The sequence below is a fragment of the Coregonus lavaretus genome (assembly GCF_964263955.1).
Source record: "Coregonus lavaretus genome assembly, chromosome: 3".
In the NCBI taxonomy this organism is placed as follows: Eukaryota; Metazoa; Chordata; class Actinopteri; order Salmoniformes; family Salmonidae; genus Coregonus; species Coregonus lavaretus.
In genome coordinates, this window is record NC_139990.1 from 7,319,049 (window position 1) to 7,463,227 (window position 144,179).

General features: G+C 43.0%; 6 protein-coding genes across 8 annotated transcripts; 2 read left to right on the forward strand and 4 right to left on the reverse strand.

Annotated features, from left to right (window-relative positions):
* Positions 1–5,846: 5,846 nt before the first annotated feature.
* Positions 5,847–12,784, reverse strand: LOC311115031 (polypeptide N-acetylgalactosaminyltransferase 15-like). Of its 3 annotated transcripts, none has more exons than XM_084157264.1 (10): positions 11,930–12,784; positions 11,533–11,699; positions 10,950–11,154; positions 9,488–9,658; positions 9,235–9,352; positions 7,978–8,172; positions 7,222–7,353; positions 6,981–7,082; positions 6,681–6,824; positions 5,847–6,518 (listed from the first exon to the last, which is right to left on the reverse strand). In XM_084157264.1, exons 1-10 carry the CDS (start codon positions 12,457–12,459, stop codon positions 6,318–6,320), a joined length of 1,965 nt encoding a protein of 654 aa, XP_084013390.1. In that variant the 5' UTR covers positions 12,460–12,784; the 3' UTR covers positions 5,847–6,317. The 3 variants fall into 3 exon arrangements, with proteins under 3 accessions (XP_084013390.1, XP_084013389.1, XP_084013391.1); XM_084157263.1 differs by having other exon boundaries at positions 10,950–11,190; XM_084157265.1 differs by having other exon boundaries at positions 5,851–6,532.
* A 10,355-nt stretch (positions 12,785–23,139) lies between these two features.
* Positions 23,140–38,482, forward strand: LOC311111200 (protein QNR-71-like; the record flags this gene model as incomplete). Its single annotated transcript, XM_084153903.1, is given in 13 exon segments — positions 23,140–23,209; positions 24,075–24,212; positions 24,313–24,456; positions 24,603–24,776; positions 32,989–33,150; positions 35,087–35,409; positions 35,411–35,418; positions 35,585–35,610; positions 35,741–35,983; positions 36,113–36,212; positions 36,351–36,574; positions 36,998–37,088; positions 37,237–38,482. Coding segments are annotated over 13 exon segments (1,857 nt in total). The 3' UTR covers positions 37,391–38,482.
* Positions 38,483–46,865: 8,383 nt separating this feature from the next.
* LOC311122651 (insulin-like growth factor 2 mRNA-binding protein 3) lies at positions 46,866–77,946 on the reverse strand. Its single transcript, XM_084158087.1, has 17 exons — positions 77,269–77,946; positions 76,261–76,321; positions 69,441–69,489; positions 63,201–63,252; positions 62,911–62,974; positions 62,022–62,303; positions 61,312–61,446; positions 55,810–55,932; positions 51,862–51,997; positions 51,387–51,521; positions 51,070–51,138; positions 49,342–49,467; positions 49,196–49,234; positions 48,894–48,968; positions 48,344–48,475; positions 47,891–48,004; positions 46,866–47,153 (listed from the first exon to the last, which is right to left on the reverse strand). The coding sequence occupies exons 1-17, from the start codon at positions 77,441–77,443 to the stop codon at positions 47,043–47,045; spliced, it is 1,878 nt and encodes a 625-aa protein (XP_084014213.1). The 5' UTR covers positions 77,444–77,946; the 3' UTR covers positions 46,866–47,042.
* A 9,801-nt stretch (positions 77,947–87,747) lies between these two features.
* Positions 87,748–107,706, reverse strand: tra2a (transformer 2 alpha homolog). Its single transcript, XM_084152084.1, has 9 exons — positions 107,546–107,706; positions 105,776–105,903; positions 105,471–105,615; positions 96,420–96,476; positions 90,491–90,679; positions 89,243–89,358; positions 88,772–88,945; positions 88,458–88,528; positions 87,748–88,343 (listed from the first exon to the last, which is right to left on the reverse strand). Exons 1-9 carry the CDS (start codon positions 107,579–107,581, stop codon positions 88,333–88,335), a joined length of 927 nt encoding a protein of 308 aa, XP_084008210.1. The 5' UTR covers positions 107,582–107,706; the 3' UTR covers positions 87,748–88,332.
* Positions 107,707–114,313: 6,607 nt separating this feature from the next.
* LOC311116034 (coiled-coil domain-containing protein 126-like) lies at positions 114,314–118,350 on the reverse strand. Its single transcript, XM_084157369.1, has 3 exons — positions 118,078–118,350; positions 115,395–116,064; positions 114,314–115,234 (listed from the first exon to the last, which is right to left on the reverse strand). The coding sequence occupies exons 2-3, from the start codon at positions 115,618–115,620 to the stop codon at positions 114,996–114,998; spliced, it is 465 nt and encodes a 154-aa protein (XP_084013495.1). The 5' UTR covers positions 115,621–116,064; positions 118,078–118,350; the 3' UTR covers positions 114,314–114,995.
* Positions 118,351–120,753: 2,403 nt separating this feature from the next.
* Positions 120,754–136,676, forward strand: LOC311121028 (protein FAM221A-like; the record flags this gene model as incomplete). Its single annotated transcript, XM_084157918.1, has 7 exons — positions 120,754–120,833; positions 121,546–121,719; positions 121,936–122,126; positions 122,275–122,481; positions 122,653–122,739; positions 123,178–123,275; positions 136,527–136,676. The coding sequence occupies exons 1-7, from the start codon at positions 120,769–120,771 to the stop codon at positions 136,674–136,676; spliced, it is 972 nt and encodes a 323-aa protein (XP_084014044.1). The 5' UTR covers positions 120,754–120,768.
* Between the last annotated feature and the right edge of the window lie 7,503 nt (positions 136,677–144,179).

The window sequence follows — 144,179 nt, forward strand, 5'->3', positions numbered from 1 at the left end:
ATAACAAACCTGGGAAAAAGCAATGTAACAGAACCAAGAGGACTAAACAGTCCAACATTAATGTGGTTACTTTCAACTCCATCCAAATAAAAAAGAACCAACATACCTTGAAAGGAAGGAAATGGGTGACCGACTGTTCTAAACGTTCCTTGCTAGGAAGCAAAAGCACATCAAGTATTTTTTAAATTTTATTTAACCTTTATTTAACCAGGTAAGCCAGTTGAGAACAAGTTCTCATTTACAACTGCGACCTGTCCAAGATAAAGCAAAGCAGTGCGATAAAAACAACAACACAGAGTTACATATGGGGTAAACATAACTTAAAGTCAAAAATACAACAGAAAATATATATACAGTGTGTGCAAATGTAACAAGTTATGGAGGTAAGGCAATAATAGGCCATAGTGCAAAATAATTACAATTTAGTATTAACACTGGAATGATATATGTGCAAGAGATGATGTGCAAATAGAGATACTGGGGTGCAAATGAGCAAAATAAATAACAATATGGGGATGAGGTAGTAACATCAAACTACTTCCAACCAACCGACCAGGTGTAGCATGATATCGAGGAGTCATGTGGTGATACTAACAAGATTGTCTAATGTAAGAGGAATTAGTAGTCTTTCCCAACATGTGACAGTTAGTAACTAGACAAGAGCAATTAGATGGTTGGTTTATACTTACTGTGGAGACGGATGCCAGGAGGGATGAAGACAACAATCAAGGTAGGACATACTGTTCATACATACTCCAGTCTTGTCACAACACTGCAGTTTAAATGGGTGATTCATTTGTGAACATTTTAATTTGATATCAACATGGGATTATTTATTATTGAATTAGGAAAATGACATTTTTTCATTTTTGTTTGTTCCCCCTCTTCTCATATCCATCGGTTGTATTTCTTTCTCTACCCTCCTTCCACCTCTATCCCTCCTTCCACCTCTATCCCTCCTTCTACCTCTAACCCTCCTTCCACCTCTATCCCTCCTTCCACTTCTCTATCCCTCCTTCCACCTCTATCCATCCTTCCACCTCTCTATCCCTCCTTCCACCTCTCTATCCATCCTTCCACCTCTCTATCCATCCTTCCACCTCTCTATCCATCCTTCGACCTCTATCACTCCTTCCACCTCTCTATCCCTCCTTCCACCTCTCTATCCATCCTTCCACCTCTCTATCCATCCTTCGACCTCTATCACTCCTTCCACCTCTCTATCCCTCCTTCCACCTCTCTATCCATCCTTCCACCTCTCTATCCATCCTTCGACCTCTATCACTCCTTCCACCTCTCTATCCCTCCTTCCACCTCTCTATCCATCCTTCCACCTCTCTATCCATCCTTCGACCTCTATCACTCCTTCCACCTCTCTATCCCTCCTTCCACCTCTCTATCCATCCTTCCACCTCTCTATCCTTCCTTCCACCTCTCTATCCCTCAGTCTCTTCTCTGCAGTTCTTTCCTTGTCCACACTGCACCATCTCCTTCACTGACTGTTACTTCCTGGAGAACTACATCAAGACCAAACACCAGAAACAGTACCTTGCCATGTTGAAAAGCCACGTCTCAAAGAGTCAAACAGTGCACGCCCTCACAAACAGCTGTTCCCACTGCACCCTGCTGAAGTACTGGAAGAATTTGCACAAAATTGCAGTTTTTCGCATCGATGGACATATCAGTTGCGCCGACTGTGGGAAGAGCTTTGAGAATTGCTGGGGACTGGGGCTTCACCGGTGTTACGAACCAGAGGGCTCTAAACCTAAGGACACTAAGCCTGTGGTCTGTCTGGAAGTCTGCTTCCATTGCTCAGAGTGTGGGAAAATCCTCAGTACTCCTATGAGCCATTCACAGACGCATCCACACCAGAGAGAAGCCTTACGAATGCAAGGAGTGCAGCAAGTGCTTCTCAGAGAACAGCAGTTACCGTTATCACTTGTCAATACACTCAGGGCTCAAGTTGTTCAAATGCCAGGACTGCGGGAAGGCTTTCAAACAGAAGTCACTCCTCTGGACTCACCTGTCTGTTCACACTGGTGAGAGGAAGTTCTCCTGCTCCCAATGCGACAAGCGGTATGCAAGCAGGGCATATCTGACGTTTCACCTGCAAATACACTCAGGGGAGAGACCTTTCTGTGTGTGGTAAAGACTTTGCTGACAAGGTTTATCTGAAAACACAACTGAAGATCCACAGCAATGTGAAAAACTACCACTGTGGGATTTGTGGGCGGGAGTTCTTGAGGCTTGGGTTGTTGAAGTTATGCATGCACTCACATACCGGGGAGAGGCTCTACCACTGCACAGTGTGCGACAAGCAGTTTTTTAGACTCTCACACTTGAAAAAACCATTATCTGACTTACACAGGTGAGAAACCATACACCTGTAATGAGTGTGGTAAAAGCTTCACTCAGTCTGGGGATCTGTCTAAACACAAGCTCCTGCGCACTGGGGAGAAGCCATTTTAATTCCTTGAATGCCCCAGCCGGTTTAACCGCTATGATTCTCTGACCAGTCACATGAGGACCCACACTCACCTTGATATGAAGCAATACTCCTGCCAAGAATGTGGGAAGAGCTTTTATGAACAGAGTCACATCAAATTCCACATGAAGACCCACACAGGGGAGAGACCGTATCCCTGCCCCCACTGCCTTTTCAGCTTCACTCGGAAAGCACACCTCTCCAAACACCTGCCTAGATGTCTTAAATGATCATGATTGGCCTTTTTTTATATAACACCTTTATAATGAAACTCATTGTATTCATAGGAATCACTTGGAGACGAATCCTCCACAATGAAATGATAACGTTATACAGTACAGTGGCTTGCGAAAGTATTCTGGGCTTTGACTAGGCCATTCCAAGACATTTAAATGTTTCCCCTTAAACCACTCAAGTGTTGCTTTAGCAGTATGCTTAGTGTCATTGTCCTGCTGGAAGGTGAACCTCTGTCCCAGTCTCAAATCTCTGGAAGACTGAAACAGGTTTCCCTCAAGAATTTCCCTGTATTTAGCGCCATCCATCATTCCTTCAATTCTGACCAGTTTCCCAGTCCCTGCCGATTAAAAACATCCCCACAGCATGATGCTGCCACCACCATGCTTCACTGTGGGGATGGTGTTCTCGGGGTGATGAGAGGTGTTGGGTTTGCGCCAGACATAGCGTTTTCCTTGATGGCCAAAAATCTAATTTTTAGTCTCATCCAACCAGAATACCTTCTTCCATATGTTTGGGGAGTCTCCAACATTCCTTTTGGCGAACACCAAATGTGTTTGCTTATTTTTTTGTTTAAGCAATGGCTTTTTTCTGGCCACTCTTCCGTAAAACCCAGCTCTGTGGAGTGTACGGCTTAAAGTGGTCCTATGGACAGATACTCCAATCTCCGCTGTGGAGCTTTGCAGCTCCTTCAGGGTTATCTTTGGTCTCTTTGTTGCCTCTCTGATTAATGCCCTCCTTGCCTGGTTCGTGAGTTTTGGTGGGCGGCCCTCTCTTGGCAGGTTTGTTGTGGTGCCATATTCTTTCCATTTTTTATTAATGGATTTAATGGTGCTCCGTGGGATGTTCAAAGTTTCTGATATGTTTTTATAACCCAACCCTGATCTGTACTTCTCCACAACTTTGTCCCTGACCTGTTTGGAGAGCTCCTTGGTCTTCATGGTGCTGCTTGCTTGGTGGTGCCCCTTGCTTAGTGGTGTTGCAGACTCTGGGGCCTTTCAGAACAGGTGTATATATACTGAGATCATGTGATAGATCACGTGACACTTAGATTGCACACAGGTGGACTTTATTTAACTAATTATGTGACTTCTGAAGGTAATTGTTTGCACCAGATCTTATTTAGGGGCTTCATAGCAAAGGGGGTGAATACAAATGCATGCACCACTTTTCCGTTATTTATTTTTTAAATTTCACTTCACCAATTTGGACTATTTTGTGTATGTCCATTACATGAAATCAATTTCAATTACAGGTTGTAATGCAACAAAATAGGAAAAACGCGAAGGAGGATGAATACTTTTGCAAGGTATAGTCATGGAATACATTGGAACATCATTAGTAGATTATAGTTGCATTGTTTGATTTACGGACACCCTTTTTGTACTTATTTCATTTAATATGTACAGAAGATGATTGTATGCTGACTCTCCTGGTAATACAGTGGGGAGAACAAGTATTTGATACACTGCCGATTTTGCAGGTTTTCCTACTTACAAAGCATGTAGAGGTCTGTAATTTTTATCATAGGTACACTTCAACTGTGAGAGACGGAATCTAAAACAAAAATCCAGAAAATCACATTGTATGATTTTTAAGTAATTAATTTGCATTTTATTGCATGACATAAGTATCTGATCACCTACCAACCAGTAAGAATTCCGGCTCTCACAGACCTGTTAGTTTTTCTTTAAGAAGCCATCCTGTTCTCCACTCATTACCTGTATTAACTGCACCTGTTTGAACTCATTACCTGTATAAAAGACACCTGTCCACACACTCAATCAAACAGACTCCAACCTCTCCACAATGGCCAAGACCAGAGAGCTGTGTAAGGACATCAGGGATAAAATTGTAGACCTGCACAAGGCTGGGATGGGCTACAGGACAATAGGCAAGCAGCTTGGTGAGAAGGCAACAACTGTTGGCGCAATTATTAGAAAATGGAAGAATTCAAGATGACGGTCAATCACCCTCGGTCTGGGGCTCCATGCAAGATCTCACCTCGTAGGGCTTCAATGATCATGAGGAAGGTGAGGGATCAGCCCAGAACTACATGGCAGGACCTGGTCAATGACCTGAAGAGAGCTGGGACCACAGTCTCAAAGAAAACCATTAGTAACACACTACGCCGTCATGGATTAAAATCCTGCAGCGCACGCAAGGTCCCCCTGCTCAAGCCAGCGCATGTCCAGGACCGTCTGAAGTTTGCCAATGACCATCTGGATGATCCAGAGGAGGAATGGGAGAAGGTCATGTGGTCTGATGAGCTAAAAATAGAGCTTTTTGGTCTAAACTCCACTCACCGTGTTTGGAGGAAGAAGAAGGATGAGTACAACCCCAAGAACACCATCCCAACCGTGAAGCATGGAGGTGGAAACATCATTCTTTGGGGATGCTTTTCTGCAAAGGGGACAGGACGACTGCACCGTATTGAGGGGAGGATGGATGGGGCCATGTATCGCGAGATCTTGGGCAACAACCTCCTTCCCTCAGTAAGAGCATTGAAGATGGGTCGTGGCTGGGTCTTCCAGCATGACAACAACCCGAAACACACAGCCAGGGCAACTAAGGAGTGGCTCCGTAAGAAGCATCTCAAGGTCCTGGAGTGGCCTAGCCAGTCTCCAGACCTGAACCCAATAGAAAATCTTTGGAGGGAGCTGAAAGTCCGTATTGCCCAGCGACAGCCCCGAAACCTGAAGGATCTGGAGAAGGTCTGTATGGAGGAGTGGGCCAAAATCCCTGCTGCAGTGTGTGCAAACCTGGTCAAGACCTACAGGAAACGTATGATCTCTGTAATTGCAAACAAAGGTTTCTGTACCAAATATTAAGTTCTGCTTTTCTGATGTATCAAATACTTATGTCATGCAATAAAATGCAAATTAATTACTTAAAAATCATGATAAAAATTACAGACCTCTACATGCTTTGTAAGTAGGAAAACCTGCAAAATCGGCAGTGTATCAAATACTTGTTCTCCCCACTGTAACTGCCAATAAAGGTGACGATGCCTGTTCTATCAGTCAGCGAATTGATCAGTCTGCCATCTGAATTGTCGAAATTGTGTAGGCCTAGGTTACTTCTGAGCTTGGAGACGTTTATACATTGAAACATCCACACACCATAATATTGATACTTCCGTTAGATATTTTATTCAGGATGAAAAATCTTGATTGTTTACACTACTACTAAATTATTCTAAATTATTCAGTCACCATTAAGCCTACATTATAGACTATTTGCCAACAAAATCTGGCAATTTCATAATATAGAATATTCCTTTATGTGCAGCATCATACAAAATCATACAGCTTATTCCCTCTGTGATTTATGGTTAAATTATGTCCACACCATAGAACTTGCATTATATGTCCTTAAAACAAAATAATCTAAATACAGGCAAGATGCTGATTCGACAAGCCATTGCAAAGAGTATACAGACATACAGTATAGCCACATCAGCATTGCTATTGAATGATTGCATTTAGCCTTAAACCTCTTGCCCATAGAGACCCACTTATGAAACTGGCTCCTTACAACATGCACTTTTATTATGTGCCTTTAGGCAATGTACTGTAAACTGTACTTCAAGACAGTCTCAGGCCCCTTTAGGGACAACTAGCTGCTCGAAGTGCCACTGTTGCCGGGGCTGATGGGCGCAGGGGCGCAGGAACAGACCCCTCTGGGTAGCGTTGGCCCCTCTCTGGTGACCTCCCGTGGCCCTCTGCTGCTCACCCCCCTCCTCCTTCACAGCTTCCAGACATCTCTGGGTCTGCAGGTGAACCACCTGGCCACTCAGCTGAAGAAACAAATCTATAAATTATTAATTGTCTGTATTATTATTGTATCTGTGTCAAATTACAAACACCTAAATAAGTAACATTTCATACAGCTATATTATTCTTTTTTGTTTGTTTATTTTGTAGAAGTTTGCATGCATGACCTTTGCCCCTTCACTGACCTTGATGACCCTCCACTGTGGTTTGCTGCGGGGCGGCTGATGGGCGGGGCAGGGTGTTAGTACCACCCTCTCCCCTTGGGCGTCGAAACACAGCCGCCCCGCTGGGCCCCACCGCACCTCTCCCATGGAGTTCAGCTCACAGTGCTGAAGAAAGAACAGACAGGGGAGTAAAACTTTAGTCTTCATCACTACATCAGCATCATGATCTTTTAATTTAGGATCTGCTCTCACTGTCTCGAATATCATCATCATCACCATTGTCATCACCGTCGTTATTGTTGTTGTTGTTGTCATGGTTACCTGGTATCCATTGCCACTGCAGGGTGCTATGTCCATAGTGCCGCCCTGTGGACCCCGTCCTCCAGGGTAATCCGCACAATAGCCAGTGCCAACATTGTACAGCTTCAAACATACAGGCACAATATGTTACATGATACATTCATGTTCAACATACAGCACAAGAATAACACAACATATTAGTGAATGTATAAGGATAAAAATATAATGGCTATACAAGTGTGTGTATGGGGGTGAGTCATACCTCCCCTGAGAGTGAAGGTCTGTCCTGGGGTATATAGAGGTCTGGGTAGATGTTAGTCAGGAACCAGTGGAAGTTTCGGCAGCCCAGTCTCTTCTTCAGTCTGACCAGCTCTGTAATGTTAGGACTCTCAGACTACACATGGAACAGGACACACACACATTCATTTGAGATCAATGCCAATCTCTTTCTCACACACATACAGACATGTGCGCACACACACACACTGATTTTACACACATTAAGAACACCTGCTCTTTCCACGACAGACTGACCAGGTGAAAGCTATGATCCCTTATTGATGTCACCAGTTAAATCCACTTCAATCAGTGCAGATTAAGGGGAGGAGACAGGTTAAAGAAGGATTTTTAAGCCTTGAGACATGTATTGTGTATGTGTGCCATTCAGAGGGTGAATGGGCAAGACAAAATATTTAAGTGCCTTTGAACAGGGTATGGTAGTAGGTTCCAGGTGCACCTGTTTGTGTCAAGAACTGCAACGCTGCTGGGTTTTTCACACTCAACAGTTTCCAGTGTGTATCAAGAATGGTCCACCACCCAAAGGACATCCAGCCAACTTGACACAACTGTGGGAAGCATCCCTGTAGTCCATGCCCTGATGAATTAAGGCTGTTCTGAGAGCAAAAGGTGGTGCAACTCAATATTAGGAAGGTGTTCCTAATGTTTTGTACACTCAGTACACACACACACACACACACACACGCCTATAGATATAAATGCATGCATACACACACCCTACCTGCCTGATGAAGTGAGCCAGCGTATCTCTCTTATAGTAGATCTTCCTGAAGGCGTCCAGCCAGGTGTCAGCGATGCGGATCTTGTTCCTCTGGAGGACGTCCTGGTCAGGGAGGGGATAGGGCTGGTGATGGCGCCCCAGGTGAGCCACTCTGGAGCAGGGGACCACCTCCATGGAGCCCCCACACAACCACACCTGGACCGGGACAAACAGACAGACAAAGACAGGGAGATGCCATCACCTTTTCTTTGTTGGAATATGACTTTACCCAGATGAGCAGCCCAATCCACAGAAGCCTTTCAGTATCATCAGCATATCTAAGCTCTACAGACACAGACAGGTGTGTCTCCACTCAGACTCCATGACTTTTGCTACAGTGTCAAAATGTCCTTCAAATGAAGATGTATGTGGAAATCTTAAATTGCTAGGGTCACAAAAGCTTTCCCATTCACTGACACCTGTCTGCATATACATTATCAACCAACAGTACACTGCGATCCTATTCCTATTTTTGCTCATCATTCTAAACCAACATTTCAATGAAACATTCGAACATTCCATGATGTACATAAAAATTGCTTAACGGCACCCTATTCGCTAGTGCACTTCTATTGACCAGGGCCATATGTAACATGCTACATAATCCTCCTAGTGAGACATTCTGTCACCAATCAGCCTTTAGCATTCCATATATAACCTCCCCGCTTTACCCTGATGGACAGCTCCATACACTTTAGGGCACTATTCAATCCGCATTGCGGAAGTTCAGCTTTACAGCCGGATTAAAATTTAAAGGCAATGATCCCGCTTTAGCGGAGATTGTATTCACGGTAAACGCTGCATATGTCGTCTCAATCGGCAAAATTACCTTACATTTCTATTGCGGAACCTGTAACGCTTCAGAGCCCTTAGTCATCATCATTGTGCACAAAACATCCATTGAATTATTCAAATAATTGTCACTGAGGACTATTTTTTCCCCCATCACTCACATCCCAAGATATTTAACATTCTATATTCATCCAATGTCTGGCATGTTTTTGGATGACGTGATGACGTCTTCACTGCTGGAGCTGCTCCATGCGCACTGAGTGCTAGTGCGCATGTGAAGTTGGGCCATATGCAACCCGGATATAGCCGGTCCGTGAATCGGCGAATGCAAACGTTAGTAGATTACGTTGAAAACAACGGTCGGACATTGAGGACGAAATCTCCAGTTCTTATTACAACTCAATCGTCATAACCTCCCTTCTTTACCCTGATCGACAACTCCATATGCTCCGCCCCCCAGAACAGCATGCCCGGGTCATAACCTCCCACGCTCTGGAAGAAGTGTCTGTCAATCGCTAAGACCCCGCCCACCAACGCCGGACTCCTATAGGACAATGAAAGGAGAGGAAATATCAAAAGAGTAGTCAGGGATAGATACTACTAGGGGTCGATTTTGAGCTGGACATGTCTGTAATCTATGTACTTCACTGTAGTATTCCAGAGGTCAGACTATATTTACTGGACAGGCTCCACTGGTGAATCCTCGTTTTTCTGCTTTTCCTGTTGGGACAGGGTTTCCCAGTTGAAGTCCAGTCTCCAGTCAAACACTCCCCTGTGTGGCCACTGGGCGGCGTTGTACCCGAACGTCTGCCAGTCTATCACGTCTATGATGGGGGACACCACTCTGGTCCTGGGGATGGGAGGAGATCGACACTGGGCACAGAGGAAACTCATATAACTCCTATAACTAGATCAGATACATTTTCTCGCAATGAAGATTAAAACAAAAACCTAAAATGTTATTAGATGGATGTAAATCTGCAGACAGATTGATCGATTTTTTTTATTTTTCTTCAATAACCTATCATTTCTAAAAACACCATGGAAGTAGAGCAGGGAGTCAGGAAGGGAATTAATGGGTTTGATTGATTGAGAGAGAGAGAGAGAGAGAGAGACCCAACCAAATCATGAGAAAACAAAAAGAGAATTACTTGACACATTGGTAAGAATTAACAAAAAACACAGCAAACTAGAATGCTATTTGGCCCTAAACAGAGAGTACACAGTGGCAGAATACCTGACCACTGTGACCGACCCAAACTTAAGGATAGCTTTGACGATGTACAGACTCAGTGAGCATAGCCTTGCTATTGAGAAAGGCTGCCGTAGGCAGACCTGGCTCTCAAGAGAAGACAGGCTATGTGCACACTGCCCACAAAATGAGGTGGAAACTGAGCTGCACTTCCTAACCTCCTGCCAAATGTATGACCATATTAGAGAGACATATTTCCCTCAGATTACAGAGATCCACAAAGAATTCAAAAACAAATCCAATTTTGATAAACTCCCTTATCTACTGGGTGAGAAACCACAGTGTGCCATCACATCAGCAAGATTTGTGACCTGTTGCCACAAGAAAAGGGCAACCAGTGAAGAACAAACACCATTGTAAATACAACCCATATTTATGTTAATTTATTTTCCCATTTGTACTTTATTCTATTTGCACATTATTACAACACTGTATATATACATAATATGACATTTGAAATGTCTTTATTCTTTTGGAACTTCTGAGTGTAATGTTTACTGTTAATATTTATTGTTTATTTCACTTTTGTTTACTATCTACTTCACTTGCTTTGGCAATGTTAACATACAGTTTCCCATGCCAATAAAGCCCTAAAAATTGAAATTGAAATTAATTGGAGAGAGAGAGAGAGAGAGAGAGAGAGAGAGAGAGAGAGAGAGAGAGAGAGAGAGAGAGAGAGAGCTGGAGTAGCGCCAGGCGGCAAGATAAGGACTCTGTTTAATCAACTAGTCTAAATGGCTGCTACCCTGCTGGACACAGCTCAGCAAGCAAGCTACCATGGTCCGGAGGCAATTAAGGATTGGATATAATACACAGAGACAGATTCACACAAACACAGACATACATTGTGCCATTGTGTGTATGTGTGTGTGTAGCCTGGTTTGTGTACCTGTCCTGTGCCACTCTCTCCAATAGCGGTTCCAGCCAGCCCCTGTGGCACTCGCAGTGTGAGTCCATGAAGACCAGTGCCTCCCCCACAGCTCTGGCTGCACCCAGAGAGCGACACCCTGCCACGCCCAGACGCCACGTGCTGCGGACCAGACGCACCCCTTCCAGTCGCGACACATACTCACTCAGCACACTCTTCAGGTGACCTACAGATAAGGGAGGCTGGGTCAGGGTCAGGTGACCTACAGATAGGGGAGGCAGGGTCAGACACAAATGCCCAATTCCAAATTAACCCCAGGGATGGATGTGTACAGTAATAACATGGGCATAGCGCCACTCAGATTATAGGTGGAATAGGTGGACGTTTGGTCATATTGCTAAGATTTATCCTTTCAGACAAGTGCAAAGGGTTTGGGGCACTTGGGGGCTAGGGGTCTATTCAGAATCTGCCACTATAAAATAGTTTAATATGGTGGGAGTAGAGTGAACAAGTTTCGTCTGATATGCAGTTATGTTGTAGTGGTACTTTAGACTAATTAGATACACCTCGTGCCTATTGTTTGAGCACTGTCTTCTTCACGCACCATGCTGACTGAGGTCGTCTACGAGCAGGACCTCGCGCAGGTGCTCCTTTGGCGCAGTGTCGAGCACGCTGTGCACGGTGCGGAGGAGCGTGGACCAAGCCTCGTCATGGAAACATATCACCACGCTCGCGGACGGCAGCGACTCACTGTAACGCTCAACGAGGCACCTGTCAAAGCATTCCCATTGATTGACAGGAGGATAGACGCACGAGTAATTACGCACGAACCCATTAGCTTTACTAAACAATATACCATATTTCGTAGTTAGTGAGATCTTGAAGATAGACTACATATTTGTCATTGATAGCTCTTTTCGACTGTATCTAGTTATTTTGGATACATTGCTGAAGAGCCCTTTTGGCGTGGTGCGCTCCTTGGGCACATGCAGGGCACTTACGAAGGATGGCGAGCCTCGGGCAATCTGCGGTGCAGTGAGATCCGTTCGCTCACCACTTCGTTGAAGCCGTATGTCTGCAGAGCAGACTTCTCCATGTCCCTCTCTAGCCCCTCCAGCTTCAGCCGCACCGGTCTCCCCATATCCCCGTGCGTCGGTAGCACCGGGACCGCTGATTCCTTCTTGGCGCTCGATATAACCACCCGGTAACTCCCCTTCCTCGGCGGCGGAGCTGGGTCCCTCATCTGGGTTGAGGGCACGAAGAGAAGCTGGTCCTCCTGCAGCGAGCTCAGCGGCGCGAGACCGAGATCGTGCTCCTGTTTGAGCCGGTCCCAGGAGTCCACGATCTCCTCCAGGTCCGGTGGACCGGAGAGCCGCTGGAGGGGACGGCGGGGCGAGTTGGGCGGTGTCTGGGTCTGATCCCGAAAGACCAGGTCCATGAGGGCCAGTGTGGCCACGGATAGAGCGAGGATAAGTAACCAGAGACAGAGCATCATCCGCCGGCAGGGTCTGGGTCTGCTTCCAAGCCTCATGGTGAGCCGGAGAGAGAGAGAGGAGAGGGACGGGTTCACATAGAGAAGTCAGCGCTGAATCTTATTTCCCTCATCAAATTTGACTGGGGACAACATGGTCAGATGCTTCACCTTTTGGCTACAACTTTTTAACCATGACGCTTCAGGCTTGCAATGGATAGTCCGTAATCATGTCCAAATGGAATTACGTATAGATGTTGTTCTTACATTTTTGTCCATAATTCCTCCACTGTGTCCTGCAGCTCTGAACACCTTAGCGCTTCGCTTCAGCTCCGACAAATGTGGTTTCCAGTTATGTCCCTTGTTCCGTGATACTCATTGCTGTGGGAGTGAAGTGCGTAAAATATGTCCTTCCACCGCGCCCCTGTGGTCCTAACGCGAGATTTAACCCCTGCAAGAATAGCGGATTTGAAGGGCACACCTGTTCAAACACTTTGCTTGCTCTATCACTGTAATGACTAAATGACAGTTTAAGAAATCAATATCCAGGCCTATAGCCCTATAAGTGAACAGAAAATAGAGGCAAAGAACAAAAGCATATTAAATCATCCAAATCTGTCATAAGAAAATATTTAGCCATCATTATATCTGATGTCAACTTCAGAAACAAGGGGCAACATAAACGGAGAACAGACACTCATTGGCTCGATTCAATCCTTAGCACTGTAGACCTGAGCGAAAGCGTGATAGAAATGTTAAGTGTTCCTGCGTTCGGAGACTACATTCACGGTATAATGCTGCATATGTCGGCTCAATCGGAAATTACCTTTACATTTCAATCGCGCTCCAGCGCTGATTTTCAGCGCTACGGATTGAATCGAGCCCATAGTTTATTTGTGTGTGCGAGTACTGCGCCCCTCCTCGCCGCGAGCTCGAGGCAGCATCACTCCCCGGACACACATCAGAGTTATTCCCCGCGCCAGCTGGCCAACGGCCTCGCGGTCCCATGACTGGCTGTTTGCGCTGTGAAGCAGGCGGCTGCAGACTCGATCTCTCTGGTTTTCACATTGATTCTTGGCAGCCACCGCGGATGTTTTCTTCCCCGCTGTTGGAAGCAGGGTGCCTGGCTCCACACGGGCCCAAAGTCTCCTCTCCTCTTCCCTCCCTTTATAGACTTTTAGTTTCGTCATATTTTAGATGAGAACCATGCTACAGTGTGAAGGTGCATTTGGAGAAGTGTTGAAATGGGCCACGGTGTGCTGATAACAGGACAGCAATAGAAAACAGTCTACATGGTCATAAGTCAGTCTCTATCTGGACTCTCTGTATGTGTCTCCACTTATGTCTCAGTCTCAATATATCACCTCCTCCATGTCTCATGGAAATGGTCTTCTCTCTGTCTTGGCATGCCTGTCTGTTAGTGTTGGGTAGTATTGACAGAGTTAGTTCTGTCTTGGCATGCCTGTCTGTTAGTGTTGGGTAGTATTGACAGAGTTTGTTCTGTCTTTGCATGTGTCTGTCAGTGTTGGGTAGTATTGACAGAGTTAGTTCTGTCTTGGCATGCCTGTCTGTTAGTGTTGGGTAGTGTTGACAGAGTTAGTTCAGTCTTTTGGCTGTCTTTAGCATAGGTTGTCTCTGTAATTACATGGAGTGAGTGGGTGGTAGGATCTGTGTGCCCCCCTCAGGATGAAAGCACTGTGTCCCCCTCTAAAGGCTCCCCCTGGTCAGGATGACAGGGCAGAGACATCAGTGTTCCTGAGGCCCCTGAGTAATGATGGAGTCCACAGGGCTCTGGTGATTACATGCTCCAGTGTGAAGTCTTCCCTATGTACAGATCTAGGATCAGCTTTCCCTCCCCCAATCCTAACCTTAACAATTAGTGGGGAAAATGTAAAACAGACCCAAGATCAGCGTCTAAGGGCAACTTCACCCGACACCTGATTACACAGGAGGAGGGCATACCTGGAGAGAGAGAGAGAGAAGCAAAGAAAGAGGTAGAGTGAAGGAGAGGAAGAAAAGGAAAGAGAGGGAAGGGAGAGAGAAGGGGAGAGAGGTGAAGAGAGTGCAGAGTAAGGGAGAGAGAAGGGGAGAGAGGGGAAGAGAGTGCAGAGTAAGGGAGAGAGAAGGGGAGAGAGGGGAAGAGAGTGCAGAGTAAGGGAGAGAGAAGGGGAGAGAGGGGAAGAGTGCAGAGTAAGGGAGAGAGAAGGGGAGAGAGGTGAAGAGAGTGCAGAGTAAGGGAGAGAGAAGGGGAGAGAGGTGAAGAGAGTGCAGAGTAAGGGAGAGAGAAGGGGAGAGAGGTGAAGAGAGTGCAGAGTAAGGGAGAGAGAAGGGGAGAGAGGTGAAGAGAGTGCAGAGTAAGGGAGAGAGAAGGGGAGAGAGGTGAAGAGAGTGAAGAGTAAGGGAGAGAGAAGGGGAGAGAGGTGAAGAGAGTGCAGAGTAAGGGAGAGAGAAGGGGAGAGAGGTGAAGAGAGTGCAGAGTAAGGGAGAGAGAAGGGGAGAGAGGTGAAGAGAGTGCAGAGTAAGGGAGAGAGAAGGGGAGAGAGGTGAAGAGAGTGCAGAGTAAGGGAGAGAGAAGGGGAGAGAGGGGAAGAGAGTGCAGAGTAAGGAAGAGAGAAGGGGAGAGAGAGGAAGAGAGTGCAGAGTAAGGGAGAGAGAAGGGGAGAGAGAGAAGGGGAGAAAAAAAGACAGACTAAGTGACAAAGAGGGGGCGAGAGGAAGAAGAGGATCTACCAAGAAAATGAAATAGGGGAATGTGAAAAAGAGGAGAGAGAGAGACCTTTCAGTCGAACTGTTAAAAAGCAGGACAGAAGTTGTACAGAATGTATTTAGTCCCTCCCCCTACTGCCGATTGACAGAACAGGTTGTTGACCCCTTGACCTTTAGTTGATCTAATAGGATGGAACTCACAAGTCATTCACCCAATGAAAGAACAGTACATTTCCATCTGCACACAGAATAACCTTTTCCATATGATCCACCCTCCTGCCAAAGAGAAACATCTAAATTCCCAGACCACCAGACAAACAGACATACAAGGATGTAGACTCTGCACACCCAAACGCGTGCTCGTGCACACGCACACACACACAGAGAGAGAGAGAGAGAGCGCTCGACCCACGCATCCTCCTCAGGAATGTTCCTGCATTCCTTCCCCCTCTAGAAGCCATGCAGTGCTGTAAGTAGGAAGAGGGCAAGTGCTTGCTTGTAACCAACACCCCCTAACACATACACACACACACACACACAAACACAGTCCAGGGTCATGACATGGCCAGACACACTCCCTTCCCCACTACACCCAACAAGGCTATTATGACCTGTTCTTCTCAACTCTGGGTACTCTTTGTACTCTTCACAGTAATCAATGTTAGTATCCTCTGTTTGTACAGATGTGATTAATGGTGTTGGTTTTGGGAGATATTCAGGGTACCATGCCTGGATTGCTGGTCTGAAAACATTCATATTTTTGTTTTTGCAGTCAGTGATGTGTGGAGTCTGGACTCATGTTGTGTCTGGATAGACTGGGGCTCACTGAGACGGAATGATGCTGCACTCTGCTGGAGGTTTAGAAGTACAGCACTTCAGTCTCTTGCGCGCTCTCCGTGTTCAACTTCAATTTCAATTTAAGGGGCTTTATTGGCATGGGAAACATGTTTACATTGCCAAAGCAAGTGAAATAGATAAACAAAAGTGAAACAGTAACAGTAAACATTACACTCACAAATACATTTCAAATGTCATATTTTGTCTATATACAGTGTTGTAACGATGTGCAAATAGATAAAGTACAAAAGGGAAAATAAATATAAATATGGGTTGTATTTACAATGGTGTTTGTTCTTCACTGGTTGCCCTTTTCTTGTGGCAACAGGTCACACATTTTGCTGCTGTGATGGCACAATGTGGTATTTCACCCAATAGATATGGGAGTTTATCAAAATTGGATTTGTTTTTGAATTCTTTGTGGGTCTGTGTAATCTGAGGGAAATATGTGTCTCTAATATGGTCATACATTTGGCAGGAGGTTAGGAAGTGCAGCTCAGTTTCCACCTCATTTTGTGGGCAGTGTGCACATAGCCTGTCTTCTCTTGAGAGCCAGGTCTGCCTACTCCGGCTTTTCTCAATATCAAGGCTATGCTCACTGAGTCTGTAGATAGTCAAAGCTTTCCTTAATTTTGGGTCAGTCACAGTGGGTCAATCACAATGTGTCAAGTAATTATCTTTTTGTTTTCTCATGATTTGGTTGGGTCTAATTGTGTTGCTGTCCTGGGGCTCTGTTTGTGTTTGTGAACAGAGCCCCAGGACCAGCTTGCTTAGGGGACACTTCTACAGGTTCATCTCTCTGTAAGTGATGGCTTTGTTATGGAAGCTTTGGGAATCGCTTCCTTTTAGGTGGTTGTAGAATTTAACGACTTCTGGATTTTGATCATTAGCGGGTATCAGCCTAATTCTGCTCTGCATGCATTATTTGGTGTTTTACGTTGTACACAGGCGATATTTTAGCAGAATTCTGCATGCAGAGTCTCAATTTGGTGTTTGTCCCATTTTGTGAATTCTTGGTTGGTGAGCGGACCCCAGACCTCACAACCGTAAAGGTCAATGGGTTCTATAACTGATTCAAGTATTTTTAGCCAGATCCTAATTGTTATGTCGAATTTGATGTTCCGTTTGATGGCGTAGAAGGCCCTTGTCTCTCAGATCGTTCACAGCTTTGTGGAAGTTACCTGTGGCGCTGATGTTTAGGCTGAGGTATGTATAGTTTTTTGTGTGCTCTAGGGCAACGGTGTCTAGATGGAATTTGTATTTGTGGTCCTGGCAACTGGACCTTTTTTGGAACACAATTATTTTTGTCTTACTGAGATTCACTGTCAGGGCCCAAATCTAACAGAATCTATGCAGAATATCTAGGTGCTGCTGTAGGCCCTCCTTGGTTGGGGACTGAAGCACCAGATCATTAGCAAACAGTATACATTTTACTTCAGATTCTAGTAGGGTGAGGCCAGGTGCTGCAGACTGTTCTAGTGCCCTCACCAATTCGTTGATATGTACACTGCATTCGGAAAGTATTCAGACCCCTTCCGTTTTTCAACATTTTGTTACGTTATAGCCTTATTCTAAAATGGATTGAATACATATTTTTCTACACACAATACCCCATAATGACAAAGTCAAAACAGGTTTTTAGATTTTTTGCAAATGTATAAAATAAAATAAAACTAAAATATCACATTTTCTTAAGTATTCAGACCCTTTGCTATGAGACTCGAAAATTAAGCTCAGGTGCATCCTGTTTCCATTGATCATCCTTGAGATGTTTCTACAACTTGATTGGAGTCCACCTGTGGTAAATTCAATTGATTGGACATGATTTGGAAAGGCACACAACTGTCTATATAAGGAAATTGTCCGTAGAGCACCGAGACAGGATTGTGTCGAGGCACAGATCTGGGAAAGGGTACCAAAAAATGTCTGCAGCATTGAAGGTCCCCAAGAACACAGTGGCCTCCATCATTCTTAAATGGAAGAAGTTTGGAACCGCCAAGACTCTTCCTAGAGCTGGCCGCCCGGCCAAACCGAGCAATCGGGGGAGAAGGGCCTTTGTCAGGGAGGTGACCAAGAACCCAATGGTCACTCTGACAAAGCTCCAAAGTCCCTCTGTGGAGATGGGAGAACCTTCCAGAAGGACAGCCATCTCTCCAGCACTCCAACAATCAGGCCTTTATGGTAGAGTGGCCAGACGGAAGCCACTCCTCAATAAAAGGCAAATAACAGCCTGCTTGGAGTTTGCCAAAAGGCACCTAAAGGACTTTCAGACCATGAGAAACAAGATTCTCTGGTCTGATGAAACCAAGATTGAACTCTTTGGTCTGAATGCCAAGCGTCAGGTCTCGAGGAAACCTGGCACCATCCCTATGGTGAAGCATGGTGGTGGCAGCATCATGCTGTGGGGATGTTTTTCAGCGGCAGGGACTGGGAGACTAGTCTGGATAGAGGCAAAGATGAACAGAGCAAAGTACAGAGAGATCCTTGATGAAAACCTGCTCCAGAGCGCTCAGGACCTCAGACTTCCAACAGGACAATGACCCTAAGCACACAGCCAAGGACAACGCAGGAGTGGCACATTTATTATGTCTTGTCTTGTCATTATGGAGTATTGTATGTAGATTGATGAGGGAAAAAACTATTTAATCAATTTTAGAATAAGGCTGTAACGTAACAAAATGTGGAAAATGTCAAGTGGTCTGAATACATTCCAAATGCACTGTATATACAGTGCCAGTCAAAAGTTTGGACACACCCACTCATTCAAGGGGTTTTCTTTATTTTTACTACTTTCTACATTGGAGAATAATAGTGAAGACATCAAAACTATGAAATAACACATGAAATAATGTAGTAACCAAAAAAGTGTTAAACAAATCAAATTATATGTTATATTTGAGATTCTTCAAAGTAGCCACTCTTTGCCTTGATGACAGAATTGCACACTCTTGGCATTCTCTCAACCAGCTTCACCTGGAATGCTTTTCCAACAGTCTTGAAGGTGTTCCACATATGGTGAGCACTTGTTGGCTGCTTTTCCTTCACTCTGCCGTCCGACTCATCCCAAAACATCTCAATTGGGTTGAGGTCAGCGGATTGTGGAGGCCAGGTCAACTGATGCAGCACTCCATCACTGTCCTTCTTGGTAAAATAGCCCTTACACAGCCTGGAGGTGTGTTGGGTTATTGTCCTGTTAAAAAACAAAAGCCCAAACCAGATGGGATGGCGTATCACTGCAGAATGCTGTGGTAGCCATGCTGGTTAAGTGTGCCTTGAATTCTAAATAAATCACTGACAGTGTCACCAGCAAAGCACCCCCACACCATAACACCTCCTCCTCCATGCTTTACGGTGGGAACAACACATTCGGAGATCATCCGTTCACCCACATTGCGTCTCACAAAGACTCGGCGGTTGGAACCAAAAATCTCAAATTTGGACTCCAGACCAAAGGACTAATTTCCACCGGTCTAATGTCCATTGATCGTGTTTCTTGGTCCAAGCAGGTCTCTTCTTATTATTGGTGTCCTTAAGTAGTGGTTTCTTTGCAGGAATTCGACCATGAAGGCCTGATTCACACAGTCCCCTCTGAACAGTTGATGTTGAGATGTGTCTGTGACTTGAACTCTGTGAAGCATTTATTTGGGCTGCAATTTCTGAGGCTGGTAACTCTAATGAACTTATCCTCTGCAGCAGAGGTAACTCTGGGTCTTCCATTCCTGTGGCGGTCCTCATGAGAGCCAGTTTCATCATAGTGCTTGATGGTTTTTGTGACTGCACTTGAAGAAACGTTCAAAGTTGTTGAAATGTTCCGTATTGACTGATCTTCTTGTCTTAAAGTAATGATGGACTGTCATTTCTCTTTGCTTATTTGAGCTGTTCTTGCCATAATATGGACTTGGTCTTTTACCAAATAGGGCTATCTTCTGTATACCCCCTACCTTGTCACAATACAACTGGTTGGCTCAAATGCATTGAGAAGGAAATAAATTCCACAAATTAACTTTTAACAAGGCACTCCTGTTAATTGAAATGCATTCCAGGTGACTATCTCAAGAAGCTGGTTAAGAGAATGCCAAGAATGTGCAAAGCTGTCATCAAAGCAAAGGGTGGCTACTTTGAAGAATCTCAAATATAACATATATTTTGATTTGTTTAACACTTTTTTGGTTACTACATGATTCCATATGTGTCATTTCATAGTTTGATGTCTTCACTATTATTCTACAAATTAGAAAATAATAAAAATAAAGAAAACCCCTTGAATGAGTAGGTGTGTCCAAACTTTTGACTGGTAGTGGTGTATATATACAGTGAGGGAAAAAAGTATTTGATCCCCTGCTGATTTTGTATGTTTGCCCACTGACAAAGACATGATCAGTCTATAATTTTAATGGTAAGTTTATTTGAACAGTGAGAGACAGAATAACAACAAAAAAATCCAGAAAAACACATGTCAAAAATGTTATAAATTGATTTGCATTTTAATGAGGGAAATAAGTATTTGACCCCTCTGCAAAACATGACTTAGTACTTGGTGGCAAAACCCTTGTTGGCAATCACAGAGGTCAGACGTTTCTTGTAGTTGGCCACCAGGTATGCACACATCTCAGGAGGGATTTTGTCCCACTCCTCTTTGCAGATCTTCTCCAAGTCATTAAGGTTTCGAGGCTGACGTTTGGCAACTCGAACCTTCAGCTCCCTCCACAGATTTTCTATGGGATTAAGGTCTGGAGACTGGCTAGGCCACTCCAGGACCTTAATGTGCTTCTTCTTTAGCCACTCCTTTGTTGCCTTGGCTGTGTGTTTTGGGTCATTGTCATGCTGGAATACCCATCCACGACCCATTTTCAATGCCCTGGCTTAGGGAAGGAGGTTCTCACCCAAGATTTGACGGTACATGGCCCCGTCCATCGTCCCTTTGATGCGGTGAAGTTGTCCTGTCCCCTTAGCAGAAAAACACCCCCAAAGCATAATGTTTCCATCTCCATGTTTGATGGTGGGGATGGTGTTCTTGGGGTCATAGGCAGCATTCCTCCTCCTCCAATCACGGTGAGTTGAGTTGATGCCAAAGAGCTCGATTTTGGCCTCATCTGACCACAACACTTTCACCCAGTTCTCCTCTGAATCATTCAGATGTTCATTGGCAAACTTCAGACGGGCCTGTATATGTGCTTTCTTGAGCAGGGGGACCTTGCAATTGTTTTCTTGGTGAATATGGTCCCAGCTGCCTTGTGATCATTGACAAGATCCTCCCGTGTAGTTCTGGGCTGATTCCTCACCGTTCTCATGATATTGACTGTTATTTTGTGTTTCTTCCATTTGCGAATAATCGCACCAACTGTTGTCACCTTCTCACCAAGCTGCTTGGCGATGGTCTTGTAGCCCATTCCAGCCTTGTGTAGGTCTACAATCTTGTCCCTGACGTCCTTGGAGAGCTCTTTGGTCTTGGCCATGGTGGAGAGTTTTGAATCTGATTGATTGATTGCTTCTGTGGACAGGTGTCTTTTATACAGGCAACAAACTGAGATTATGAGCACTCCCTTTAAGAGTGTTCTCCTAATCTCAGCTCGTTACCTGTATAAAAGACACCTGGGAGCCAGAAATCTTTCTGATTGAGAGGGGGTCAAATACTTATTTCCCTCATTAAAATGCAAATCAATTTATAACATTTTTTACATGCGTTTTTCTGGATTTTGTTGTTGTTTTTCTGTCTCTCACTGTTCAAATAAACCTACCATTAAAATTATAGACTGATCATTTCTTTGTCAGTGGGCAAATGTACAAAATCAGCAGAGGATCAAATAATTTTTTCCCTCACTGTATGTTGTGTAGTAAGCTGTTAGTAGCCCATGTGCCTCACCCTAATAATTTGGTCCCTTTCCCCCTCATAACTTAGCCTACTGTTCTGACTTGGTGGTGCACACGTAGCCTATAGCCTGTTTTAGAGAAATGTAATCATTGAATATTGTAAGAGCTTTTATTGTCTGTTTATATGCCCCCTTTATTTGCCCTACTGTTCTGACTTGGTGTACAGGGAGAATACTGTAAGAACGGCCCATGTTCTGAATTCTGTCTCTGTACATTTAAAAGTGCTGAACAAATAGTTATATTGACTACATCCGTCCTAGCTCTCTCATTAATGTGTTAATCGAAATTACAGATTGCCTCTTATCCGCTCATCGTCCCCTTATGCCATAGTTTGTACATCTCAATTGTCAGTAGAAACCACATTTGTTTAAGCAAGTCAGCCATATCAGCTATGTTTTTTTTAAGGCAGTAAATGAGGCTGAATGAACTGTTTCGCTGCCAGAGAAGGCTCTGCTGATAGCCAGGTTAGCGGTGGTAAGGATTCACTCCATGGTGCTGAAAAGAAAGCTCTGCTGTTGGGACAGCTTTATATAGGCCCTAACAGATTATGGGCACTGGTTGTCACTGTTATAGTGCAATTAATGTCGTGTTTAGTGTTGTGGCTTTGCTGTTGTGGTATCTGAGGAATTTATGACTTTGCTAATGGTTTCAAATGGTTTTAGAGGATGTTGACTCAGCTTAAAGGGAGCATCTGGGGAGTAGTTCTATAGGGGCACCCTAAAGCCAAGGAAGTCTGTTAGGTGGCCTCCTGGGATTGGTCTGTAGGGAAAACACCCATATTATGTTACATAGGGCATAGGATATAAATACCACGGTTAAAACAAAGGAGGACAGACAACATATTATTTTGGGTCGTTGTTCTCCAGATGTCTGCAGATATCTGTAAATTGACGCTGGAACCCTTTGATATAAATAAACCTTTATAATCAAAGTACAGTGTCAGCGGAATTCTTGTTCTCACAGCATCTCAGCATAGTTTTCTCGACACCACACTGTCATGCATAAAACATTTATTTTTTAAATCGTTTGCCCCACCAAGATTTACATGCTAAAATCGCCACTGGAAGGGACAGAGCAGAGATGGTGGGGACTGAGACGGTCCACATGAGGCGCGCGACCTAATGAAGGATGAGATGCATCTTGTTATCAACGTCACATGTTTGCAAATGCATGCATCCCTCTATTAAATTATGGAACTCGGGCACGCGCGGGAAGAATGGGCGAATAGGTGCGCGTGGGAGCAGTTATGTGTTTGGTGGGGACCGCGTGAGGAGCAACATCTTTCGGGTTGTGTGGATATTGTTGCAGCTTTTCCTCCAGGTCGAAATGGGAGGTTTACATTACGTCTGTGTTCTGGCTTGCACTTTTTTCGTTTCTCAAGCAAATGGACTCAAAAGTAAGAAACGTTTTGGTTGCTTTTTAGGTCTCAGCTTTACCCATCAATCAGGTTTGTGGTATAGGATGCTTGGATGCAGATTAAGCATAATTTGTTGGCAAATGAAGAACTACAATTATATAGGGATTATTGTTAGCCTACATTCTTGTTGATAATTCTTATTCGGGTCGTTGTATATTTTTCCCTTTTAGCCTCTAAAGGTTTATTAATGCAATCAGTCAACTCTTTCAAATGACTAGACTATATGTCGAAATAATGTCACATGGCATTGACATTAATTTGTATTTTTCTACGTTTACCCCTATGGTTTACAAATTACGTTTTACAAGTAAAAATGAACGCTCCAGACTCCTTTAATTGTTTTCATCTGACCATTACATTTATTGGTATTTTTCTCCGTTTACCCCTGTGGTTTACAAATTACATTTTACAATTAAAAATGAACGCCCCGAACGTTCCTTTAATTGTTTTCATCTGACCTTGGTATCTCCTTAAGAATGTCAGAGGTGCGCGAGCTGTTATTGAGTTGCCAGTGTCCGCTTGCTTGTGCTGTCAGTCACAGTCCCATGAGCGCAATTATGCCATTTACGCGCGTGCACTAGTAGATGCGTCTTGTGAATATGGTTTCCTGGATATGTTTTCCAACGGTTACTGTGTCGGACTATTATTCAGTATACAAAACCACTTTGAACTAAATCTATTGCAGTCTATGTCCAGAATATTACCGTTTATTATGGTTAGGGAAATAGGCTGGTTTCAACGGATTAATACGATAAGCTTACATTAGGCAGCATTTTCCAATATACGTTTGTAAAAGCACAATTTTTGTCTATAAGTCTCAAAACAAACATTTACTCTCTCTCAGCTTACCGGGACATGTTCCCTCATAAGCATTCGGTATCGATGAAGTTTCCACCTATCCCCGGTTGGATCCCAGACAGTAACCCGTGGGATGACTATCTTTACCCACCCTTCGGTCCCAAGGAACTAACGCGGAGGAAGGGTGAGCACCACCACTGACTTTGTCAAATTATACAGGGAAAGTTTATAACGTTCCTCCTTTAAAACATTTAGCTATCCACTATTTTCACACACCTATCCAGGTAAGACCGTCAAAGTGCGCCTGACCAGTGACAGTCCTGCGATCATTGGCTCGATGGTGTCATTTACGGCCAAGCTAGAGTACCCACCGTGTCAGAAGGAGGACGCCAATTGGGAGCTTGTGTGGGATGAGCATTGTCCAGATGGTATGGAGCTGGAGGCCTCAGGTGCTTCCCACAAACCACTCTACATTCACACACACATTTGCACACACACACACTTTACAACACCACAAAAAGTACAATATCTGATAACTTCAGCATTGACTGTAACTCTCCCCTCCCCTGGTCAGCTAATGGTCAGCTGAAGCCTGGCTATGTGTTTAACTGGACCTCCTGGCTGGATGACTATGGCTTTGGAAAGTGTACTGACCTGAAGAGATGTAACGTCTTCCCAGACGGGAAACCCTTCCCTCAGAGCAACGACTGGAGACACAAGGGCTATGTCTACATATGGCACTCTATGGGTAAGAGACTCACTCAAACACAATCAGTCACGGACATACTCATGCACACAGTCATAAACAAACACATATGCACGCACAATGTCTTCAAATAGATGTGCTCTATTAAAGATGCACTGTTCAGAAATCTCTGAAAGCTCTGCCATTTCCTGGTTGCTAAAATTCGAATAATTCGCCTAATTTCAGTTAATGTGACAAAACAACCAAGTGTAGAGAATCATTGTACCATCTAAACCACGGTGAAATATATTTTCAATAACCAAGAATATTGTATTTTCAGCTGTTTGAAGCTGGTGTACAAAACCGAAAGTAAAAGATGCAAAAACGAAGCATAGAAATAGCGCACATAGAACAGATCTGCTTCTTAGACTTGCTTTCAATAAGAATGACAGAGGGCAACAAAGGGGCGGGGCACGCGTAGACAAGATGGCGTATTTAATAGAAAGCGGTACAAAACACCTCAAGATAAAAACATAATATTCAAAATCAGTAAGTTAGACTAAATATTAGCATTTCATATATTCGCAGTTAATATAATTCAATCTGGATAATAACACAAAACAGATCATAAGGCTAGAGAAATATATCGACAAATATTACAACAACACGCAACACCCAAACATGACTGAAGACAAGCGTGGAGAGCCGATCCCCAAAAGGAAACGCGACTCATCAACTGATACAGATGATATATGCTTTTCACCACTGGGTATGGTAAGTGTGGAAAGCGACCTGTTGAAGTCGATAAATGACAAATTGGGCATACTAGAATTGGTCAGTAAAGACGTAAAAGAGTTGAAAGCGAGTCTTCAAATGAGTGACGAAAAAGCTTTGGTAATGGAGAAAGAAACCAAATAATTAAAAGTGACAGTAACTAAGATGGAAACGGACATTAGGGAACTAAAATAAGAGAACAACCTTCTGAGAGAAGCCTTACTAGACATCCAAACTAGATCGATGAGGGAAAATCTAGTACTTACGGCTATTCAGGAAAAGGAGGGAGAAATAACAGAGAATATTATGAAGGACTTCCTGCATACAGCGCTACAAATCCCACTCAAGGCTGTCGATAAAATCCAACTTGAACGTGTACACCGTTTCGGAAAAAGAGGACAGAAATATGAGCGCCCAATCGTTGCCAAATTTGCTTTTTTTAAGGATAAAGCTATGGTGAAAAGCCTAGGAAAAAGACTTGCTGGCACGAAAATAGGCATGAATGATCAGTTCCCGAGGGAGATTGTAGAAAGGCGCAAAGTTCTGTATCCAATCTTCAAGGAAAACAGATTAAAAGGGAAACGTGTTGCACTCGTGGTGGATAAACTATATATTGACAACCAAATGTTCAGAGACACAAAGACTACTCCATGGCTATTCTAAAAGTTGTAATAGAGGAGTCGAATATTGGAGCACCTGATACTAGCAATGATAGGGATTGTAATATTAAATAACATTTATAGTAAGTATATTATTTTATAAAAGGATAAAACGACATAACAAGCAGAATAATACATCTTTAAATACAAATAATTAGAACATGGCTTTTTTGGCGGGAGGTTGTTGTTTTGGCGGATGGTTGTTGTGGTTGGTCCTGTGTTCTCTCTGGCGTCCTTTCCCCCTTGCGGCAGATGCGGGTGCGTTTGCACACTCGGCCCATTTCTTCCGCAGTCAACCATGTGGTGTGCATTTTTGTGTTTGAAAAGGTGCGGCGTTAAGTGAGTGAGAGGGGAAATGGTTGCATATCCCAGAGCTGACCGGGGGTCTATGAGCAGGGGTAGTGAGAGAGAGCTTTCAATTTTGTGTAGATGAGGGATATACATTTTTAAATATAGTATACATCTAATCTAATTTTTCATTGTCCTATCATGATGGAAAGATCCCTAACCCTATAACCTGGACACCCACCTGAGCGACCCATACACCAAAGAGAAGTTCCCATCTCTTTTATGGACCTGCTGTGAGTATGCAGCCTAAACAGATAAATAAATGCGGTCAGAGACCTACTTGAGCAGTACCGCCCCCTCAAGATTCTGAGCCTGCCTGGCAGGGTTGGTCCTACAAAGCCAGAGCCCCCTGAAGGGAGAGCATAATATACAAGGAAATTCTCAAAGCTGCTAATGAGAACCTTGACGACCTTTTACCTAGCCGGTGGGGATTCCGGTGGGGTACGCCCACCCAGGTAGTGGCAGTGCTGGCAACACTGGCTGCAGTAACCCATGGGGAGGGGGTCACACTCGGACAATTAGAGAGGGGGTTTATCATTGTGGCCCAGGTGGCACAAAATAATCAAAGGTCTGACCGCACGGAGATGCTTGGGAAAATGGTTACAACAGGGGATCAGAGTGTTTGTGTCTCAGGTGAAGAGGGTGGATCTGATCTCCATCACCTAGGACTTGACATAGATTAAGTAGATTAATCAAATCTCACATTGTTATCAATTTCTGCTCAATCTGCATGCTTTCTCAATCAGCTTTAACTGTATGTGCACTCGTAAATCAAGTTATTTCTCGAGTTGGGCTCTGGGATATAACAGCCGTTGAGTATCTGATTTTATGGTGGATTGTGGAGGAGGGGGGTTGAGTGTGTTGGAGTATGTGAGTATGTGCGTGTGTGCTTGTCTGGCATCTGTTGTGGGGGGGTGGTGATGTTGGGGGGGAGGGGGGGGGGGGGGGGGGTATGGGATGGACCATGGGAATTATTTGCTAGGATAATAATTGCTTGTCAATGAATTAAATGTAATACAATGGCAATCCGGGTTATATGTTAGAATCCTACGCGTGAACTGCCGACATTATTATGCATATTAATTGATAATGATGGAAAATAGGATATGCATAATTTTTTTTAAATAATTAAATATCTATATATATATATATATATATATAGAGAGAGAGAGAGAGGTGAAAGCATTGGAAATGCTTTTGGCGGTCAATCTGCTTCTGTTTTGTGGGTGGCACTGTGTGCTGTTTTCGATGGATGGGTCCTGGCCTCTCGGGGCCTTAGGGATCCGGAGGGACGTGGGTGGGATGCTGATCACTGGGATGACGGCTCAACTTGGGATGGGGAGGGGCTTTAGCGGGGGAATTAGTGGAGAACAATTGAAGGGTTACTCTGTAGCAATGCAAATATCACGGTACAGCTATATGGACACTCAATCATTACGGTATTTTTTATTGGTACATTTACAAACATATATAATGATAAATAGACTTGAAACTTGTATCTCATTATGGTGTATGGTGAAATAAGTATAGCCAGTTATAATTGTAATGGCTTAGCTGATAATAACAAAAGAAGAACAATATTTACATGGCTCAAAGAGAAGGAATATAATATCTATTGTATACAGGAAACTCATTCAACAATTCGAGATGAAGTAGCGTGGAAAAAAGAATGGGGGGGGAAATATACTTCTCCCATGGGCAAAGAAATTCAAAAGGGGTGATGATATTAATTAATAGTAATTTTGATCCGAATGTGCAAATTGTCAAAATAGATACGCAAGGTAGATGGATTATTTTAAATATGTTATTGGACCATAAACAGATATGGCTCATTAACCTTTACGGACCAAATAATGATGATCCACAATTCTTTGACAATATATATAATAAATTATCAAGCCTGCAAGCAATTCAAGACAATATTGTTATGGTGGGGGATTATAATACTGTTTTAAATAGCTCAATGGACCGTAAAGCAAATCACACCACAAACAATCACCCACATGCTCTTAAGGAAATTGTGAATGTCATGGATACATTAGAATTAGTAGATATATGGAGGCTTAAATATACTGATCTAGTGAGATATACATGGCGGAGACTGAATCAAGCTAGTCGTCTTGACTTCTTTCTTATCTCATTCTCGTTGGCACCAAAAGTTAAAAAAAGTGTTGATAGGGGACAGAATGCGGTCGGACCATCATATAATAGGCATATACATTACTCTTACTGAATTACCACGTGGGCGAGGATATTGGAAATTTAATCAAAGCCTATTGGATGATAATTTATTTATAATTAGAACAAAGGAATTTATAACTGACTTTTTCCAACATAACATAGGTACAGCGAATCCCCTTATTGTATGGGACACCTTTAAATGTGGTCCTCTGTAGCTCAGCTGGTAGAGCACGGCGCTTGTAACGCCAAGGTAGTGGGTTCGATTCCCGGGACCACCCATACACAAAAAAAAATGTATGCACGCATGACTGTAAGTCGCTTTGGATAAAAGCGTCTGCTAAATGGCATATTATTATTATTATAAATGTGCCTTTAGAGGCCATGCAATTCAGTATTCATCTCGAAAACAAAAGCAATTTAGGTCAAAAGAGTTTATACTAAGAAAGGAAATAGAAAGTCTAACAGAACAGATAGATGGCAATAAAAACTGTAACATAGAGGCTCAGAATAAATTAGAGGAAAAACAAAAAGAAATTGAGAAACTTATTCAAGAAAGATCAAGTCTAATATATTATAAAAATAAAGCAAACTGGATGGAATATGGGGAAAAATGCACAAAATTCTTTTTTAATCTTCAACATAGTAATGCTACCAAAAAGAACTTAATGAAACTGGTTACAATTGACGGAGTCACCCATAATTCACCAAATTATATTTTGAAGGAAGAAACAAAGTACTTTAAGCATATGTTTTCTTTTCAGTCGCCTCCATCTCCTCTAACTTAAGCTAATTGTAGAGATTTTTTTTCTATTGATAATGTCAAATTAACAGCCACACAGAAAGACTCATGTGAAGGTGAAATTACAGAGGAGGAACTTCTGGATGCAATTAAAGACTTTAAGTCTGGGAAAACTCCAGGGTTGGATGGCATACCAGTCGAGGTATACCAAACCTTTTTTGATATACTAAGAGGACCGTTATTAGCATGTTTTAACCACTCCTATGTAAATGGTAGATTATCTGACACTCAAGAAGAAGGTCTGATCTCATTATTACTGAAACAGGATACAAGTGGAAAATATGTCTCCCGAGTGGCGCAGTGGTCTAAGGCACTGCATCGCAGTGCTAGCTGTGCCACTAGAGATCCTGGTTCGAATCCAGGCTCTGTCGTAGCCGGCCGCGACTGGGAGACCCATGGGGCGGCGCACAATTGGCCCAGCGTCATCCAGGGTAGGGGAGGGATTGGCCTCCAGGGATATAGCTCAGTTGGTAGAGCATGGCGTTTGCAACGCCAGGGTTGTGGGTTCGATTCACACGGGGGGCCAGTATGAAAAATGAAAAATAATGTATGCACTCACTAACTGTAAGTCGCTCTGGATAAGAGCGTCTGCTAAATGACTAAAATGTAAATGTAATGTAATAAAGATCCAGCCCATTTACAAAATTGGAGGCCCCTTACACTTCAGTGTTGTGATGCAAAAATCCTAGCAAAATGTATAGCGCATAGAATTAAAAAGGTATTGTTGGATATTATTCATTCTAATCAGACAGGTTTTTTACATGGAAGATACATTGGAGATAATATAAGGCAAGTATGGGAAACAATGGAAAATATGGGAAACCAGGCCTGCTATTCATAGCAGACTTCGAAAAGGCATTTGATAAAATTTGACTGGGGTTCATATATAAATGCCTGGAGCATTTCAATTTTGGAGAATTTCTTATAAAATGGGTCAAAATCATGTATAGTAACCCTAGGTGTAAAATAGTAAATAATGGCTATTTCTCAGAAAGTTTTAAACTGTCAAGAGGAGTGAAACAAGGTTGTCCACTATCGGCATATCTATTTATTGTGGCCATCGAGATGTTAGCTATTAAAATCAGATCCAATAATAATATCAGAGGATTAGAAATACAGGGCTTAAAAACAAAGGTGTCATTGTACGCTGATGATTAATGTTTTCTTTTAAATCCACAACTAGAATCCCTCCACAGCCTCATAGAGGATCTAGATACATTTTCTAACCTCTCTGGATTACAACCAAATTATGACAAATGTACTATATTACGTATTGGATCACTAAAAAATACAATTTTTACATTACCATGTAGTTTACCAATAAAATGGTCTGATGGTGATGTGGATATACTCGGAATACATATCCCAAAGGAAATAAATGATCTCACTTCAATACATTTTTATAGAAAGTTAGCAAAAATAGATAAGATCTTACTACCATGGAAAGGAAAATACCTGTAAATTTGTGGAAAAATCACCCTGATTAGCTCTTTAGTATTATCCCAGTTTACCTATTTGCTTATGGTCTTGCCTACGCCTAGCGAACAGTTTTTTAAATTATATGAGAAAAAAATAATCAATTTTATTTGGAACGGCAAGCCAGACAAAATTAAAAGGGCATATTTATATAATGAATATGAATTCGGAGGACAGAAATTATTAAATATTAAAGCATTAGACCTATCACTAAAAGCTTCAGTCATACAAAAGTTATACTTAAACCCGAACTGGTTCTCAAGCAAATTAGTAAGATTGTCTCACCCAATGTTCAAGAAAGGCCTTTTTCCCTTTATTCAGATTACAACAACTCATTTGCAGTTATTTGAAAAGGAAATAATCTCCCAAATATCACTATTTCTAAAACAAGCCATAGAAAGTTGGTTGCAATTTCAATTTAATCCTCCAGAAACGACAGAACAAATAATGCAACAAATATTGTGGTTAAATTCAAATATACTAATTGACAAAAAACCTTTATTTTTTTACAGAATGTTTAAAAAAGGTATAATCTTCGTAAATGATATCATCGGTAGGACTGGTGGAGTTATGTCGCACATGCAGTTAACAAAAACATATGGAAATGTCTGCTCTACCCAAAATTACAACCAAATAATTGCAGCCTTACCGCAAAAGTGGAAGAGGAAAGTGGAAGGGGGAGAAAGTAAGGAACTTGTCTGTCGGCCTTGCATTAAAGAACATAATTGGTTAAGGAAAACTGTGATAAATAAAAAAGTATATCAGTTTCACTTAAGGACCAAAGGATTGACAGCCGTCCCATATAGGCTGCAAAATAGTTGGGAAGAGATCTTTGACGTACCGATCCCATGGCATAGTGTTTATGAACTGACACGCAAAACGACTCCGGATTCAAAAATTAGAATCTTTCAGTTTAAATTATTATATAAAATTCTTGCTACCAATAGAATGTTATTTATATGGGGGATACAATCTTCCCAGCTCTGCAGATTTTGCTGTGAAGAGACAGAATCATTAGATCATTTGTTTTGGTTCTGTCCATTTGTAGCTTGTTTTTGGACACAGGTCCAGGAATGGCTAAAGGATTGTAATATTTACCTGGAGCTAACCTTGCAGATAGCATTACTGGGTGATCTGAAAAGTCATGGTCAATCAATCAATAATATAATAATACTTTTAGCAAAAATGTTTATTTTTAATTCACAATCTGTAGAAGCAATGAGAATAGAAAGGTTCAGAACTTTTGTAAAACATCACAGTACGGTTGAAATATATATGGCAAATAGAAATCCTATATGGATGGTGTTAAGAGATAGATGGGAGGTATTGAATAGAGTTGAAGGATGGGACTAATAACAAATAACAACAAATAATAACAAATATAGCTAATAATGTAAGCATGCTGTGTCCATAATAAGTATATAGGTTGTATGTTGGGAGCTTTTGGGAAAGAGCACAGTTAGAAAGATATGGCATATAGAAGCAAACCGGATGGACATCATGAAAATGATCGGAGAGGTTGAGAGTAGAAGAAGTTCAGGAGCAAAAAAATAAAAAAATAATATATATATAATAGAATTATTGTAAAATTAACTCTGTCCATAAGGTGTAAATAGTAAGTATAGATCAGAAGTAGAGGCCTGGGCATTGTTGTTCACTAATTTACTCCAAGTAGGGAAAGGATGGCGGGGTTGAAAAGTAATAAAGGGGAGTATATATATAAAAAACATGGGGGATTGGAAGTGATGCAGACTATTACATTGATAGAAGATACAATCTATCTGCAATATTAAGCTGATCCACCCCCCCCCCCCAAAAAAATAATAATAAAATAAAATAAAAAAATAAGAATGACAGATCTATAACTTACATTTCTATGTGAATTTGGTCGGTCGCCCATAAAGTTACATATTGCAGCTTTAAAGGTGGGGAAAGGTGAGGAGGCAGGTGCTGAGAGAAATGGAGATCTGCTATTGCTCTAACTCTCTCTGCCCTCCTTCTCTCCCTCCATCTCTCTCTCTCTCACTCCCTCTCTCAGGTCAGTACTCTGAGACGTGTGATGGCTCCTCCTCCACCCTGACAGTGAACACCAGTGACATCACTCTGGGGGCGGAGCTGATGGAGGTCATGGTGTACAGGAAACGTGAGCGCAGGAAGTACAGCCCCCTGGCCACCGACAAGACCGTCTTCTTCGTCACAGGTGAATCCCTGTTTACACTTCATGTCTACTCCCCAAGCATCACTGGGACGGGTCTCAATCCGCAACCTTGCTTCCTCCCATCTACTATCGCTCCTTCCCCTTGTACATCTTATAGGACACCAAGCCCTTAGTCAGGTGGAGATTTAGCGCTTTGTTGCTTTCACTTATTCAAATCTTTTTAGACAGTTAAGGATTTTATGATTGGAACAAAGGCCGATAGTGTGTTCCAAAAGGCACCCTATTCCCTATATAGTGCACTACTTTTGACCAGACCCCTATGGGTGTAATGCACTGCACTCTTAGAAAAAAGGGTTCCAAAAGGGTTCTTCGGTTGTCCCCATAGGAGAAACCTTTTTGGTTCTAATTAGAACCGTTTTTGGTTCTAGGTAGGACCCATTAGGGTTCCATATAGAACCCTATGTGAAAAGGGTTCTACATGGAACCCAAAAGGGTTCTACCTGGAACACAAATGGTTATTCAAAGGGTTCTCCTATGAGGACAGCCAAAGAACCTTTTTAGGTTCTAGATACATTACATGCTCAAAAGTATGTGGACATCCCTTTCAATTAGTGGATTCAGCTATTTCAGCCACATCCGTTGCTGACAGGTGTATAAAATCGAGCACACAGCCATGCAAACGCCATAGACAAACATTGTCAGTTGAATAGCCCGTACTGAAGAGCTCAGTGACTTTCAACGTGGAACCATCATAGGATGCAACCTTTCCAACAAGTCAGTTCGTCAGATTTCTGCCCTGCTAGAGCTGCCCCGGTCAACTGTAAGTGCTGTGTGAAGTGGAAACATCTAGGAGCAACAACGGCTCAGCCGTGAAGTGGTAGGCCACACAAGGTCACAGAACGGGACCGCCGAGTGCTGAAGCTAGTAGCGTGTAAAAATCGTCTGACCTCGGTTGCAACACTCACTACCGAGATCCAAACTGCCTCTGGAAGCAACGTCAGCACAATAACTATTAGTCGGGAGCCTCATGAAATGGGTTTCCATGGCCGAGCAGCCGCACACAAGCCTAAGATCACCATGCGCAATGCCAAGCATCGACTGGAGTGGTGTAAAGCCCGCCGCCATTGGACTCTGGAGCAGTGGAAATCGCGTTCTCTGGAGTGATGAATCACGCTTCACCATATGGCAGTCCGACATACGAATCTGGGTTTGACGGATGCCAGGAAAACGCTACCTGTCCCAATGCATATATTGCCAACTGTAAAGTTTGGTGGAGGAGGGATAATGGTCTGAGGCTGTTTTACATGGTTCGGGCTAGGCCCCTTAGTTCCAGTGAAGGGAAATCTTAACACTACAGCATACAATGACATTTTAGACGATTCTGTGCTTCCAACTTTGTGGCAACAGTTTGGGGAAGGCCCTTTCCTGTTTCAGCATGATAATGCCCCCGTGCACAAAGCGAGGTCCATACAGACATGGTTTGTTGAGATCAGTGTGGAAGTACTTGACTGGCCTGCACAGAGCCCTGATCTCAACCCCATCGAACACCTTTCGGATGAATTGGAATGCTGACTGCGAGCCAGGCCTAATCGCCCAACATCAGTGCCCGACCTCATTAAAGCTCTTGTGGCTGAATGAAAGCAAGTCCCCGCAGCAATGTTCCAACATCTAGTGGAAAGCCTTCCCAGAAGAGTGGAGGCTGTTATAGCAGCAAAGGGGGGACCAACTCCATATTAATGCCCATGATTTTGGAATGAGATGTTTGAAGAGCATACTTTTGGCTATGTTGTGCAGCTCCTTTTTTTTCCTAAGAGTGTACATAGCGAAAAGGGTGCCATTTGGGAAGCAACCATAGTCTGTCTCTCTTACACATCACCTGGTCCTTCCTCAGGAGGGATGCAGAAGTACAGAAGAGAATGTATAGCTGAATTGATGCATCATGTCTAAGCGTTTCTCGTTAACCTTTACCCCTTCACAGACAAGATCCCCGTGGCGGTGAATATTTCCCAGAAGGCAGCAGCCAACCTGTCAGAGAGCGTGTTTGTGCGTGGCGAGGACGTGGTGTTCAGTGTGTCGGTTCACGACCCCAGTAACTACCTGAAGACTGCCGACGCCGTCGACTACATCTGGGACTTCAAGGACGGCAACCAGCTGGTCACCCATAGCAACGTGGCCACACACACCTACAGCGCGGTCGGCGAAGTCAACGTGAAGCTGACGGTGGAGGCGGCTTTCAAGATCCCGTGCCCCCCGCCCACACCGATGAGTGTTACCTCGCAGCAGACTACAGGTACACACTCTTGAGTCACAGTTACACAAATCTAGAAGAAGGTATGTACATAGTACACACACTAATGAGCTTCACCTGCAGCGTACTACTGCCACACATGCCTGGAATAAGGTGATTTTGGACTGATTGAGCAGCAGACACATTTCCATCTTTGGAGAGTTGTATCATAGCTCTCTTTTTCGCTAGCAAAATGGAAACAACCCATGGTTATGGTAAGAGTTAACTCTATAATGTGTATTGAATAGAAGTGTCTGCCAGAGTGTATGAGGAAATGCTTTCTCTTGTGAGTTTAGTTCTATTCAGCTGACATAAACTGTCCAAATTCGACTGTCTCGTTTCCAGTGTCAGTCACCACTGCCGGACCCACCTCCAAGGGCTCCAACACACCTGTTCCCGGGACAACGGGCTTCCCGACGACAGAGCCCCTCCCCCCGACGGTGGCTGATGTGACCCAGGGGTTCAACCCGACCTTGCTGCTGCCAGCTGTCCCCACACCCATGGCCCAGCTCCATCACAGACACCTGGCGGCCACCGACTGCTTCCGCTACCTCTACGGAACTTTCCAGACCGACATCACTGTCATTGGTGGGTGCATGACAATGGGATGTCAAACTGATAACAATCAGTGAAGTCAGATAGTCAGTCAATTAGCCCCTCAGTTATCAGTCTATACAAATATAAAGCTTGTACACCTTGCACTTTACCCTATCACAGAGCACCTAATCAACAGCCAGCCAGCCAATCGGATCGTGGACGTATCTGCTGCCAAGGTGACCAACACTGACATCAGCTTCCTGGTCAAGTGCCTGGGCAGGTAAGTGGAACACAATTGGACATTGCTAAGGCAACCCTCAGAAAATTTTAATTTGAAGTGAATATTAGCACACAAACCACTCCATAGTTTCCCCATCCATCTACCATAACCACCTCTCTCCTCCTCTCCCTCCCGTAGCACTCCCACCTCAGCCTGCACCATCGTGTCGGACCCCTCCTGCCGCCAGGTGAGGAACATCGTGTGTGACGACGTGCCCCCGTCTTCGGGGTGCGAGGTGCACCTGCGGAGGACCTTCCTGGAGCCGGGGACCTACTGTGTCAACATCACCCTGGAGGACGCCAGCAGTCTGGCCCTCGCCACCACCACCATCACCATCAGCAACACTGACCCTGACACACCCGGTAGGTCACAGGGATAGACCCTGAGGTATTATTGGCAGCGTTGCAGGCGGACTACTTTACACACGTCTGCCAGATCTCACAATGTCTGGATAGGTGTTTACCATAATTAGTTAACCACATCATCTGATACAGCAATCTGATGACCGACTGTGCAATGTCTGCTGCAATGTTGTGAACGTGTGTATAAGTGCAAGTCGTAGTTGGAAATTTTCATTTTGTTGTCTAGGTTTTGTTTAATAGTGCTTGTGCTAAGTTTGCACCTGATACTAAAGTGCTTTCCTTCTCCTGATCTCATACCTATATTTCTTCTTTCCACTCCTTTCTACTTCTTTCCCTTCCTCTCCCCTTCCGTTCCCTGCCTCTCCTCGATCCCACCTCTCTATCCATTTCCCTTCCTTTTTCTTACCTCTCTCCCTTTTGTAGTGTCTAAAGCTCCTCATGCTGCAGAGGTTGTCCTCTCCTCCAGTGCTATCCTGGTAGCCATCTTTACCTTCATCGCCTTCATAGTCTACAAGTAAGTCAAGCCACAGTGTTCCACACGCTCACGCCTATTACCAAGCTTCCCTTACTCATGATCTCTCTCCTCCATCTCTCTCCCATCCCCCTCTACCCCATTTCTCTCCCCTCCTCTCTCCCCCCTCCATCTCTTTCCTCTTCCCTAGGCGCTATAAGGTCTACAGACCTGTGAGGAGGTCCCTGGTGGAGGATGCCAGCGGCCATGTTGAGGGCAGAGGTCGTATGGGCCGGCTGAGGGAGGTCATATTCCCCGCCAACGAGGAGAGTCGCCGCCTGCTGACGGACAGATGCCCCCTGTAGACCCTCGACGGTACTACAGAAGGGAAGCAAAGAGAAATAGAATTAATAGAGCTTACTCAATATCCTTTCCTAACTGACAGACTAGTGTATCTGTTCTACACCATACATTTCTATCTGAATGTTCTGTAACGTTATATAATCCTGAGCAGGCCACAGGGTTTTTACTCAGAGTTTCTTTAGTACCAAATTATACGTTTAGCACATTTATATAAATGCATCACAAAGATGATATCTATACCAATAACCAAGAGAACTTCCTCACATTTTAGTGTGTGTCTAGGTAAGATAGCAAGAGGTACATTTCACCTGTGCTGAAAAATATGAAAATACTAATAGCTTTTCTGTTTAGTTCACTTTGTAGTAGAAAAGCACGAGTGTGTGGTAAATGGCAAGAATTAAGAGAAGTTTGCAATAAAGCTCAACGTTTTGAATTTGGGGCGGGGCAATGTTTGAGGCAGCGCTGGGGTGTATTCATTCCGCCGATTCTGTTGCAAAACATTTATTAAACGGAACGAAATGGGACCTACCTGAATTTGTCCAATAGAAACTAGTTTTGCTCTGTTTGCTTCCATTTGGTTCTTAAACTGTAAACAGTATCTGTAATGAATACACCCCTGGTGTGAGTGTGATAGTAAGGCCCTGTCACATTTCAATCCCTAGCTTCTTCCCCAAGTCTTTTCAGATCTGTCAACTCCAAAGGGAAATGGGGTTAGGAACTCGAATGGAACTGGGCCAAAAGTTGTATTTCAACTGCTTTGACGGATATTCTGTGTGAATTATTTTGTCATTCAAATTTAGTAAATATATTTATGCGGTCTTTCTCAAGCCTAACAATGGGTTACTTTTAGAAAATGTTAAAACATTAGATTTATCAACTTTAAATACAAGTTGATTTATCAGTGTTTAACTGTACATCGCTGCCCATTCTCTGTAATGTGCATGTCATTTACATTTGTTGCACGAATGTACAGAAGTTTAGTTATTTAGTTACTGAAAAGCCATTGTTTCAAACCAATCTAAAAATGTCATTTTGTTCTGGAAACCAATCTAAAAATGTCATTTTGTTCTGGAAAGATTAAAATAAACATTGTGAACAAACCACTGAGTTTGTGAATATACTGGTAATGTCTGTAGCCTACCAATCTGCATGTGTCTCATGGGGACGGAGTCACAAGTGATGAAACAAGTAACCTGATTAAATATAATTTACAGTTTGACATACAAAACTACTACACTGCTGCTGACCACCGAACACAATTTCATGGTGGCTAAAGTTAGCTTAAGATTGTAGTGGCCGTTTAGAGAAAACCGAACCATAGATTCCAGTTTCTCTTGGTCCATAGATACACTACATGACCACAAGTATGTGGACACCTGCTCGTCGAACATCTCATTCCAAAATCATGGGCATTACAGTTTTTTACAATCACTTTGGCATTAATTTCAGAACCTTGACGTCATTTTTCAAAACTCTAGACACAAAACTCACAACCAATGATTAAAATGCAAATTTTTCAAAACTAGCACTTTTTTCAATTGCTTGGATACAATACACATAAAACTAAGATCATTTGTTCATTTAACAAAAATCACCTGTTCAATATGACACAAATTAACATCAAAGTACTACTATTTCAAAAGGCAATTCACACATTACATTTCAGATGAGTGTCTATTCCCTTCATTACAATTATCCAACTATCAATTGATACAACTGCTCAAAATGATAAGTAACTGTTGCATTACTCTTAATGCATAGTTGTATGGAAACAGACAAACAATATTCCATGTTTAGATCATGAAAGTTTCAAGACAACGAGATTCATTATCACCAATTAGCGTGGAGCATGAACCAATTAGACTACATTATCTATGGATGTAATATTTCATCATCATTCTTTATCAGACACCGTTTCTATGGTCCCATGTACCACCTTTTCAGACTATTTACAGTATTGACAGTACTGCACTGTATGGATGCAGGCCCTTGTAATTGCTTATCAAATTCTGCCAACTCGTTACTGATGATTGAGTTCACATTGTGGAACGAGTATATAAAGAATTGATTGGGATCCACTTGCAACAACATAGCGATACGTACTGTAACATGTAGCCGGCAGGTGATCCAGGTCACAATAGAGGTCAAGCAGTGGTGGGAGGAAGACGTGTTGGTCAAAGGAATGGCAGGGGACAAGCACCCCTTCTGAGAGGTGGTCGTGGGCCTCGTTTGAGAGGTGTGGGGGAACGTGGTAGAGGACAAGGCCACGGACCAAGACAGCGGCCAATGAAATCCGAGAAATAGTTGTAGACCATGTCATAAATCATGGCATGACAATGACTGAGGCGGCTACAATGATACAACCAAACCTCAGAAGGTCAACCGTAGTCTCAATAATCAGAACTTTCCGCAATGAGAACCGATAAGTCGTCAGCATGCACTAAACATTATGCTACTCTCAATTGTCAAATGACTGCATACCAATGTTTATCACAGAGTAGGTGATGTGACCAAGTGTCTTCTTACTGTAATATTCCTTGTAGAATTGAGACTAGGACAAATAGGGGAGGCAGAGGCAAAATTCTGACTGACCAACAAGAGCAGGCTGTGGTCGATTTGGCCAGCATATCTTGGACAATGAAGACATGTTTAACAATGTGGAATCCATAAGTTTGCCGACTATTGCATGCATGCTGAAAAGGCACCAGGTGTCTTTAAAACAACTATACCGTGTGCCTTTTGAAAGAAATGCAGACAGAGTGAAGCAAATGAGGACTGAGTATGTTCAGGTATGTTCACTTTCAAGATGGCTGTTGTAATGAAATTCCCTAATAATTCTACATTGTACAGTAATCAGTAAATATCTTTCCAAAATGTATTTTTAGAGGGTGATGGAGCTGGATGCTGATGACAACCATCACAAATTCATATATTTGGATGAGGCAGGCTTTAACCTGGCCAAGACAAGGAGGAGAGGTTAGAATTTCATTGGCCAGCGGGCAACCATCCAAGTACCTGGACAACGTGGGGCCAACATTACCATGTGTGCGGCTATATCAGAAGATGGTGTGGTGGGATGCAGACCTCGTATTGGATCATATAATGCAGCTCTCCTTGTAACCTTCTTTGATGAGCTCGATCAGGTCTGTAGAGCTGATGGCGTGACTTATGTCATTGTGTGGGATAATGTCAGGTTCCACCTTGCTCATATGGTGCAAGCATGGTTTCAGGCCCATGCACAATTTACCACCCTGTATTTTCCCCCATACTCTCCTTTCCTTAATCCGATTGAGGAATTTTTCTCCACATGGAGATGGAAGGTTTATGATAGGCGCCCTCATGAACAAGTCACTCTTCTCCAGGCCATGGATGACGCATGCATTGACATCAAGGCAGACCAGTGTCAGGCCTGGATTCGCCATGCCCAAAGGTTTTTTCCAAGATGTTTGGCTAATGAAAACATCCATTGTGATGTAGATGAGAACCTGTGGCCAAATCCACAAGACAGAGTTGATGAAAATGTAGTACAGTAATCACTCCTATGTTTTGCTTTTTACAGTACAAGTAAGATGAGGAACACTGCATTTGATGTTTTACAGTACTGTTTTTCATCAATTTATTTCAGATTTTGTTCAATGATTCCACTGTGTCTGTAGTATTCTCTCTACTACTGCAGTACTTTTACAGGGATGCATTTACATGTAGTACCATAATGAAACATGTATCACCTATTTTGTACTACAATATTTAATGATTGTATTTACAATGACAGTGAAACTATCGGTTGCTTGTGTGTGGGTGATTTAAATGAACGTTTCATTGGTATTTCACAATACATTTGTTTTTTTTAACCAATGATAGTGCAAGATTTCTTTAAAGATATGAATGCATAATGCAATGTTTTGAACATTGGACAGCCTGTTACAAGTGATGACCGTTTTGTGTCTAGAGTTTTGAAAAATGACATCAAGGTTCTGAAATTAGTGCCAAAGTCATTGTAAAAAAACTGTAATATGGAGTTGGAATTGATCCATTCAGCCACAAAAGCATTAGTGAGGTCGGGCACTGATGTTGTGCAATTAGGCCTGGCTCGCAGTCGGCGTTCCAATTCATCCCAAAGGTGTTCGATGGGGTTGAGGTCAGGGCTCTGTGCAGGCAAGTCAAGTTTTTCCACACCGATCTCGACAAACCATTTTTTGTATGGACCTCGCTTTGTTCACTGGGGCATTGTCATGCTGCATTCTCCTGGCATCTGCCAAACCCAGATTTGTCCGTCGGACTGACAGATGGTGAAGTGTGATTCATCACTCTAGAGAACGCGTTTCCACTGCTCCAGAGTCCAATGGCGGCGAGCTTTATACATTTCCATCATTTAGCAGACGCTCTTATCCAGAGCGACTTACAAATTGGTGCATTCACCTTATAGCCAGTGGGATAACCACTTTACAATATTTTTATTTTCTTTCTTTGGGGTGGGTAGAAGGATTACTTCATCCTATCCCAGGTATTCCTTAAAGAGGTGGGGATTCAAGTGTCTCCGGAAGGTGGTGAGTGACTCCACTGTCCTGGCGTCGTGAGGGAGCTTGTTCCACCATTGGGGTGCCAGAGCAGCGAACAGTTTTGACTGGGCTGAGCGGGAACTGTGCTTCTGCAGAGGTAGGGGGGCCAGCAGGCCAGAGGTGGATGAACGCATTGCCCTCGTTTGGGTGTAGGGACTGATCAGAACCTGAAGGTACGGGGGTGCCGTTCCCCTCACAGCTCCGTAGGCAAGCACCATGGTCTTGTAGCAGATGCGAGCTTCAACTGGAAGCCAGTGGAGTGTGCGGAGGAGCGGGGTGACGTGAGAGAACTTGGGAAGGTTGAACACCAGACGGGCTGCGGCATTCTGGATGAGTTGTAGGGGTTTTAATGGCACAGGCAGGGAGCCCAGCCAACAGCGAGTTGCAGTAATCCAGACAGGAGATGACAAGTGCCTGGATTAGGACCTGTGCCGCTTCCTGTGTAAGGCAGGGTCGTACTCTGCGAATGTTGTAGAGCATGAACCTACAGGATGGGGTCACCGCCTTGATGTTAGCGGAGAACGACAGGGTGTTGTCCAGGGTCACGCCAAGGCTCTTTGCACTCTGGGAGGAGGACACAACAGAGTTGTCAACCGTGATGGCAAGATCATGGAACGGGCAGTCCTTCCCCGGGAGGAAGAGCAGCTCCGTCTTGCCGAGGTTCAGCTTGAGGTGGTGATCCGTTATCCACACTGATATGTCTGCCAGACATGCAGAGATGCGATTCGCCACCTGGTTATCAGAAGGGGGAAAGGAGAAGATTAGTTGTGTGTCGTCTGCGTAGCAATGATAGGAGAGGATATGACAGAGCCAAGTGACTTGGTGTATAGCGAGAATAGGAGAGGGCCTAGAACTGAGCCCTGGGGGACACCAGTGGTGAGAGCACGTGGTGCGGAGACAGATTCTCGCTACGCCACTTGGTAGGAGCGACCGGTCAGGTAGGACGCAATCCAAGAGTGAGCCGCGCCGGAGATGCCAAACTCGTGAGAGGGTGAAGAGGAGGATCTGATGGTTCACAGTATCAAAGGCAGCAGACAGGTCTAGAAGGACAAGAGCAGAGGAGAGAGTGTTAGCTTGGCATTGCGCATTGTGATCTTAGGCTTGTGTGCGGTTGCTCGGCCATGGAAACCCATTTCATGAAGCTCCTGACGAACAGTTATTGTGCTGAAGTTGCTTCCAGAGGCAGTTTGGAACTCAATAGTGAGTGTTGCAACAGAGGACATACCATTTTTCAGCACTCGGCGGTCCCGTTCTGTGAGTTTGTGACCTACCACTTCGCGGCTGAGCCGTTGTTGTTCCTAGAGGTTTCCTCTTCCCAATAAGCGCACTTACAGTTGACCGGGTCAGCTCTAGCAGAGCAGAAATTTGAGAAACTGACTTGTGGTGCGACATTGAAAGTCTTAGCTCTTCAGTAAGGCAATCTACTCCCAATTTGTGTTAATGGAGATTACATGGCTGTGTGCTCAATTCTATACCTGTCAGCAAAGGGTGTGGCCTCAATAGCCGAATCCATTAATTTTAAGGGGTGTCCACATACTTTGTATATATAGTGTACTTTCAAGGTGAGGAACTATCTAGCATCAAGTTGTAGAATCCTGAACTTCCCCTTTAACAAAAGTTAAGTTACACAAACATAATACATTTTAGGGCATCTTACAGTAGATTGAAAAAACATGAGGAAAAGAAGACTAGTGAAAGACATGGGAGCCAATTTCAGTTTATTTATTTATTCAGAGGCATTTGACAAGTGGAGCTGTGAGAGGGGGGTGAAGGGGCAGAAGCATGGTCGCAGGGAGGGGGGGGGTAGGGGTATCATGCTTAAACCAGACCACTTTTCCCAAACTCAGTCCCTCTTTCCCACACAAACATGATTTTCCACATTACACATCCAAGAAATGCTAACCAAACAAATCGTTATCAAATCAGCAGGCCAATGCAGCATCCGTAAAGACATCAAAATGTAAGAAAGACTTAGTATTTATTTTTAGTCTCATAAACCAGAAACAGAAGGCAGGTCCTTTTTTTTTTAAAACATATATATATATATATATATATATATATATATTTTTTTTTTTACTTATCATCCAGTCATTGAATCCAAAAAACTTCAAAACAGGTGAATGACCTTTTATCACAAAAAACCCAAGCAAGAAAGTTCAATACATGGAAGCCACACCACCAACAATAAAAGCAGAAAGAAAAGCAACATGTTGAGGATCTTCAATCAATTAAGCTACAAAAGATATGCTGGCAAAGGAAATATTTGTTAACTTTTCGATTATTCGTTGAAATTCTAAAGAGTACATGATTTATTTACTTTCATTAATATCTGGGAAAGCGGAAGGGGGGACAATGGGAGAATAACCCTAAATCTAACAAATAGAAGTATGCCTCTAATTCAAATGTGTCTAAAGAGGTAGATTTAAAAAAACAGGAGGAAGGGAGGGGGAATAACAAACTTCACTTGTGCCCCTCGTGTACGTAAGCGCGATGTTGGACCGCGTGAGCACGCACGCGCCCATGCAGAGAAGTGTTCCAGGGGGGACTGAGGTATCGCAGCGAGCGCTAGGCGGGGTGAGGGCGCGTGCCGCCACAAACCCCCCTCAGCTGAGGTAGACAGCGTTCTACTGTGGAAGCATGGATACACTCTAGCACTTTTACCACAATCAAAACATATTTACATTCTGCATGAAATAAAAAGGAAAAAGTTGGTATAGTATTTCATCATAGTTTGATTTATTTTTTTACTTTTCTTACTCATCCCAATCAATCAAAGTTAATTTTGTATTTTTTTTGTGTGCATCTTGGCTTTTTGTAATGAATAACAATTTAAACTTCTCTCACTTCAAATCAAGATTACAGCTGCTGGTTAAACAAACGCATCCTTTAGTTACCGTAGTTTCAATAGCAAAAAAAAAGCATCCATCAGTGAGACTCCCCCCTACCTTCACCATGCAGTGAATGACACTAACGTAGACCGACTCGGTGGCTACTGTGTCCACCACACATGGCCAAGCTCCCTCTATGAAAAAACCCTAGTCAGGCTGTCGACCACACTTTAGCCCGTCAGAAACCTGGGATGACTTCCAAATGGCACCCTATTCTCCCCATGTAGTTACACCTTGGAGCACTATAGGGGAAATGGGGTGCTATTTGAGACTAGGATGATGTAATAAAGCAGGTAAGGCCTAAGCAGGTAACACGAATACAACCGAGAACAGACAGTGCTGCTCTAACGTGTCCATTTCTATGGAGGCTACAGAGAGAGAGCACTCAGAGTTCAGGCCCCTCCATTGTGTGCATTGCACTTCCAGGAAGGCAAAAGGAAAAATCATTACGTGTGAAAAATGTAACGTTCCATCAACAATAAGAATGTCAGAATCCCAAAACTAAACGGTATCGCTGCAGTATGTACGGTTGGCATTATTCAGCATTACTCTAATATAGTCGTTGTTTGTAGTTTTCATTAGATGCTGGATACCTCAGGAAAACTGAGGCGATTTATTTTCTCTCGATACTCCCGTCAGCAGCCAACAGTTGGGCGCCAACTCTGCCCTGGGCTCTATGTACAGAAACGTTATGTACAGGGCCACCGTCGTCACACACAGACAGACATTGTACATGTCGCCGCCTCTGGAGAGCGCTAGAGTTGAAGGCAAGGTCAGTTGGCAGCTGACCAAATTTTAAATTTTCTTAAAAAAATAAAAATGTTCAATAACTATTAGCTTTATAAAGTATACAAAATACCACAAAGCAAAATAAAAAAAGGAACATTTTTTTCATATATATAATCATTTTCTTTTTCTCATCGTCGTCTTCTTGAGGTACTAGAGATCCTGAGGTAGTTCAGTACAATGCATATTAAATTGGTTTTCCTGGCCAACACCATTCAACACGTCCCTTAAGTATTACCGGCAGTGTTATCCTCGCCTCTAAATATATATATTTATTTATATATATATCTATAAAATGCATCCGAATGTATAAAATGCCACTATCAATACCAGGACAGGGGCACCCTGTTAGACCACCGCCGGGGCCCCTGTCCAATCAAACAAGAGTATTACCCCAAGCCCCGCCCCTCCCCATCTAAACCCCTCCCCCTAACCTTTCTTCTTAGTCCTACAAGGACTCTGAGCAATGCCTTTTTCTTTCCAAAGAAAACTCAGGAGAGAAAGCTTCAACCAACTAAATAAACACTTCATCCAGGGCAAAAAAAACAAGGTAAAATAAAAAAGGTAAAACTAAAGTCAAAATTAACAGCGGTCATCAACATGTGAGGTGGTTGAGTGTTACCACACCAGGGAAGTGACAGGAGGGGGTTAATTATTATTTATTTGTGTTTTCTAGTGTACCAAAAAAAAACAACACTAAAACAAATAAGAAACCAATCAGGACCGAGGTGAGGGTGAGGGGGGGGCAGGGGGTGAGAGGGTGTGAGATAACATTGGAACCCTCAAGTACATTCTCACAGAGATGCAGAGAGGTGTGGCGACTGGGTGTAATGTCTTATCCACACTGTGGTGTCGGCCGGGGGGAGGGGGGGGGTAGTGTCGGTCGAAGAGATAGTCGAGAGGGGGGTAGTGTCGGTTGAGGATGCCGGGGGGAGAGGGGGTAGTGTCGGTCGAGGATATCGTTGAGAAGGGGGTGGGGGTAATGTCGGTCGAGGAGATCGTCGAGAAGGGAGTGGGGGTAGTGTCGGTCGAGGAGCTCGTCGAGAGGGGGGTGGGGGTAGTGTCGGCCGAGGAGCTCGTCGAGAGGGGGGTGGGGGTAGTGTCGGTCGAGGAGCTCGTCGAGAGGGGGGTGGGGATAGTGTCGGCCGAGGAGCTCGTCGAGAGGGGGGTGGGGGTAGTGTCGGTCGAGGAGCTCGTCAAGAGGGGGGTGGGGGGTCTAAGGTCGAGGAGGTCGTCGAGGGGGGTTGGGTGTAAGGTCGAGGAGGTCGTCGAGAGTGGGGGTGTACAGTAGGGTACCCATGACCCTTAACCCCTGAGATGAGCTCGTTGTCCCTGCCCGTGTTTCCCATCCGGTCTCTGCTCTGCTCTGTCTTCGGGGTGGTTCAGTCACTGGCCCCCCTGGCCCAACGGGATACCCCTGTCTACTTCCGGGAGGGGCGGGAGAGGGGGGGTCCCTCCCCACGGGGTGAGGGTTTGGGCTGCTGTTGCCGTCTCACCTGGGACAATATCTCCTGGATCTTCCTCTGGGCCAGCTGGGGAGGGGTCAGAGGGCAAAGGGCAGAGGGCAGAGGTCAGGACACTTCATCTGACAATGACATGCACATATCCATTGCTTGTAAGATTAGTAGAATTAAGAATTCATCAAGCAGAAAGGTTAATGATGGCTGCATCTAAAATGGCACCCTATTCCTTATATAGGGCACTACTTCTGACCAAAAGTAGTGCCCTATATAAGGAATAGGGTGCCATTTCAGATGCAGCCATTGATTAATGCTACACAGATGTGAAGCAGTATGGTGGACAATCCTTACATAAGGAAGCAGACATTATATACATTTTACTCAAACCACATCTGTTGACTTTACCAAGGTTCAACTACACTCCCTTTACCCTACAGCACACAACCTTACACTCAGCTGCATTCATACTGTGCCCATAGCATGAACCAGGCTTTTAGCTCAGTAATCAGAGCTGACGGATGAATTTGGACTCATTCTCTCCCCCCGTCAGATAGAAGACCCCGTCTTGCCCAGTGAAAGGGGTGGAGGAACATCCTGTAATCATAGCTCCTCCCATAGGGGTAGATTTGGAATTGGGCAACAGTATTAGTACTGTAGTGAATTGATTTCAGACGTTATACATTCATTTATTTTACGCTCCTTTATTTTATTTCCTCATGCTTGTTTTTGATCTACTTCATTTGTTGTTGTTTTACTGTAAAGTGAGTTGCAATTTAATTGCCCTTTAAACTTTGATTAGTGTAACATACCTGGCTTGCATAGAAGTGTCCAGTGATTTTGACAATGACCTGGTCGTTCTCGTCAGGCGTCTGGTCTCTGGGGACCACCACCTCAGCACTGGTCAAGTTCTGCAACTCATTCACCTGAGGGGGGAGGCAGACACAAGAAGAGGGGGGAGGCAGACACAAGAAGAGGGGGGAGGCAGACACAAGAAGAGGGGGGAGGCAGACACAAGAAGAGGGGGGAGGCAGACAAGAAGAGCGAGAAACAGAGCAAGAGCGAGAACGAGAGAGCAAGCGAGAGACACGGGGAGCGAGAGAGACGGGGAGCGAGAGAGAAATTAAGAACAAATTAATAAAAGCCATTTATATTATGGCCAAAGTAATAAGTGGTGTTTTCAATTATTCTGCAGCAGAACTTTTATTCATTTTGCAACAATAATTGTAGTGATCACACACAGACAGAGACCGGCCTCTGCGTACCGTTTTGCCTCCCTTGCCGATGACACGTCCAGCAGCGAAGGAGGGCACCTTGATGTGAGCCTCTAGTTTCACCTCCTCCTTCGGCCCAAAGAAGTTCTCCTCCTTTAGCTTCCCAAAGATACGACCCTGAGCCTGAAACAGGGCAAACGGCACACATCATACACTGGAGTCAAAGGATATTTCACAACCCTTGATTGAAGCTGCATGTAGCTCAGTTGGTAGAGCATGGCGCTTGCAACGCCAGGGTTGTGGGTTCGTTTCCCACGGGGGGCCAGTATGAAAATGTATGCACTCACTAACTAAGTCGCTCTGGATAAGAGTGTCTGCCAAATATTTTTTTTTTTAAAAGCTACAGAAGCATCTTTCTCTAACTGTAAATATCTGCTTTATTTTATGTAATTGACTTGACAGGGACGTTGGACATCAAGCTAGGTAGTTTAATTGTATAGACTACAATGTTTTGGGGAAAAAGGACAACACTTTTCCTCTGGTGCGGTGGGCATTGATCAGACATAGCATGGCTGGAGAGCGAGGTCCTGAGGGCTCCTACCTTGAACTGGGCCTCTGGTGGTCCAGCGATGATCACCATCCTCTGCTTGTTGTCCATGCCTTCTGGAGGGGCTAACTGAGGGACATGACGTGTTAACACATCTGCACACACACTTTACTTGCTGTAATTACTGCCCACTGCTTCCCTTTAACCCATCAGGGACGCATCACAACAGCCTGAAGGGGGTGCCACCCAATCCCAATCTGAACCCTAACCCCATTTGCACTTCTGAGAGGATTGATGGGCATATAAGCAACAAGACAAAAAAAATTCATCTGAATGTTGGAAGCAAAAACATATACCTGGTTTGCATCTACGACACTGACTTCATCTGCACTGATCTGAAATGGAGGAGGCGTGGAAATTGGTGAAAGAACAAATAAGACAAGAAGCTACATTAAGTTATTGAGACGCAGCTCAAACATCTCCTGTCAGTTAAATCCCTCACCTTGATGGAGGCTCCGGCGAAGCGCGACAGCTGCTTGATGTGTTGACCCTGTTTTCCAATGATGGCTCCAACCGCTAGCGCCGGGATGAACAGATGGACCGTCTCCGACTCCGGCTGCCCCTGGCCCTGTGGAACAGTAGAGGCCACACGACCGTAATGAGATCACAGTGAGACCACAACAGAGCAATTCAGACCGTAAGGAGACCACAACCAGGCCTGGCAAACAGCGATAGCAGCCCAGATGACCGCGACCAAGCAACTGATGCAGCGACACAGGAAGAAGGATCCTCACAGAGCTTGCATCCTAAATGGCAACCTATTCAGTGCACTACTTTTGACTATAGCCCTATAAGCCCTGGTCAAAAGTAGTGCACTATACAGGGAATAAGGTGCCATTTGGGACACAGTCAGGGAGGCCGGAAGCAGAGCTGATTGGAAGTTTCCTAAGTGCTTTATTAACAAAGTTGTACCTCATATTTAACCAGTCAAATCTAGGCCAATTCAACTTTATTTATCCCCTCAGTAGCATACAGAAGCATAATATCACTGCATAACCATGAAAGAACTGAACATACAGTATTGAAGAGGTTGAATACAACTTAACAAATCTCCTCAACTTCCAAATGTGGCGTGTGTCCCAATTATCTCTCCTTTTTCCCCAAGTGAGCACTTGTTCACTTCCTTTTATGGATTAGAAAGAAAAAGACTGCTATGAAAATTGCCTCCTGCCCACAACAATACCAATCCAATGCTTTTACATTTGTGGGGATTAGTGATCGAGTGTACATTTCAGGAGAAAGGAGAGAATATTGGGATGCACCCAGGGCATAAGAGACCCACCCCGACTTTAGAAAGATAAGCAAATCTGTAGCATCCAGCGCCTAGCTCAGGTAAACACAGCATTCCCAGAGGGTTCTCCGTTTCTCTGCAGCAACTGTACACATCCAACTAATCCACACAGTATATGGATGCACCACTCAGATAATCCCTTTCAAATGGAAGTCTGAGGTCAGAGAATGCTTGGCCCTGCTCAGTCACACCCCAGCGCTTCCACAGACACATTAGAACAGATTATTGTATTAAAGATGACCTGTAGCAAACTGCGTCCGCTCACTGCACATGGCTGGTGTTAGTGGGTGAGATCTTTTAGATGAGGGGGCAGGGAGGCATGGTCCTGGAGGTATTAATATTATCCATTTAGTGCACCCATACCGCTCTGGTCAAAAGTAGTGCACTATATAGGGAATAGGGTGACATTTGGGACAGAGCTGATGGGACTGCTGGATGTTTTAATCTAGAGGACACCATCATCAAATCATTACACTTCAGTCATCCAACACTTGGTCACATTCAGAAGCCTCCAGATGGGAGAAAACCTTTTCCCAAGGAGGCGGTTCCAGATTAAAAACTGTTCAATAGAAAGGTGCCCGCTTGAAAACATTTGCACCCATTTGTAACCTTCTAAACATGCCAAGGTGTTCAATAGCTGCTTTTTTGTCTTCTCAAGTTGAGGGCCCAACTAAACTCAGCAGACACTGAGGTCCTCGGGGACTAGGGGCCCCTTCCCAGCAGGTTTTAAAGAAATGAACATAGACGTGTTAAGCCCTCCCTAGGGGTCAAAGGTTACTGGGAGGGGTGGAGTTTAGCTGTGGCGAGCCCTACCTCGTTACCCTATCCGGCAGCGAGCAGCCAGAAGCCGTGCAAAGCACTGTGGGAAGGGAGACTTACAGAGAGGGGCTGGCTGCTCGCCGACAGCACAGACGCCCAAAATGGCCCTTCACCCCCGAAGGAACTGCTCTATAGGAGAGAATAACACGAAACCAAGTCACTGTCGTGCCCCCAAATGGCTGCTCTATAAGGAGAGAAAAACACAGACAGGGTCACTGAAAGATCCAAAATGGCTTCTCAGTCAGAGGTTGGTCTGTTTTAGGTTTCTTCTTGCAGAACAGCTCTGTAAGGAGGGGGGTATCTTAAAGCATCACCAAGAGGCCCTGTGGAGTAGACCCAGGGATGTGGGCGGGGAGGGGAAGGGTCCAGACACTCACCCCGAATGAGGAGTAGCCACCCTGGGCACCGGGAGGTGGGACGTTGTGTCCCATGGAGGGGCCCATACCTGGAGCACCACCAGGGAACAAACCCAAGGCATTCAGGTTGAGTCCTGGAATCAGGTTAGACTGGAGCTGGGGAGAGACAGAGAGCGAGAGATGGATAGCGGGAGAGAGAAAGAGATTTCTACCAGCCAAAATGAACTAGAACAGAAAAAGATCTCAGGGAAACCACTCAAATACAATTAAAGGCTGAGGGACGGCAAACGCAGGTCCGTAGCAAGTAGTTAAACATTTCATTTCTATACCCTCACTTGTCATTTCATTAAAACTAAAAAATGAAATCTCCCAGGTTGCGTCTCAAATGGCACCCTATATAGTGCACAAAAGTAGAACACTATAGGGACACTACTCCAGATTCTTTGGTTCTACTAACACAGCGTGCCATGCCAAGTGCGTTAGAACAAGGACCTACGTTCATAGCGGCCACGTCATTCTCATACGACTCCCTGACCTTCTTCATGACTTCCTCCTCGGCTCGGGAGCACGCCTCGATGGAACCCTTCACTGTGATGGTCCTCTCAGGGTTGTACAGGGTCAGGTCCTGGAGACTGGAGGAGGACATCCATTACCACCTTGGTCTCTAGTGGGTGTGTGTGTGTGTGTGTGTGTGTGTGTGTGTGTGTGTGTGTGTGTGGTGTGCGCGCGTATTGTGATGGGAGACTGATCTTGTTGTGTTCCTTATACCTTAGAGACATGAGGATTTTGTCATTGGTGTGTTAGTGGGATTATTTTACAGAGGTAATTTTGATGAGACGAAAATGTATGCATGTGTGTGGCGCTTGTACAAAGAGATCCAGTAATTTTGATAATGTGAAGAGCCCTGCCTGTTTAGCAAAAAAATATTATTGTGTGTGCCTGTTTTGCATGTTATTTTGGCATTAATTTGTGTCAGATATCAGTTTGCAAACAATGTAAAAATTTAATCCTTGAGTTAATAAAGCCGCATACAAACACGGTCTCTGTCTTGAGTAAGGCAGCTCCAAAATGCCTAGCTCAGTGCTTTCTGTAGTGGAGGGGCAGCCAGTGAAAATACAGAGCGCAGGCATTGGTAATCTTCCCTAGTTGCTCTGTGATTGGCTCAGTGTGCTGTCACTCATGGGGACACTGTCACCGCAGAATCTACAGGGAGAGCTAGGCAGTTCAAGCCCCCCTTGGGTGCTGACATAGACTTAAATTAGAAGTGCCCGTCCAAGAAGGCTCAAGGTCATTGGTCACAGATAAAATTATATATATATTTTTTAAATTACTTCAAATCACGTTATATCTACCATAGCTTTGATTGGACTGCTCATGTCAACATCATACTTTCAAAATTTTAGCTAGCAAGCAGTCATCATGAATCATGTCAACAATCTACTGGCAAGTAGGAAAGTAGGAAAAAAAAAAGAGGACTGAGCACGCCCCCATTCTCATCGACAGGGCTGTAGTGGAACAGGTTGAGAGCTTCAAGTTCCTTGGTGTCCACATCACCAACGAACTATCATGGTCCAAACACACCAAGACAGTCGTGAAGAGGGCACGACAAAGCCTATTCCCCCTCAGGAGACTGAAAAGATTTGGCATGGGTCCTCAGATCCTCAAAAAATTCTACAGCTCCACCATCGAGAGCATCCTGACTGGTTGCATCACCGCCTGGTATGGCAACTGCTTGGCCTCCGACCGCAAGGCACTACAGAGGGTAGTGCGTACGGCCCAGTACATCACTGGGGCCAAGCTTCCTGCCATCCAGGACCTCTATACCAGGCGGTGTCAGAGGAAGGCCCTCAAAATTGTCAAAGACTCCAGCCACCCTAGTCATAGACTGTTCTCTCTGCTACCGCACGGCAAGCGGTACCGGAGTGCCAAGTCTAGGTCCAAAAGACTTCTCAACAGCTTCTACCCCCAAGCCATAAGACTCCTGAACAGCTAATCATGGCTACCCGGACTATTTGCACTGCCCCCCCACCCCATCCTTTTTACGCTGCTGCTACTCTGTTAATTATTTATGCATCGTCACTTTAACTCTACCCACATGTACATATTACCTCAACTACCTCAACTAGCCGGTGCCCCCGCATATTGACTCTGCAACGGTACCCCCCTGTATATATAGCCTCCCTACTGTCACTTTATTTTACTTCTGCTCTTTTTTCTCTCAACACTTTTTTTGTTGTTGTTTTATTTTAACTTTTTTGGTTAAAAATAAATGCACTGTTGGTTAAGGGCTGTAAGTAAGCATCTCACTGTAATGTCTGCACCTGTTGTATTCGGCGCATGTGACCAATAAAATTTGATTTGAAGTCCTTTTCCTATGAAGAGAAATTATAGATAAAACCTATCGGTGCTCATTTGCCATTGAACATAAACATTACAGAAGTCAGAAATCGCAAATTCAACAATGAATGGTTTGGAAGGAATCAGTGGCTAACTGCCAACGTCGCAAAGCAATCACTATTTTGCTTCCCCTGCCTGCTATTTGGTGGAGAGGGTGTGTGGTCCAAGTCTGGGTTTAAGGATTTAAAAATATCTGAAAGGGTCTCTTTTTCCAAGTTTAAAAGGATAAACATTAACATGCAACACCATGCTCCGAAGACGTGGCTGTCGATTAAGGCAGCCGTCCGCACCTCTCTGATTCAGAGGGGTTGGGTTAAATGCGGAAGACACATTTCAGTTAAATGCATTCAGTTGTACAACTGACTAGATATCCCCCTTTCCCTTTCCTTTGGGCCAAAAAGGGCTGAATACATTTGCCATGCTGTCAATCCAGCATGACTTCTGCAGTGTTCAAAACAACTGGGAACTCAGAACCGGGAAATCTCAAGACTTCGGTGCGTTCAAGACCACTGGGAACTCGGCAAAAAACTAGCTCTGACTGGGAAAATACGTTTTGAACGGTCATCTAACTTGGAATTTCAAGGTCGGGAACTCGGGTCTCTTCCTAGAGCTCCAACTTTCCGACCTGACGATCACTGACATGATTCGACCTGTTTTTTTTTTTTGTTGAGTTCCCAGTTGTCTTGAAAGCACCATATATACAGACAATGCCAGACTTTGACAAAGTTTGCCCACAAGAAGGATCGCCACGCCACCTTGTGAGCACAGCAACGGTGAGTCCAAAAATAAGCCTGTGTCTTGTATGCTGATGTATAAATGATATAATATGCCAGGGAGATACGCATAATGTAGCTAAGAAAGTAATACTAAGTGCATGTTGTGTAGTAAGCTGTTAGTACCCCATGTGTCTCACCCTAATAATTTGGTCCCTCTCCCCCTCAGAACTAAGCCTACACTGTTATGACTTGGTGGTGCGCACGTAGCCTATAGCCAGTTTCAGAGAAATGTCATCATCGAATATTGTAAAAAGCTTTGTCTACTTATATACCCCCGTTATTTATCATACGTTTCTGACTTGGTGTACAGGGCGAATATTGTAAGAACGGCCCATATTCTGAATTATGTCGCTGTCCATTTCAAAAGTGCTGAACAAATAGTTATAGGCCTATCGTCAGTCTTCGCTTGCGCATTAATGTCATCAAAATTACGTCTTGCCTCATCTGCTCATAGTTCCCTTATGCCATACTTTGTACATCACAATTGTTATATTGCTTATATTAGGTCTCTCAGTATCTTAGCATTTTAGGCAACGTTGGAATTATGCATTTCTTTGTTTTGCTTACTTTGTGTATTATAATTAGCTCATGTGCTTTTCTCCACGAGGAGGGGAAACTGTTGTTGGGTCTGTAACCATGTTTGCCAGTGAAAGTTCAGTAATAGACCCATGTAATTCCAGTTGATATTGCACGGGTTGTTTTGTTTGCGCAATGTGGTGTCTGTGCGTCAGTATAGGCGTATTGTCGATAAAAATGGATAAATATAATACTTAAAATGGTAAGCTAACTGTGTCGCTCTCTCTGGTGACTTAAAGAGTAAAGTTAAATTCAGCAAGATGAAGTCCTTCTCTGAACTAACACCTGAATTTCTGTCTGTGTCCATTTTGAAAGTGCTGAAGTCAGCCATGATTGTTTTTTTTTAAGGCAGTAATTTAGGCTGAATGAACTATTTCGCAGCCAGACGAGGCTCCGCTGATAGCCAGGTGTAGCGGTGGTAATGCTCCATGATGCTGAAAGGAACGCTCCGCTGTCGGGACAGCTTTATGTAGGTCCAAACAGTTTGAGGGCACCGTTTGTCACGTTATAGTGCAATTAATGTATTGTTTAGTGTTGTGTTGTGGCTTTGCTGGCATGCATCCCCCAAAAATGTGGTTGAATTTGCCACACCAAGATTTACATGCTAAAATAGCCATTATTATTATTATTATTATTATTACGTGGTCCGAGAAATTAGAAATTGTGATTTTGGGACGCGTGTGTGGTCATCTTACGGGGAGATCGTGATCTTGGTCTCTGTGTCCACTTCAATCTTCTTTAGGTTCCGTCCTTCCTTCCCGATCAGTCGGCCCACAAAGTTGTTGTGAGCCAGAATCTTCAGTGGAATCTCCTCAGTACTGTTGATAGAGAGGAGGCAGAGAAAGAGAGAAAGACAGGGGTCTATTGTTCAAGTTGTAGAATAATTAAAAGTGGAACTAACAGCGTTTTAGCAAAATGAAATCGTATTAAAATCTGATCATCTACTCCCCCAGGAAGAAATTACACTTTTCTGTGAGCAATTAGTCATTCACGTTTTCATAAATTCATAGAATGTTTGGGAATGACAGAGCAAGGCATTTGTGAAATTTCTATAGCAATAGAGGAAACGCGGCCATGCGGTTGGACAATTAATAGACACTGCAGTAAATAAAAACATCTGTCTTGTCCAGAACCAGCATCTACGCAGACCGGTGCACCATAGCCAATCAGAGCTACAATAGGCCTATATGCAAATGAGCCATTTGCCACATGGGCCGGCCATCATTCACTTTGAACTGGACTGTGTGTTTACAGGCAGTAGCAACAGCGTGACTTTAGATTAGAACGCATTCGCCAAAAGACACAAAATACACCTGAATGGATTTCTGCAAATATGTAAATACTTTTACATTTGGGAACTTCAGTCCTAGGTAGTTTCTCCCCCTCAGTTGCCTACGCACATAAACATGATCAACAACTAGCTAATGCTAGCCAGAACGAGATGAGCTAAAATGTAACGAGGCAACAAGACAAAACCTCAAACTTTTTCAGCTAGTTGGCAGTCAAAATTACACTGATAGCCTGCTCGTCTTAGTTTATTAATTCTACCATTTTAAGAAAACAACCATCCATACAACTTGAAAAGCCATACATGCACATGAGTAAAATCGAGGATAAAGTCTAAGACTTATTTCCATTGTGGTCCTCTTCAGACAAGATGGCTAGTCAAGATCCAACACAGTAGGACAGTGAGATAATAAAACAAAAGGTGCTTTAAAAATGGGCACAGAAGACAAACAGTTTATTATGTTGTTTTTATGGGCAGAGGCAACTCATTCCACTCTGAGGCTCCAGTATACAATAAAGTACCTTTCCCAGCATTACCCCTGAACCGGTATAAGCACACATTAGCAACACCTGATCTGGTGCTGTGATTGTGTGCATTCCTAACATGGGGAAAGTAATCAGTTAGATATCTGGGCGCAGAACGACAAATACTGCTGTAAACCAAACCCAGTCTAAATCTGGGACACCCTAGCCTCAACAGACAGCCAGTTGAGTTACTTGAAAGCAGCTCCTGCCTATGCGAGTATGATGACTCACCTTCAATACTACCCTTATCAGCTTATTCTGGGCTATCTGGAGCTTCCCCTTCAGAAACTTAGATAAGCCCCCAAACCAGGAAGTACTAGCATAGTGAAAATGGCATTGAATGGCTAGCACTCTCATGGGAGTCCTTGGCTGGCGGTATTGTAGCGGGCCAAAATGAATTGACAACCCAAATCATTGCCGGGCTGGATAGAAATGTGTCACGCCTTGTTTGACATGTGCACTAGCCTATTACTGATGTTATGACTAACTTGTGATTATTTCCCTTGCTAGTTTGATTGTATTGACATTCCCAGCCTTAGTTACAGGCGTCCGTTTTTGTCCAAAATATTGAGTCATTGAAACTGAAACAGTGCATGCTGAATGGAGGCAGCAAACAATGTACCAGGCCAGCTTTGATTTACAACCTGATAGCTAAACGTTTTGGACTACCAAGAAATGTATTGGTGAATTATATTAATCATGCATTGAACTGCATCCATCAATTCTGCCAACAATGCCTCACTGTATGTCATGGAATTTTTAGTAAAACAACCTATTTTTAAAACCTGTTATATAGTTGGTTTTGAAGCATAAACTGGGCAGTGCACTCAGAAAGTATTCAGACCCCTTGACTTTTTCCACATTTTGTTACATTACAGCTTTATTCTAAAATTGATTAAACTGTTTTTTCCCCTTCAATCTAACACACAATACCCCATAATGACAAAGCAAAAACAGGTTATACATTTTTGCAAATGTATTAAAAATAAAAAACAGAAATATCACATTTAATAATGCCACTTAGCAGACGCTTTTATCCAAAGCGACTTACAGTCATGCGTGCATACTTTTGTGTGTATGGGTGGTCCCGGGGATCGAACCCACTACCCTGGCGTTACAAGCGCCGTGCTTTACCAGCGGAGCTACAGAGGACCACATAAGTATTCAGACCCTTTACTCAGTACTTTATTGAAGCACCTCTGGCAGCAATTACAGCCTCGAGTCTTCTTGGGTATGACGCTACAAGCTTGGCACACCTGTATTTGGGGAGTTTCATTCTTCTCTGCAGATCCTCTCAAGCTCGGTCAGTTTGGAAGGGGAGTGTCACTGCACAGCTATTTTCAGTTCTCTCCAGAGATGTTCGATCGGGTTCAAGATAATGTTTCTCATGGTCTGAGAGTCCTTTAGGTGCCTTTTGGCAAACTCCAAGCAGACTGTCGTGCCTTTTACTGAGGAGCGGCTTCCGTCTGGCCACTCTACCATACAGGCCTGATTGGTGGAGTGCTGCAGAGACGGTTGTCCTACTGGAAGGTTCTCCCATCTCCACTGAGGAACTCTGTCAGAGTGACCATCAGGTTCTTGTTCACCTACCTGACCAAGGCCCTTCTCCCCCGGGCGGCCAGCTCTAGGAAGAGTCTTGGTGGTTCAAAACTTCTTCCATTTAAGAATGATGAAGGCCACAGTGCTCTTGGGGAACTTCAATGCTGCAGACATTTTTTGGTACCCTTCCCCAGATCTGTGCCTCGACACAATCCTGTCTGAGCTCTACGGACAATTCCTTCGACCTCATGGCTTAGTTTTTGCTCTGACATGCACTGTCAACTGTGGGACCTTATATAGACAGGTGTGTGCCTTTCCAAATCATGTCTAATCAATTGAATTTACCACAGGTGGACTCCAATCATGTTGTAGAAACATTAAGGATGATCAATGGAAACAGGATACACAATAAGGCTCCATGGATTGATGAGGAATTGAAAAACTATGGTTGAAAGAGATGTGGCAAAAGGAGTGGCTAATAAGTCTGGCTGCACATCTGACTGGCCGACTTAACCCAAATTGAGAAAATGATGTGACTAAACTCAACATAAAGAAGAAGAAACTGTATTATGATGCCAAGAGCAATGATATAAAGAATGATGGGAAAAAAAACTTGAGAACTTTAAATGAAATTACGTGCAGAAAGACAAATTCAACTCCATCTTTCATCGAATCAGATGGCTTATTCATCACAAAACCATTTGATGTTGCCAATTATTTTAATGATTACTTTATTGGCAAAGTGGGCAAACTTAGGCAGGAAATGCCAACAACGAACAGTGAGCCATCGTATTCATGCATAAAAAAAAAACTGAAAGAAAAGCATTGCAAGTTTGAATTTTGTGAAGTTAGTGTGGGAGAGGTGGAAAAATTGTTATCTATCAATAATGACAAACCTCCTGGTATTGACAACATAGATGGAAAGCTACTGAGGATGGTAGCTGACTATAGCCACTCCTATCTGTTATATCTTTAATCTGAGCCTAGAGGAACGTCTGTCCTCAGGCCTGGAGGGAAGCCAAAGTAATTCCGCTACCCAAGAGTAGTAAAGCGGCCTTTACTGGTTTTAACAGCAGACCTATAAGCTTGCTGCCAGCTCTTAGCAAACTGTTGGATTGTGTTGACCAAATACAATGCTATTTCTCTGTAAACAAATTAACAGACTTTCAGCATGCTTATAGAGAAGGGCACTCAACATGTACTGCACTGACACAAATGACTGATTATTGGTTGAAAGAAATTGATAAGAACATTGTGGGAGCTATACTGTTAGACTTCAGTGCAGCCTCTTATATTATTGAACATAACCGGTTGTTGAAAAACTCTGCCATATCGTGGATTCAGAGCCATCTATCTAATAGAACTCAAAAGGGTTCTCTTTAATGGAAGCTTCTCTAATGTCAAACATGTAAAGTGTGGTGTACCGCAGGGCAGCTCTCTAGGCCCTCTACTCTTTTCTATTTTTACCAATGACCTGCCACTGGCATTAAACAAAGCATGTGTCCATGTATGCTGATTATTTAACCATATACGCATCAGCAACCACAGCTAATGAAGTCACTGAAACCCTTAACAAAGAGTTGCAGTCTGTTTTGGAATGGGTGGCCAGTAATAAACTGGTGCTGAACATCTCTAAAACTAAAAGCATTGTATTTGGTACACATCATTCCCCAAGTTCTAGACCTCAGCTGAATCTGGTAATGAATGGTGTGGCTGTTGAACAAGTTGAGGAGACTAAATTACTTGGCATTACCTTAGATTGTAAACTGTCATGGTCAAAATATATAGATTCAATGGTTGTAAAGATGGGGAGAGGTCTGTCCGTAATAAAGAGATGCTCTGCTTTTTTGACACCACACTCCAAAAAGCAAGTTCTGCAGACTCTAGTTTTGTCTTATCTTGATTATTGTCCAGTCGTGTGGTCGAGTGCTGCAGGTAAAGACCCAGTTAAGCTGCAGCTGGCCCAGAACAGAGCGGCACGTATTGCTCTTCATTGTAATAAGAGGGATGATATAAATACTACGCATGCCAGTCTCTCTTGGCTAAGTGTTGAGAGAACGACTCAATCACTTATTTTTATAAGAAACATTAATGTGTTGAAAATCCCAAATTGTTTGCATAGTCAACTTACACACAGCTCTGACACACACTTACCCCACCAGACATGCCACCAGGGGTCTTTTCACAGTCCCCAAATCCAGAACAAATTGAAGAAAGCGTTCAGTATTATATAGAGCCATTATTGCATGGAACTCCGTTCCATCTGATATTGCTCAAATAAATAGCAAACCTGGTTTAAAAAAAACAGATAAAGCAACACCTCATGGCACAACGCCTCTCCCCTATTTGACCTAGATAGTTTGTGTGTATGTATTGACATGTAGGCTACGTGTGCCTTTAAAAAAAAAAAAAAAGTATGTTGTTCTGTCCTTGAGCTGTTCTTGTCTATTAATGTTCTGTATTATGTCATGTTTCGTGTGGACCCCAGGAAGAGTAGCTGCTGCTTTTGCAACAGCTAATGGGGATCCAAATAAAATACCAAAAATATCGAGTCTCATAGCAAAGGGTCTGAATACTTATGTAAATAAGGTATGTGTTTACTTTTCATAAATTCGCCAACATTTAAAAAACCTGTTTTCGCTTTGTCATTATGGGGTATTGTGTGTAGATTGAGTTTTTATTTTAATTTTTTAAAATCCTTTTTAGAATACGGCTGTAACGTAACAAAATGTGGAACAATTCAAGGGGTCTGAATACTTTCCAAATGCACTGTATTATGATTGTTTCATATCTGCAAATTAGTTTAAATGCTGTCAGTTCACGTGTGTATGCATGCGTGAACTCACAACTTGGTGTCGAGGGCCTCCTTCTGCATGATCTCCATGATGGTTCTGCAGGCGTTGGAGCAGCCCTCTGGGGTGGAGTGGACCGTGATGGGCTTCTCTGCCGCTCCCGCATTCTCCTTCCTGTGGATGTCGATCCTGGTGAGGGGCAACAGAGAGAATGATGGCGTTTGAAGGGAAGAATCTTATTCTCACCCCAAAAAAAACAGCTAGAGTGTGCAGAGCCCGTCGTCTAGCGGTTACGCTATTGGCTAGTCTCATACTACTCCCTACTGGAGACCAGGGTTCAATCCCAGCATCCACCCTTTCTACTGGCTTAATCCCACAGAAAACACAGAAGATAGGTGAAACGGTCAAAGTCCATCTTTTTCAACTTGAGATGCCTTGAGAGGGTCACATCAATAGGTAGCCAGAGCCAAAATCTATTGAGTCTGATTATTTATATTGCCAAGCCAAGAAGGGAATCATAAAATTAATTTACATTTATGGACATAAAATCAGGGCCAAGTTCAGTAGCCAAACGTTGTGGAAAGTTGCAGATAGAAATGTATTGAATAGTGCCAACGTAATTTCTAATTCTACATTTAAGAGAGGGGTGTTTGACCTACATGCTTTATTTCTATCTGAATGTTGCACAACGTTGTGTCCTGCTGAATGCACCCCAGCAACCTTTAGGGTGTGTACTGTGTACATGATCAGGGAGGTAGTCCTACTTTGAGTGTGTCTGTTTGGTGATGTTGCGAATGGTGGCTCCCTCCTTGCCGATGATGGCTCCTACAAACTGCGTGGGGACGAGTATGCGCAAGGGGACTTCCGACTGTAGTTTGGGACGCGCCCCCAGGCCCGGAGAACCCGAGCGGGGCGGGCCACGGGGGACGAAGCCCCTCCTACCCCCTCCCAGAGGTGGGGCGTCAGCGGTGGCAGTCTCGTCAGGGATGTACGACACCTTCAGGGCAAAGTTCTCCATCAGGAAGCCATTCAGCTTCTCCATTGCCCTGGCAACCACACAAAGAGACAGCAATCACTCACTGTCACAGCACTGATAATAGAAAGCTTTCGGTCACAGAGAAGGAGAAACTTGCTTGACCCCTCTAGATAATGATGCAAGATCCAAAGACAGTTCACAATTGTATTTTCTCTCTATCCCACTAATGAAACAAGATCTTGATTAAGGCATTACAAGAATCAGGTATATTAGTTCAGGGCTGGAACAAAACCCTGCACACACTTTTGCTCTACACGGCTAGGACTGACTGTTCTGTGAACTGCTCTGAAGGATCCCATTCATTTTCATACACCATCCACGCCCACTTTACCAGGAAAGGCCAGAGCGCCACACATGCACCAGAGGGCAGCAGTGAGCTAGCATCTCTCAGCCAGCATGTTACTCCTATAGCAGCAACTAATTAGAAGTGACTGCTTTAGAGGGTGGAGAGGAGTCAGGTGAACTAACAAATAAAGGGAATCAATTAAAATAGATTCAATACAAATGCAGTGTGGGGAAAGAGTGTAAACCACTCAGACAAATGTAGTCTTTCTGCAAGAGCAGTCAAACTAAGAAAAGGAGGGTAGGTATGTAGGTGTGTGTGTGCACGCGCTTACAGTCTGGCCTGGTCCTTAGCACCGTATCTGACGTTGACCACTGCAGTGTCTGTGTCTGTATTTACTGTGAGGAGAGAGAGAGCATGGACGCAACACCCACAAACACACAAGGCGATACAAGTTTATACACTAAACATGTACTTCAACTGTACAGTCACAGACTTGAACAAAGACCTAATAGAAACATGCTCACACAGACAGCAGATGCAGAAGACAAACAGACATGCTAAGGAGTGTGTATGTGTGTTCGCACGTACGTGTGGTGTGTGCGTTTACATGTGTGCGCGTACCTTGCTCGCAGTTCTCCACTGTGCCATACTGGGCCAACATGCCGTCCAGAACCTGACCCAGAACCACAGGAAAGAGTGTGATTAGAACCAGACCGGAGAGGTGTTAGTGTCTTTTTCACACCATCATGGAGACCCAAACTGCCTTTCTGGTGAGTACAGTTCTGTAAGTAAATAACAAATATGTTTCATTGTCATATACACCGGATAGGTGCAGTGAAATGTGTTGTTTTACACGGTCAGCCATAGTAGTATGGCATCCCTGGAGCAAATTAGGGTTAAGTGCCTTGCTCAAGGGCACATCGGCCGATTTTTCACCTTGTTGGCTGGGGTATTTGATCCAGCGACCTTGCAGTTACTGACCCAACACTCTAAACGCTAGGCTACCTGCCGCTCTTGTCCGAGCCAGAACGGCCCATTGGGCAGGTGCCCATCTCCTGTTTCTTGTCCGAGCCAGAACAGCCCATTGGGCAGGAGCCCATCTCCTGTTTCTGTAGCGTGAGGCAGCTTGATGTACAAGTGGCCAGGAAACAGCAAAGCAATGGACGGCCGTCCTTTCGCCTCTGACCAGAACGTCGGCCGTCAATTTCAGTTCAATTCTACATGTTGAATCACCACCATTCGTCAACACCCAGCAGGTGATCACGAACACAAGCCCTGGGGTGAATTTTTCCCTAGGTACAGATCTAGGATCAGATTCCTCTTCCCCAATCCTAACCTTAACCATTAGTGGGGAAAATACAAAAGTGACCCAAGATCAGTCTAGGCACAACTTCACTCCAACACACCACGGCCACATCCCAATGAACAGCCCATGGGCCCATCATGATAATAAGATCATTTACCAGAGGGTTTTACCTAAAGCCATTTATGGTTAAGGGAAATTCCACTGTAACAGAATGATTGAGAATAAAAAGGAGTGTCAAACAAAATCCAACGATTGCAAAGTTAAACCATACAACCATGCACAAGGACTACCTTTAACAAATTCCACAGAACATTTTACAAAAACATTTACTTAAAGAAATGTGCAGATGCAAAGTTGGGTAACAGGATGGCGGTTTGTTTCATCATTCTGTTACCAAACTTTGCATCTGAACTGTTCAACGCCTGGTATTATGGGTCCTGTGATTCAACTAACTGGCCCTTCAATACCACCCATCAACCAGAGACCTTGGGGACGTATGAATCAAGCGTCTCAGTAAGAGTGTTGATTTAGGATCAGTTTTGCCTTTTAGATCACAATGAATATGATCACATGGACAGGGGGTACCTGATGCTATATCAGCACTACTCCCTCTGAGAGGCAATGTCTTCCTACTTTGGTGAATCACACCATTATATTACATTCTCAAACAGGAGAAAGAACTTCCTAAATTGTGTTCATGAAGTTTTATTTCCCCACATTATCAAGCTGAACAACTGATCTTTATTCCCTTGTGAGTCCATAGAGAAAGTCGGGGGGGAATTGATTTGCTTTTTATTAGGAGAACCAAAATCAATGTCAGAGCCAACCCATTCTGGCAACCTGCCCAAATCTGGCAAGCACAGGATTTGAATTCTACTAGATAAAATGTTCTCCTCTTTCAAGTGCAGTCATCAGGGAGGGAGCGATGGAGAGAAGGATCCAAACGCAGACTACAGGCCGAGGACATCCAATCATGCCCAGGCTTACTGGAAGACACACCCACAAGAGCTCAACCCCCCCTTTGTGACCAATCAACTTCCCTCCAGGTCCTCTTTTTCTCCCAACCCACCAATCCCCTTCCCACCTGCCCCGGAGCCATCTCAAAGTCGTCCCATTGGCTGTTCCCAGCACTGATACAACATTCCATGTGGCGAGTAGCACCTCCATGTTCACTGGCTGCCACGCCTGTCCGTCTCCAGAACCCAGCCAATGAGAATCCAGGGCATTCAGGAAAGGGTGGAGTGCATTCCTGCAGGAAGTGGTGGTTGGATTGGGGGGAGGGGCGGAACAGGAGTAATGCTACACATTCTGTGAGTGTCTGTCCCACCCACTCATAGCGAGCTAGCCTAGCGAACATGCTACCATTGCTCTCTGCCTGCATGGCTTTGTGCTGAGGCACCATGTTATCTTCCTAATAAGATACAAGGTCTCCTTTACATCAAAAACTTTGTTCGGTGTCCCCCCTCCATTCCAACCCTACCACAACCGCAGGTTGACATTTAGTCATGATTCTTGTCCTCGAGGCAGAATTGAGCAATTTCCCCTGAGATAGGACAGCTGCAAAGTCAAAATTGGCTATATTGTATAAATGCATAAACTACTTTTGCTTTTTGGTCTTAATTTAAAGTTTAGGCATTAGGGTTAGCAGTGAGGTTATGGTTAGAATCTGACTATATGACTTTGTGGCTGTGCCAGCTAGTGACCACTATGCAGAGCTGCCTCCAGAACAAGATTCATGACGAAAAAACCTAACCTGCACCATAACCCCCTCTGGTGCAAAGGCCATCAGCTAGCCAACATGCTATATACAGGCTACCAACCACAAAAGCATGGTGTCAATTTAGAACAGAACACTCAAAAAGGGCAGAGAGCCTCAAATCAGTCTTACTTTAGCCTATTCACTGAGTTTAGAATGGAAGAATAACCTTTGTCCATCAACTGTATTCCAATTGGTCAAATTGAGAAATGAAACAGCCCTTTGCTAAAGTAGATTTTGCCCGTGACACAGACCCACTCCATAAAGGGGTTAGGTTAAATGCGGAAGACCCATTTCAGTTGAATGCATTCAGTTGTACAACTGACTAGATATCCCCCTTTCCTTTCCCTTATTTAGATTGCAAGCAGAAAGGATCAAGGATTAAGAGGGAAATACCGGAGATGACTCACTACGAATGTACCGGCTTCTCAGATGATAATTTTTTGCTCTCCAAACAAGACAGTTGACCGCTAGCATCAATCCCATTCTGAAGGCACTATTGCAGGCCATTTTACAATATTACTCCAAATCTGAAAAGTTCCCATGTCTGAGTGTACATTCCTTTTGTTGTTGTAAGTGCCCTAATTTAATGTTGCACACTTCCATCTCCTTCTGCATTCCCATTCATAAACATCCCCTGGCCTCCTTACCTCTTCCCGGTCTAGTGTACTCATGTGGAAGAGGTAGGTTATCGTAAAATTGTACCATAATATTAAATCAATCCTATACATTAAACAATGAGTATGTTCACTGACAGTGTTTTATAATGGTCTCCAAACAATATTTTGGGCTATTCATGCATTTCAGTCATTGATGAACTTTTTATCTGTTGATTTGTGAATGCTGTACATGCCGTCATTGGGTTAGCATGGCTATTCACGTCCCTTTCATTTTAACTTAGCAGAGGAGTTGGCATATACAAAGGGCAGCACAGCATTTGTATGGCCATTTTTCCTGTCATCATCAGGTATGTCATGGGCTGCACTTCACTAGGAGGTCACTGGGCTAAAAGGCAATCCTCTGGAGTTACACAGACCATCACAGCTCCATTGATTACATACATACAGTGCCTTCGGAAAGTATTCAGACACCTTGACTTTTTCCACATTTTGTTAGGTTACAGCCTTATTCAAAAATTTATGAAATTGTTCCCCCCCCCCCCACATCTACACACAATACCCCATAATGACAAAATAAAGGTTTTGCTCAAATCTGAAATATCACATTTATATAAGTATTCAGACCCTTTACTCAGTACTTTCTTGAGGCACCTTTGGTAAAGATTACAGCCTCGAGTCTTCTTGGGTATGACGCTACAAGTTCGTCACACCTGTATTTGGGGAGTTTCTCCCATGCTTCCCTGCAGATCCTCTCAAGCTCTGTCAGGTTGGATGAGGAGCGTTGCTGCACAGCTATTTTCAGGTCTCTCCAGAGATGTTAGATCGGGTTCAAGTCCGGGCTCTGGCTGGGCCCCTCAAGGACATTCAGTGACTTGTCCCGAAGCCACTTCTGCGTTGTCTTGGCTGTGTGCTTAGGGTCGTTGTCCTGTTGGAAGGTGAACTTCACCCTAGTCTGAGGTCCTGAGTGCTCTGGGGCAGGTTTTCATCAAGGATCTCTGTACTTTGCGCCGTTTATCTTTGCCTCGATCCTGACTAGTCTCCTACTCCCTGCCGCTGAAAAACATCCCCACAGCATGATGCTGCCACCACCATGCTTCACTGTAGGGATGGTGCCAGGTTTCCTCCAGACGTGACGCTCGGCATTCAGGCCAAAGAGTAAAATCTTGGTTTCTTCAGACCAAAGAATCTTGTTTCTCATGGTCTGAGGTGCCTTTTGGCAAACTCCAAGCGGGCTGTCATGTGTCTTTTACTGAGGAGCGGCTTCCGTCTGGCCACTCTTCCATAAAGGCCTGATTGGTGGAGGACAGTTGTCCTTCTGGAAGGTTCTCCCATCTCCACAGAGGAACTCTGGAGGCCATCGGGTTCTTGATCACCTCCCTGACCAAGGCCCTTCTCCCCCGACTGCTGCGTTTGGCTGGCCAGCTCTAGGAAGAGTCTTGGTGGTTCCAAACTTCTTCCATTTGAGAATGGAGGCCAGTGTTCTTGGGGACCTTCAATGCTGCAGAAATGTCTTGGTACCCTTCCCCAGTGCTGTGCCTCAACACAATCCAGTCTTGAAGCTCTACGGACAATTCCTTCAACTTCATGGCTTGGTTTTTGCTCTGAAATGCACTGTCAACTGTGGGACCTTATATAGACAGGTGTGTGCCTTTCCAAATCATGTCCAATCAATTTAATTTACAACAGGTGGACTCCAATCAAGTTGTAGAAACATCCCAAGGATGATCAATGGAAACAGGATGCACCAGAGCTCAACTTCGAGTCTCATAGCAAAGGGTCTGAATACTTATGTAAATAAGGTATCCGTTTAAAAAAAGAAAGAAAATTAGCAAAAATGTCTAAAAACCTGTTTTCGCTTTGTCATTATGGGGTATTGCGTGTAGAGGATTTATTTATTTTTTTAATCAATTTTAGAATAAGGCTGTACCGTAACAAAATGTGGAAAAAGTCAAGGGGTCTGAATACTTTCCGAAGGCACTGTATATACCTACATGACAAACAAGTCTGCAGCAATGAAACAGATTTGAGCTTTAATGCCTGTCCTATGCTTGCTTTATGCTGGAACTCACGCACTCCCTTAATGAGTTGTTCTGACCGAAATAGTCCCCCAACATCGACTACTAAATGACTACCTGTACTAATGGTAAACTGTGCTGAAAAAAAATATGAAATGCAACAATTTCAAAGATGTTACTGAGTTACAGTTCATAGAAAGAAATCAGTCAATTGAAATAAATAAATTAGGCCCTAATCTATGTATTTCACGACTGGGCAAAGGCCCACCCACTGGGGAGCCAGGCCCAGCCAATCAGCAAATCAGACAATCCCGCAGGTGAAGGAGCCGGATGTGGAGGTCCTGAGCTGGCGTGGTTACACGTGGTCTGTGGTTGTGAGGCCGGTTGGACGTACTGCCAAATTCTCTAAAACGACGTTGGCGGCAGCTTATGGTAGAGAAATTAACAGATTCTCTGGCAATAGCTCTGTTGGACATTCCTGCAGTCAGCATGCCAATTGCACGCTCCCTCAAAACTTCAGACATGTGGCATTGTGTTGTGTGACAAAACTGCACATTTTAGAGTGACCTTTTATTGTCCCCATGGCAGCACAAGGTGCACCTGTGTAATAATCATGCTGTTTAATCAGCTTCTTGATATGCCACACCTGTCTGGTGGATGGATTATCTTGGCAAAGGAGAAATGCTCACTAAAAGGGATGTAAACAAATTTGTGCACAAAATTTGAGAGAAATACGCTTTTTGTGTGTATTAAAATTTTTCATTTCAGCACATAAAACCAACACTTTAGATGTTTATATTTTTGTTCAGTATAATTATGTGTGTCCTAAATGGCACCCTAAGGGCCCTGGTCAAAAGTAGTACACTATAAAGGGAAGTGTGCCATTTGGGACACAACCTAACTGTAAAGTACCGTACTGAGACAGCCAGGAGAAAATTGAGACCTGCAATATCAGCCTCTGTTCTAAAGAACTAACGAGTGGATCCAGAACTAAAAATTGACCCAAAGATGGCAAAGAACCTGTTCAGTGTACTTGTTTGCACCCAGTAAAAAGGCTTACTTTGACTTTGTTTCAAATGATTTTTTAACATTTGTTCCTATTGAACAGGACCCAGTATAGCTAGATAGATCCAAAGCTTTACCAACGGACCAATTAACACTTACCTCCCACTGCATATGAGGCGGAATGTTCCTGATCTGCAGCTTACAGCTCCTACGAGAGGGAGAGAAAGAGGGAGATAAAGCGAGACAGTTAGCGTCAGTGGTTGGTTAGGCTAAAGGACAAGGTGTCCCATTCTAAAAACACAGCAGGCTAGTAGGTGCCTCCTTCCATCATCCCATGCTCTGTGAGAGGAGAGGTGTACAAGCTGTGGGCATGACTAATGTTTAATACCACTCCCAAAACCAGCGGGTGTGCACCAGAGGGAGGGAGGGATGGATGGAGGGAGAATAAAAGGGAGGGAAGCGGTTGCATTGTTGGACGGGTGGCTCGATGCGGAGAAAATGTTAAAACAAGATCATCCCATTAAAATATGAGACGGATTGGGAGAGAGGGAGCGCATGGCAAGGAGAGGTAGTGAGAGAGAGAGAGGGAGCGCATGGCAAGGAGAGGTAGTGAGAGAGAGAGGGAGCGCAAGGCAAGGAGAGGTAGCGAGAGAGAGAGAGGGAGCGCATGGCAAGGAGAGGTAGCGAGAGAAAGAGAGAGGGAGCACATGGCAAGGAGAGGTAGTGAGGGAGAGGAGGAAGGTAAAGGAAAAAGGAAGAGACAGGAAGGGGGCCAGAAAAGAAAGGGAGGAAGAGCATGGAGGAGAGAGGAGCAGAAAGGAAAGGTGGATAGGAGGACAGAGAGAGAAGAGAGAAAAGGTGAAAGGCAGAGGAGAGCATAAAGGAGGAGAGTGAGCGAGGGAGCACAGAAAAAGGAGGGATGCCAAGCCCAGGGAAGAGGGAACCTCTCCTAGCGGTATCAGAACAGATGGGGATTCAGAATGGAAGGAGCGCTGACATCGCAGGCAACAGGAGCACAGCACTGAGCAGCGCAGAACAGACTCTCTCCTACCAATTACCGCACTGTAAAACTCTGGTTAAGGGTGCAGCCAAACTGGCCTGTTGATTGTATCCGAATTTCCTATGCTTTCTCAATGGGAGTCATACGTTGACGGTCCATATCCATACAATTTCCATCCACGGACAAAAAGATCAGATGAGCTTAACTTTTGACGGGCCAATGGATACGGTAGCCAATTAGAAAAAGAGAAGCACACACATGGACCGAAATTAATCCATTCTAATTTGGTGTCCGTTCTCCAGAGATCAGTCTGGCCAAAGCCTTAGCATCCAGAATGCCCTGTATTTCAACTCCATACAGCCAATTGTTTTCACATTTTGAATACTTTCAGTTCCACAATGAAACACTGTGAATACCAAGGACCCAAATATTTAAGAGCTCATTCAGATGCTTGGTTGGACTTGTGAATCGTAACGAGTCTGTGGACATACACACTTCAAGACTAATTTTGTGCACTTGTGACATGTTCCATAAAAGTGTTTGTTTAGACCCGGGAGATTATATAAATGTGGGAAAAGTGGACAGGCTGCTCCAAAGTCCACACACACAATGTACATGCAGCTGGGACTTCTAGCACAAACTGTGACCCGTACACACACCGACCCAGTTCCACACAGACGTACAAACACCCACACGGCATATGCCGAACGTACTCCCAACATAAACCTAACACTTACAATGTTACCGGAAACTTCTCCCACAAACATCTACATGAGAGATAAGCTACATCACAAAACACAACTAACCCCTTACACTAGGACCAGTCAGTGACTAAAAGCACAATTTTGACCAGGAAATTAAGACTTGGGATGATTTAACAGGAAATGTCAGAGACCTTTTGTCTTGTGGTCGCCTGATGAAGACTTCTGTTGAAGTGGAAACGTTGTGTTTTGGGGGTCAGGACTAAAGCATTGTGGAGCAGCAATATTCCTTGTGCAGGCCTCATTCCTTTATCAGTGTAATTGTTCCCCCAGCACCAGTATTCTCAAGTTTAGGATGTGCAGATCACCCTCTTGTTCAATAGACTATACATTTGAAATACGATTAATTTACATTCAAATTGAACACACGCTTCTCCAACTCCTAGAGTTGAAAATTAACTGGCAGCTATTTTTAAGTTGTGCAAGTCAATGGCCTTTTCTCAATTAGATTCGCTCAACTCCTGCGTCCTACCCTCAGTCCTCTCTGGCCTCCTTTTGAAAAAGGTCAAAGGTAATGGAGGAGGGGGAAAGTGGACAAAAATGCGCTTGTACGAAATTACTCCTCCAAATCGCACCTCATCAGGCAAAAGACGTGTATAGGGTGGAATCCCAAAATAAATGTATTTAAGTGATATTAAGTGATAAAAACTAATTTAGCTAGTTGTGCAAGACATATTATAGATAAAAGGATAGTAGCATATCGTTTTTAAAGTTTGCATGCTTTTCTCCTTCGAGTAAACGTCTGATTCAAATGGGGTGTGGCAGATAATACAATTCTTCCACAAAGGATTTGGGTAAGACACACTTGTGCTTTCTAGCCACATGGAGGCTATAGAGGGGAGGGCCGTCTTCTGTTTGCCTACTTACGAATTTACACTCTCCTCGACCACTTATCGGTTTCCGGATCACAGAGGACGAGGAGAGAGGGTGAAGGACGGACTTTTGCCCAAAAGAGAAGAGGCCAATGAGTGAGTCAAGCGTTTGAGTTTTTACGAACAGGCTGGTTGGTCTCCTCTGGTCCCAGAGAGCATCCTTAAATATGTTTTTCTCAGTCCACCACACACGCGGACAGGGCCCAGCTCACATCAAGGCCAGCAACACACAAGTCGCTCATTCTGTACACATGACCCAGAGAGAAAGCACGCTTAACAATGGAGCATATTTAAAAATGTTTGATACCTCAAACACACAGAAATCTCCATCTGCAGGCTAGAAGGTTGGATAACTTCCTTGCATGCAGCACTAGGCTGCAGTCAAAACACATAGTATGGGAAGGTTCAATGACGTTTACACATTCTTTAACACGCACACTCGATCTGGAGGACCTTTCAACATGGTCACGACATCAGGGCCAAATGAATTTTATTCATTTATTTGGACCATAAAGAAATTAATATATTCTAAAATGGTGAATAAAATAAATCCCAAAGAGCTTCCGAGAGGAATTCCAGCCCTTTCCGGTCTACTGTGCCATTCCCGGCAGATCCGGCCCCCTTTTTCCCTGTGTGCTTTGCTCTGCATTGCAGTGGGAACACCGTGCGAAATGTGCAAATGCACCAAGCACTTCCAGCCAGATTAACCTATAGCTCCACACATGGAGGAAGTCAGCCAGGGTATGGGGAAAGGGGGGGGTGCATTCCCCAGTCCCAGCCTTAGATTTAGGAAAGGAGGGTGGGGTGGGTGGGGTTGTAGGAGAGGTAGCCCTGTTACAGGGAAGGGTAACAAGGGCCCTCTCTGCCCTGTGGGGGTGGGGCTCCTGTTGCCATGGACACGAAGTCCACTGACAGAAATACGGAGGGGGGAGGGGATAAGGGAGGGGGACCGTGAGGGCTGGTCACGTGACGACACAGGAGGCCAAGGTTCCTTATTTACTTTTAAATTCAACTAACATTCTACACATTCAACGGCACTGCCCCCCTCCGACAGACCGCGGCCCAGCTGAGATCTATGGGCCTCTGCGCCACCGTAGAGTGTGTGTAAAGCCCATACGAGGAATCCCATGTCGAGCAACATGACTGAACCACATCCATGCTCATCCACGTCACCCACCACACATCTTATCATACATACAATACTCAGAAACATCGGCGTCCAGACTAAAAAAACATCCATGTCAGCACACACTCCCAGGTCTGTGCTCAACACCCATCCATCCACACACATTGACTATTCAGTATGCAGGGGTTCTGAATGACTGAACTCAAAACTGCTCACTTTCCGCTGCAATCTTATATAGAGCCTTACAGAGTCCATTCTGCAGCAAAAATTGCTAAAATTTATAGTTTGATAGCTAAAAATGTGCTAAATTGTTTCGCGCCAGACATTTACAAATTTAAATCTGTGAAGTCTTACACACTTAAAAAAGCTAACAGCTTAATCTCCCTGCAGCATGCTATGCAATGGTTCTCTAGCAAAATAAGTCCACACTATCACAGTGTTTCTCACTCCGTGATAAGCATGAGCGAGTTTAGAGACCTCTAGTCCCGCAAGCTAAATGGGACAAGGGGCCACATTGAGAATTTCGGGCACCCCCGTGCTTCCGTCCAAAATCCCTTCTTTGCAGGTTAGGCCCCACTGACCCCCTGACCCCAAATTCTTTAATAAGAGCTGGGAGGTACTTCTCCTCACAAAGCCACAGTTACTGGGTTAGAATGGCCATGGAAGCAAGCTTTGCTTTTACTATTAGGAGTTTTTTGGGGCTGTTAAAAGGAATAGAGCAATGGGTGTATTTTTAGTTTAAATGACGATGTTTAGGATTTCTTGACCCCCCTCCCCGTTTGATGAGGAGAATATTGCACACAAAAAATCTACATCTTTGCAATTTTAAAACGTGTGAGAAAGTTACTGTGCCAAATAGTACAACTTCCGATTTTTTGTCTGGTGTAAAAAGTCCCAAGACTAATAGTAAACTAGGTTCAAGTTGAACCATCTTCACAAGCCAGACTAGGAGTTCAAATTCAAAAACCCTGATTCATCAAGTACACATTTACACAGCAGCTTACTACACGGCCCTCGACCTGCCTGATCGAACTTTAGAGAGTGCTCACATACAAAATTACACAGATTGGCACACTTGGACCACCTCTTATACAGACGGGGGGAGTTTATTTCAAGTTAACTCAAACGACTATAGCTTTAAATCAGAGGTCACAGTGTAACAACAAGTTATAGGGGTTTCTGTGTGTCCTACTGACACTCACTAGTGCAGCTAATAGGGCATAAGAGTTAAACATGAAGATTCAATAATAAAACAAACAAAATTAGTGCGCAAACTATAAGTACCCAAAATACACCTATACCCAACATGTCGCAGGGCCGAGAATAATTATTCCCTTTTCAACTCTTGCAACCCCTCATGATCAAACTACTGTTATTACAATATGTAGGCCAAAGATGACTGCAGAAGTAGGACTATAAGGCAAATGGCACCAAAACCTAGCCTTCTGCCTCCATCGGCACACCACCCCCACTCTCTCCTGCTCTCATCCCACCCTGGAACCCTGTGGAGGACTCTGGGAGCCTCTGCCTCCCTGCTCACGCTTCCCCTTCCCCACCAGTTCAAAGGTTAAGTCGTGGTGATTGGCCGAGCCTCCAGCTGATACTCAGCAGGCTGGAATGCAAAGACGGGCCCCAGTGGACACCACTGTGTGTAATGGGCTGGATACTGTTCCCAGTTGCGCCTATAACCTTTCCTTTGGCAAAAGGGGGCCATCACCTTAAAGTTTTTCACCCTCTCCTTTTTTTGTAGGTTGAGGTTTACACTTCACTATAAGGCCTACTACTAAAATCGCCAGTGTGTGTGTAAACCTACACATGTCAAATAATAATCATTTAGCAAAAAATACCTAGCACCACTTTGGTAGGAGAAAGGTCCACAAATTGACCAGAGTGATTTGACATTTTAAAAATACCTCCATGATTCCATGCCAATAACGAGCGCGCTAAAAGCAGTCAATGCATTCAGGTGAAGGCCCTTGCCGAACGTCATTAGACCTAACCTCGACAATTCAATGCATGGCCATTTCAAAGTATGCAAATAAATATGTCCACTATAATAAATTCTAGAATGTAAAATATGTTCACGCCATTTTGTGCAGAACGTCAATAAAACCGATTATTTGATTTATTAGGCCTAAATGGTCGTATTGGCAATTATAAAAATCATAATTCAGTCAAACTTCACTTCCAAGATTAATTTTGAAACGTGGTGATCACATGCCTTCATTCTAATTCCATACCAACCTAGCAGTAGCCTTCATGCACTGCATGTAGCCCACTAACTAATTAAAAAACATAATCATTTATAACACATTGAAGTGCAATTTGGCTCCAAATCCTCTTCCTCCAAATCATTACACAAATTGAATTACTAATTTCAAATGATCGCAATTAAAAGCCAAGAAGTTTAATAATGGCCAAAATGTGTAAAGTGGCGGAAATCCTTCACGCCAAGCCGAATTGTTGCATTTGTTGTCCCGCTTCCACGTAAATGAGGATCAATATAGCCTCAGACTAAATGCTATAACTCAGTACAGTATAATCCGGTTGGCTGTGTACATGGAGCTACATGTTTTTTAGCAGACCGGGGTTTTTCCGTGACTAGGACCCAAACCGCCCATTCCAATCGCGTTTGGGAGTCCATCTCGTGCACAACCACAATGAACGAGGAGAGGAGGGCGGAAGCGTGGGGCAGGCAGGGAGAATGACGGGTAGATCCTCCTCAAATGGACGACTTCAGAGTGCCTTCCCCTCAACACACACACATCCATACATGCACACACACTTAAGCAGGCCCAGTAGGCCATTGCTGCATAAATAGCCCTACAACACTGAAGATTTGCACTAAACAGCCTAACCTCTTCCACAGATGGGTATGGTGTGTAAAATACGAGGGTACATCATTATTATTATTATTAAAGTTGCATAATTTTAGGCGCCATAGGCGTGACGAGGTGACATCCCTCATGCCCTTATAACGCAACCCCTACACAATCAGCATATTAATTTCTGCTTTTTCCACAAAAGAACAGACATTACGCCCCTTCACTTCCTGCTGACTACACAATCACAAGACACAATCAGACGACTTCAATCAAATAACGTTAACATGTTTCCATAAAAGGGTCATGGAAATATGTACAATTTGGAGGACAGCAGCAGCCATTGGCAGTATAAATTAACTACTTGGACAATATAGGAGATTATAATCAGAATTTACCTTTGACGTTTAGGGACCGAGTGCTCCACTTCTAGGAGTTTCCCATGTAGTTCAACTTTACCTATAGTGAGGAGAATAAAAGCAATTTTAGTTCACAATTAGTTTAGTGCTCTTCAACTGTTCTCACAGGCAGCCAAAAGTAGGCCTCAACTACCCTAGTTTATGACCAAAATGGCCTTGCACGAAATTACTTTCAATGCAATCCGTAGCACAATTGTATGACCATTAAAATTACAAAATGTTCACTAAATTAATAGCCAACGTGAATGCCAATTCTAAAAGGTTAACTACGGTAACTGTGATAAGTCCACGACACCTGAGCTAAATACGATAACATTTCGTAAAATTGTATATTTATTTCTAGATTGTGGCCTGCAGAATGCCACTTTTTCCTCCCACATTTCGTACAGTTGTAGTTTTTAAATTTTAAATAAAAAGTAGTTTGGCAAAAGTCTTACATTTCGTTGGCCTACATTTTACCAATACACAATGAAGCCACCTTGTGTGTCAGTATACGCAAATGCACTGTTGTGTGCTACAATTTAACAACTTAGGCCATACTTCCATTGTTACTTTATTACTTGGTTGGTCACCGGAGAGCGTGCAAGTTCAAAGGCGGCAACAAACGTTATATTTAGTTAATTTAATCGAAGTGATCCATGTTACACACAAGCCTACAATGAGCGCCCACTGCCTGTGCGCCCCATTGCTCTGAATGGCGCTACAATGGATAGGCGTTCTCTTCCCTCCTTCGTTCTGAAACAAATTTCTTCTCCATTTTTGTACTAGATTCAATTAGTGTTAACACTTTGAATTAATCAAAGACATGGACTTTCCTTATACGGTGTCAGGGGCCAAGTGAGAGGCAAGACCAGACTGAATACACACCCATCATATTGGGCTCCATGCATCCATCTAAAGAGGTTAAAGTAAACCCGTAGCAATTTCCATAATTAAAGTACCCTTTACCCAACGCTCGAACGCCTTTATCGTTTTTTTTTGTCTCACCTGAAAGTATGTCGATGGCCTTCATTGCAATCTTTTCATCGGGGCAATCCACGAACGCATAACCAGTTTTGACGAGAAACGGACCACTGTGTGGAATCTTCCACTGCTCAAAGATAGTTTCCAAGTCCTCCGCACTCGCCTCTTCACTCACGTTTCCAATGTACAGCTTATTCATGTTCTGCGCTGAAATTGACAACCTTTACGCAGAAGGTTAACCGTTATTTACTCTCTCGGGTGTGCAGTGTTTGGAGTCGCCAAAATCGCCTTACTACTAAACGGAGTGGCGGTGGCGTGCTTCCCCCGGTCGTTCGAGCCACAGATATATTTGACGGGCTACCTCGTCCGTGTTTGCGCTCCCTCGCCCCTCTATTGCGCACAAAAAATAAATTCGTAATTATTTATTACGTCTCTCCAAAACGATGGCGGGCTGGATGAAAAAGGGATAAACTACTTTTTTGTCTTCATCCAAACCCCTTGGCCTAGAGAATGTCACACGTTAAGGTTCGCACCCGCCTCTGAATAAAAACAAGAAAAAGAACGGGCAAAGGAAGCAAAAAAACTCGGATATTCCGGCTATTTTGAATGAGCCACGTGTTCAAACTACAAATCAACCCCGCACGTGAGGAATCCCAGTTGCTCAATTAAGTGTTGGATTGGAAAAATGTCACGGGAATCCGGGGTGGGGACCATGGAGACGGAAGTCAAAAGAAAAGGAGGGGAAGAGTGGATTGGTTTTGGGGGAAAACCTGGCGAGCTACGTGCGTTTAGGGATTCCGTGAGAACCCAGTGTATCTTTTACTAGAATCACATTTGTGTGTCTTTCTCTACAAACCCTCGCTTCCCATTGGTCGCTGGTCGAAATAGTAAAACGGCAGTGCACTCACGCACGCCCATAGAAGGGGAACAGCAATGTTGCGGGGGGTTGCGCGCACGCATGTGAGCTTGCGGTGGGTGTAGGCCTACTATATGGAACAAGTATGGTGGGAGAGGGAGAGGGAGAGGGGAGAGGTGCCATTCATAAATTATATCGCACGATGTTGTTACAATGTATGCATGTGAAACACATTGGATAGGATTGAATCAATGAAAGTCTAGAATGCCTCAACCCCTACTAGGCCCATGGCCCGGTCAACATGGGAATGACACGTTTACTACCATCCACATGACGGCATCCATCTTCTCTACCAAGGTTGAGGTGGTTCCCTGCTCTACAATACAGTAACATGCCAGATTTGTCCATGTAAACACGAAATGGCAGAGAGGGGAATAAGGTGTCTGGGGCAAGATTGCTTGTTCGTCTTCGAAAACACTTATCTGGAGAAGAAACCTATAGAAGAACCAGAAATATTTTGAGCTTGCTACTACCAAGATGGTGGATAAATGAAGCTAGTTCATTCAGGCTTTTTACCATATAATTTTTTTTTCAGTTCCGGTATACTTAACTGGGTGTGTCTCCCATAGACACCAATGCAATAGCAGCTGGGTCTGGTATACTTAGTTCATTGACCTTCATTGAACCAGAAAAAAAAACAGTGAGTGGGTGTCTTGCTTCCTCTTCCGTCTCTGCTAATACTGCATATTGTGAACCTGTTACTACATTTATGGCGAGGGTATGTAGGCAAAGATGACCTATTATATTGACAAGATAGTAGAGTGACCGCTCTAACAATGGAAATACATGTGCTCAATGATTGAAGGCAGGCAAGATCAGGTGGGACCATTCTAGCCAATGAGAGGGCAGATACACCCGTGAACAAAAGGCACAACTAAGTTGTTTTTCTTAAAGTTGCTAGAATGCCACGTGCGTCCACTTATATCAGTACATTTGTAACAGCCTAAACATTACGAAACTTCTATTCGATCAAATAAGCCTCACGTAATTCGACACTCTCTCATAGACCTCCATACAAAAAGGGGCTTATCGCAGGCGGACAGATTTTAGGAGGAGTAAATCCTCTCGCTTCGCCTCTTCCTCTCTGATATAGGCTAAGTACAGAAAGGGAGGGGTCTCTTCATACAGAGAAGTGACCCTACCGAACTGGCGACAAATGTAACAAGCAAGCAAGTTTCAATCAAATGTAGCCTGGCTTGGCCTAGTACATGTCTTCAGACAATTACACTTGTTGATATGTATTTAGTGTAAAATTATTGTAGTTTCGGGTAGATGCAGTTCACAACGCAAGTTCAAACATGGACTTTCATTCCAAAGTAGTCTTACAAAATGTATTATGCTACATTTAGCATAGCCTATGCATGGTCTCAGCCCGTTATCCATTCTGATAGGCCATACTTCCATTGCTACTTTGTTACTTCATTGGTCCCCGGAGAGCGTGCAAGTTCAAAGGCGCCAACAAAAGTAGCAATACAACAGAGTTATTTAGTTAAGTTAATTTAATTTAATCGAAGTGATCCATGTTACACACAAGCCTACAATGAGCGGCCACTGCCTGTGTGCCCCATTGCTCTTAATGGCGTTACAATGGATAGGTGTTCTCTTCCTTCCTGAAAACGTTCTGAAACAAGTTTCTTCTCCATTTTTGTACTAGATTCAATTAGTGTTAACATTAATCAAACGCATGGACTTTACTTTTATGGTGAAAATAAAAAAGGTTTTCGGGTTTAGAAATTTGGAGGGAATAATAGAATGAAAGTGTAATCCATAAAATGTAATTCGAAACGCATGCATGGCTACTGTTGAATAGTATTTTACGCACACATACCAGAGCAGGATAGTCCATAATTTAGCCAGTATCTATACCATTTGTGTGTGCATATCGTTTATTCAACTTTTAAATCGTGTGTAGCCATTGTCATGGCATACTGCTAAAATGCCTTCTTCAAATGTGTAACTGCAGGAAAAGTTAGTCACTTGGTTCTAGAAAACATAACAACAATTGAGTTTTATGGACATGTTCATGTTAGAAAAAAGGAAATAAGCTGGTATTGTCAAAGCCTAAAATGGTAGGCCCTCTGCTATGGCACTGGCAGCACTTTAAATTGACGTACTGTGTGTTGGCCAAACATAGAGTGCTCTCCTATTGGTTGGAAAGACTGACCAATCAGAGAGCTCATTCTCGCTCCCCACTACTCTCGCTGGCTCGAACTCAGCGTGTTCATTCATTGGCTCTTCTGTACTGCTGTTCTATATGAATCAGCGCGCGAAAAAAATTAGTTTTTTCACTGTTTATGAATAAAGGTAATAACACGTTCCTAATCTAACGAAATAATTAAGATGCGACTAGATGCATGTTAGGCTACTCCACAAGAGCAGTCCCATTATATGTGTTGTTCAAATTAGTTAAAGTTGGAGATGGAAATTATCTTATAAATACAAAATAAAAAAAGAGAATTACAAGAAGGTAAATTAGATGGTTTCAAACACCTCTATGTCTGCTTCGCAAATTCACCTGTAATGTATTAAATGGTGAAAATAAGGATGTGTCATCTTTTCATCAACATAAAACCATACTTTCCTTTCAACAATCAATAAACAACTGTGTAATTAATTCGTTTTAGTTCAATAGTCAAGCCTATTCCTTCAATAAACCCGCACAATTGAGTCGATTTATTCAATGAGCCCAACTCTAATTCCATCTGTTGTGAAATAACAAAATGTTTATATGATACTGTTTTCTGGAAATGTGAAATATGCTATGTGTTCATATAGATAAAATATTGGACTGTCAGTGTGACTTAGATTCTACACTTTGTTTACAATGTGCGCAATCCTTCTCTTGGTTACGATTCCAGGCTTGTACAAGGCGCTAAGGAACTGCAAAGTGGTGAATATATCAGTGAAGAATGTACAGAAAAAGTCCCCGCCCCCATTCTTTGGAGGAAAATTTGGTATGGCTTTATTCCTTAGGGGTAAACAGGCTTACATAAAGAAATATTCATATACCCAAGACTGCGTCTTGTGTGGAATGATTTGAGATTTTTAAGAATGGAAAGCACACGGGAAACATCGGTGAGATTGTAATACCAAATACTATGATATTTCTTTCCATAATGAAGCAATGTTTAAGTTTAAACAATAGGCTATGTATTGATGTGTCGTGTTGTGGGGGAACAATGCCTCATTCGTTCCCGTCATTCAGTGAAGTAGGGGAACCGTTTTGGGTGAGATCCCTTTATCTATTTATTTATTTATTTATACTTCAGTCGAATATCTCGAATCATCTCTTGTTAGTCTCAATGCATTCCATTGGCTGACTGCTTGATCTAGAATGTATGGGGCATTCTTGTAGTGAACGCCATGTTGTAGTGAATGTTGAAAAAACGTGTGAGAACTTTTCTCCAACGATTTTTATAATCGATATGATATGGATAAATAACTTATTTCGACCGACATCCATAGATTATTCTTAAATTGCATGAAATGTGCCTTACATTTTTTTGTTTTTTTCGAGTTGGATTGGTATTTTCCCCTGTGAGGTCACCCTATAGACTTTCACTAATATATTGTGCACAGAAAATGGCGGTGTTCTGCCTAGGTCTACTTCAATAATCATTCTAAAAAGAATGTATATTATTGGTAATGAAAGGTTCTAAGTGAATGACAAAATGAAATGAATGAACATTTAAGTTCAAAACACTGTTTGTGCCCGTTATATAGTTCTTTATAAAAAAAAAAGATGTTGAAGACAGTTTTTTAAGTGCTTCGCTTTGGATTCTATCCATTCAAATTGTTGTTCAATACCCTTTTTTCCAGTCTGGATCTAGGCCTATTTTATGTGAATGTAAGTGTGATCTATTCAATTAGTGAAGCATAGTATTGCTGGTGAAGATGTTCACCGATATTTATTGTAATACATTTACAAATAGCTTAGGAAATGTGACTTTTAGGAATGTTATAAGAATTAAATATTTGTTTGAAAACAGCAATTAACTTGTTGTCAGAAACCTGTCCAGAAAATACACTACTGGTCAAAAGGTTTAGAACACCTTCTCATTCAAGGGTTTTTCTTTATTTTTACTATTTTCTAAATTGTAGAATAATAGTGAAAACAACAAAACTATGAAATAACACATATAGAGTCATGGAGTAACCAAAAAAGTGTTAAACAAATCAAAATATGTTTTATATTTGAGATTCTTCAAATAGCCACCCTTTGGCTTTATTGAAAGCTTTTCACATTCTTGGCCTTCTCTCAACTAGCTTCATGAGGTAGTCACCTAGAATTCATTTCAATTAACAGGTGTGCCTTGTTAAAAGTTAAATTCCACACATTCTTTCCTTCTTAATGTGTTTGAGCCAATCAGTTGTGCTGTGACAAGGTGGGGGGGGGGTAATACAGAATATAGCCCTATTTGGTAAAATACCAAGTCCATATTACGGCAAGAACAGCTCAAAGACAAACGAAAGTCCATCATTACTTTAAGACATGAAGGTCAGTCAATACGGAACATTTCAAGAACTTTGAAAGTTTCTTCAAGTGCTGTCACAAAAACCATCAAACACTATGATAAAACTGGCTCTCATGAGGACCGCCACAGGAATGGAAGACCCAGAGTTACCTCTGCTGCAGAGGATAAGTTCATTAGAGTTACCAGCCTCAGAAATTGCAGCCCAAATAAATGCTTCACAGAGTTCAAGTAATAGACATATCTCAACATCATCTGTTCAGAGGAGACTGTGTGAATCAGGCCTTCATGGTCGAATTGCTGCAAAGAAACTACTACTAAAGGACACCAATAAGAAGAAGAGACTTGCTTGGGCCAAGAAACACGAGCAATGGACATTAGACCGGTGGAAATTAGTCCTTTGGTCTGGAGTCCAAATTTGATATTTTTGGTTCCAACAGCCGTGTCTTTGTGTGACGCTGTGTGCTTGAACGGATGATCTCCGCATGTGTAGTTCCCACCGTAAAGCATGGAGGAGAAGGTGTTATGGTGTGGGGGTGCTTTGCTGGTGACACCGTCTGTGATTTATTTAGAATTCAAGACACCACAGCATTCTGCAGCGATACGCCAGCCCATCTGGTTTGCGCTTAGTGGGACTATAATTTGTTTTTCAACAGGACAATGAACCAACACACCTCCAGGCTGTGTAAGGGCTATTTTACCAAGAAGGAGAGTGATGGAGTGCTGCATCAGATGCCCTGGCCTCCGCAATCCCCCGACCTCAACCAAATTGAGATGGTTTGGGATGAGTCGGATGGCAGAGTGAAGGAAAAGCAGCCAACAAGTGCTCAGCATATGTGGGAACTCCTTCAAGACTGTTGGAAAAGCATTCCAGGTGAAGCTGGTTGAGAGAATGCCAAGAGTGTGCAAAGCTGTCATCAAGGAAAAGGGTGGCTATTTGAAGCATCTCAAATATAAAATATATTTTGATTTGTTTAACACTTTTTTGGTTATTACATGATTCCATATGTGTTATTTCATAGTTTTGATGTCTTCACTATTATTCTACAATGTAGAAAATAGTAAAAATGTAGAAAAACCCTTGAATGAGTAGGTGTTCTAAAACTTTTGACCGGTAGTGTAGATGTGAAAGTAGTATTTCAGACACTGTACAATATTACATGAAACAACAAATCAACTGATGTTATTTATATGTCAGCTAATTTTCTTGATATAAATTATTTGTAGTATGAAGTTGCAGTATATCGTCATTTCATGGTAGATTTTCTTACTCCAGTTCAATACAGAAAACACATTTATGAACGATAACCTCATGATTTGAAAATGAATCTAAATATTGTTTATTAATTAAGTTACATCAAATTAGTTCCTGAGTGGACTTAAGGTGAAATGGAACTGACCTAAGCTCTGATGCAAACTACACTTCAAGTCACTTAATTACATTAGGCTATGTTAATTTATTCACTCATTTCCAATTTATTTTGGAATTTATATACAATTAACTTGTGATCAATGTTGGATTTTGGTGTTATTTGAAACAGTTATTTATTGGTGTTGTATGAAAGCAACTGTACCTAGTGCCTTTTGTAAAATGTACTATATAACACACACATTAATTTATAAGAAGATAACAGAAAACACTTCAGAGAGATAGTTTTCTGAAGTTCAGACCAAGCCTCTGCATGCTAAATTTGAAAAGCAAACATATTGAAACACATCTCACCAATAAAACCAATCCTGGCCTGCAAGCTGGCAGCCAGTAGGATTTCAAATGACAAAAAACAAACAAATCTAGACATCATTAATTTTTTAAAATCTTTTGATTAAAAAAATGAATTAACAATAAGTGAAAATTTAGCAGAGTGCAACGTTCAGAATGTTGCAGATAGAAGTGTGATGAATAGAGTGTAATAACTTACGTATTACATGATAGTGGATCATGTCTGTTCTATGTTCTAGAATGTACATCATGTTTTAATCTGCCATGGTGTGAACTTTGCACCCAGAATCAGAATCACGTTTATTGTCCTACAAGAGGAAAATCTTGAATAGGCCTTTGGTAAATGGAAAATGGATCTTGTCTGATTAATTGAGATACTACATAATCATGCTGAATAGTAACGGAGTTAAAGTAGCTCTAAACAGTCTATAGACAGTCGTGATAGATCAGGATGATGAACAGTTATAAACTCTGTCAAAAAAACACCCCTAGACCCTAGCCTACTTCTTTGGTGTTTGCAGATCTGAAAGAGACAGAGAGGTTTAAGCAAAATGGCAGAGAATACATTAGATCTCTTTCACCATGTTGCTTACACCTATCTTGTCTTTTCAAATCTGCAAACACAGAAGCGGTAGGAACTAGGGTTGTTTTGGATCTGGGCGGAACTATTCATTAGGAATGCACAATATAGAGAATATGGCTGCCCTTTGGGACACACATTATGCCTCTGACCTGAGGTTAGGGAATAGCCTATCAACTCATCTTAACTGTGAGGCAGAGGCAAAGATGGTGGATAAATAAAGATAGTTCACTCAGGCCGTTTACCATTGGAATAAAATGGTCAGTTCTGGTCTACTTAACTGGGTGTCTCCCATAGACACCAATGCAATAGCAGCTGGGTCTGGTCTACTTCATTGACTTTAATTGAACCAGAAAAAAACAGCGAGTGGGGTGTCTCGCTTCCTCTTCCGTCTCTGGCAGAGGTTATCCTTGCGCCACTGTTTTTCCTTGCAGACATATAGCAGAGATAGCCATGCAGTTGTTGGGGTTCAACCTCGAGGGCCACTCATTTGGTTTCCACACGTTAAAGTAACTTTTACATTTCCTTAGACAACTTTGTTTTATTGGTTTAAGCTCAGCATGTTTGATTCACCAGTGCTTGGATATGATTTGATTGGCTATGATGTTTCCCCAGTCTCATCCAGCGAAAAGCCTCACCATCCTGCAGGTAAAACTTACTCCTCTGTCTGCATTTGTAATGTTACATTTGTCCCCTATGATTAATTTTCAACCATGTTTGCATTACTATTCACCAACCAGTGTCTGTAGCAGGTGGTGATGCTGATAAAGGCAGTCAGAGAAAGGTGAAAGTGGTCTTATGACATGCTCTTTCAAACATGTGCAACTCTACTATTTTCAAAGATAGCCTCAAAATATGACCTCATTCTCTGTAGCCATTCCCCTTGCAAGGGGAAGATGAAACTCTATTGGTCAACATTACATTTACATTTTAGTCATTTAGCAGACGCTCTTATCCAGAGCGACTTACAGTTAGTGAGTGCATACATTATTTTTTTATTTTTCATACTGGCCCCCCGTGGGAATCAAACCCACAACCCTGGCGTTGCAAACGCCATGCTCAACCAACTGAGCTACATCCCTGCCGGCCATTCCCTCCCCTACCCTGGACGACGCTGGGCCAATTGTGCGCCGCCCCATGGGTCTCCCGGTCGCGGCCAGCTACGACAGAGCCTGGATTCGAACCAGGATCTCTAGTGGCACAGCTAGCACTGCGATGCAGTGCCTTAGACCACTGCGCCACTAACATAAACTAGTAGGGTTGGTCTACTTACTTATATTTTCCCTAGTAACTGTATCTTGGAATAAAAATAATTAGCTCTTAAGACAGACTTTGCACTTTGATCCTTGAACTGTAACTTATAGCATTATTTTCTAATGTTTATGTTTCTGACCCCACAGTAACCACAGTGTCATCAGTGGTGTGATGGTAGCCATCACCCACTTCAGTGGGCTCCGGTATCATCAGTGCCAAGGTCTCCAGATACACCAGATAAACGTTGAGGTTCCCACCCCTCTATCACTTCTCAGTTTCACTGCCTCTGACCAGTCACCTAGCCTGCCTGAATCACAATGCTCTTCATTCTTTTCACTACTTCTTTACCCTTCCATACCAATCTGTGTGTTCATTAGATTGATGGTCCCCCCATCTGATCACACCATTGACTGTGTGGATCACACCCATCCTGTTGAGTGTTTTCTCAGACAAGGTGTGTCACTCTCTGTCTGATTGGATTATTCAGCGTGGCAGATAGAAATGCAATGCATAGAGATGACACAATCCCTGTGGTCTATTCTACATGACAGAGAAATTATCTGCTGTTCTACACCACACATTTCAAACTGAACTTCCTGTAGTTGTGCCTACTTGAGGATTGAGGCAGTAATTGCTATTTTATGTGGAGAACAGGTTCTTTCTGTGGAGTGAATTGCATAGAGATAGATAGTGTAGACTCGAGTTCCCAAAAGCCAGTTTTTAAATGGGCAGCGCCATTGAGAACTTTCACAATTTTGAAGTAGTCAACTGGGGAGACTTGCTATGGGTTAAGAAATGATCACATAATTCCATCCAAGTCATTAGGAGTTATCAGCCAATTAATTATACTCTAGAAGCAACATTCCATAACTGCAGATGGTAGTAAATCGCCAACCGTGGCTTTCTACCTGATCAAACACTCCAGGTGGCAATATGCACCCTTTGTTTACCAACTCATAGAAGTTATAGAATAAATTATGACTACTTCAAAATGGAGATGGACTCAATGGCCCTGCCTGTGCACTCAGATGCCACAACGTGTCCTCTATCTCTATGGTGTATTGCTATCTGCAGTGTTGTGAATGGTTCACAGTGCTGAACACACCCTATGAAGGAGTCTGACTAGTGTATGTATCATTACATAGTAAAACAATTGTATTGTGAAAAACAGAGGGGCAAATTGGAAGAGGGAATTTTCACTTGTTTGATCAGAGATGGGCTGAATACAATGAAAATCAGGAAAGAGGATATAAGCTTGAGAAGTAGGTATATTTCAGTAAAGCGATACATGTCTGAAAAGCAGAGGCCACGTTTATCAAGCATGAGCAGCACAAATGTGTGTACCATTCTTATGAGCAATTCTTTCACATATACTTCCGCAAGTTTCTGTTGCTCAAACAGGAAAACTTGATTAGGACGTGCACTGTGGTCTAGAAGTTCTTAATATCAATATAATCCAAACATCTGTATTGACTAATGCATATCTGTGAGACATTATTTTGAGTGGTACCCTCACAGCTTCACTTTCATATCAGAATCAAGCTCAAAAATCACCATCACGCACCAGGATTTGAGTTTTTATTTCCATAAAAAGAAAAAATTATCAAACATCAAAATAAAAATCTCTGGAGGTATCCCGACGATAAACATCCGAATCAAAAACGAAGACCCTCCTCAATCCACTGATACTCTCAGATCCATTTAACATTTCCTCCTACTACTAAAACCAAAGAGCCTGTTTGAATATTAAATACATCCTTTCTTCCTTAATCACTGATCTGACAAGGCTGGATTGGTGAAAGCAATAAAATGTATACCATGCTTCCACTTATCCAGTCACTTACAGATCAGTGATGAAGGAGAAGGGTGCTTTTTAAAAGATACTCAAAACAGGCTCAACAGGTTTCATTACCACCCTCTGGGTCTTCAGCACACACTACATGGATGCATCGAAAAAGTCTAAAAATCAAGACGTCTACAGCACGTAAACAAACAACTCTCCTTCCGAACTCCGACTTTCGTGCTAAGTTGCAGAGGAGCTTTTGTCAGTAGATATACACTTTAGTTAGCTTGACAACACTCCCGAACGGCTCCGTTCCCATGTGGGTCACGAAGAAAAGGAAAACTTAATCTTGATGGAAGTTTGTTAGTATCGTCCTGCAAAGAGACAAGGATCCATGTTAGTGTGATAGGCTCTCTCAGACATCAAACACCACTGAGTATGGTTTAAAATGTAACAAAAGCTGTTTAGAGGCATGCGTGTGTACTTACGTGGGCTGTATGAGCGAGACCTGGAGCGTGACCTGTATCGACTGTAGTAGGGAGAGGGAGAGCGCCTGCGACTGTAGGAGGGAGAGAGAACAAAAAGATTTACACTAGTGTATAAAGAATAACTCACAATATCAGCCAGCATTGGACAAGTAACCCCATTCATCCCCTCAAGTGTAACCCGAAGAACACCAACAATGTTAATGAGTTACCTCTAGATAAAATTAACATTTTGAATTCCAATATATTCATAGCTACCTGAGGGTATCTCCGATGTTAATCTATTGAATGAAGTCAACATCCTGAGTATAACTGACCTGTACTTGTCGTAATCGTCATATCTGTCGTATCCCCGGTCTCCCCGATCGTATCCACGGTCGTATCCACGGTCATAGCCGCCGCCCCGTCGATCGTCGTATCGGTCGTATGAGTCCCGTCCCCTCCTCCCTCCACCACTGCTGCCACTGTTTCGCTCTCCACCGCCACCATTACTGAGGAAAGGGACAAGTTCATGTTTACTGAGAGTACAAGATTCCCTAAAACACAACCCCTGGCTGCGTCCGATATGCCACCAGATTCCCTACATAGGGGATAGGGTGCCATTTCACACAGCCCTTAACTCCCAATAAACAAAGTAACACTATCCCCCAGTATCACTACATCACACAACGACATCCAAGAAGGAAAAAACAGACACAGCAATACCCACAGGAGACAAAACAGTGCAGCAAGACAGGTGGACATCTGCAAATCAAAAAATGAGCACAGATTCACCATCCTATACTTACTGTGTGGGTCGGCCCATGTAGATGCCAGGCGTAGGGGTGTGGGCCCTCTTGGTGATGGAAAAGTCCACTCTGATACGTCTCCCGTCCAGCTCCATACCGTTGGCACGTTCCATCGCCTAGGGAAACAGAGAGATGAGGAACAAAATGATAGTTTAAAATCAGTTACTCTGAAAATGAGCTTCTCTCCATCTCAACTCTGGGTTCTATTTGCACATGGAAAGGTTTGGGGTGCATACTGAGCACAAAACTTGCACTCTCCCATTGATCCAACACTGAGCCGATAGATGGTTTAGTATGAAGATTTGTTGAAACTGCTTCTCCGATAGAAATCCCCGATCACCCTTGTAGGTGATGTCATGGCAACGTTGGCTAGCTAAGCTCATACGCAGAAACACGTCATCGGGTCTAATATCTCGCACCGAACTGAGCATGTGCAGGCCGTCAAATCAAAGGCACTCCTTCGATATAAAGTTGTTTTTTTATGAAGATGTGTCAGTTTGTCACTTTCACAAGGTTGGAGTAACATGTTCAGATACTAAAGATATAGGTGCGAATCCAAGCTGTGCCATTAGATTTTGAGAAATCTAACAACTAAGGAAGAATTTCTCACTTCTCTCATTGACTTCTCAAACCCTGGTCTGCCGAGTCTGCTTCGCAAAGCAGTCCCCGAAGTCTCGATGTTGGGCCTCTGGGTTTAGAACCTTCATTACAGTGAAGAGTTCCCTGTGTGACTGGTACCACAGGGAACTTTAAGTGAATGGCAAGCCTGACACCTGGTGGTGCTTATGAGTGATCACACTTAACACTACCACAGATACAATATGAAAACGAAACAGCGTACGGACTAGTCAGTGTACAATATCAATGGTTCAAGATGAATTAGCAAAATAACTGGATCTTGATCCTTTTAGATCTTCAACGATTGAGGAATAAGGCGTTTGATGGCACCACAAGCAAAGTTACCATCAGTTCTTAGGTATTACTGTATTACCCAATGATCAACAGCACTTCTTACGACAATAAAATTGGTTCTGAATAAGACCCATAACGTTTTTCCTAAACACTCTCTCAATTAATCTTTCCTCGATTCCTCTTTCCTCTCCTCCTTATCAAAAACAATTGGACAAGAAGGTCAGAGGGGAGGGACTTAGACCTCTCTACTCGAATAGGTTGAGGCAAGGAGAGAGGACGCAATAATTGAGGAAAGACAAATTGCGAGAGGCCCAGACTTCTCAGTTTGTCCCATACCTCCTTGGAGTCGTCGATCCTCTCGAAGTAGACGAAGGCGAAGCCGCGGGAGCGCCCAGTGCGCTGGTCATACACCACGTTAACCCCGGCCAGCGGGCCGTACCGGCCAAACACTTCCCTCAGGTCCTTCTCTGTGGTGTACAGGCTCAGCCCAAACACCCCCAGGCACTGGTTGGGGTCAGGGTTCGCCTGGAAGTCAAAGGGGTCAGATTTCACAGCAGCTGATAGGAACACAGATTACCAGGCACTCACTACGTGTTGCATGCAAGTTTTTTATTTTACCTTTATTTAACCAGGTAAGCCAGTTGAGAACAAGTTCTCATTTACAACTGCGACCTGGCCAAGATAAAGCAAAGCAGTGCGATAAAAACAACAACACAGAGTTACATATGGAATAAACAAAAACGTACAGTCAATAACATAATAGAAAATAGAAAATCTATATACAGTGTGTGCAAATGTAGTAAGTTATGGAGGTAAGGCAATAAATAGGCCATAGTGCAAAATAATTACAATTTAGTATTAACACTGGAGTGATAGATGTGCAGAAGATGATGTGCAAATAGAGATACTGGGGTGCAAATGAGCAAAATAAATAACAATATGGGGATGAGGTAGTTGGGTGGGCTAATTACAGATGGGCTGTGTACAGGTACAGTGATCGGTAAGCTGCTCTGACAACTGATGCTTAAAGTTAGTGAGGGAGATAAGAGTCTCCAGCTTCAGAGATTTTTGTAGTTCGTTCCAGTCATTTGCAGCAGAGAACTGGAAGGAATGGCGGCCAAAGGAGGTGTTGGCTTTGGGGATGACCAGTGAGATATACCTGCTGGAGCACATACTACGGGTGGGTGTTGCTATGGTGACCAATGAGCTAAGATAAGGCGGGGATTTGCCTAGAAGTTACAGTGGGGGAAAAAAGTATTTAGTCAGCCACCAATTGTGCAAGTTCTCCCACTTAAAAAGATGAGAGAGGCCTGTCAAATTGAGAAGAAAAAAATCCAGAAAATCACATTGTAGGATTTTTAATGAATTTATTTGCAAATTATGGTGGAAAATAAGTATTTGGTCACCTACAAACAAGCAAGATTTCTGGCTCTCACAGACCTGTAACTTCTTCTTTAAGAGGCTCCTCTGTCCTCCACTCGTTACCTGTATTAATGGCACCTGTTTGAACTTGTTATCAGTATAAAAGACACCTGTCCACAACCTCAAACAGTCACACTCCAAACTCCACTATGGTCAAGACCAAAGAGCTGTCAAAGGACACCAGAAACAAAATTGTAGACCTGCACCAGGCTGGGAAGACTGAATCTGCAATAGGTAAGCAGCTTGGTTTGAAGAAAACAACTCCCTCCAAAGATTTTCTTGGGGTTGAGATCTGGAGACTGGCTAGGCCACTCCAGGACCTTAAATGCTTCTTACGAAGCCACTCCTTCGTTGCCCGGGCGGTGTGTTTGGGATCATTGTCATGCTGAAAGACCCAGCCACGTTTCATCTTCAATGCCCTTGCTGATGGAAGGAGGTTTTCACTCAAAATCTCACGATACATGGCCCCATTCATTCTTTCCTTTACACGGATCAGTCGTCCTGGTCCCTTTGCAGAAAAACAGCCCCAAAGCATGATGTTTCCACCCCCATGCTTCACAGTAGGTATGGTGTTCTTTGGATGCAACTCAGCATTCTTTGTCCTCCAAATACGACGAGTTGAGTTACCAAAAAGTTATATTTTGGTTTCATCTGACCATATAACATTCTCCCAATCCTCTTCTGGATCATCCAAATGCACTCTAGCAAACTTCAGACGGGCCTGGACATGTACTGGCTTAAGCAGGGGGACACGTCTGGCACTGCAGGATTTGAGTCCCTGGTGGCGTAGTGTGTTACTGATGGTAGGCTTTGTTACTTTGGTCCCAGCTCTCTGCAGGTCATTCACTAGGTCCCCCCGTGTGGTTCTGGGATTTTTGCTCACCGTTCTTGTGATCGTTTTGACCCCACGGGGTGAGATCTTGCGTGGAGCCCCAGATCGAGGGAGATTATCAGTGGTCTTGTATGTTTTCCATTTCCTGATAATTGCTCCCACAGTTGATTTCTTCAAACCAAGCTGCTTACCTATTGCAGATTCAGTCTTCCCAGCCTGGTACAGGTCTACAATTTTGTTTCTGGTGTCCTTTGACAGCTCTTTGGTCTTGGCCATAGTGGAGTTTGGAGTGTGACTGTTTGAGGTTGTGGACAGGTGTCTTTTATACTGATAACAAGTTCAAACAGGTGCCATTAATACAGGTAACGAGTGGAGGACAGAGGAGCCTCTTAAAGAAGAAGTTACAGGTCTGTGAGAGCCAGAAATCTTGCTTGTTTGTAGGTGACCAAATACTTATTTTCAACCATGATTTGCAAATAAATTCATTAAAAATCCTACAATGTGATTTTCAGGAATTTTTTTCCTCAATTTGTCTGTCATAGTTGACGTGTACCTATGATGAAAATTACAGGCCTCTCATCTTTTTAAGTGGGAGAACGTGCACAATTGGTGGCTGACTAAATACCTTTTTCCCCCCCCCACTGTACACAGAGAATAGAGTCGGCCCGAGAATTGAACCCTGTGGCACCCCCATAGAGACTGCCAGAGATCCAGACAACAGGCCCTCCGATTTGACACACTGAAATCTATCTGAGAAGTAGTTGGTGAACCAGGCAAGGCAGTCATTTGAGAAACGAAGGCTATTTAGTCTGCCAATAAGAATGCGGTGATTGACAGAGTCAAAAGCCTTGGCCAGGTCGATGAAGACTGCTGCACAGTACTGTCTTTTATCAATCGTGGTTATTATATCGTTTAGGACCTTGAGCGTAGCGGAGGTGCACCCATGACCAGCTCTGAAACCAGATTGCATAGCGGAGAAGGTACTGTGGGATTCGAAGTGGTCGGTGATCTGTTTGTTAACTTGGCTTTCAAATACTTTCGAAAGGCAGGGTAGGATGGATATAGGTCTGTAACAGTTTGGATGTAGTGTGTCACCCCCTTTGAAGAGGGGGATGACCGCGGCAGCTTTCCAATCTCTGGGGATCTCAGACGATACGAAAGAGAGGTTGAACAGCCTAGTAATAGGGGTTGCGACAATTACGGCGGCTAATTTTAGAAAGGGTCCAGATTGTCTAGCCCAGCTGATTTGTAGGGGTCCAGATTTTGCAGTTCTTTCAGGACATCAGCTATCTGAATTTGGGTGAAGGAGAAGCAGGGGGGGACATGGGCAAGTTGCAGCGGAGGGTGCAGAGCTGGTGGCCGGGGCAGGGGTAGCCAGGTGGAAAGCATGGCCAGCCGTAGCAAAATGCTTATTGAAATTCTCGATTATCATAGATTTATCGGTGGTGACAGTGTTATTCTCCATGGACTTTACAGTGTCCCAAAACTTTTTGGAGTTAGTGCTACAGGATGAAAATTTCTGTTTGAAAACGCTAGCCTTTGCTTTCCTAACTGAATGTGTATATGGGTTCCTGACTTCCCTGAAAAGTTCCCCACATATCGCGGGGGCTGTTCGATGCTAATGCTGTATGCCACAGGATGTTTTTGTGCTGGTCAAGGGCAGTCAAGTCTGGGGTGAACTAGGGGCTATATCTGTTCTTAGTTCTGCATTTTTTGAAAGGGGCATGCTTATTTAAGATGGAGAGGAAAGCACTTTTGAAGAACATCCAGGCATCCTCTACTGACGGAATGAGGTCAATTAGAAAGGCCTGCTCGCTGAAGTGTTTTAGAAGGGGTTTGACAGTGATGAGGGGTGGTCATTTGACCGCGGACCCATTACGGACGCAGGCAATGAGGCAGTGATCGCTGAGATCCTGGTTGAAGACAGCGGAGGTGTATTTAGAGGGTAAGTTAGTCAGGATGATATCTATGAGGGTGCCCATGTTTACGGATTTAGGGTAGTACCTGGTAGGTTCCTTGATAATTTGTGTGAGATTGAGGGCATCTAGTTTGGATTGTAGGATGGCCGGGGTGTTAAGCATATCCCAATTTAGGTCACCAAGCAGTACGAACTCTGAGGATAGATGGGGGGCAATCAGTTCACATATGGTGTCCAGGGCACAACTGGGGGCTGAGGGGGGTCTGTAGCAAGCGGCAACAGTGAGATACTTATTTCTGGAAAGGTGGATTTTTAGAAGTAGGAGCTCAAACTGTTTGGGCACAGACCTGGATAGTATGATAGAGCTCTGCAGGCTCTCTCTACAGTAGATTGCAACTCCACCCCCTTTGGCAGTTCTATCCAGACGGAAAATGTTGTAGTTTGGGATGGACATTTCTGAATTTTTGGTGGCCTTCCTAAGCCAGGATTCAGACACTGCTAGAACATCAGGGTTGGCAGAGTGTGCCAACGCAGTGAATAACTCAAACTTGGGGAGGAGGCTTCCGATGTTAACATGCAAGAAACCAAGGCTTTTATGGTTACAGCAGTCAACAAATGATAGCGCCTGGGGAGTAGGAGTGATACTGGGGGCTGCAGGGCCTGGGTTAGCCTCTACATCACCAGAGGAGGAATAGAATAAGTATACGGCTAAAGGCTTTAAGAACTGGTATTCTAGTGTGTTGGGTACAGAGAATAAATGGGGCAGATTTCCAGGCGTTGTAGAAAAGATTCAGGGCATTATGTACAGACAAGGATATGGAAGGATATGATTACAGTGGAGGTACACCTAATCATTGGGTAACGATTAAAGCGATAGCATCACTGGAGGTACCGATTGAGCCTGTCCTCGCGTGTATGGGGGGTGGGACAAAGAAGCTATCTGAGGTAGGTTGAGCGGGACTGGGGGCTTTACAGTGAAATAGTACAATAACAACTAACCCAAACAGCAATAGGCTAGGCATATTGACATGGGAGAGAGGCATAACGCAATCACAGGTGTTATTCGAGAGGGCTAAGACAACAACTGGTAATGGCAACGAAAGTTTGGGCTAAGGCTAAACAGGATGGGGTACCGTGTAAAGGAACAGTCCAGCGGGCATCAGATGTGTAGCTGAGTGATCATAAGGTCCAGTGAACAGCAATAGGTAAGTCCAGGAGCAGTTCGTAGGCTGCTACAGCACAGGCGAGCAGGAGGCACGGCTGTTGATTGACAATGCTAGCGGGCCGGTGCTAGCAGATGGATCTTCGTGGTCGTCGAAACGGGAAGCCTGTTGAAACCACATTAGACGATTACGTCGGCAGACCAGTCGTGATGGATCGGCGGGGCTCCGTGTCGACACTAGGAGGTCCCGTCCGGTTGACAGAGAGGTGGATAGCCGGAAGATGGGCCTGGCTCGAGGCTAGCTCAAGGCTAACTGGTGCTAGCTTTGGGACAAGTGAGGATTAGCCAACAACAACATCCATTCGGTTGCAGCTAGCTAGTTGTGATGATCCGGTGTTAAGGTCCAGTGATTCAGTGATTCTGGCAGAAAATCCAAAATGCTCTGGGTCGATAGCACGCTGTGAAGACTGGCCGGTAATTGTCCAGGCTAGAGCTGGCTGGTAGGTAGGTAGTGCAGGCCACGGACAGTGGTGAAGACCGCTAACGGTGGCTAATAGCAATAGCTAATTGCAAGTAGCTAGTTAGCTGGCTAGTTTCAGCCGTGGGTTCTTGATAAAATAAATAATAGAATCCGTTCCACATTGGGTGAGGCGGGTTGCAGGAAAGTATATATAGTTAAGGATGGAAAGCGAAATATATACAACCCCCCCCCCCCCACCAAAAAAACTGCCTATTTACACGAGGACACAACATAATACACTTTGGATACACATCTTGGATTCCATCTCTGTAAATCACTCTTCGTCTCAGTCCCTCTCGCTCACACACAACCCCTGATCTGAGAAGCATACATGTGACGTATTCAGGAGCCTTACTGCTACTCCAGTGCTCTTCTAATGTAGAAGGTATCAAGGTAAGAAGGTCTACATACCCTGGCATCCTCACCACCTCCTCCCTGACTGAATGTCTCTTTTCTGAAGTCATGGCTCTGTTGACATAAAGAGAGGGAGGGTTAATAAAAGGGTTATTAAATAAATCACATAATTCTGTTTCCTGTAAGGGGTCAGGACAGGAGCAGCATAGGAACACTAACTGGTAAATGAACACGCTACCTACATTCCTATAACTAATCTGTGTACACACATCCTAATGAAATTCCACAATTACATAAAGCAGCTGCAAGCCCTTAAAACACATTTGACAATTTGGTATTTTCTATACCATACTGAGCTGTCCCTCCACCACAGGGTTTCCCAACCCTCTTCTTGGTAACCATCAGATGTTTCACATACTTTTTTTACATTTTTTACATACATTTACGTCATTTAGCAGACGCTCTTATCCAGAGCGACTTACAGGAGCAATTAGGGTTAAGTGCCTTGCTTAAGGGCACATCGACAGATTTTTCACCTAGTCGGCTCGGGGATTAGAACCAGCAACCTTTCGGTTACTGGCACAACGCTCTTACCCACTAAGCTACCTGCCGCATATATGTCTCCCTTTACATATTTATTTTTTTAGGGGGTAGATCAGCTTTAATATTGCAAATAGATTAACTTCCATCAATGTAATTGTCTGCATCACCTCCAATCCCCAATATGTTTTTCCCCCGAAAAAATAAATATATATAAAAAATAAATAAATAAATAATATATATATATATATATATATATATATATATATATACACACAGGTAAAAGTCAGTAAATTAGAATATTTTGAAAAACTTGATTTATTTCAGTAATTGCATTCAAAAGGTGTAACTTGTACATTATATTTATTCATTGCACACAGACTGATGCATTCAAATGTTTATTTCATTTAATTTTGATGATTTGAAGTGGCAACAAATGAAAATCCAAAATTCCGTGTGTCACAAAATTAGAATATTGTGTAAGGGTTACATTTTGAAGACACCTGGTGCCACAAAATAATCAGCTGATTAACTCAAAACACCTGCAAAGGGCTTTAAATGGTCTCTCAGTCCAGTTCTGAAGCCTACACAAACATGGGGAAGACTTCAGATTTGACAGCTGTCCAAAAGGCGACCATCGACACATTGCACAAGGAGGGAAAGACACAAAAGGTTATTGCAGAAGAGGCTGGCTGTTCTCAGAGCTCTGTGTCCAAACACATTAATAGAGAGGCAAAGGGAAGGAAAAACTGTGGTCAGAAAAAGTGTACAAGCGATAGGGATCACCGCGCCCTAGTCAAGATTGTGAAAAAAAAACCATTCAAAAATGTGGGGGAGATTCACAAGGAGTGGACAGCTGCTGGAGTCAGGGCTTCAAGATCCACCACCAAGAGACGCTTGAAAGACATGGGTTTCAACTGCCGCATACCTCGTGTCAAGGCACTGTTGACCAAGAAACAGCGCGAAAAGCGTCTCACCTGGGCTAAGGAAAAAAAGAGCTGGACTGCTGCTGAGTGGTCTAAAGTCATGTTTTCTGACGAAAGCAAATTTTGCATTTCCTTTGGAAATCGAGGTCCCAGAGTCTGGAGGAAGACAGGAGAGGCACAGGATCCACGTTGCCTGAAGTCTAGTGTAAAGTTTCCACCATCAGTGATGGTTTGGGGTGCCATGTCATCTGCTGGTGTCGGTCCACTCTGTTTCCTGAGATCAAGGGTCAACGCAGCCGTCTACCAGCAAGTTTTAGAGCACTTCATGCTTCCTGCTGCTGACCTGCTCTATGGAGATGGAGATTTCAGGTTCCAACAGGACTTGGCGCCTGCACACAGCGCAAAATCTACCCGTGCCTGGTTTACGGACCATGGTATTTCTGTTCTAAATTGGCCAGCCAACTCCCCTGACCTTAGCCCCATAGAAAATCTGTGGGGTATTGTGAAAAGGAAGATGCAGAATGCCAGACCCAACAACGCAGAAGAGTTGAAGGCCACTATCAGAGCAACCTGGGCTCTCATAACACCTGAGCAGTGCCAGAAACTCATCGACTCCATGCCACGCCGCATTAATGCAGTAATTGAGGCAAAAGGAGCTCCAACCAAGTATTGAGTATTGTACATGCTCATATTTTTCATTTTCATACTTTTCAGTTGGCCAACATTTCTAAAAAATCCCTTTTTTGTATTAGCCTTAAGTAATATTCTAATTTTGTGACACACGGAATTTTGGATTTTCATTTGTTGCCACTTCAAATCATCAAAATTAAATGAAATAAACATTTGAATGCATCAGTCTGTGTGCAATGAATAAATATAATGTACAAGTTACACCTTTTGAATGCAATTACTGAAATAAATCAAGTTTTTCAAAATATTCTAATTTACTGACTTTTACCTGTATATATATATATATATATATACACACACACACAGTTGAAGTTGGAAGTTTACATACACTTGTTTTTCAACCACTCCACAAATGTCTTGTTAACAAACTATAGTTTTGGCAAGTCGGTTAGGACTTTGTGCATGACACAAGTCATTTTTCCAACAATTGTTTACAGACAGATTATTTCCCTTATAATTCACTGTATCACAATTCCAGTGGGTCAGAAGTTTACATACACTAAGTTGACTGTGCCTTTAAACAGCTTGGAAAATTCCAGGAAATGTCATGGCTTTAGAAGCTTCCGATAGGCTAATTGACATAATTTGAGTCAATTGGAGGTGTACCTGTATTTCAAGGCCTACCTTCAAACTCAGTGCCTCTGCTTGACATCATGGGAAAATCAAAAGAAATCAGCCAAGACCTCAGAAAAAAGTATAAACACCATGGGACCACGCAGCCGTCATACCACTCAGGAAGGAGACGCGTTCTATCTCCTAGAGATTAACGTACTTTGGTGCAAAAAATGCAAATCAATCCCAGAACAGATGCTAGAGGAAACAGGTACAAAAGTATCTACAGCCACAGTAAAACAAGTCCTATATCGACATAACCTGAAAGGCCGCTCAGCAAGGAAGAAGCCACTGCTCCAAAACCTTCATAAAAAAGCCAGACTACGGTTTGCAACTGCACATTGGGACAAAGATCGTACTTTTTGGAGAAATGTCCTCTGGTCTGATGAAACAAAAATAAAACTGTTTGGCCACAATGACCATCGTTATGTTTTGAGGAAAAGGGGGGGGGGGGGGGGGGGGGGCTTGCCAGCCGAAGAACACCAGAAGCACGGGGGTGGCAGCATCATGCTGTGGGGGTGCTTTGCTGCAGGAGGGACTGGTGCACTTCACAAAATGGATGGTATCACGAGGAAGGAAATTTATGTGGATATATTGAAGCAACATTTCAAGACATCAGTCAGGAAGTTAAAGCTTGGTCGCAAATGGGTCTTCCAAATGGACAATGACCCCAAGCATACTTCCAAAGTTGTGGCAAAATGGCTTAAGGACAGCAAAGTCAAGGTATTGGAGTGACCATCACAAAGCCCTGACCTCAATCCTATAGAAAATGTGTGGGCAGAACTGAAAAAGCGTGTGCGAGCAAGGAAGCCTACAAACCTGACTCAGTTATACCAGCTCTGTCAGGAGGAATGGGCCAAAATTCACCCAACTTCTTGTGGGAAGCTTGTGGAAGGCTACCCGAAACATTTGACCCAAGTTAAACAATTTAAAGGCAATGCTACCAAATACACTCAATTAGTATGTAAACTTCTGACCCACTGGGAATGTGATGAAGGAAATAAAAGCTGAAATAAATAATTCTCTACTATTATTCTGACATTTCACATTCTTAAAATAAAGTTGTGATCCTAACTGACCAAAGACAGGGAATTTTTACTAGGATTAAATGTCAGGAATTGTGAAAAACAGAGTTTAAATATATTTGGCTAAGGTGTATGTAAACATCCGACTTCAACTGTGTGTGTGTATATATATATATATATATATATATATATATATATACACACACACACATATACACACACACACAAACCTTAGCCAAATACATTTAAACTCAGTTTTTCACAATTCCTGACATTTAATCCTAGTACACATTCCCTGGCCAAACAGTTCTATTTTTGTTTCATCAGACCAGAGGATTTGCACTTTTCGCACCAAAGTACGTTCATCTCTTGGAGACAGAACGCGTCGCCTTCCTGAGCGGTATGACGGCTGCGTGGTCCCATGGTGTTTATACTTGCGTACCGTTGTTTGTACAGATGAACGTGGTACCTTCAGGCGTTTGGAAATTGCTCCCAAGGATGAACCAGACTTGTGGAGGTCTACCATTTTTTTCTGAGGTCTTGGCTGATTTATTTTGATTTTCCCATGATGTCAAGCAAAGAGGCACTGAGTTTGAAGGTAGGCTGTGAAATACATCCACAGGTACACCTCCAATACACTCAAATTATGTCAATTAGCCTATCAGAAGCTTCTAAAGCCATGACATCATTTTCTGGCATTTTCCAAGCTGTTTAAAGGCACAGTCAATTTAGTGTTTGTAAACTTCTGACACACTGGAATTGTGATACAGTGAATTATAAGTGAAATAATCTGTCTGTAAACAATTGTTGGAAACATTACTTGTGTCATGCACAAAGTAGATGTCCTAACCGACTTGCCAAACTATAGTTTGTTAACAAGACATTTGTGGAGTGGTTGAAAAACTAGTTTTAATGACTCCAACCTAAGTGTATGTAAACTTCCGGCTTCAACTGTACATATATATACACATACATACATACATACCAGTGGGGAGAACAAGTATTTGATACACTGCCGATTTTGCAGGTTTTCCTACTTACAAAGCATGTAGAGGTCTGTAATTTTTATCATAGGTACACTTCAACTGTGAGAGACGGAATCTAATACAAAAATCCAGAAAATCACATTGTATGATTTTTAAGTAATTAATTTGCATTTTATTGCATGACATAAGTATTTGATCACCTACCAACCAGTAAGAATTCCGGCTCTCACAGACCTGTTAGTTTTTCTTTAAGAAGCACTCCTGTTCTCCACTCATTACCTGTATTAATTGCACCTGTTTGAACTCGTTACCTGTATAAAAAAACACCTGTCCACACACTCAATCAAACAGACTCCAACCTCTCCACAATGGCAAAGATCAGAGAGCTGTGTAAGGACATCAGGGATAAAATTGTAGACCTGCACAAGGCTGGGATGGGCTACAGGACAATAGGCAAGCAGCTTGGTGAGAAGGCAACAACTGTTGGCGCAATTATTAGAAAATGGAAGAAGTTCAAGATGACGGTCAATCACCCTCGGTCTGGGGCTCCATGCAAGGTCTCACCTCGTGGGGCATCAATGATCATGAGGAAGATGAGGGATCAGCCCAGAACTACACGGCAGGACCTGGTCAATGACCTGAAGAGAGCTGGGACAACAGTTTCAAAGAAAACCATTAGTACAACACACTACGCCGTCATGGATTAAAATCCTGCAGCGCACGCAAGGTCCCCCTGCTCAAGCCAGCGCATGTCCAGGCCCGTCTGAAGTTTGCCAATGACCATCTGGATGATCCAGAGGAGGAATGGGAGAAGGTCATGTGGTCTGATGAGACAAAAATAGAGCTGTTAGTCTAAACTCCACTCGCCATGTTTGGAGGATAAAGAAGGATGAGTACAACCCCAAGAACACCATCCCAACCGTGAAGCATGGAGGTGGAAACATCATTCTTTGGGGATGCTTTTCTGCAAAGTGGACAGGACAACTGCACCGTATTGAGGGGAGGATGGATGGGGCCATGTATCGCGAGATCTTGGCCAACAACCTCCTTCCCTCAGTAAGAGCATTGAAGATGGGTTGTGGCTGGGTCTTCCAGCATGACAACGACCCGAAACACACAGCCAGGGCAACTAAGGAGTGGCTCCGTAAGAAGCATCTCAAGGTCCTGGAGTGGCCTAGCCAGTCTCCAGACCTGAACCCATTAGAAAATCTTTGGAGGGAGCTGAAAGTCCATATTGCCCAGCGACAGCCCCGAAACCTGAAGGATCTGGAGAAGGTCTGTATGGAGGAGTGGGCCAAAATCCCTGCTGCAGTATGTGCAAACCTGGTCAAGACCTACAGTAAACGTATGATCTCTGTAATTGCAAACAAAGGTTTCTGTACCAAATATTAAAGTTATGCTTTTCTGATGTATCAAATACTTATGTCATGCAATAAAATGCAAATTAATTACTTAAAAATCATACAATGTGATTTTCTGGATTTTTGTTTTAGATTCCGTCTCTCACAGTTGAAGTGTACCTATGATAAAAAATTACAGACCTCTACATGCTTTGTAAGTAGGAAAACCTGCAAAATCAGCAGTGTATCAAATACTTGTTCTCCCCACTGTATGTATATATACAGATGTGGAAAAAATTAAGAGACCACTGCAAATGTTTCTTAAATCAGCATCTCTACATGTATGACAGCCATTCCATTCCAGTGTCTGTTGAATTCCAACACAGGCACACCTCATTCTACTGAATTAGGTACTGATTAGGTGATCACCTGAACCAAATCTTATTTAACGAGGAAAAGTATAACAACCACTGCTGTGGTCATCACTATCCTCCTGCAATAGGACCAGCTGGATGGCAAAAACAGTGCTAATAGTATCTCAAAAGTAATATTAAATTTAAAAAAATACTATTGACCATGCCAATAGTGTTGAAAAGGAAAGTTGAGTGAGGAAAAGGGTTCAATTCTGGCTTTACAGGCAGAGGGATACAGTAAGCGTCAGGTTGCTTCCATCCTTAAAATGTCAAAGACGGCGGGTCATAAGAACAAGGTCAAGCAGCAGACATTGGGGACAACAAAGCTACAGACCGGCAGAGGGCGAAAACGACTCTACTGACCGGGATGACCGCCACCTCATTCGAATGTCACTCAACAACCGTAGGATGACATCAAGTGACCTACAAAAAGAATGGCAAACGGCAGCTGGGGTGAAGTGCACGGCGAGGATGGTTTGAAACAGGCTCCTAGGGGCAGGGCTGCAGTCGTGCAAAGCTACAAAAAAGCCCTTCATCATGAGAAGCAAAGAAGAGCCAGGCTGAGGTTTGCAAAATACCATAAGGATTGGACCGTAGAGGACTGGAGTAAGGTCATCTTCTCTGTTGAGTCCAATTTTCAGCTTTGCCCAACACCTGGTCGTCTAATGGGTAGACAGAGAACTGGAGAAGCCTACAAGCCACAGTGTCTCGCACCCACTGTGAAATTTGGTGGAGGATCGGTGATGATCTGGGGGTGCTTCAGCAAGGCTGGAATCGGGCAGATTTGTCTTTGTGAAGGACGCATGAATCAAGCCACGTACAAGGTTGTCATGGAAGAAAACTTGCTTCCTTTTGCTCTGACACTGTTCCCCAACTCTGAGGATTGTTTTTTCCAACAGGACAATGCACCATGCCACACAGCCAGGTCAATCAAGGTGTGGATGGAGGACCACCAGATCAAGACCCTGTCATGGCCAGCCCAATCTCCAGACCTGAACCTCATTGAAAACTTCTGGAATGTGATCAAGAGGAAGATGGATGGTCTCAAGCCATCAAACAAAGCCGAATTTTTGCACCAGGAGTGGAATAGTCACCCAACATCAATGTGAAAGACTGGTGGAGATCATGCCAAGACACATGAAAGCAGTAATTGAAAATCAGGGTTTTTCCACCAAATATTGATTTCTGAACTCTTCCTAAGTTAAAACATTAGCATTGTGTTGTTCAAAAATGAACATGAACTTATTTTCTTTGCATTATTCGAGGTCTGACAACATTTCATCTTTTTTGTTATTTTGACCAGTTGTCATTTTCTGCAAATAAATGCTCTAAATGACCATATTTTTATTTGGAATTTGGGAGCAATGTTGTCAGTAGTTTATAGAATAAAACAAAAATGTTATTTTTACCCAAACACATACCTATAAATAGTAAAACCAGAGAAACTGATAATTTTGCAGTGGTCTCAATTTTTTCCACAGCTGTGTATATATATATATATATATATATATATACACACACACACACACACCTACCCCTTTTAAAATACATTTCCCTTTATTAATTTACAACCCCACCACCCCTCCCCTAATTGGAGTAAACTAGTGAACAACAACACTTAGGGCTCTACTTCCAGCTTATACATACTATATACATTTTATGGACAGTCAATTTTACAATAATTATATTTTGTTTGTTTTTGTTAGCTGCAGGTGCGACAAATGCACCAGTCCTACCTATGACATCATTTACGAAGATTATACCCCTTTAAAAAATGTTTTTGTTTGTTTATAATGTTTTTTTTAATCAATTAGTATATTTGAGTTTAACCACAATATTTGTTGCATTATTTGTTCTGTCGTTTCTGGAGGATTAAATTGAAATTGCAACAAACTTTCTATGGCTTGTTTTAGAAATAGTGATATTTGGGAGATGATTTCCTTTTCAAATAACTGAAAGTGAGGTTGTAATCTGAATAAAGGGAAAAGGGCCATTCTTGAACATGGGGTAAGACAATCTTACTAATTTGCTAGAGAACCAGTTCGAATTTAAGTATAACTTTTGTATGACTGAAGCTTTTAGTGATAGGTCTAATGCTTTAATATTTAATAATTTATGTCCTCCGAATTCATATTCATTATATAAATAGGCCCGTTTAATTTTGTCTGGCTTGCCGTTCCAAATAAAATTGAATATTTTTTCTCTCATATAATAATAAAAAAAAACTGTTCGCTAGGCATAGGCAAGACAATAAGCAAATAGGTAAACTGGGATAATCCTAAAGAGTTAATCAGGGTGATTTTTCCACAAGTAGACAGGTATTTACCTTTCCATGGTAGCAAGATCTTATCTATTATTGCTAACTTTCTATAAAAAAATGTATTGGAGTGAGAACATTTATTTAACTAGTTAACTAATCATCAATCCCTTGACTAGTTGAACCAGGTGTGCCAGTTTAGGACTACAATAAATATGTGAAACGTCTGGTGGTTACCGAGGAGAGGGTTGGGAAGTACTGCTCTACTCCATCAGCAGTCAGACCCTGACCTTTGACCTGTTAGCGATGTGACACTCACTCTGCTGCTGGGGCGGCGGTGGTTAGGCGACGCGCTCTGGCTCTTCTTCTTCCGGTATTCCGGGCTGTAGGAACGGGACTTCTTCCTGTTGGAGGTGGAGCGAGAGCGGCTGTACCTGCGGTTGGAGTGCCTCCGAGAGTGAGACCTGGAGAGAGGTTGGAAGAGAGAGAGAGGCAGAGGGTAATAGGAAGGAGCAGATAAATGAGGGAAAGAGGAGAGCAAGAGAATTGTGTCAAGTTACCCCACAGCACATTGAGACATCACTCTTCACTCTGCTAAGAGAAATAACAGGAGGACAGACTCACCTGGACTTAGAGCGGGAGCGAGACTCTGAGTGTTTGGCAGCCCGGGATGGGCTCGGGGAGCCGGATCTGCTCTCCGACTTGACCCGGACAGGACTGCCACGGTCCGATTTGGATGGAGAGCGAGAGTCCTAATTTTACAGTAGCAGCGTGTTAAAGAGGCCCCCTCTTTTACTTATACACACATTACTCAAAAGGAACACACACAAGCAACTTTTCAAAGTCAGCAACTTTTCAAAGTCAGACATAAACCACTAGAGCTCATACACTGTGGAGGAAAGGGTTAGTGCTCCACCATGTCTATCACGTGGTAAAAAAAATAATAATCCTTCGCTTGGATTAATAATATGCTAGAACCCTGTGTCATAATGTTAACATATCCCATAACTCGTTTCTTCTACCTGGGTCAAACTAAAGTCATCATGCATTTTTAAACTATAGAAATGGAGCATAGTAGTGTAAAGACACTTGGAACATATACCGTATATTTACTTAACCTAGGGATACATTCATTCTTTCTTCCAGATTCTTTATATACGCTACTTCCTTCTGTCAGGAATTCTACTGTTCTTCGTTGTTCTTCTTTTTTCCATTTTCATTTTCTGATGCCGGGTTTTCGCTCTTCCCCAAATAGAAACCATTTTCACCTTTAGCCATACATACTGCAAGTGCTTCTATATCTGACCACCAATCTTCCAGTTTCATTCATTTTCCCCTTCCCACTTCTATGTTCTGCTCTGTAACTGTTATTCAAAAGCCTTCGTTTATTCTTGGATATTTTCTTCCACATTCTTGGATAAAACTCTTCAAATCCTTCACGATCAATAACCTTAATGAAAAAAGAACATTCAATACAATTAAATATCATTAATTTATAGAAAAAAAAGATATTTCGTAAAATAATGAATGTCTACAGTATATTTAGTATAGCAGGACAAACTATACTTGCAACAAATGTTTAGTTTATACCCTTCATCTCAGAAGGGCAATGAAGGGTTTAGTGATGAGTACAACTTTTCAATAGAGCAACATTGTAGCAGCATAACACTGAGTAAGTGAACATTGTGAGATGACTTTAGAAAACGGTTTCACTTTCACCATTAGCTACGAGGTGATGTTACTTTCACCCCTAATTTATTTAGCTATAGGATTAGAATGAAAGATGGTTGTAAGCAGGAAAATAAGAGTGGCTTGAAGCTCAGATTGTTTGACTACAACTGGTACGACAAAGGCACCAAACTTACCTGAGAGCTAGCGAATAGCTAACTAGCTAGTTTGTGCCATGTGCATAACGTTACGTTTATGCTACCGGTAGCATCATGTACGATAACTAAGTTAGCTAGCTAGGCATGTTACCTAGCGTAGGTATGGAAGAAAAAAAAATTATGCACTCACTAACTGTAAGTCGCTATGGATAAGAGCGTCTGCTAAATGACTAACGTGTAAATGTAAAATGTATTGTTCGGCTGGCAACTAGCGAAAGGAAGGTAGCTATTACTAGCTAACCAGTTTATCCTAGTAAGCTTACAATAGTGTGGAGAACATTTTATGTTGCAATCTAGCGAGCCACCTTTTTAAATTACGAATTTACTAGCGTTAGTTAACGTTAGCGGCTCAAATCGCTAATTAGCCTGCTATGCTAGTTATCTAGCCACAACGTTACTAACAAAGATAACTACTGTTAACTTACCCTGTTAGTTAGCTAGCTACAGTACTGTATGTCAGCAAAAGATAGGACATTATTTTGGTTTCCGTTGCAACGCTAATACTTACTCGTCCATCGAAGTTTCCATCCTCAATGTCACTCATTTTGTAAAGAGATGAACAATATAGCTAGTGAGCTAGCTTACGTTTTCAGACAAAATAATAGTGTCCTCCTTTGCGCTTCTCTGCTCTTTCTCGTGCTGGTCTGGTGGTGGTGGAAGATGGCGGAGGAGGACGGCAGTTTTTAGTTTGTTTATCAACTGCAGAATTTGTGCCGACGTCATCGTGATTCCTGCCACGCCTGCTTCATACTACAGTGCCATAGTCCATCCATGCATTGATTCAATTCAAATGCAGATCTTGTAGGCCTAGGTCTGAATGACAAACTAAGAATCTTGACCAGATGTAGCTACGGTATTACAATAGTGTCCCTGGCCATTTCTGTAGGACCCAGAGGGTCCCCAAACTTGTGTACCCCAATAAGTCATTACAACTCTACCCATTAGCCATATGACCATTGACGGAAACTGACCACCCCATACCCAGCCATGGCTATTTGTCTCTCAGTTGATCCCCTGCTTTGTGAATACAAAACCCATGAAATAGGAAAATAGTATAATTTGGGCTCCAGTCTTTCAGTCAACTTGCCATTGTCTTGGGTTAAGTTGCTGCTGAACGCTGATCTTAGGTCAGTTTTGCATTTCCAAACCAACGCTTAACCCCCTCACTCACAAACGTATTGATTCTCTAGTATCACAGATCAAAAAGCATGGGCTGCATCCTGATTCTCCACCCTTCTCCCAAAAGTGTGCACTTGCACACTTACTATAGCAATGTTAGACTGTATAAGGAGGGTTTGACTGGTTCAGAGTTCAAAGTGCCACCATGGCGCATCGATAAGAATGCAGATGAAATTAGATGCATCGATAAGAATGCAGATGAAATTAGATGAAGCGGGAATCCAAATAGTGGGGTTTTATTGCAAACACAGCAGCACATGGGGAAATGTTGCAGGATAATGTTGTGGTTTACTAGGGAAATACAAGAGGGAGATACAAACATGTTAACATACAAGCATGACTGACAAGTGCAAAAGGGCTAAATAACAAATGCATCTCACATGCTGGACTGACAGGAAATTGTCAGTCATTTGGCAGCAGCATATACACTTTAACAACTAAAAAATGATCTTAAAACTAACATTTACACACAATAATGGAAAGTATTCACTTGTCAGTCACGCACAACATGGAAAGGAAAACATAAGTTGGCCGCCCCATGCATTCACCAACAGGAATAAGGAAGACTGGAGGGAGAAACTGCTGCTTAAATAGTCAAGGGTGCTAGTGAGCAGAGTGGAGACACTTGAGGTGAGTGGCAAGGAAGGGCCGTGGCTAGAGGTTATGGGTGAAGTCATCAAACTTCTTAACACTTAGTCATGAATTTAAATCTTGAATCCTTAGTTGCTACATCCATTTTTGGACTTTAAATTAATGATTATAGCCATTGATTCTTGAATATAACTTATAAATTACTCATGAGCTTAGGTCAACTGGCGTACCCTATCAGAACCCAAAATATTAGCTTGTTTTACTGAAATGTACACAAACATGTATAGCCTCAAAACATGGTTAAAACTATCATACACTCTGTAGCGCCTTACGATGGTCAATCCTTGCATCCATACCTCGGTCTATGAATTTGAGAGTGGTTACATTTCTCCAGGCCCATCCTTCAGCGTTTTTACCAAAACAGAGGTGCGGAGACGGCTTTGTTATTGTTTCAATTAAGGATTCTAGCTTTAACAACAGCGGAAACTCCCTCCAGCCAACGCTTAAACCAATCCAATGCTTTTAAATGCATGGTGGTAACGGTAGGCAAGAACACATCTGCCACGCTGATCCTCAACACGGGGGCCCCTCAGGGGTGCGTGCTTAGTCCCTTCCTGTACTCCCTGTTCACCCAATACTGCATGGCCATGTACGACTCCATCATTAAGTTTGCAGACGACACAACGGTGGTAGGCCTGATCACCGACAATGATGAGACAGCCTACAGGGATGAGGTCAGAGACCTGGCCATGTGGTGCCAGGATAACAACCTCTCTCTCAACGTGAGCAAGACAAAATAACTGATCGTGGACCACAGGAAAAGGGGGACCGAGCACGTCCCCATTCACATCGACGGGGCTGTAGTGGAGCGGGTCGAGAGCTTCAAGTTCCTTGGTGTCCACATCACTAACAAACTATCATGGTCCAAACACACCAAGACACTTGTGAAGAGGGCATGACCATGCCTATTCCCCCTCAGGAGACTGAAAAGATTTGGCATGGGTCCTCAAGAAGTTATACAGCTGCACCATCGAGAGCATCCTGACTGGTTGCATCACCGTTTGGTATGGCAACTGCTCGGCATCCGACCGTAAGGCGCTACAGTGTATTGCGTATGGCCCAGTACATAACTGGGGCCAAGCTTCCTGCCATCCAGGACCTCCATACCAGGCGGTGTCAGAGGAATTCCCTAAAGATTGTCAAAGACTCCAGCCACCCTAGTCATAGACTGTTCTCTCTGCTACCGCACGGCAAGCAGTACCGGAGCGCCAAGTGTAGGTCCAAAAGGCTCCTTAACAGCTTCTACCCCCATGCCATTACACTGCTAAACAGTTAATCAAATGGCTAATCTGACTATTTGCATTGACCCCCTTTTTTACGCTGCTGCTACTCGTTGTTTATTATCTATGCATAGTCACTTTACCCCTACCTACATGTACATTTTACCTGGATTCACCTGTACCCCCAAACATTGACTCGGATCCGGTACCCCCTGTATATAGCCTTGTTATTGTTATTTTATTGTGTTACTTTTTTTCTTACTTTAGTTTCTTTTAGTTTAAATATTTTCTTACTTTAAAAAAAATTCTGCATTTTTGGTTAAGGGCTTGTAAGTAAGCATTTCACGGTAAGGTCTACACCTGTTGTATTCAGCGCATGTGACAAATCAAATTTGATTTGAAAGGTAGTGTTTAAGTGCACACTTCTGTAAGGGTGGAGAATCAGGATGCAGCCGATGGTTTGTAGTAAAGGGGGTAAGGGTGTGCCATAGACAGGCACTCCCACATGTTTAAAAGTATAAACATTGGGCTAGCCCACTATTTTTAGGGCATCCCCCAACAGTCAATGTGTAATGTGAGCTCAGACTGATATGTGTAAGAAATAGACAAGCAACTTCATCAAAGGGCTAAACTGCAAAGCGGAATCAACAAGGACTAACAGTCTGGGTAGTGACAAAGAGGATAGAGATGGAGTTGGAATTGATCTATAGTAATCACTTGGTAATCGTCTGCTTATTGACAGTTACATTCGACTTGTTATACACATCCTCTAAAATCATCAAAGTAAAAATACATTTCTCAAGCCTTCAAGGAGAGTGCAAATAAAAATCTTTGGATTATCACTTTTATCCTTTAAAAAAAAAAAAATCTACTGTACACATGTTTTGCTCATATATATATATATATATATATATATATATATATATATATATATATATATATATATATATATACACAGTGGGGAAAAAAAGTATTTAGTCAGCCACCAATTGTGCAAGTTCTCCCACTTAAAAAGATGAGAGAGGCCTGTAATTTTCATCATAGGTACACGTCAACTATGACAGACAAATTGAGGAAAAACAATCCAGAAAATCACATTGTAGGATTTTTAATGAATTTATTTGCAAATCATGGTGGAAAATAAGTATTTGGTCACCTAAAAACAAGCAAGATTTCTGGCTCTCACAGACCTGTAACAACTTCTTTAAGAGGCTCCTCTGTCCTCCACTCGTTACCTGTATTAATGGCACCTGTTTGAACTTGTTATCAGTATAAAAGACACCTGTCCACAAACTCAAACAGTCACACTCCAAACTCCACTATGGCCAAGACCAAAGAGCTGTCAAAGGACACCAGAAACAAAATTGTAGACCTGCACCAGGCTGAGAAGACTGAATCTGCAATAGGTAAGTAGCTTGGTTTGAAGAAATCAACTGTGGGAGCAATTATAAGGAAATGGAAGACATACAAGACCACTGATAATCTCCCTCGATCTGGGGCTCCACGCAAGATCTCACCCCGTGGGGTCAAAATGATCACAAGAACGGTGAGCAAAAATCCCAGAACCACACGGGGGGACCTAGTGAATGACCTGCAGAGAGTTGGGACCAAAGTAACAAAGCCTACCATCAGTAACACACTACGCCGCCAGGGACTCAAATCCTGCAGTGACAGACGTGTCCCCCTGCTTAAGCCAGTACATGTCCAGGCCCGTCTGAAGTTTGCTAGAGTGCATTTGGATGATCCAGAAGAGGATTGGGAGAATGTCATATGGTCAGATGAAACCAAAATAGAACTTTTTGGTAAAAACTCAAGTCGTCGTGTTTGGAGGACAAAGAATGCTGATTTGCATCCAAAGAACACCATACCTACTGTGAAGCATGGGGGTGGAAACATCATGCTTTGGGGCTGTTTTTCTGCAAAGGGACCAGGACGACTGATCCGTGTAAAGGAAAGAATGAATGGGGCCATGTATCGTGAGATTCTGAGTGAAAACCTCCTTCCATCAGCAAGGGCATTGAAGATGAAACGTGGCTGGGTCTTTCAGCATGACAATGATCCCAAACACACCGCCCGGGCAACGAAGGAGTGGCTTCGTAAGAAGCATTTCAAGGTCCTGGAGTGGCCTAGCCAGTCTCCAGATCTCAACCCCATAGAAAATCTTTGGAGGGAGTTGAAAGTCTGTGTTGCCCAGCAACAGCCACAAAACATCACTGCTCTAGAGGAGACCTGCATGGAGGAATGGGCCAAAATACCAGCAACAGTGTGTGAAAATCTTGTGAAGACTTACAGAAAACGTTTGACCTGTGTCATTGCGAACAAAGGGTATATAACAAAGTATTGAGAAACTTTTGTTATTGACCAAATACTTATTTTCCACCATAATTTGCAAATAAATTCATTAAAAATCCTATCCTAAATTCTCCTTTTGTCTGTCATAGTTGACGTGTACCTATGGTGAAAATTACAGGCCTCTCTCATCTTTTAAGTGGGAGAACTTGCACAATTGGTGGCTGACTAAATACTTTTTTTTCCCACTGTATATGTATATATGTATATATATATATATATATATATATATATATATATACACACACACACAGTGGGGAGAACAAGTATTTGATACACTGCCGATTTTGCAGGTTTTCCTACTTACAAAGCATGTAGTGGTCTGTAATTTTTATCATAGGTACACTTCAACTGTGAGAGACGGAATCTAATACAAAAATCCAGAAAATCACATTGTATGATTTTTAAGTAATTAATTTGCATTTTAATGCATGACATAAGTATTTGATCACCTACTAACCAGTAGGAATTCCGGCTCTCACAGACCTGATAGTTTTTCTTTAAGAAGCCCTCCTGTTCTCCACTCATTACCTGTATTAACTGCACCTGTTTGAACTCGTTACCTGTATAAAAGACACCTGTCCACACACTCAATCAAACAGACTCCAACCTCTCCACAATGGCTAAGACCAGAGAGCTGTGTAAGGACATCAGGGATACAATTGTAGACCTGCACACGGCTGGGATGGGCTACAGGACAATAGGAAAGCAGCTTGATGAGAAGGCAACAACTGTTGGCGCAATTATTAGAAAATGGAAGAAGTTCAAGATGACGGTCAATCACCCTCGGTCTGGGGCTCCATGCAAGATCTCACCTCGTGGGGCATCAATGATCATGAGGATGGTGAGGGATCAGCCCAGAACTACACGGCAGGACCTGGTCAATGACCTGAAGAGAGCTGGGACCAGTCTCAAAGAAAACCATTAGTAACACACTACGCCGTCATGGATTAAAATCCTGCAGCGCACGCAAGGTCCCCCTGCTCAAGCCAGCGCATGTCCAGGCCCGTCTGAAGTTTGCCAATGACCATCTGGATGATCCAGAGGAGGAATGGGAGAAGGTCATGTGGTCTGATGAGACAAAAATAGAGCTGTTAGTCTAAACTCCACTCGCCATGTTTGGAGGAAGAAGAAGGATGAGTACAACCCCAAGAACACCATCCCAACCGTGAAGCATGGAGGTGGAAACATCATTCTTTGGGGATGCTTTTCTGCAAAGGGGACAGGACGACTGCACCGTATTGAGGGGAGGATGGATGGGGCCATGTATCGCGAGATCTTGGCCAACAACCTCCTTCCCTCAGTAAGAGCATTGAAGATGGGTCGTGGCTGGGTCTTCCAGCATGACAACGACCCGAAACACACAGCCAGGGCAACTAAGGAGTGGCTCCGTAAGAAGCATCTCAAGGTCCTGGAGTGGCCTAGCCAGTCTCCAGACCTGAACCCAATAGAACATCTTTGGAGGGAGCTGAAAGTCCGTATTGCCCAGCGACAGCCCCGAAACCTGAAGGTCTGTATGGAGGAGTGGGCCAAAATCCCTGCTGCAGTGTGTGCAAACCTGGTCAAGACCTACAGTAAACGTATGAGCTCTGTAATTGCAAACAAAGGTTTTTGTACCAAATCTTAAGTTATGCTTTTCTGATGTATCAAATACTTATGTCATGCAATAAAATGCAAAGTAATTACTTAAAAATCATACAATGTGATTTTCTGGATTTTTGTTTTAGATTCCGTCTCTCACAGTTGAAGTGTACCTATGATAAAAATTCCAGACCTCTACATGCTTTGTAAGTAGGAAAACCTGCAAAATCGGCAGTGTATCAAATACTTGTTCTCCCCACTGTGTGTGTGTGTGTGTGTATATATATATATATATATATATATATATATATAAGCTAAAATGGGACTCTTCAAATCTACATGTTAAGCACCAGGAGCTGCTGCAAACTCAAATACATAATTTCCCAAACTACCATGAGTGCATTGTTTAGTTCAGCAAATTCTGATATGGATGAGATTTGAAGAAGCAGTACAGCAAATTCGTAGTTAGTATGTCCAAGGGATGTAATATCGGGGTGGCTGTGCCATTCATATTCATCATCAGCTTCCTTGAAGACTCTACAGAGTACAGACATTTGTTCATTTTCTCTACTGTTGTTGATGCTTTGTTGCTGCCCACAGACATCCTCAGAGACATCTGCAGTTTGTAGACCCATCCATGATAAAACCACTAAAAAGGGAAGCTAAAATTTATGCCTAAGAGAGTCCATGACTGAAAGTATTAAAAAAGGTGCTCAACTGTCTTCGTAAAAAAATTGAAATCAGCCATGTACTTATTGGAAACGAACAGGCAGTCAGTCCTTTCTCAGGGTTAGTTTTAAATTATCTAGAATATATCCTTCCCTCTTTTCTTCCTTCCATGAGCTAATCACTGATCTGTAAATGAATGGATAAGTGAAAGGAAAGTTGCCACCCGACCATCCTTATTAGATCAGTGACTACCTAAGGAAGAAAGGATGCACTTGTATTTGAACAGGGCCTCAATCACTACCCACACCACTATACCCCTGGGCGAGGTCTGTTGGGTGTGTGTGGAGGGAGGCGAGGTGTGTCCAGGCGGTGGTTGCCTGGCATGTCCTGCTTGTGTAAGGCAACTGGAGCTGAGGCCAGGGAGCCCCCTGCAGGATGGGAGGAGTTAGTGACTGAAGTGTTGGCGACCAGCTCCATCTTCCCCTCCAGCTTGACCAGGCGTGTCAGGATGTCGTCCAGCAACACTGCTATGGTCCTCTTCAGATCAGCTGTGTGTATGAGTGAGTGAGTGAGTGAGTGAGTGAGAGAGAGAGAGAGAGAGAGAAAGAGAACGAGAGTAAGTACATTTGCATTTCCTTTCATTTCCAGCGCCACAACGAAAGAAAATTGTGGCTTCAGGATTTTTCTCAACTCTAAAACAGTCCTTACCATAACCGGCCATAGAGGGGCCCTGCGGTCCTCCTGGTGAGTTCTGGTTCTCCTCGTTGAGCACCTTGACATAGTGCCGGCTCAGCTCCAGGATCTGTTGGCGTAGCTCGCCACTGCTCTGGTGGCGCGGCTGCTGCACGGTGTAGCGCAGCAACATGAGCCCCCACGCCAGCCCCATGACGATTAGCAGCACGCTCAGCTTCTGGGACATGTTCCTCCCCAGCATGGTACTGGGGCTGGACGTGGGGCTGGAGGTGGATGGTGGTGGGCCAGGGGAGAGGGCTAGGGGATAGAGAGTTGGGCCTGGCGGATAGAGGGTGGGGCTGGGGGAAAAGGGTTGGGAGTGGTGCTGGGTCTGGAAGTGGGTGGTTTGAATGGGTTTGAATTGAATGGGCAAGGGGGCTGGTGTGAGGAAAGGAAGGAGAAGGATCTAGGGGCAAAGGGGCAGGGGTTTGGAGCTGGGGCTAGGACTTAGACAGGGGCTAGTTCAGGCAAAATACTCTGACACAGGGTTAAGGGGGCTGGGGTTAGGACTGGGGGATATAGGGCTGGGGGATATTGGGCTGGGGTTGGGTATGGAGGAGTAGGGGGGTAAAAACACTACATACACCTGGCAGTCAACCATGGGGCCCAAACACATACATAGCTGCGTCACTCAGAGAGGGAGGATCTGAAGAAGAGAGACAGACACAGACAGAAACAGGCGAGTCATTCATGTCATGTTTCACTCTGTGGGGAATCCATGACACCGAGACACAATTAATCAGGAACCTGGGCCGGGATCAGACGGCCACAACAATGTTGTAGAACGTACTACTGTCTTCAGATAGAAAAGCATTGTGTAGAACTGACATTTCTCTCAGACGTAAGAAATCATGAGTGAAGATGAATGATGTCAGCTCTATTCATGGCATTTCTATCTGCAATGTTCAGTGCTGCATCATTCGGAAGGCTGTTTAGAAAGAAATGCATGGAGTAAAACTGAAATGATGCTCTGTTGCGCAGATTACGAATTCATGACAGCTGCTCTATACATTATATTTAGCAAGTATTATAAATGTTTCTCTGCATTACATAAATCCCTGGCATGGATTTATAAACAGGGCCAAATCGTCTCTCCCAGTAGTAGGCCTATTTTCTAATTGTCAGTGCTATCTGGGATCGTTGGGACATCCCTACCCTAAACCCTTCCCTTACCGAACCTTAACCATTTCAAATTTCAACGGGGTAGGGACGTCCCAAGGATCCAGGATTTCACAGACCATTTTCTAATACAGACAGTGATATATAGGCTACCTTCATTTTCTAATCAAGACTGCGTAATACATGCAGGTAAAAAAACGGAAATCAAATTATCATATTTCACAGCAGCTCTGTCAATGCTTTAATTCTTGCTCTGGGAGTGGCATATCCTATCGAGGGAGCAGATAAGGGACACTAAACAGAGGGGAATAAATTATGAAAAGAAAGGTAACAGAAGCCCGGTTTCAATGTACTAATCGCACACACACTCCCTTCCTGTGAGCTCTATGCTAACGGACAGCAGGCAAAACAACTGGAGGGGAAAGGAGTGATGACAAGCTACAGTTGAGGCCTTTCAGAGGGCTCACAGAGTGGCCACAGGAACGACCATGCATTGGAATAGCCCTAGATGCACAAAATGCTAGGTGACTAACTAGCATTTTGTGCATCTATGACATGGCTATTCGAATGCATGGCAGTTCCTGACGACAATAGATAAGAGTGCAAAGGCTCTCATCTATCTCTTACTGCTTTCATGGGAGGATGTGGTTTCCTGCATAAAAGCAGGATATTGGTATTTGACATCTAGGCCTAATTGTGTCATCATGAAAAGGTCTACTGAAGACAAAATCAACTTGCGTGCGGTCTGGGTAGCATGTTAGTGTTCAAACAAAAAGGGTGTGTGCGTGGAAGGATGCCATAAGGTATGCTGTCCACTTCACCTAACCATCTGTCAAGCATTGTTATACACAAAGCAAGTTGAGGCAACAAATCCATTAGTTAAACATTGACCTACACAGCTGCCATCTGGGATTAAGGTTTAATTTATTTTCACCAAAGAAAAGTGATAAACAATAATACAGATAAAAACAAATACATAAACGTTAAGCAGGTGTAGTTGGAAGGCAAAGGGCTTATAGAAAATCCACACCACAAAAAAACAATATACAATACATAAGTATAAAAATAAAAAGGATAGTGTCATCACCTCAATCAACAACTAGGCAATGCAGCAAGGTTTGGCTCAGGTTTGAGGAAGGAAAAGTTAGCTTGTTAGTGTATGACAGAACAGTTGGTGGAAAAACGAAGAAAGATAGCCAATAATAGACATAGCTAGCTATGTTAGCAAATAAGTCATACTTTTTAAACCGTTTCTTAAACACACACATTTAAGCTTGATGGTAGCAGAGATACATGTAGCTAAACCGTTAGCTAGATTTCTAGAAAACTGGCTGACTATAGCTAGCTTACAGTGCTGAGTTCGCTAGCTAGCTGCTAGTCTAGCTTGTTGATAGCGTGCATGATGACGTAAACATGCTAGCTAGTCTTCTTATCGAACATAACTTGGCCAGTCAGACACCCACAAAGTTGTCTCACATCTCAAACAGTATTTAATTGACTTTTATCAAACCCTTCTAAAAGCAAACTAACGTTATATTACCTGGATTTGTTCGTTTTAATCACTAAACTGTTCGGAACGTCAGTCTGCGATTCCAATCCAAGACGGAGCGCACCACAGACAGTGCAGGGACCGAAATGTCACTGTCAGAAGATCCTTGATAGCTAGCTAGCTCACTGCTAACACGGGATCTAATAACTCAATAATATTATGCATTACAACTTAAACAAATGGCCTGTTCTTAAATTAAAGTGGCATTGCATAATTGTTTGCATGCCTAGGCTAAAGACTTGTTCATAATGCAATCGGTCTCGAGCGCAGCCCGTTTCCTAAGCGACGAATAGCTGTTTTGTGTGTTCTGCGTCATCGCTTTTTGCTGTATGGATTCAAGGGAAATGTATTGCGCATAAACACAGATAATCAGAGAGGAAGAGGAAGAGAGAGGCCCAACTCGGCGGAAAATCTGGCTCCCTCCAGCAGGTGGCGTTTTTTCGTTGTTTGGCTCCCTCCAACAGAGGGCGTACGGGTGGACATTTTTTATTGTATTTTACCTTTATTTAACTAGTCAAGTAAGTTAAGAACAAATTCTTATTTACAATGACGGCCTACACCGGCCAAACCCGGACGACGCTGGGCCAATCGGGCAGAAGGTGGTAGAATATGGACGGGGGGAGAGAGATAGAGCCGGCAATTGCATTGGGGAATGTTCCTCCGTGGCTGTTTAGTAGTGTGGACATGATTGAGGGCAGGAGAGAATGGGGTGAGAACCTGAGATGGTGTGTGGAGAGATATATAGATAATCGGTTTTATTCGTTTTTAAGGATATATACATAGTTCAAATGATCCAGTCAGTGGAAGGGTGGGGGCTGGGGTGTATATCCCAGATTTCAATGTTGGAGTAGACTATGGTTTGACCATACAGGTTTAAATGCCTCGTTGTGGATGAAAATAAGACATGAAACAGGTCTGTGTGATGAGTGTTTAGTGGAGGAAACGGTGGAGCATGTGTTGATATTTTGTGAATTGTATGACATAGATATGGAGAGATTGTGTGAAAAGGTTAGAGAGGCTAGATGGGGTTGGGGTTAGGGTTTGGGTGGTGTAGTGGGGGAGGGAAGTGGTATCTAGGGCTCTATTTCACTTTCTTAGAGAATTTAGTGTAGTTAGGCCTCGACTGGCCTCACACTCCAGTACAGTAGGTGGCGGTGTGTGCACCTTGAAAGTTGGATGCGATCCGCCAACCCAAATCCGAAGAAGAGGAGGAAGAAGAAATTAGTTTTTGTATGGAGGTCAATGAGTGTCGAATTTGGTCAACAAAAAAACGTATGGCTTATTTGCTACGTGAGGTTTATTTGCTCGATTAGAAGTTTCGTAAGGCATAAGTTGTTACGAGTGTACTGATATAAGTAGGACACGTGACATCCCGGGCAACTTTGAGAAAAAACACTATCTTGAGACGGCTATGCATATTCATGACATGAGGCCAGCATCTCTCCCCATTGAATACAAGCGGTTAACATCAACAACGCTCATCGAATATTCAAAAAGGATTGGGAGCTAGACAGCCCGCCATGCCGCTTTGTGAGGGCGGAGAGACAGTATATTGTCAGTATATCCATAATCTTTGATTATATTGACCAGATACTCTAGCGGCCACTCTAACAATGAAAATAAATGTATTTAAAAAATGGAAGACAGTCGGAGGCAAGATCAGGTGGGACCATTCTAGCCAATGAGAGGGCAGATACGCAGGACCACGACCGTTTCCACTAGTTACAACAGCCACAAAGTCAAAATTCATGAAAACTAAAATTACCTTTTTGGTCTTAATTTAAGGTTAGGGTTATGCATAAGGTTAGCACTGTGGTTAGGTTTAAAGTCACATTTTAAGAAAATACATTGTGGAAATACGCAAGGTTTATGATTTTGTGGCTGTGGTAACTAGTGAAGACCAGGCACAATTTTGATTTAAAGTTTTTTTTGTCAGTTACCGGGATGTCACGTGTCCTACTTATATCAGTACACGCGTAACAACCTAATCATTACGAAAAATATATTAGATCAAACAAGCCACACGTAGCAAATAAGCCATTACATTTTTTGTTAACCAAATTCGACGCTCACCCATTGACAAATTGACCTCCATGCAAAAACTCAAAACACCACCTGTTTGAGAAGAAAGATTTTGGGACAAGGTATCCCTCTCGCTTCGCCTCTTCCTCTCTGGCATAAAGAAACATGTGGGCGTGGAGGTCCAGTTTGCTCATTCATCCTAGTGGCTATGTAGAAAGAAAATAACATAAAATAACTTTAAAACATTATTTTTCTTTGCTGATTGTAATAGTTTTGGAAAGGAATGAATGGATGGCATATGACCCACTGAAAGAATAAGCCAAGGACAAGGTACCCGCCCACCAGCCCAAAGCAAGGGAGGGAGAAACGAAAGGGGATAAGTGAGTGTAGTGTTAGATGGTAGGGTATATTTTATTATTTTTATTCAAGCAAAGTATAAGGGAGTTGTACTCCAGTCTAGTAGGTGGCGGTAATGGAACATTTATTGGATGCCAACCGCCGTTAAACCTCATCGAAGAAGAAGGAAAGGGGAGAAAGGTGCCGATCGCTTAGCAACGTGGACGCCTGGTGCTGAACCGGATACTAGCACAGGACTTCAGTCGAGGAGCTGAGGGATTTTACAAATTCGTCTAGCTAAAACAGTATCTCAGAACTTGAGTGATGGAGAGGATATGTCTTGACAAGACTGCATCTAAGGCAGTGGACGACTATCTGGAGTACAGGAGGTTTGTCTTGCTTGCCAATTAACATCCTTCTAGGATTATATTCAGCCTGGAGCACTGCTGGAATGTTCCTCTGTCACCTGACTGACTGTGTAGGCCTATTTGCTTTGTTATGTTTGCCTTCAGACAACTTAGAAAGTGCACACATTCCTTGTATGTAGAATGTCACCAAGGCCATTTTTCTGGAGTCAGTTTATTTTAGAATAGCCTTCCTTCCTTCCTTTCCTTCCTCAGCAGATCAATCTAATGGGACTACATAGGTGAAACTGATGAAATGATGAAGTTGAATGTCTAGTTTACCATATAGCATACTACTTGTGTATCAGTATTATAGTTAAGGAGGAAAGGAATAATTTGCAGAATCAGGCTACTCTATGATCAGAACTACTAATCATTAACACCATTAACTTGGAAAATATTAGTTTTTTCAGGACTAACTCCTCCATCAGATTTCTCATGATTTGGGGTCCGTTTCTGGACCTTCTGGACAGAGACTGATCGTGAAGACTGACTAGGAACGCTTATTGTTATTGTAACTGTCATTGTTGCTCTATTCTTGTCCCTTGTCTTGCAATACTTAAGCAATACTTAATTTCATATGTCTGGCAGCTGTGTATTTGTGTTATTTCTTTGTGTGTTCTTGTTTTGTACTACAAAAATAAAAAATAAATACTAATCCTACCCCTGTGCTGTGGCACCTGTTGTTGTGTGTCAGGATCGTGGGTGAAGACGATGGCGGCAGACTATTCTCCCCAGAGGAATATGAAAAGTATAAGAGAACAGAGTTGCCCAAGAGACTACACAACAGGCTGTATGTGAGCTTTGGAGTGCCAGGGGGAATAGACTGTAAACTCATCGGCCCAGAGACACCTTGCTTCTGCACACACAGGTACACGTTAGCAACATCCTCCATCTCTAGTAGAACACTGTGATTAGTTCATTAATTGTGTGCCTCCAAAATGCACTATGACCTCTGCAAAGAGATCTGAACCGTTATGGCTGAGGAGGAAGCATGGTTTCCCAGGAACCGCATGGTCACTGGTTCAAGCATCACTCCAGCTATCCTTCTTAATCGCTACACTTGTCTTGGGTTGAACCCCTCCAGGTACAAACAGCATCAGACAGACTTTGAGGAGGTTCCTTTGGAGCGTCCGATAGCGCTACCATGCCGGGTTCGAGGGTGTCGGTGTTTGGCCTTCCAGTACGTGCACCTGAATGGGTCGCAGCCCGTACGCTGCAGGTGCAAGCACTCTGCCTACGACCACAGTGAGACCACAGAACACCTGTGTGGGAAATGTGAGTCTCTGTTGTCCCCTCGCTGAAGCACTGAGTCATTGTTATAACACTCCTTCTATACTCCCTGCCTTCCAATTTGTTGTGTTAAAAGTAGTGTCAGTGTTGTTGAGGCCACATTGACCTACCTCTCCTCTCTCTCTGTCCTCAGGCTCATCCTGCTCTGGGTTCCGGAGCCCCTTCAGCTGTGGGTGTGGCCAGCCTAGCTCCGCCCACCAGACACTGGTGGAGACGAAGGCAGAACGGGAGTCCCGGGGTCGGCCGGTGGGCAGAGATGTTCCGTACGCAGCCATGGGGGGTCTGACAGGGTTCAGCTCCCTGGCTGATGGGTACCTGAGACTGGATGATAGCGGGGCAGGTGAGACCTCCAGGCTGCATCACAGACTCATCACAGACTCACTGACAAGAGACAGCCACAAGATGAATTACAGCATAGACATCCCAGTCTATCTAATGAGTCTAATTTTAGCCTTAGATATGAGATATCTAATTGTTACCCTTGACCTTGTGCGTGCGTGTGCCTGCGTAGGTGCCCCTCCCCTGTCTGTTCTGTCATCTCAACAGGAGCATGTGTTTGAGAAAGCCTATGGACCAGCAGCAGGCTCAGGACCTACAGGTCAGAACCCAACCAAGCTATAGGAGGCTTTGGGGTACATCATTATGACTGTGCTTTGAAATGTCTAGCCTGGGAAGCGCATGCTTCTCACGTACGATATTTGGAAGGGTGGCCTGGCGAGACTATGAAATGTCTAATCTGAGTGTAATTTAGGATGCAATTTATCCTATAGTTCAGGGTTTCCCAAACTCGGTCCTGTTTTGGTTTTTGCCCTAGCACTACACAGCTGATTCAAATAATCTAAGCTTGATGATGAGTTGGTTATTTGAATCAGCTGTGTAGTACTAGGGCAAAAACCAAAACATGCACCCAGGGGGGAGCCCCAGGACCGAGTTAAGGAAACCCTGCTATAGAGCATATAGAAATCCTAAACAGAGATGATATTTGTCTCATAATAGATGTATTGCGTTAATTTAATAGTTTCCCTCTGATATGTAGAGGAGAGCTCAGTGACGTCCGTGACCAGGGCTCTGTCTGACCTCGGCACCAGAGAGGAAGAAGACATGGCGTACTTCGAGAGACGCTACCAGGAGAGGGTGAGGAGGACAATTCTCTAATGAAAAACTGGAGGCCAGCAAAGAGCAGTAGAAACAGCATTGTTCAGATGAAAAAGAAGTGAGATCAGAAAATATTCATACCCCTTGATTTATTCCACATTTCGTTGTGTTACAGCTTGAATTCAAAGTGGATTAAATAAAAAAAATTATCTGACCCATCTTCATACAATAACCCCATAATGACAAAGTGAAAACATGTTTTTAGAAATTGTTGCAAATGTATTGAAAATGAAATACAGAAATATCTCATTTACATACACTACCGGTCAGAAGTTTTAGAACACCTACTCATTCAAGGGTTTTTCTAAATTTTTACTATTTTCTACATTGTAGAATAATAGTGAAGACATCAAAACTATGAAATAACACATATGGAATTGATACCTTTTGGAAACAAAACATGTTTTATAAGGAGGATGGGATCCACCCAAATCATTTGGGTTCCGGGATCCTTTCAGAGCATTATAAGGCTGCGTTGAGACAATGACTTAGCAATGACCCAAGCCCAGCTCAGCTAATCCCTACCATTGTGACGCAGAGTTGTCAAAATGCTTCAGCAAATGTACATTACAACAGGAGTGTCGGTAGACACAATATAAGTAACCTAATTTATGTCCCTCTAACTGCCCTGAATGCCTCTGCTGATCCTACAGCTATTGTATGCAGTAATCATGTGCCTAAGAACCAGATTTATACTGTAAGCACTGAGCCGGTGTGCCCGAGGACGAAGGCCACTGTGTGCAGCTCACCCTGCACATAAAGAACATGACCAAATCTACTGCTGCTAAGCTTCCCAGTAAAGCAATAAAAACAAGTAAGCATCCCAGAAGAAAAGAGCTCAAAATAGCCCACCTTAACAGATGATATTTATATTCTGACTATCTCTGAAACTCACTTAGATAATACATTTGAGGATACAGTGGTAGCAATACAAGGTTATAACATTTACAGAAAATATAGAAATGCCAATGGTGGAGGTGTTGCTGTTTATATTCAGAACCACATTCCTGTGAAGATTAGAGAGGATCTCATGTTAAATACTGTTGAAGTAATATGGCTACAGGTTCATCTGCCTCACCTAAAGCCAATTCTGGTGGGAAGCTGCTATAGACCACCAAGTGCTAACAGTCAGTATCTGGATAACATGTGGGAAATGCTTGATAATGTATGTGATATCAATAGAGAGGTATACTTTCTGGGTGATTTAAATATTCATCAGGCTGCCCACTCAAGAGAAAGCTTCAAACTGTAACCAGTGCCTACAACCTGGTTCAGGTTATCAGTCAACCTACCAGGGTAGTTACAAACAATACAGGAATTAAATCATCAACATGTATTGATCATATCTTTACTAATGCTGCAGAGATTTGTTTGAAAGCAGTATCCAAATCAATTGGATGTAGTGATCACAATATAGTAGCCATATCTAGGAAAACCAAAGTTCCAAATACTGGGCCTAATATTGTGTATAAGCGGTCATACAATACGTTTTGTAGTGATTCCTATGTTGTTGATGTAAATAATATATGTTGGTCCGTGGTGTGTTATGAGGAGAAACCAGACGCTGCACTTGACACATTTATGAAAGTGCTTATTCCAGATACTAATAAGCATGCACCCATTAAAAAAATGACTGTAAAACTGCTAAATTCCCATAGATTGATGAGGAATTGAAAAATGGTAGGGTTGAGAGGGATGAGGCAAAAGGAAAGGCAAATAAGTCTGGCTGTACAACCGATTGGAAAACGTACTGCAAATTGAGAAATCAGGTGGCTAAACTGAATAAAAATAAGAAGAATCAACACTATAAAACAAGGATAAATGACATAAAGAATGATAGTAAAAAGCTTTGGAGCACCTTAAATTAAATGTAGGGAAAAAAGGCAAACTCGGCTCCATCATTCATTGAATCAGATGGCTCATTCATCACAAAACAAATTCCATTGGCAAAATTGGGAAACATAGGCATGACATGCCAGCAACAATTGCTGACACTACACATCCAAGTATATCTGACCAAATTATGAAAGACAAGCATTGTAATTTTGAATTCCGTAAAGTGAGTGTGGAAGAGGTGAAAAAATGATTGGTGTCTATTAACAATGACAAGCCACCGGGGTCTGACAACTTGGATGGAAAATTACTGAGGATAATAGCGGACGATATTGCCACTCCTATTGGCCATATTTTCAATTTAAGCCTACTAGAATGTGTGTGCCCCAAGGCTTGGAGGGAAGCAAAAGTCTTTCCGCTACCTAAGAATAGTAAAGCCCTCTTTACTGGCTCAAATAGCCGACCAATTAGCCTGTTACCAACCCTTAGTAAACTATTGGAAAAAATTGTGTTTGACCAGATACAATGCTATTTTACAGTAAACTAATTGACAACAAACTTTCAGCATGCTTATAGAGAAGGACATTCAACAAGCACAGCACTTACACAAATGACTGATGATTGGCTGAGAGAAATTGATAATACAAAGATTGTGGGGGCTGTTTTGTTAGACTTCAGTGCGGCTTTTGACATTATCGATCATAGTGTGCTGCTGGAAAGACGTATGTGTTATGGCTTTCCACCTTCTGTTATAATGTGGATAAAGAGTTACTTGTCTAACAGAACAAAGAGGGTGTTCTTTAATGGAAGCCTCTCAAACTTAATCCAGGTAGAATCAGGAATTCCCCAGGGCAGCTGTTTAGGCCCTTTACTTTTTGCCATCTTTACTAACGACATGCCACTGGCTTTGAGTAAAGCCAGTGTGTCTATGTATGCGGATGACTCAACACTATACACGTCAGCTGCTACAGCAACTGAAATAACTGCAACCCTTAATAAAGAGTTGCAGTTAGTTTCGGAATGGGTGGCAAGGAATAAGTTAGTCCTAAATATTTCCAAAACTAAAAGTATTGTATTTAGGTCAAATCTTTAACTAAACCCTAAACCTCAACTACATCTTGTAATGAATAATGTGGAAATTGAGCAAGTTGAGGTGACTAAACTGCTTGGAGTAACCCTGGATTGTAAACTGTCATGGTCAAAGCATATTGATACAACAGTAGCTAAGATGGGGAGAAGTATGTCCATAATTAAGCGCTGCTCTGCCTTCTTAACAACACTATCAACAAGGCAGGTCCTACAGGCCCTAGTTTTGTCGCACCTAGACTACTATTCAGTAGTGTGGTCAGGTGCCACAAGGAGGGACTTGGGAAAATTACAGTTGGCTCAGAACAGGGCAGCACGGCTGGCCCTTAAAAGTACTTGGAGAGCTAACATTAATGACATGCATGTTAGTCTCTCCTGGCTTAGAGTGGAAGAGAGATTGACTTCATCACTGCTTGTTTTTTTAAGAGGTGTAGACAAGCTGAATGTACCGAGCTATCTGTTTGGAATGCTGGCACACAGCTCAGACACCCATGCATACCCCACGAGACATGCCACCAGAGGTCTCTTCACAGTCCCCAAGTCCAGAACAGACTACGGGAAACGCACAGTACTACGTAGAGCCATGACTACATGGACTCTATTCCACATCATGTAACTCAGTCAAGCAGTAAAATCAGATTTTAAAAAACAGATAAAACGACACTTTATGGAACAGCACGGACTGTGAAGAGACAAACACACACACACAGGCACACACACAGCATTCGCAAACACATGCTAACACACACACTCTACACACACACATTTTAATATTGTTACTTTGCTGTATTGTAAATATGTTATGGTAGAGTAGTGTGTAATAAGGTGTTGTGTTATGTATTGTTTTATTGTATGTAAATTGTGGTTGGACCCCAGGAAGAGTAGCTGCTGCCTTGGCAGCCGCTAATGGGGATCCGTAATAAATACAAAAATACAAAAATACAAATGTAGTAACCAAAAAAGTATTAAACAAATCAAAATATATTTTATATTTGAGATTCTTCAAATAACCACCCTTTGCCTTGATGACAGCTTTGCACACTCTTGGCATTTTGTATTTGTATTTATTAAGGATCCCCATTAGCTCCTGCCACGGCAGTAGCTACTCTTCCTGGGGTCCAGCAACATTAAGGCAGTTATATACAATTTAAAATATTACATGACATTACATTTCATAACACTTTTCACAACACATTAAGTGTGTTCCCTCAGGCCACTACTCTCCTATAACATATCTACAATACAAAATCCTTGTGTACGTGTGTGTAGTGCGTATGTCTTATCATGTGTGTGTGTGTCTCTTTACAGTTCCCACTGTTCCATAAGGTGTATTTTTATCTGGGTTTTTGCATCAGTCACCTGATGTGGAATAGAGTTCCATGTAGCCATGGCTCTACGTAGTACTGTGAGCCTTCCATAGTCTGTTCTTGACTTGGGGATTGTGAAGAGACCTCTGGTGGCATGTTTTGTGGTGTATGCATGGGTGTCCGAGCTGTGTGCTAGTAGTTTAAACGGACACCTCGGTGCATTCAGCATGTCAACTCTTCTTACAAAAACAAGTAGTGATGAAGTCAATCTCTCCTCCACTTTGAGCCATGAGAGATTTACATGCATATTATTAATGTTAGCTCTCCATGTACATTTAAGGGCTGGCCGTGCTGCCCTGTTCTTAGCCAATTGTAATTTTCCGAGGTCCCTCTTTGTGGCACCTGACCACACTACTGAACAGTAGTCCAGGTGCGACAAAACTAGGGCCTGTAGGACCTGCCTTGTTGATAGTGTTGTTAAAAAGGCAGTGTAGCGCTTTATTATTGACAGACTTTTCCCCATCTTAGCTACTGTTGTATCAACATGTTTTGACCATGACAGTTTACAGTCCAGGGTTACTCCAAGCAGTTTAGTCACCTCAACTTGCTCAATTTCCACATTATTTATTACACGATTTAGTTGAAGTTTACGGTTTAGTGAATGATTTGCCCCAAATACAATACTTTTAGTTTTGGAAATATTTAGGACTAACTTATTCCTTGCCACCCATTCTGAAACTGACTGCAGCTCTTTAAGTGTTGCAGCGATTTCACTCGCTGTAGTAGCTGACATGTATAGTGTTGAGTCATCTGCATACATAGACACATTGGCTTTACTCAAAACCAGTGGCATGTCATTAGTACATATTTTTAAAAAGTGAGTGGCCTAGACAGCTGCCCTGGGGAATTCCTGATTCTACCTGGATTATGTTGGAGAGGCTTCCATTAAAGAATACCCTCTGTGTTCTGTTAGACAGGTAACTCTTTATCCACAATATAGCAGGGGGTGTAAAGCCATAACAAAACAGCTCCCACAATATTTTTATCATCAATTTCTCTCATCCAATCATCAGTCATTTGTGTAATTGCTGTGCTTGTTGAATGTCCTTCCCTATAAGTGTGCTGAAAGTCTGTTGTCAATTTGTTTACAGTAAAATAGCATTGTATCTGGTCAAACACAACTTTTTCCGAAAGTTTACTAAGGGCTGGTAACAGGCTGATTGGTTGGCTATTTGAGCCAGTAAAGGGGGCTTTACTATTCATGGGTAGCGGAATGACTTTTGCTTCCTTCCAGGCCTGAGGGCACACACTTTCTAGTAGGCTTAAATTGAAGACATGGCAAATAGGAGTGGCAATATCGTCCGCTATTATCCTCAGTAATTTTCCGTCCAAGTTGTCAGACCCCGGTGGCTTGTCATTATTGATAGACCAAAAAAAACAATGCACCTCTTTCACACTCACTTTATGGAATTCAAAATTACAATGCTTGTCTTTCATAATTTGATCAGTTATACTTGGATGTGTGGTGTCAGCGTTTGTTGCTGGCATGTCTTGCCTACATTTGCTAATCTTGCCAATGAAATAATCATTAAAGTAATTGGCAATATCAGTGGGTTTTGTGATGAATGAGCCATCTCATTCAATTAATGATGGAGCTGAGTTTGCCTTTTTGCCTAAGATTTCATTTAAGGTGCCCCTAAGCTTTTTACTATCATTCTTTATATAATTTGTCTTTGTTTCATAGTATAGTTTCTACTACTTTTTATTCAGTTTAGCCACCTGATTTCTCAATTTGCAGTATGTTTGCCAATCGGTTGTGCAATTCCTCATCAATCTATGGGGATTTAGCAGTTTTACAGTCATTTTTTAAATGGGTGCATGCTTATTAGTATCTGGAATAAGCACTTTCATAAATGTGTCAAGTGCGGCGTCTGGTTTCTCCTCATTACACACCACAGACCAACAAATATTCTTTACATCAACAACATAGGAATCACTACAAAACTTATTGTATGACCTCTTATACACTATATTAGGCCCTGCCTTTGGAACTTTGGTTTTCCTAGATATGGCTACTATATTGTGATCACTACATCCAATGGATTTGTATACTGCTTTAAAGCTATTTTCTGCAGTATTAGTAAAGATGTGATCAATACATGTTGATGATTTCATTCCTATGCTGTTTGTAACTACCCTGGCAGGTTGACTGATAACATTTTGAAGCTTTTTCTTGAGTGGGCAGCTTGATGAAAGCCAGTCAATATTTAAATCACCCAGAAAATATACCTCTTTGTTGATATCACATACATTATCAAGCATTTCACACGTTATCCAGATACTGACTGTTAGCACTTGGTGGTCTATAGCAACTTCCCACAAGTATGGGCTTTAGGTGAGGTAGATGAACCTGTAGCCACATTACTTCAACAGGAATGTGGTTCTGAATATAAACAGCAACACCTCCACCATTGGCATTTCTGTCTTTTCTGTAGATGTTATAACTATGTATTGCTACCACTGTATCATCAAAGGTATTATCTAAGTGAGTTTCAGAGATAGTCAGAATATGAATGTAATCTGTTATTGCAAGTTATTGATTTCATGAAACTTATTTCTTAAGCTACATATGTTAATGTGGGCTATTTTTAGCAATTTTCTGGTATGCTTGATTGTTTTCATTGCTTTACTGGGAAGCTTAGCATAAGTAGACATGCTCATGTTATTTGTGTTAGTGCAGGGTGAGCTGCACACAGTGGACTTCCTACTAGGGCACACCGCCTCAGTGCTAACAGTATAACTCAGGTTCATAGGCACATGATTACTGCATACAATAGCTGTAGGATCAGCAGAGGCAGTTAGAGGGTCATGAATTAGGTTACTTACATTGTGTCTACCAATGCCCCTGGGATAATGTACATTTGCTGAAGCATTATGACAACTCCGCAACACAATGGTAGGGATTAACTGAGCAGGGCTTGGGTCATTGATAAGTCATTGTCTCAACGCAGCCTTATAATGCTGTGAAAGGATCCAGGAACCCAAATTATTCGGGTGAATCCCATCCTCCTTATAAAACGTGTTTTGTTTCCAAAAGGTATCGAAATTGTCAACAAAAGTTACACCCATTGAGCTGCAATAATCATGTAGCCAGTTGTGAAGAGAAATAATCCTGCTAAAGCATTCAATGCCACGATTCAGAGAGGGCACAGGGCCAGATATGATGGGTATTTTATTATTGTCTAGCAGAGAATCAATCAGCCCCTTTGCTATGATACACCCCTTTGCTATGACACTCCAAATTGAGCTCAGGTGCGTCCAATTTCCTTTGATCATCGTTTAGATGTCACTACAACTTGATTGGAGTCCACCTGTGGCCAATTCAATTGTTTGGACATGATTTAGAAAGAAACACACCTGTCTATATAAGGTCCCACAGTTGACAGTGCATGTCAGGGAGGAGGTACGGGTAGGACCTCGGGAGAGGAAGATGGCGGAAATGGTTGATGAGTTCAAATTAAGCAGCGCGTCGAGTACATTTGGTGAAGACGAATGTTCTCAATGGACAACAGTAATATCAAAAACTGGAACAAAAAGGAAATTGTCTAAAATTGGAGTGGAGGATACGTGTGTAAATGAAAATGAAACGCTTCTTGTTGGGATTCGGTGGTTGAGGAAGGTTTGAGGTGTCAAATGGTGAAGTACAGTGGGGAAAAAAAGTATTTAGTCAGCCACCAATTGTGCAAGTTCTCCCACTTAAAAAGATGAGAGAGGCCTGTAATTTTCATCATAGGTACACGTCAACTATGACAGACAAAATGAGAAAAAAAAATCCAGAAAATCACATTGTAGGATTTTTAATGAATTTATTTGCAAATTATGGTGGAAAATAAGTATTTGGTCAATAACAAAAGTTTCTCAATACTTTGTTATATACCCTTTGTTGGCAATGACACAGGTCAAACGTTTTCTGTAAGTCTTCACAAGGTTTTCACACACTGTTGCTGGTATTTTGGCCCATTCCTCCATACAGATCTCCTCTAGAGCAGTGATGTTTTGGGGCTGTCGCTGGGCAACACGGACTTTCAACTCCCTCCAAAGATTTTCTATGGGGTTGAGATCTGGAGACTGGCTAGGCCACTCCAGGACCTTGAAATGATTCTTACGAAGCCACTCCTTCGTTGCCCGGGCGGTGTGTTTGGGATCATTGTCATGCTGAAAGACCCAGCCACGTTTCATCTTCAATGCCCTTGCTGATGGAAGGAGGTTTTCACTCAAAATCTCATGATACATGGCCCCATTCATTCTTTCCTTTACACGGATCAGTCGTCCTGGTCCCTTTGCAGAAAAACAGCCCCAAAGCATGATGTTTCCACCCCCATGCTTCACATTAGGTATGGTGTTCTTTGGATGCAACTCAGCATTCTTTGTCCTCCAAACACGACGAGTTGAGTTTATACCAAAAAGTTCTATTTTGGTTTCATCTGACCACATGACATTCTCCCAATCCTCTTCTGGATCATCCAAATGCACTCTAGCAAACTTCAGATGGGCCTGGACATGTACTGGCTTAAGCAGGGGGACACGTCTTGCACTGCAGGATTTGAGTCCCTGGCGGCGTAGTGTGTTACTGATGGTAGGCTTTGTTACTTTGGTCCCAGCTCTCTGCAGGTCATTCACTAGGACCCCTGTGTGGTTCTGGGATTTTTGCTCACCGTTCTTGTGATCATTTTGACCCCACGGGGTGAGATCTTGCGTGGAGCCCCAGATCGAGGGAGATTATCAGTGGTCTTGTATGTCTTCCATTTCCTAATAATTGCTCCCACAGTTGATTTCTTCAAACCAAGCTGCTTACCTATTGCAGATTCAGTCTTCCCAGCCTGGTGCAGGTCTACAATTTTGTTTCTGGTGTCCTTTGACAGCTCTTTGGTCTTGGCCATAGTGGAGTTTGGAGTGTGACTGTTTGAGGTTGTGGACGGTGTCTTTTATACTGATAACAAGTTCAAACAGGTGCCATTAATACAGGTAACGAGTGGAGGACAGAGGAGCTTCTTAAAGAAGAAGTTACAGGTCTGTGAGAGCCAGAAATCCTGCTTGTTTGTAGGTGACCAAATACTTATTTTCCACCATAATTTGCAAATAAATTCATTAAAAATCCTACAATGTGATTTTCTGGATTTTTTTTCCCCTCAATTTGTCTGTCATAGTTGACGTGTACCTATGATGAAAATTACAAGCCTCTCTCATCTTTTTACGTGGGAGAACTTTCACAATTGGTGGCTGACTAAATACTTTTTTTCCCCACTGTATGTGCTTGGAAAAGTGGAGTCTGTCAGAGTGACCAGGAGTGGTCTTATTTTGATTAATTGTATTTCTGATGAGCAGAGGAAGATTGAAGTGGGCCTCAAAAGAATCCGGACAACAGAAGTTTTGTGTTTTGAACTTCGGAGTAGAGCACCCGTCAAAGGAGTCATCTCGGATGTTCAGGTTGAATACCTGAAGATAATTCCTGTTGTGGTTGGTGCCCGGCGTCTGACCCGCTGGGTGAATGAAAAAAAAAGAAAGAAAATCTTTCAGTCCTGTTGTTTTTTGATAAAGAGCAATTACCTATGCAAGTGAAGCTTGGTTATGTAAGATACGCCGTAAGAGCTTTCGTCCCCAAACCTCTGCAGTGTAAGAATTGTAAAGGATTTGGCCATGTTTCAAGTGTGTGCAGACAAACAGAGTATACTGAAGAACGGTGTGTAGAAGGACAATGGTGTTGCAATTGTGGTGGAGATCATGATCCTGAGTTCCTGGAGTGCCCTTTAAGGGTGAAGGAAATTGAGGTGGCAAAAGTTAGAGCAGTCAATCGAATCTCCTATGCGGAGGCGATCAAAATAATTGAGGAAACAAGTGATGCCAGTGAAGAGATGGTAGTGGAGACACCACAGCCTGTAGTAAATGTTTGCTGCCAGACAAAAGATACCCTGTGTGTTAAAAAGGTGGATTTTGTTGCGTTCATTGCCACAGTTATAAACTGTACAGCACAAGTCTCAAAGAAGTTGAAGAAAGTAGACATTATTGTGGCTGCAGCAGAAAAGCTTTTGGGACTCAAGGATTTTACATTGGAAGACTTGCAAGGGGTACTGGCGCCGGAAGACCGACCCTCCCAGGTTCCCCTTATTTATTTTTAACAGAAAAGTTTTGATATTATATATTATTTATTTTTTGGGGGGGGGATCCTGTTTCCATCCCACAAAGTAGGTGGCGGGATGCACATTAAGTTGTGTAATCGCCAATATACCATAGAAGAAGAAGTGCATGTCAGAGCAGAAACTATACCATGAAGTCCAAGGAACTGTCTGTAGATCGCCAAGATAGAATTGTGATGAGGCATATATCTAAAACAATTTCTATAGTGTTGAACGTTTCCAAGAGCACAGTGGTCTCCATCCTTGGGAAATGGAAAAACATATGGAACTACCCAGACTGGATAGAGCTGGCCGTCCGACCAAACTGAGCAACCGGGCTAGAAGGACCTTGGTCAGGGAGGTGATCAAGAACCCAATGACCACTCTGACAGAACTACAGAGTTCCTTGGCTGAGATGGAAGAACCTGATAGAAGGACAACGTTCTCTACAGCACTTCACCAATCTGGGATTTAAGGGAGAGTGGCCAAACGGAAGCCACTCCTAAGGAAAAAGGCACATGACCACACGCCTGGAGTTTGTAAAAAGGCATGTGAAAGACTGAGAGCATAAGGGAAAATATTATGTAGTCTGATGAGACGAAAATGTAACTCTTTGGGCTGAATGCAAAGCGCTATGTCTGGAGAAAACCAGGTACAGCTCATCACCCGTCTAACACCATCCCTACCGTGAAGCATGGTGGTGGCAGTATCATGCTATGGGGATGCTTTTCAGCGGCAGGGACTGGGAGACTGGTAAGGAATGGAGCAAAATAAAGGCAAATCCTTTACTCCTGCTTCAGAGTGCAAACGACCTTAGACTGAGGACGAAGATTTACGTTCCAACAGGACAATGACCCCAAGCGTACAGCCAAAGCAACGCTGGAATGGCTTCAGAACAAGAATGTGAAAGTCACTGTGTGGCCCAGCCAAAGCCCAGACTTGAATACCATTAAAAAACTTGAATATTGCTGTTCAACACCGCTCCCCATCTAAAAGAGCTTGAGAAAATCTGAAAAGGAAGAATGAGAGAAAATTCCCAAATCCAGATGTGCAAAGCTGTAATCGCCACCAAAGGTGCTTCTTCAAAGTATTGACTCAGAGGTGTGAATACTTATGTAAATGAGATATTTCTGTATTTAATTTTCAATAAATTTGCAAAATTGTCTAAATATGTTTTCACTTTGTCATTATGGGGTGTTGTGTGTAGATGGGTGATAATGTTTTATTTATTTAATCCAATTTGAATTCAGGCTGTAACACAATGTGGAATAAGTCAAGGGGTATGAATACTTCCTGAAGGCACGATATTTTACATTTACATTTTACATTTTAGTCATTTAGCAGACGCTCTTATCCAGAGCGACTTACATTATCTTTAAAAAAAAAAATATATATATTTTTCATACTGGCCCCCCGCGATATGTAGTTTCATGTAGAGCTAGCAATGCAGCAAATAAGATAACAATTCATGGACATTGTATTTACTGCAGACACCCCTTTTTTTGTATAATAGATATCTTATGATGCTGAATTACTCAAGGTCTTATAATAAAATACACTAGACAGTATATACAAAAGTATGTGGACACCTCTTCAAATTAGTGGATTCGGCTATTTCCGCCACACCCGTTGCTGACAGATGTATAAAATCGACCACACAGCCATGCAATCTCCATAGACAAACATTGGCAGTAGAATTGCCTTACTGAAGAGCTCAGTGACTTTCAACGTGGCACCGTCACGGGTCAGTTAGTCACATTGCTGCCCTGCTAGAGCTGCCCCGGTCAACTGTAAGTGCTGTTATTGTGAAGTGGAAACGTCTAGGAGCAACAACGGCTCAGCCACGAAGTGGTAGGCCACACAAGCTCACAGAACAGGACCACGAGTGCTGAAAAAAAAGGTCTGTCCTCGGTTGCAACACTCACTACAGAGTTCCAAACTGCCCCTAGAAGCAACCTCAGCACAATAACTGTTTGTCGGGAGCTTCATGAAATGGGTTTCTATGGCCGAGCAGCCACACACAAGCCTAAGACCACCATGCACAATGCCAAGCTTCATCTGGAGAGGTGTAAAGCTCGCCGCCATTGGACTTTGGCGCAGTGGAAACGCGTTCTCCGGAGTGATGAATCAAGCTTCACCATCTGGCAGTTTGACGGACGAATATGGGTTTTGCGGATGCCAGGAGAACGCTACCTGCCCCAATGCATAGTGCCAAAAGTTTGGTGGTGGAGGAGGAATAATGGTCTGGGGCTGTTTTTCATGGTTTGGCTAGGCCCCTTAGTTCCAGTGAAGGGAAATCTTAATGCTACTGCATACAATGACATTCTAGATGATTCTGTGCTTCCAACTTTGTGGTAACAGTTTGTTTCAGCATGACAATGCCCCTGTGCACAAAGTGAGGTCCATACAGAAATGGTTTGTTGAGATCGGTGTGGATGAACTTGACTGGCCTGCATAGAGCCCTGACCTCAACCCCATCAAACACCTTTGGGATGAATTGGAACGCCGACTGCGAGCCAGGCCTAATCGCCCAACATCAGTGCCCGACCTCACTAATGCTCTTGTGGCTGAATGGAAGCAAGTCCCCGCAGCAATGTTCCAACATCTAGTGGAAAGCCTTCCCAGAAGAGTGGAGGCTGTTATAGCAGCAAGGGGGGACCAACTCCATATTAGTGCCCATGATTTTGGAATGAGATGTTCGATGAGCAGGTGTCCACATACTTTGTAGTTTATATTTATGTGTGAATGTGGCTCTCAAATGAACACGTGACATGACATGTAAATGAATGACTGGAAAACTGAATGCCATAATCATACAGTTTCTGTTTCACATGAAGGCTGAGAAAATGGCTGCCAAACAGAAGGCATCATCATCAAGAGGAAGACCATCCACCAAACCAACCACCTCCCTATCCAGTATGCAACCTACCAAACAGCCTACCAAATCATTTACCAAACTGGAGAAGAGGACGAACAGTTAGCTAACACACAAACAGACTTAGTTTAATACAGTATTCCATTCCACACAGATAATGATATAATTGCACTATGGATAATAGATAATCAAACATTATCTACTATGTGATGTTTCCAAGTTCAATTGACAATAAATGTTCAAAGCCATGTTGATTCTTTAACTTACCGGTCTTCCACTCAGACCTCATTCTCAGGGTTTCTTTTGTCTTCATGTGTTGATAGTTTCACCTAAATAACACTGACTCTACCTGCACTGTACTGTTCAAAAACAGGATATGGAAAATACATTCATTTTATTGATCAGGATGCCCTTACTGTAATCAACTACAGATAAAGACCTGGAAAGCCAAGTGGTCAATCAGTGTCATGCTAGGAATTTAATGAACAAAAAGCCAAGGATGAACACACACACTAGCAGAGGACTGAGGATGTGTCTATATAACAGTGCATCCTAGTACTCACAAAAAATCGACTAATGTGGTCAAGAAATCAACTAATTCCCTCATCAATTAACTGATCGATCCAATCAGTGCACTAGTTTGAGTGTGGACGTTTAGCACAGGGTCGGTCACAGTTATTAAGAGTTTGGTTGCAACCCAAATGGCACCCTATTCGCTATATAGTGCACTACTTTTGACCAGAGCCCTATAGGGTAGGGAATCTCACAGGGTTGCATAGGAAGTGGTGATTGATCTTTTCGCTCTAGCAGGAAGATTTCTGTGTCCCAAATGGCACCCTATTCCCTATGTAGTGCACTACTTTTGACCAGAGCCCTATGGGGATCCATAGGGGCCTATGGGCTCTGGTCAAAATTAGTGCACTATATAGGGAATAGGGTGCCATTTGGGACGTAGGCCTTGGGATATTGATTTTCTCAGTCATTTGGACTCTATTTAGAAACGTTTCTATGTAAAATGTCTAGGTAAAAGTCATAAAGTTTGCCACTGTATGTAGATAGACCATATGCATACACACATGACATCTCATGCTGTTTCACCAAACTGAGATCACACAGCACATGTAAAAGGATGATGAACCGGACAAAATACATACAGAGCTATGGAAATATTTCAAAGATTAAATCACACACAAATGTGATAAACATAATAAAATGTAAAATGTATTTCAGAGGAGCTACCGTGCATATCAATATGCAGATAGATGTAAGGATTAATCAATCTAATTCTTCACGGCAGATCAGTGTTAACGAAAGCAGGTTTAATCCAGAGTTTAAATGGGAAAAATAAGCAATGTTCCTTAACAGGCAACCTTTAATGTTTTAGTAAAGATTCAGAACATACACGCCCACTCAAATGGGTCCAAGTCACACTGGATCAGTCTCTGATTGGTGTGGCTGCATCACTGAACATGGTCACGTCACATGTGTCATCATCTTGGTAGTCACCTGTTGAGTCGTGCCTCTTGTGTGTGTGTGTGTGTGTGTGTGTGTGTGTGTGTGTTGAACAGGTGTTAGTGGAGTGTAGCGGGGTGAGGGTGTTGGTGGGGTGAGGTGAGGTGCGGTGCGGTGGGAGGATGGTATGGTTGCACCTGTGTCCTCCTGGTGTGGGACGGAAGAGGAAGCCAGTGGAAGCGATCCTATCTGAAAGCTGACACTTTGATTTAATTTGTGTGATGTCAGGAATATCAGGCCACACACACACACACGCAGGCACACACACAGTGTTGGTCGCAAAGTAGAAATACAAGGAAATCACCAGGTAATTGTGTGTGTAGCACATGTGGATGTGTGAAACATGGTCCTCAGCCTGAAGTGTCCCCACTTGCGCCAGCAAATAGCTAGCGTTTTGCGTGGCGCCGACTGTTAACACGCTTCAGGAGGGCGGTCACTTGGCAGAGGTCCCGAGTTCGCGCCAGGTATGGGCTGAATCGGGAGGAAGTGGTACTCGCAAAGCAAGCAGCGTGGCGTCCTTTACACATGCTTTGTCAAAGATTCACATAAAATACATAAGATCTAGGCCCGGTTTCCCAAATGCATCTTAAGGCTAAATTCATCGTTAGAACTATAGGATCCTATGGTTCTAAAATTAACTTTGCCTTAAGATGCTTTTGGGTGACGGCTGGATGGACAAAGGACAGAAGATCTTGGTGTGAGAGAGAGACAGAGAAAGAGATGTTTCCAGGAACACGAATCCAGGGGATACCTAGGAAATTAGTCTGGCACAGGTAGGATATCCTGTTTAGCATAATTGCCTCACCATAGCAACCCTGCTTGTTGCTGAAAGTTCATTGGTGGGGATTAACTTTTGTCATCAACTGAAGAAGAGCATGACTACCTCTACTCCTCTATTGCTATGGGAACCACTCCTATTTTCAGTGACAGGGCCCTTCACCTGAAATCAGACAGCAACAACAAGAGATTAAGAGGGCAATTACTCTGATGGTAAACACTCTATACAACAACATGACACATCCGTAACTCACAGATTTTATTAGAGCCATTTTTATATGCCCACAGGAGGAGAGAAAGGAGAGGGAAATAATTGTAACGTGCTGTTTGGATGGTTCGGAGAGTGGAACATCAACTATAAGGACAATTAAGACTAGATAGGCAGCATGAAGAAGCATCCACCATCTCACTAATCAATGATCATCAACTCCAATGTTCCACTCTTACAGAATTAAAACACCTCAATGAGGTGAGGTGACACACAAATAATTAGGGAATATCTTCAACAATTCAGCCCATATCTCAAACTTTAGGTAGGACCTGGTCCATTTTCTGTCTTCCTAACCTCTTTCCTCTACTGAGGCGACAGATCAACATGTTCTATGGCTTTCCCTAAATTGTTGTGAAGACAGGATGATTTTACATTTTGCAATGCTTTCTCTATCTAAGCAACATTGGTTTGTTTTTTTCTCTCAAAGATCTTTTTCAAACAAATCGAAGAATTTGTCCTTCCCCGTGATACAACAAAGGACCAGAATCCAATAACTTTTAAATGCTGTGATTTAAAAGTTTTCAGGATCTTTGAAGGATATGAGGATGGATGAAGGAGAGATGGAGGAAAAGAGGGAAGGAATGTTTTTGTTTATTCACGAAGCGTTCTGGATACAAAGAGAAGGCGACGTCGTGCAGCTGTGTAAAATCAATAACATTTATTTTTTTACCTTTATTTAACTAGGCAAGTCAGTTAAGAACAAATTATTATTTACAATGACGGCCTACACCGGCCAAACCCAGACGACACTGGGCCAATTGTGCGCTGCCCTATGGGACTACAGCCTGGAATCGAACCAGGGGGTCTGTAGTGACGCCTCAAGCACTGAGATGCAGTGCCTTAGACCGCTGCGCCACTCGGGAGCAATGCCTGACTAAAAGATGACTTCTTACCCTGCGCTTCATCAAACCACACACACACACAGAGACCAGCCAAACACAATCACTTTCTTCCTTCCCCATGAAAGCATCACACCCTTGAGACTGATGATAACAAAGTGCTTTTTAATGCATTTGATGGACACTTAATATGTCTGTAAAACCTTCAAATAAATACTGTTCAGGTGTAATGTGACTGTACTTTACTGTCTAGACCAATAGTTAGTGTGATGAGACTTGTCTACATCTATTCGGCAGAGACATACAGTTTCTTCAGAAAGTATTCACACCCCTTTACTTTTTGTTGTGTTACAAAGTGGGATTTAATTGTAATTTTTTGTCAACGATCTAAACAAAATACCCTGTAATGTCAAAGTGGAAGAAAAATTCTAACTTTTTGTATTTTTATGGAAAATAAAACACTAATATATCTTGATTAGATAAGTATTCAACCCCCTGAGTCAATACATGTTAGAATCACCATTGGCAGTGTTTACAGCTGTGAGTCTTTCTGGGTAAGTCTCTAAGAGCTTTGCACACCTGGATTGTACAATACTTGCCCATTACTCTTTAAAGAATTCTTCAAGCTCTGTCAAGTTGGTTGTTGATCATTGCTAGACAGCCATTTTCAAGTCTTGCCATAGATTTTCAAGATGATTTAAGTCAAAACTGTAACTAGGCCACTCAGGAGCATTCAATGTCATCTTGGCAAGCAACTCCATTGTACACTGAACAAAAATATAAACGCAACATGCAACAATTTCAAATATATGGACATTCTTGCAATCAGCATGCCAATTGCACGCTCCCTCAAAACTTGAGACATCTGTAGCATTGTGTTGTGTGACAAAATTGCACATTTTAGGGTGGCCTTTTATTGTCCCCAGCACAAGGTGCACCTGTGTTATGAACATGCTGTTTAATCAGCTTCTTGATATGCCACACCTGTCAGGTGGATGGATTATCTTGGCAAAGGACAAATGCTCACTAACAGTGATGTAAACAAATTTGTGCAAAACATTTTAGAGAAATAAGCTTTTAGTGCGAATGGAAAATTTCTGGGATCTTTTATTTCAGGTTATGAAACATGGGACCAACACTTTACATGTTGCATTTATATTTTTGTTCAGTATATATTTGCTGAAAGGCTAATTGTTTTTCCTCTAGGATTTTGCCTGTGCTTAGCTCTATTCCGTTTTTTTGTATCCTAAAAAACTCCCTAGTCCTTGCCGATGACAAGCATACCCATAACATGATGCAGTAACCACCATGCTTGAAAATATGAAGAGTGGTACTTAGTGATGTGTTGTGTTGGATTTTCCCCAAACATAACGGTTCGTATTCAGGACAAAAAGTGTATTTCTTTGCCATATTCTTTGCAGTATTACTTTAGTGCCTTATTGCGAACAGGATGCATGTTTTGGAATATTTTTATTCTGTACAGGCTTTTTTCTTTTCACTCTGTCATTTAGGTTAGTATTGTGGAGTAAATACAATGTTGTTGAGCGGTTTCCTTCCCTGAGCGGTTTCCTTCCTCTCAGGCAACCGAGTTAGGAAGTCTTTGTAGTCACTGGGTTTATTGATACACCATCCAAAGTGTAATTAATAACTCCACCATGCTCAAAGGGATATTCAGTTTCTGCTTTTTTTTATTTTTACCTAACTACCAATAGGTGCCCTTCTTTGCGAACCATTGGAAAACCTCCCTGGTCTTTGTGGTTGAATCTGTGCTTGAAATTCACTGCTCGACTGAGGGACATTACAGATAATTGTGTGTGGGGGGTACAGAGATGGGGTAGTCATTTAAAAATCATGTTAAACACAATTATTGCACAAAGAGTGAGTCCATGCAACTTATTATGTGACTTGTTAAGCACATTTTTACTCCTGAACTTATTTATGCTTGCCATAACAAAAAGGTTGAATACTTATTGACATTTCAGCTTTTCATTTTTTATTAATTTGTAAACATTTCTAAAAACATAATTCCACTTTGACATTGAGGTATTGTGTGTAGGCCAATTTTAAATTCAGGCTGTAACACAACAAAATGTGGAAAAAGTCAAGGGGTGTGAATACTTTCTGAAGGTACTGTAGGTGGGAATATTCACACACTCAACATACACGCATGACCGCACACACGCACACACACACACACACACACACACACACACACACACACACACACACACACACACACACACACAATCCCTGCATACATCAACTTCCGAACCCCTCTTGACATTGTGTGTCTCACTGGCAGGTATAGGGGTCAGATGCATCTCAACGTTCTATTGGTCCTCCATGGTTGAATGATGTTCAAGTGCCTTTCATTAGATCGCTCGGTATCATCTGACAGCTATGACCCCTGACACATGAGGTGTCGCATCATCGTCAGCATCCTCCATATTTGTCCTGATTTGTCAGTCAAAATGTTCTGTTTTGCAGGTTGTCATGGTACCTATTATTTGTAAGGTCCTCATCCAGATCTCATGAAAACGTTATTCTCTCAAAAACAATAACAGAAGACTTTCAAAGGGTCAGATATAGAAACAGAGTACATGGATAAACACACATACGCACATGCAAAAGAGAGTTGTACACACGCAAAACTTTCTAATAATTATCATGGTAAAAACAGCACAATTGGAAGAGAATTACAAAATACATTAATTTTTGGTTATTGCCTCCACTTTAAATAAAGCTGCTAGAACATTGTAATCTCAAAAACATGATTATTTCCTAGATAATTGGCCTCAAAATCTGTTGTTTACCTTTTCAATTAATTCAAGGGGAAAGTAAGGATAATGTCTGAAATGTCTATCACAAGTTGTATGGTTACCTATTAGAACATGAATGTAACACTATGTAACATTAGTACAGTTACAGTATGTTACATTGTCATTACAGTTTTTCCTGGTAGTGTTCATAGACGTATAGGAGGTGGTATTAGTAACAGAAGTAGCAGTAGTAATAGGAGTAAGAGGATATTGTGTTCTCTGTTCTCTCTCCCTAGCACACTTGCAGGATAAGCAGGAAGTGTAAGCCGCCACTGCATCAGACACAAAGAGAGAAGAGACAGTGAGAGACCGACACTCAATTTTCTGCTCGACTAAATACGACACCACTGAGGAAAATGCTGCAATTCACAAAACAGCAAAGCCATTTCAGTTCAACAAAGAAACTGTTTTATCTGTAAAGTATTATTCTGACATCTGACTACAATACAACTTTAAGTGATAGAGAAAACATTTTGTGAAGAAGGAGAAAAAGCAAGTACACATAACATGCTACAAAAGGTTCATGCACTACAAATGTTTATCTCTCTTGCATTGGGTGAAAGGCCACCTTTTGATAAAAATTACTTTTCAGCTATCGTTTTCCCCAAGGATACACCTTTTCTTTTTTGTCTGTTGTTGGGTTGAATTGGTCTGTCTGTCTCTCTCCTCCTACCCACTCTCTCCTCCTCCTCCTCCTCCTCCACTCTCCTCCTCCTCTCTCCTCCTCCTCTTCTTGCTCTCCTCCTCTCACTCTCTCCTCCACCTCTCTCTCTCGTCCTCTCTCTCCATCTTTCCTCTGTGATGGTAGAGGGTCTAATGCCCACTGACCTGTCTCAGCCTATAACCATGCAGGCTTCTGATCCGGACCCTCCACTGACTCTGTGATGCAGGTCGCATGCGCACACACACACACACACAGGCACACACACACACACACACACACACACACACACACACACACACACACACAGGCACACACACACACACACACTAACAGATTTCCTTTGGAGCATGTTGTTTACAGCTTCGGCCAAAGACCCCTCAGGGTATAACATAAAACATGAGTGAAGTGGAGTGTTCTGATTGTTCAAAATGTGGTTCTGATTTTGCTTCCTCCTTTGAATTAGGAGGAGGAAAGTAAAATATTAGTGAATTAATCATGTCAGTGGTGTATTTACTCCTTGGGGACATAAGTCTTGTTCTAGCACCAAGGGGGCCACAAGCCCCTTCTTCAACAGCAATATGTCGATGTGCCCTTGAGCAAGGCACTTAACCCTAATTTGCTCCAGGGGCGCCGCACTACTATGGCTGATCCTGTAAAACAACACATTTCACTGCACCTATCCGGTCTATGTGACAATAGATTCTTAGAGAATTCCTCTCATCATTGT

Coding starts and splice junctions, on each gene's coding strand:
- LOC311115031 (XM_084157263.1), bottom strand. CDS start 12,459: ATGAGGCTTGGAAGCAGACCCAGACCCTGCCGGCGGATGATGCTCTGT. Junction 11,700..11,929: donor CCCGAGGCTCGCCATCCTTC/GTAAGTGCCCTG, acceptor ATGCTTTGACAG/GTGCCTCGTTGAGCGTTACA. Junction 7,354..7,977: donor TGGCTCACTTCATCAGGCAG/GTAGGGTGTGTG, acceptor TTCCATGTGTAG/TCTGAGAGTCCTAACATTAC.
- LOC311122651 (XM_084158087.1), bottom strand. CDS start 77,443: ATGAATAAGCTGTACATTGGAAACGTGAGTGAAGAGGCGAGTGCGGAG. Junction 69,490..76,260: donor TCGGTCCCTAAACGTCAAAG/GTAAATTCTGAT, acceptor TCCCTCTCGTAG/GAGCTGTAAGCTGCAGATCA. Junction 55,933..61,311: donor GAGGCCCTCGACACCAAGTT/GTGAGTTCACGC, acceptor CTCTATCAACAG/TACTGAGGAGATTCCACTGA.
- tra2a (XM_084152084.1), bottom strand. CDS start 107,581: ATGAGTGACATTGAGGATGGAAACTTCGATGGACGA. Junction 105,904..107,545: donor ATGGAAACTTCGATGGACGA/GTAAGTATTAGC, acceptor CTGTAAAATTAG/GACTCTCGCTCTCCATCCAA. Junction 88,946..89,242: donor TACATGGGCCGACCCACACA/GTAAGTATAGGA, acceptor CCCTTTCCTCAG/TAATGGTGGCGGTGGAGAGC.
- LOC311116034 (XM_084157369.1), bottom strand. CDS start 115,620: ATGCTGGGGAGGAACATGTCCCAGAAGCTGAGCGTGCTGCTAATCGTC. Junction 115,235..115,394: donor CCCCTCTATGGCCGGTTATG/GTAAGGACTGTT, acceptor TCATACACACAG/CTGATCTGAAGAGGACCATA.